Source organism: Rhinolophus ferrumequinum, chromosome 2 (genome assembly GCF_004115265.2).
Source record: "Rhinolophus ferrumequinum isolate MPI-CBG mRhiFer1 chromosome 2, mRhiFer1_v1.p, whole genome shotgun sequence".
Lineage (NCBI taxonomy): Eukaryota > Metazoa > Chordata > Mammalia > Chiroptera > Rhinolophidae > Rhinolophus > Rhinolophus ferrumequinum.
This window is the reverse complement of record NC_046285.1, coordinates 49,872,074-50,016,252: the sequence shown is the minus strand read 5'-3', so window position 1 is coordinate 50,016,252 and position 144,179 is coordinate 49,872,074. Positions and strand designations below refer to the sequence as shown.

The following is a 144,179-nucleotide window of genomic DNA, read 5'->3' as shown; positions in this document are numbered from 1 at the left end:
ACATTTTCTTTTCTTCTTGCATAAATATTTTGTTCTTTTTCCATAAATGTAATATAAAAATGACTTTGCAAATCTGGATTTCAGGAGTCATTCTTGATTCTTCTCTCCAAGGTGGTCCTTGTTTACATTTTAATAATCATCTGTCTATATTTGTTTGGTATGCTTTATTCCAAGAATGTCTATAGGAAGTCAATTTTTTTGTTTTCAACCCTAGATCTCTGTTCCCGTTCCTCTAGCCTGGTGGTCACCCTCTGGCTTCTGCTGGGCAATCTATTTCCTGTGCTGGCTGGATTTCTTCTGTGTGTATGGCACTAAGAATGGAAAAAAGAATTCTCAAGACATTCCTTTGTGTCATGTTCTTCTGAACAAAGCACAAAATCTGGGTGAGTGCCAGCCTGTGCAGATGGCAGAAGTGGCATTCCTGACTTTGGCTTTGAAGTGTTAACTACGATTCGACCTTGAAGCAGAGCTTCACAGCAGTCACTCTTAATCAGCAACCCGACAGCCTCAGAGCTTAGAGAAGGAGAAGAAAGTCCACGTCACCAACTCTCTCTGTTTTCCAGGATACATAATCTTCCTGAACTTTTCCTTTGAAGATGGGATAATTGGTGAAATTTTCAGATTACATACCTCAGCATTTTCATTCACCTAATAAAACAATGGGAAAGTTCATCAATGCTGCAATAATTTAAAGAACAGTTAATTATTGCAAGATTGTAAGTGTGGATCCCGTGCCCAGAAGTATAAACTGTCCTTCGACTTACAGAAAACAATTGTTTGAAATTTCTATATCACTATTATACATATTTTGAATTTAATGACTGTACCTGTTACACTTAAATTATTGTTCTCATTGTTCTAAAAAGTCTTTTTTTAAATTATGTTTTGCTAAATCTTATGATTTAACCATGCTTGCCTTTTTCAAAACTAGCTGTATTGTAGTTTGCTCCTGAATCATTATGTGTTGGTAGCCCTCTTCTAGCTGTTTGTTACTCATTGATCTCCAGAACTCAGTTTCCAATTGTATTCTCCATTAGTTTAATAATGACTTGAAAAACTGTGGAAGCAGAGAGAGAACAATACTCTGCCCTGTAAAAATAATTGAAGTAATGAAAGCAGAAGTAAACATAATTGTATGTTTTTCAGATAATAGTTATGACAACTGTAATCTAGCAAAAACAGAACTATTCCTCTCTGAATAGTAAAGATGAAATTCTTGTATAGACAGGTATGCAGTTATTTTCACGTAGGCTTAGAAATTGTTTCAGAAGAACTTCTATCTGAAAATTATTTTATATATAAGAAGAAAAACATAAGTCAAAACAAGGTGGTCTGAATTACTTACTAATAGCAAAGTGTAGGTTTGGTCTCGGGCCTTCCAGTGGGGTCCGCTTTGTGCACAACATGGGGCTCAGTCCACAGTAGTTGGAAGATTGCCTTTGCTTTAAAAGGAGGTGAAGTCCTCTTACCTCCTGCTTTTGACTCTTCTTGTGTTACCGCATAGATTCTGTTCCACAGAAGCAATTCTGCTCTGGTACCAGAGCTTACCAACCCCACTTTACTAATTAAATTATTTAATGATGAGTGATGCCCAGTTTTTCTCTCTAAAGCTTGTAAAGTCCTGTGGCATTATAAATACAGCCCTTGGAGAAGTGTTCATTCATTCATTCGTTGGTTGGCCCTTTAATTCCAGCAAATAGTTTTTGAGCACGCCATTTGAGGAATTGTGCTCAGTGAGCAAGCAGCATAATTACCAAGGAATAATTCCAGCTGACTGTTTAGCACTGGGGCCAGAGAGCAACCCTAAAAAAGTTTTTTTAATGCATAAATTTTAAATATGTATTTAAATATGCAGTTTTGAATTGAAGGTATTTGTCATTGTGAAAAGCTTAGGGTCTCTAGCATATCCTCCTACAGCTAAAGAGAAGATAATAGTAATACAGATATCAGGCCAGTGCTTGGTTTTCTGCCTCTTTCATGTATACTTTAAATTGTGCAAGGTCAGAGAAAAGTATAGAGTATATTTTTAAAGAAAATTATAAAAATCTAAACTTACATATCTATTGTGATTATGAATCATCCTGCAAAGATGTATAAAGAATTTCACCAAAAATACTATGGATTAATAATATATTTAAGATTTACAATGATAGGTTTGGTTATATTTTGACTGTTGTGCAGTAATGCCGTTTAGGTAGTATTGTTTCTGAGCATGGTGCTTTTTATACTTGAAATATATTTTGCTTTATTTTTTATTGATATAATTATATTTGCACTAATGACTTTCTGGAGAAAATATTATAGATGACATTTTTTCTATATATATTTATTAAGCTTGGAATCTGGTAGCCCAGTGTTTTCTCTGCACAAATATGAAACTTGATAAAATATGATGTTAAGAAATCGTGAGTTTCTGAGGGTAACTAAATGCTCTTGTGTCATCCTTCCTCTTCAACAAGTCTTGAAAGTGGTTGCTTACTTATTGATTCTGCGTAGTTTACTCAGTGAAGACGTAGAAGGCCACTGAACCTGTAAGAAATTTTAAGAAGCATGTTTTAGTCACTTAGTTTATGACAATATTATAAAAACAAGACTTTTAAAATCTTTGATTTCAATGCAGAATCAGTGGGCTAGAATTCCGCTTTGCACAGAAGAATTTGAAATGGCCTAAATGTCTGTATTTTGTGTTAGGTATCCTCCTTCATGTTAGTAAAACCAGTTCACTGAGAAAGCGATTGAGCAGACTGCTGCCGCAGTGGAAGTGAGATGGTGTAGGGAAGGAGAACAGGGGAGTAGCTTGATTTGGGGACAGTAGACAGGAGTCCCTTTCTAACTCAAAAAGGGTCAAGTGCTTATAAAAACTGACTACCTCAGTTTTCAGTTCAGACTTAGGTTCATTTTGATAGTATTAAGGTCCCAATAGTATGAAGTGAATTTGTCTCTCAGGTTTCCAAGAACAGAATTTAAAGGAAGGAAGCAAAAGCCATGTCAGAAGACTTGAGCTGACAGCTTTGAAGAAACTGGCAAGCAGTTAGGAAGTCTAAATATAGATCACTCTAATATGCTCCTGAATAACATCTTTTTCCCTTACTTATTTCTTAAGGATGCTTATTTTTGTTAAGACAAAATATACATTCTAAAAGTGTTATAAATTATGCTTAAAATTAGTTTCAGCCTATTATCTTGGCTTAGAATTTATCAATAGTTGAAGATGAAATACCAATTACTGAAGTTTAAATAGTTCTAGGAAGATACATGAATAAGTACACCAGAGTATTCTATAACATTTTATCAATATTCTCCAATATTAGAAGACTCACTGATTGATACCATCTGTAAAATGAATGGATGCTTTCTCAGACTCTTTCTAGCTCTACTACCCTGACTAATATTCACCCATATTCCGAGGTCACTGCTGGCTCTGAGTCACCTCTTCGAGTATGCCAGCTTGCACGTCCTGTTCATCAGAGTCTTGTGCTTGATGCCTTAGCACTATCCATGCTCTTGGACACTGAATGGAAAGAGAAGAACCCGTCTCTGAGGGCATCGGAGCAGTCCTGGCAGGAGGTAGACTTCAGTCACAGCTCCACAAACCTGTTTCCTAATGGGCACCAATCATCTGTGCGATGTCCTCGCAGCCCAGGAGGAGAACCATATTTTAACAAAATCTGGACTTCTCATTCTGAAGAAAGAACTTCACCTGAAGGGATGACCTTTTTCTTTTTCTTTTTTTTTTTTAATACTTTTAGTCAGGGTTGGGGAGGGAGTAGTACATTATTTTATGTTTACATTTTTAATAAATAAAATAGAAGATTTAAGAACTAATCTTTATTTATGGTATTGAACTTTATGTATAATATATATATATCCCTTAGAAAACACACAACTTGAATAAAAAATGGAGACTAATCTTTGTCTTGTCTTTGCTTAACACCATCAGTTTTTAAAAACCTGAACGAGGAACACAAACATAGCCATGCACTCAATTTGGGGAAGATGAAGTGTTTATTATGGAACATAATTCATTTTTATTTTAACTGGAGTAAAACTGTCCTCCTTAAAGACTAGGGACAGGTCTTCTGTAAAGCTACAGGGAGAAGTCCTCCTCAGATAGTTAAGCAGACGAGAGTAGACTAAAACAATTCCCGGCAGCCACCTCTGGCTGAAGATTATTCCAGTCCCTTTTGTTCTGTGTTATGGGCCAGGCGTCTCATTGCATGACCACCCTGGCGCATTCAAGTACTGCACTCAGTACAGTGGTGGCAAGTAGATTGTGGCTGTGATTGTGGAGCAGGATCCTTCCTCATAACCTGAAAGTAGTTTGAGAGCATGTTCCTGGGCCATGCCTTCACCAAGTGCACTTTGAGCCATTCCGCCCTGCGTGGAACCAAGCACTTTGGGAAATTGACTGAATACAGCCTGTGTGACCTGGTTGCTAATTTGAAATCTTTGTGGGAAATTTTAATAATGATATTTAGATTTTTTTAAGCTTTAAATATTTCATGTAAGTAGCTAAAACTATTATATACAATACATTACTTCAATTAGTTGAATAAGTCCAATATTATTTGCACAGTGTACTGAAGATAAACCTGTCTACATCTCATATGTGACCTGTTTACCTTTTGGTTTGTTCATAGAATATAGCTTACTTAATAGGCATTATTACATAAACTAGGCTCTTTTTTTGCGTTAGCATTTCTTTGTTTTTTGTTTTTTGTTTTTTTTTTTTTTTAGTTTCAGGTGTACAAAGCAATGTAATAGACATTTACACCCCTCACAAAGTGATAATCCCCCTCCCCCAATCTACTGCCCCTCTGACATCGTATATAACTCTTACAGTTCCATTAACTCTATTCCCTATGCTGTGCTCCACATCCTGTGACTATACACATACATACATATATATATATATATATATATATATATATATATATATAATTATAGTTGACATCATTATTCAGCTTCAGGCATACAGCGCAGTGGTCAGGCATCTACACAGTCCATGCAGTGGTCTCCCTAACATAAACTAGTCTGTCCACAAGCTCTCCAGTAGATTGGCTGAAAAGGAGGGGTTTATTTAAATCAGTTAGTGTTCTACTAAATGTTCATTCTTTAATGTTTAAAATAAATTGGACATATTTGGAGACAGTTGGCCATATGTGATCTGATATTCTAGTTGATGACTGATACCATTCTCATTTTATATGTATAGACATTTTTTTCTGCCTATAGACATTATATTTTAGATTCAATGTCACTTAAACACTCAATGCCACTAACAATCAATTTTTCAATTTCAACAGAAATAGTGACTCAACAACCTTCTGATATTGTCTCATTTTGAAATATTCAAATCACAGTATCTGAACACCTCCTCCCCTGCCCCGTTGGGTCTCCTAATGACATTTCAAAAGGGCTACAGGTTGGTTGGAAGAGATTTCACATGTGCTCACGCACGGGTGTCTGTCCATGAGGGTATACAGTGAAGATTTTGATGTATTTGGCTGAGGATATGAAAATGTAAGTGAGGCAGCCACAAAGAAGAGCAAATGGTGCATGCCTCAGCACAGCTTGCCAGCCCAGACCCCCGAGTCTTGAATCTTAAATGAGGTTGAATAAACAGGTTTTGCCACTGTTTTAAAGTGATTTGGCTAGTTGTGAAGTTTTATGTTTGTTGCTAAGGAAATAAAATGTGTATGTAAAATCTTCATTTCTTACAATAGGTCTGACAGAGGAGTAAAGAGGGAGCCAGTAAGTACCATAGAGGTGTTCAGTCTCTCTTAGGGATGAGTATCATCAGAATGGAGAGAAAAACGAAGAAGTGAAAGATCTGAGAAGAGTCAGTCCTTAGGCTGACTGAGGTGAGTCAGTGGCTCTGCCACCTGGGATTTTGCCCCAGATCCTCTGCACGAGCCGGATCTTCACAGATGGGGGGTTTTTCTCCATTTTTCTCTAACGTGTCCTCGGCCATCACAGCTGCCCTCCACCCCAGACTGTGGTCACTCCTCCTGCTGCCACATCATCAGTTCAAAACAGCCCATTTTTCTCAAATATGTGTGTATATATATATATATATATATGTTTTCTCAAATAAGTATATATAGGAATGATATATATCGGTATTACTGCCTAGGAGTGGTAGTGAAGGGGCTTATCCTGCCATCATTTCTCAACGATTGACTTGGAGGCAAGGAGCCAGCCACCCTCAATAATTGACTATAATAATTTGACAGAAACCAGAAACTCCTCTCCCTCTACGGTCTGCTTTTGCTGTTTTATAGTTTGCGTACCACCCTTCAGGTTCCAGGTTGGGAATGACAGAGCCTGGTGTGGCAGTCCATGCTTCATGGCCCAGGAGGCGTGGTGCTGGAAATGCAGATTGGAATTTGTTGAGCTGAGAAACCACAGTGGGTCAGCTCCAGGGTGGGCAGGCACCGGCCTGGGTGTGGCCATCAGAGGCTAAAAATAAGTCAAAAACATAGATGCAGCAACTATTACAGTCCAGAGGCAGAAACAGAGTGAAGGTGAGTCTAAGTACAGGGGAGAATGAAAGCTTAGGAATTTGATACTAAGAAATTAGTCAAAGTCTTTGAAGATGAGAGAAACAGAGCCAGAGGTACAAGAGTGTGCATGCATGACCAGACAACACACTGCAGGACGGGAGGTGATGCCTTTTGTTTCTGACTCCCAGGTTTAAGCACATGGAGGGTGCCTTCTGACCCTTAGCACAGTGGAGATACTGAATCTAGTGATTTAACACTGAAAAGTATTTGTTGGGTATTTATTTGTTGGGTATTTGCTATATTCATTGTGTATTTAACACTCTGTCAGGCGCTGTATTGGGCCATGGGAACACAAGGAACTAACAGATATGGTCCTTGTCCTGATGATTAGTCTCTGATGATGAGTGACATTGAGCATCTTCTCATATGTCTATTGCCCATCTGTATGTCTTCTTTGGGGAAGTGTGTTCAGGTCCTCTGCTCATTTTTTAATTGGATTGTTTATCTTTTTGGTGTTAAGTTGGATGAGTTCTTTATATATTTTGGATATTAACCCCTTATCAGATGTATCATTGGCTAACATATTCTCTCATTCAGTAGGTTGTCTTTTCATTTGTTGATGGTTTCCTTTGCTGTGCAAAACATTTTTAGTTTGATGTAGTCCCGTTTGTTTATTTTGTCTTTCTTTTTCCTTGCCCAAGGAGACTTATCCAGAAAAATATTACTAACAGCAATGTCAGAGAGCTTACTGCCTATGTTTTTTCCTAGCAATTTTATGGTTTTGGGTCTTACATTTAGATCTTTAAACCGTTTTGAGTTTATTCTTGTATATGATGTAAAAAGGTGGTCCAGTGGCATTTTTTTTTTGCATATACCTGTCCAGTTTTCCCAACACAATTTATTTAAGAGACCTCATTGTATATTATTTATGAGGATTTTTTATGATACTTATTTAAAACTAGTTATTTCCTCTACATCTCTTCTGGGGCTACTAAAGGGATGTAGCCCCACATATTCTTTCTACTCCATGGTCAGCAAACACTTTCCTCATTATTCCCTTCCTGAAACTACATGGAATGCACTGGAATGAGGAGAGAGAACTTATGCATTTTTTTTTCATTATAAAAGAAATTCAGTAAAGGCCATGTGGCATTCTGGATTGGATCTTGGTATGCGAAAAAGATATTAGTGTTAAAACTGGTGAAATCTGAATAAATCTGTAGGTTATTAAATTATAATTTAGTCAATTAGCCAATATTAACTTCTTATTAGGTTGGTGCAAAAATAATTGTGGTTTAAAAGGTTAAAAATAATTGCAAAAACTGCAATTACTTTTGCACCAATCTAATAGTTTTGATAAATATACTATGGTTGTGTGAGTTGTCTGAGTAAAGAGTATATACAGGAATTATCTGTACTATATTTGCAGCTCTTCTGTAAATCTGAAATTATTTTAAAATAAATAAAATAAAATCATACTTATGGAAAATGGGAGATACATAAAAGTATAAAGAAACAAAAATTAAATACATGAAAACAAGTGGAACATTTGCATTTTTGCATATCTCTTTCATGTAAAATACCCAGTCCAGCACCTGGCATTATAGTAGTATATACTTAGTAAAATCTAGCTCCTTTCCATGTACGGCCATATTCCTTGGAGAGTTGGATATGATGTGTTATTCCATGGCGTAACTAAAGATTTAGAAAGGACTTGGCAATGAATATTCTTACGGAGAATATTTTGTCTCCTACACAGCTTCACCTGGAAACAAGATCTTGGCTACTTTTCTCATTTCCCCCAGCTTTCCTTCTTTGCCCTTTCCCAACTCCCAACCTTCTTCTCAGAGGGAAGAAAAACTAGTTAATTTGGATGTTTCCCTGGAGCAGTTATTACCAGCCGTGGCCTTCATGCCTTCACTTCAGCACCTCTTTAGCGAAGTTGCCCACATCAGTGCCTTTGTTTTGATGACCAGCTTCTCATAGATCAGACTAGTCACCAGCATTTTCAAAAGTTCCCCAGTTAAAAGGGAGGCATGAGCCAGTATTAGCAGAAGGACATTGACAGTCTAAAATTAGCACAGAGGAAAGAAACGACAGAAGGAGTTAAAACCACCAACTTTTCCGAGGGCATCATCCCAGTGTTCCGCTCAGAGTGAAGGGAAGGAATGTGAGCTTCCTTTCTTCTACCCACTGTGCCCCAATAGCCTCCTCCATCCTTACTCCCTCCTCTTAGGGACTGTAGGTCTCATGGTCTCCCATTTCAGTCCATCATAGTTAGGTCTCAAAGTGTGGTGCCTGAACCAGCTGCACTCATTAGAAATGCAAATTCTCGGGCTGCACCCCAGACCTACTGAATCAAAACTTTAGGGGTGGGACCCACAATCTATGTTGTTGTAACAAGCCCTCTAAGTGATGCTATTGCAAACTCAAGTTTGCAAACCACTGCCCTAAAGTCTTGTACTTCTTATCGGCACCCGCCTGATAAAACCCCAGGTCTGGATGAACCCATTTATCTGCCTTGGCCTGGCTTGTGCCTGGACCACTGAGCCCTGCAGGAGAAAAGTACTCAGCTGAATATTAATTGGTGTCATTGTAAACCCACAGTCACCATCCTCAACTGGGTTCTACCCCGCAGTCTTATATTCCTCTAGCCACTTACTCTCCCAGTTTTAGGGATGCAAGAACTAGCAAAGACAAACCAAAAAAACAGGATGCCCAGTCAAATTTGAATTTCAGATAAACGTACACTAAAAAATGGTTTTTCTGAAACTCACATTTGACTGAGTATCCTGTATTTTTATTTGCTAAATCTGGCAATCCTAACTAGGATATATATCTTCAATGTCTTCAGTAGTAAGCAGTTGGAAAGAAGGAGAGGCTGGATGTAAACAGAACAAGCACAAGCTGGAGCCCACAGGATGAAAAGAAACCATGTCAGTCCGTGTTGCCTCGGACGTTGGCGGTACAGGTGTCCTGCAGAAGGTGGGACCGGGCATCGCGGAGCTAAACTCACACACACCTGGCCCAGAAGCCAGAGCTCCTGTAGGAGGATCTGGGGAAGATGGGGCCCTTGTAGGTCTGGCGGCTGTCTCCCACCAGCAGCATGAGCCAGGATAAATGACAGTGTGCGTGAGCCACAAAATGGCCACTGTTTCACTTCTGCCCTCAGTTGCCCACAAGAATATCTCTGGGGAGCACCTAACTGCCAACACACAGAGAAGGGAAGTTTGGGAAAAGTAGCTCAACAGCCAACCTGACCCATTCTCCACCACACCCATTCTCCATTTTTAAAAGAAGTTTGATGTGGAGTGCCAGGGACAAATGAAAACTTACACAGGAAGAAATAGCTACCCTTTGTTGAAAGCTTACTACTTAAACACTTCTCACATATAAATCCTCTTTATGTACATTGGACTGACATAGATACATGAATATGCCCATTGCAAACATGATCTCATTTAGTCCTTGTAACAATGCAACAAAATTGATATTGCTAATACTATTCTATAGATGAAGCAACTAAGGGTTAGAAAGGTGGAGAAATTTCCCCATGAACTTACAATAAGCAAGCGGCAGGGCTGTGATTTGAAGCCAGGTCTCTCTATGCTGCCCAGCCTCCCAACAAACTGAAGACTTTATTATTTCATAAGCACTTAGTCTGCACTCAAACTGCAGATCACCTGAGACACCTTCATGCACTAGGGCTCAGTGACTCATACCTGACACCAGTGGTTTGGGAACAGGTTCTTGAGGTGCTCATCACACTCCCTGAGAACTCATCTGAGTTGGAGTCCAAGCCTTTTCTCTTAGTAATTGGGTGCTGGGCAAGTTACGTAACGTTTACCACCCTCCTCGTAAGTGCAGTAATTCCTACCGCACAAAACTGTGAAGATTAGATAATATTAACACCAGGAAAACATCTGGCACAGCCTGATCCTCGTACACACTCCACAAATGGGGAGTTTTCTCCCTTCCTCCATGGATTAGCTACCACCACCTACCTCTGGGCTGAAGACCCTTTAAATTACACCGTCAGCACTAATCTCTTACTCTACCTCCAGGTATGTATTTCCTGTTTCCCACTAGAAAACAGAGCCAACCCCAAATCGTCTTACCCATTATCCCCAGGTTTTCAATACCATCAAATGCCATCTTCAGTACCATCTTTCTGATCCCAGAGCTCACTTCCTTAAAATCACTGCTATTTCCCTCTCCCTCTGCCTCGCTCAGACCTTATGTGTGCAGCATAACTACTCTTTCCTGAGAAAAAAACTTCCAACTCCTAGTGCCATATTTTAAAAAGTGTATCGACAAACAATGTTTGAAAGTTACCAAGAGAGTAGATCTTAAAAGCTATTCATTATAAGAAAAAAAATTTTTGTAACTTAGTATGGGGACCATTTTCCAATATATACAGATATTGAACCATTATGTTGTACATCTGAAACTAATATAATGTTATATGTCAATTATACCTCAAGAAAAAACATTCAGAAATATATTGACAAACTTGACAAAGAAATATATTGACAAAATCAGAACAGAATGATCAGGATGATGGAGACCTGGAAACTGGCATATTAGGATGAATTCATTCTAGGGATTTTTCTCCTTTATAACAGAAGCCTAAGGGTTGTCACTGGGAAGAGAAAGTCCTTTCTCTGTGGGCTTCAAAGTGCAGACCTCATCCATAGAAAGTGTGTTGCTGCTCAATGTAAGGAAATTTTGAGGATATGAGTGTTTGCCAACGAGCTGGGGGGTAGCCATTGAGGTTTTCTATCTCTTAACTCACTGACTTGCTCCTTCCATTCTCATTCCTGCATGAAGGAGAAGGATCTCAGCACAAAAAACATGTTTACCTTCTGATGTAAGAATCTTAAGGAAACAGCTTGCTAAGCTTCAAACAGGTGCACGCAGCCCCTCTGTTGAATGACCCTAGCTGCTGGAGTCGTAGGCTACTGTCGACCTGAAACAAATAGCCAGATGTTGCTGCAGCAAAATGAGTTTATTCAGAAGAAGGAAGAATTGCAGTTCAGGACATGGGGCCTAACAGCAAACCATATGTAAGTCCTAAGAAACAAAGGAGAAGAAACTGTTTTATAGAAAAGAGCAAGTCGTTAGAGCTATTCTAAATAGAGTTCTCCTGTTGGGCTCTGCTATTGACGTCGGGTGTGAAAGCTCCCCCTCCTGGCCTCCCAACTTCATTTTAAATGATGTTTCTATTTATTAATTTTTGCACTACCCATTTTGGATCTGTTTGAGACCTGGCTTCCCAGCACCAGTGACATGAAACGTGAAAACTGCTGATGGCGAAGAAGAGTTTATAATCTTTCTCTGAGCCAACCAGAGATCTGGCCTCATAGATTTGCCTTAAATAATGTGTACTTCTTTGGTGTAACTAGCTGGCACTTTCATTTTCAGCTCAGAGAGCCACAGTTTCACACTATTTTGGTCCTTATTTATTTTCCTTCTAGTTTAGGTAATCAGTATTAGCAAGACAGAGGTTTATCTTTCAAATGGCCCTTCTGCTCTGAAGAAGGAGTCTCATCTCCTGGTTTTTCCCCAGTTACCTCTGGAGGAGATGACAGAAGCTGGACAAGCAGAAACAAAGAAGTTGTGAACATTTTCATCCGTCCACACTAAGGTGTAAGCTCTACAGGGCAGAAATTTCTGCCTGTCTATTTCATTGATGTGTCCCAGAGCCGGGAACATTTCCTGCCAAATAGTAGGTGCTCAATAAATATTTCTTGAATGAAGAAAAATGAACAAGACACCTGTTTTGTGGAGGCAGCAAAAGTTATACTCAGAGATTGATTCTTTTTAAAATTTATTTAGCACAGGAATTTCACAAGCCAATCGCATATAGGATAATATCTCTTAAGCCAAATAAAGAAATAACATGCTCCCAAAAATGACAGATTAATCACACTATTGTTCCAGGTAAGGGAAGATGAAGGAATAAAATCCAAATTGAATAGAAGTGTACCTTTTTATACTTGAAGGCACTCTGGAGAGACGGCGACCAACCAAGAGCTGATATCCCGTTGCCCACGCAAAAGTGCAAGTCCCTTGTCACTAGGGCTCTTTGCTAAGGAAAGAAGACACCGTGTGTCGGTATTGGTGAGTTGCCTGATCTTTTTCACGGGGCTCAGCGCAGTTTCTCTTCACTGTCTGTGAGCAGTGCTTGGCCAAGGCAGGAGCTAATTCCCAAAGGCTGGAGACTTTTTAGGTTTAGGAAGAGTTGCCGCACCAAACCAAAACTCAAAAACAGTCCACACAAACTCTCAGGATTTATGGTCTAAATGTCCCCTTGCCATTGTTGCTTCTCCAAACATTCTTCTCCACAAACCTCCAGCAGGGCCCCTTAGCAGCTGGGTGCTGACTGCTTACCAAGGACAATAGATACAGAATGATGACATCCTGGTGTGACTTACTTCATTCTTCTATCAAAGCAACTTTTTTTGTCTTTGTCATAATTAAGTGGATTAAAACAATGTCACTTAGTTATAGATAAGTGGATTTGAAGTCATATTCAACACGCTTGTTTTGTGATGCCTGTTCTCAAAGGCCAGTAGCTTCTAGAATTGATCTATCCCCTTGTCCAATCTTTTATTACTTTGGGGGGGGGTGGTCCTGGATGCTAGAAAGACTCCGGGTGCACCCAGGATTCTATTTTTGACCAAGACATGCTGCGTCTGAGCATGATGCCCAAAGCCTTAGTCCTCCAGGCACTTCCTTACTCTCCTGTGGAGGGGGTCCTGAGGCCTGCAGCAGCAGCTCAGGGCTAGAGGTAGGGGCACGGCACCAGCATCCAACGTGAAGAGTTTCGCTCCAGCTGCCCAAATATGCCTCTACCTCTTATCAAAAAGAGTCTTTTGATTTCTCACTGGATATCCCCCCTCTGACCCTACTGAGAAGCTCACAAGACAGGCACTTACCCTGTACGTAGAAACTGGCTTGGGATTTACCTAACAGTCCTTGGAGAGGATCAGTGTTGACTGAGGGTTTGCAAAACAGCACTCTCCCTCGTTCCCCAAACACACCTCATCCAATAAGGTGCAGCCACAGTTATCATTGAGCTTAGCAAAGCAGGAGCCAACCTTGGCGGTACCTTGGTGGGGAAGATGCAAACCGCTCCAGGCTTCACCAGGAGCCATCAGCTTCCTGCATCTAGCCTAGGTGTAATTCAGGGGCTTGACAAACACGGGGATACCACTGTCGCTATGGCCTTGCAGGCATCTAGACCTGCTTCATAGAATCAGAAAAAGCAGCCTTTACCTGCGTTCTGCCAAATCATTCTTCTCCCCCTTCACACACACACATATAACAAAAGCTGGCTGAAATATTTCCTTGACTTGCCAGGGTCACAGGTGCACTGTGCTCAATTGACTTAGCCTCTGCCTCAGTTTCCCTATATGAGGGTTCTTAATCAGAGTCCATTCAAAGCTCATTCCATCCAGCCTCTTGCTTCCTGGCGGCTCACTGCTAAATGATCTGGGACACATGTAGACGTCTCCATTACCACAGACCACAGCGCCACTTTTATTTTATTAGAAAAGACGTCTTATATGAGTATAGCATAAAACATTATGGAATCATTTTATTTATTTATATTCTTCCCCACCCCTGCCCCCCATATAACTAAAAATTCCAGCTGGCAGTACTAAATTTTAGTATCTCCCCCAGTTCCTTAGTAAGCAGTGAGTTAGTTGTAAGTCCAGCTCATTGTTTCAGTTTTTCTTTTTTCTTTTTATTCTGCTTCTTCAACTACTTCATCTCTGAGTAAGAGTCACACATTTCTGCATCCTCCCTGTCTCACCGAGGAAGGTTCACCTTTTCCCCACATTTTCCCACATGTTCTCTGTCATGATGGCTGCTAGATGCACTCATCTCTGCATGCTTATGCCCCCCAAATCAGTGGCATCTGTCAGGAAGTCTCATGCTTCTGCGTTTTTCTTTCTTTATGCACTGTTTCCCTCAAGGCAAGCTTTCTCTCTTTTTCCTGTGAGTGTTTTGGTAAGTTGGTACATGCCACATTATACCCTCATTTCCTGCTACTGTGCTTCTGGGCATCCTGCAGTGATGGTCCTGGCAGCGGGGACTCAGGTGTGTAAGCAGGCATGGCTCCTGCCCTCACCCGGCTTATAGTCCTGCCCTGGTTTTACCGTAATTTTCTACAAAAATACAGTATACCGAAATTGTAAACATACTAAACACATTTGTCCTCACACAAGGTCAGAGAAAATATATTCACCAATCAAACAGTTTCTATTTTAAAGAGCCAGATGTTTCAGGAGGGACTGCCCCTGGTGGCTGCATGCTCTTCCATTGCCCACGGCTTGGTGGAAGGCCTTTTCACGGCAGGCAACAAACTGGAGACCACTTCACCCTTTCAAGGGGACAGCCACCTCTCAGCAGCTAGAAGGTAGACCCAGTTTTGCCAGATCTTCCAGTTTTTCAAAAGAAGCCATAAAACAGAATTTTATGTAAAATCTTTTGATTTTTCAATATTAGCTACTAATTCAAACACTGTGCAAACCAAGTAAATATATCTGCTGGCCAGATGGCTTTGAACTCTCTTTTAGGATTACATATTAAACTTTTCTTTATATAACTTGTTCTGTTGTTTGTCTTGAAGACCTTTGTTTGCAATTCTTGTCACACCCTCATCAATAGCGTCCCCTTTGCACTTTCTAATATGTTTTATCACCATAAGTGCACTCTGTTCCCACTCATCTCTCAAATTCTGGGCAGATGGAAGAATAACATCTCTCAATGCTTGTATTTCTGCTTTGTTTCATTAAACCCAAAAATCAGTATATTGTGAAACAATTTCACATGTATCAGTCCCAGGTCCTCCCTTAAGGCTGATAAGAGTTGATAAAACTAGTTTAGCTGCTCTCTATGTTACACTTCAAAGGCCTCAGAATATTTGTCTCTACCAAGCGCCTATAATTAAACATTTTGTCCTTTCTGAATCTTAGGATTCACAAGACATGTGCTTTTCACCCTGTGGCAGTGTTAATTCACTGAAAGATCTTCTTTCCCTGGCAAAATGGTTCATGGTTTATTCATTTGTTTATTGCTATTTTTTTCATTAGTTTCAGGTGTAATTTTTTTTTTTGCTCTTTAAAAAATTGTGGTAAAATATATATATAACCTCAATTTTGTCATTTTTCTATGTACAATTCAGTGGCATCAAGTATATTCACAATGTTGTGCAACTATTACCACTGTTTGTTTCCAAAATTTTTCATCACCCCAAACAGAAATTCTGCACCCATCAAGCAATAATTCCCCATTTCCCCTTTTCCACCTCTATAACCTCTAATCTACTTTCTGTCTCTGGTATGAATTTGCCTATCCTAGATATCTCATGTAAGTGAAATCATACAATATATGTCCTTTTGTATCCGGCTTATTTCACTTAGCATAATGTTTTCAAGGTTCATCCATGTTGTAGCATATGTCCGTACTTCATTCCTTTTAATGGCCAAATAATATTCAATTGTATATATATATATATCACATTTTGTTTATCCATTCATCTATTGGTGGATATTTGAGTTGTTTCCACCTTTTGGCTATTGTGAATAATACGGCTATAAACACCAGTGTATGAACAACTGTTTGAATCCCTGATTTCAGTTCTTTTGGGTATATACTTAGGAATGGAATTGCTGGATAATATGGTAATTCTATGTTTAACTTTTTGAGAAAATGCCAAACTGTTTTCCGAAGAAACCGTACCATTTTACATTCCCACCAGCAATGTATGTGAGTTCCAATTTCTCCACCACTTGTTACTTTCCTTTTTAAATAATGTTATAGCTAGTATCCTAGTATGTGTGAAGTAATATCTCAGTGTGGTTTTCATTTGTATTTCCCTGATGGCTAGTGATGTTGAGTGTCTTCATATGTTTATTGGCCATTTGTCTTTCTTCTTTGGAGAAATGTCTATTTAAGGATTTAAGTCCTTTGCCCATTTGTTAATTGGGTCATTTGTTCATGGTGTATATTTAACTTAGAGTTTTGAAGAGCTCCACCATCTCACAGGTAAAAGGTGGACCTACTACTAGAGGTCGCAGGCAATCAGTCTGTACTTTGAAAAGTTTATTTACAACCTCGAGCTCTCCATTCAACCTTAGATGACAGACTGTGGTGTCCAGGGCTATCCATTTTTACATTTGGGGCCGGGTGAAGGAACAGACTGCTCAGCCATAGAGATGGTCCATCTGGACATATCATATCTTTAGATGAACCAAAAACGAAAATGAAAAGGAGAGGATAGATTTGAAGTTAATCTAGTGTATTATTCCTCACTCATCAATTTAACAAATATTTCTTGAGCACTTTATATGCAACAAGCATTAGTCAATGAGATGGATGTGCCTCATGTGGGAGGCAGAATAATGGTCACCAAATATGTCTATGTCTTAATCCCAGAAATTTTAAATATGTTACCTTACAGGGACTTTGCAGGTGTGGTTAAGTTAAGGATCTTGAGATGGAGAGTTTACTCCGGATTGTCTGGTGTGCCCAGTGTAACTACAAGAGTCCTTAGAAGAGGGAGGCAGGACCAGAGTGCGAGAGATGTGAGAATGGAAGCAGTCAGACAGAGATTTGAGGACACTATACTGCTGCTGGCTTTGAAGATGGAGGAAGAGGTCATGAGCCAAGGAATGCATGCAGCCTTTAGGCTGGAAAAGGCAAGGACACAGATTCTCCATTAGTGCCTCTGGAAGAAACACAGTCCTGCCCACCCCTTGACTTGAGGACCTCTGACTTCCAGAACTTTAAGATAACAGATTTACGTTGTTCTAGGCACTAAGTTTGTGGTCATCTGTTCCAGCAGCAATAGGAAACTAACAGAGTTCCTTATCCCCCCCATAAAGGACACTGGCGTGGTGGGCAGTGGTCAGCAGACCTGGGTCGGACTCTGTACTCTGTGTGTCTTGGGGCAAGTTACTTGATGAGGAGACTCATTCTCCACGTCTATAAAATAGGGATGGGATATCAATGTTTGCCTCACAAAGTTGTTGTGAGAATTAGAGATAAACTAAGAATTAGAGATAAAACAGTTTAGATGTAGCAGGCTCTTAGTAAGTGAAAGCTATTATTTTTATCATCAGTATTTATTTTTAAACAATTTCCTTTAATTAGGCAAGAAGATGGGAGACCTCATAGGAAAGACCCAAAGGATGCATGCAGACGGATACATGGTGAGTGCCTGCTTTGGGCCAGGCATCAGGCTTCCAGTCATTCCTCACAGTTATCCAATGAGGCGGTGGTGCTTTTCTCATTGTACTGATAAAGAGCCGATGATAGAGGTTAAGGAACCTGTCCAGCATCTCACGGGTAAAAGTGAAACCAGAGGCCAACTGAGTTCGGGGATCGTGCTGCCTGCGCTGCTCAGCCAGTAGACCGACACAGGAATTGGGCCCTAGAATAAACGTTTATCATCAGAGCACCGATGGTCTGAGAAGGCAGTGGGTTAACACCTCCAAAAACTGCCTTAACATTCTCCAACCAGCTTAGGGTGTTTAAGGGAAAATCTGGGCCTTCCTCTAAAGGCTATGTGACAGTTCCAGGCGTCTGTGTGGAGCCTTCCCCTTGAAATCATGGCTCCCAGATGGTGTCAGCAACCCAGGAACAATGATGGGAGTAGCCTGGAAAGAATGCTAGACCGAAGAGGTTGTGATCAATAAGCATAAGGATCTTAATCATAGTTTCAGGATAATTTTCTAAAACAGGGAACTGAGTAGAACAGGGGACATTCCAAGCTCAAGCCACAGGGGGATGATCTATTGTTAAGCTATAGGTCAAGGAAAGGTGCGGCCATGGACGTTGAGAGGGGTCCCAACTGGGCCCTGTTTCAAAAGGTCGTGGCTTCCATCTCAGTCTAGAGCCTGCAATTTTTACCACAACAAACACAACCTTCAGTTGAGAGGGATCTTATTCCCAGGAAAAAATGTGTAGTTTTTCCATTAGGCCTGGAACAGAGCTCACACTCTAGCCTGTGTCAGGAAAATGACCTAAACAGTCATCCAAAGGCCTTCCTGTGGCTCTGTTACTACATGGGTCAGGGTTCTGCATGCAGAGTTGATTCATAACCGCCTTCTGAAGTAGTTAGTGAGAGCACGACGGGCAGTTAGCTGGCCAGGGCCTTGGACTGGAGGGCACCCGAATGGTGGAGACCCATTTCTGCCTCTGATTCCTGCGCCTTTGTTTTCAAGGCCATAACATGGGAGTAATAATTCCTGTCTATTCCACCTCACAAAGGGCAAAGAAGAGGTGACCCTACCCATACATGAGCCAACACACTGCAGAGCTCTCTGGTCCCCTCTCACCCTTAGCAACAGCCCTGTGATGGCAGGAAAAAGTGTGACTTATTGGAAAACTCGTGCAGATGCCGCCTCACTGGGTGTCACAGACCCTAAGAGCTGCCCTTCCCCGGGGCAGGGGAGGGAACTGGCAAGACCAGCCCAACTGCCCAAGGCTTATCTCGGTCACCTTGAAACTGAATAAGCAAGACTTAATGCAGCCCTGTTTCCCTGCACACAGAACACAAAGACAGGGATGAGATTAAGCAGCAGGACAAAATTAATCGCTCCCCCACCCTATGGCTGCCCACAGCACACAGCTAGCACAGCGCTTCTGATACTATCTTATCTTTGTTTATTTTCAGGCCGCGCTCCCCTGATAGATTGTGAGCAGCTTGTAGTCAGGGACCTTTTCTTGTTCCACATGAAAAACACAAAGAATTTTCCTTGTTAAATAAGAATAAAAACATGGCAGAAAAGGCTGAGGTCTTCTTTGACCTTTTTTTTGTTCTAGCTCCCCAAACCCAGTCCTCACCCAGGGGGCAACTTCTGTTAGCAAGATGAATGTAGGTATTTTTCCTATGTATCTCACTGAATGGATGTCATATACATAGTTAACTTACACAAATTCAATTTTAGCCAAAACAGAATAAAACAAAACTCGAAGCGAGAAATAGCAATTTAATAGTACCATTCCACACACTGAGTCGATGGCCTCAGAAGGGTAGGTTGAATGACATAATCCCTCAGTTAAAACGCGGGTCCCTCTGCTGTCCTGTGCTTCTCAGGTGACCGCTTCACCACTCTTGGGGATGATTTAAAATATTTTCAAGGGTAATTCCGACAATACTTGATTTTTGCCTAAAACATTACCCTTTTCCCCCCCCTTTTCAACTACGGTTTAATTTTCTTTGTGTGTTTGTTTTTGTTTTTTTTCTTCAATTTATTGGGGTGACAATTGTTAGTAAAATTACATAGATTTCAGGTGTACAATTCTGTATTACATTATCCATAAATCCCATTGTGTGTTCACCACCCAGAGTCAGTTCTCCTTCCATCACCATATATTTGATCCCCTTTACCCTCAACTCCCACCCCCCACCCCCCTTACCCTCTGGTAACCACTAAACTATTGTCTGTGTCTATGAGTTTTTGTTTCTCATTTGTTTTGTTTCTCTCTTGTTCTTTAAACGTTACCTTTTGAACCCAACCCCTATAAGAGTTGCACTGCATACGCCCACTCGGGATGCATGACGTACCATAATGCCCAGGATAAGACCTGAAATATAGTATAAAGTTAATTCTTATATTGGGACCCACAAAACGGAGGCCGCCCCAGTGGCCCAGCCCACAAATGTAAACCTAAGTCAGAGGACACTTAACGGAAACGCCTCACTGTGAAAGAAACCTAATACCAATCACAATCCAACTCAGCTTTAGGAGCTCACCTCACCCTAGAAAAGAGGACCAGAGGGCCTTCGAAGGAAATCCCCGACCTCCTAGCCACGCATGCCCGTTTCCAAGTTGCTGCTGCTAACGTTCTGTAAAACACTCTTGCCCACAATCCCTCGGGAAGAGTGCTCCACTGCTTATGAGGGGCTGTCCTCGTCGGTGAATAAAGGAGAACATCAAACTCATTATTAAATTGTTTTCGTTTTGTCCTTTAACAGCAGGAATGCTATGTAATGTTTCCAGACAGAGGAAAGGAGTGAAGGAAGGATCCTGGAGTGCATGTACCTTACAAAGGAAGAAAATCCTGGAAACAGATCAATCTGAGTAATGGTATTTCTGACTTTGCTGAGATGATATTCAGAGGGAACCACCACTCTGCTTATGTGTCCTGTGGGCCTTAAACAGTGGTCGTTTGGGGGCTACCCTTCAGAGTAGAAATCCTGGGCTCTCTGTTTCGAACATTGTATCATGTTTAATAAGGCCTCCATCAGCGGGAAATACCGACGGGCTGACCCCTGCCCACATAAATGCCGTGATTCCAAAATCTGACTTGAGCCAGATGTACTTTCCTTTTCACATCTGCACTTCAAAGGCAATAGGACTGGCCGTATTTTCTCTCAAGGCCAGGGGAACTTTGCGCCTGACTCTCCTCACTACATCCTTGGGCGGCTGGTCTCCTGGCAGATACTAGGGATTTGCATGGTCCTAGTTGATGATCACTATCAAATTTCTCCTACCTACCAGCTCTTCCTTAACCCAGAGTTTCACTTTACTGTCCAATCTATTGATTTTTGGACATAGTGGGCAATGGTTCTTGCAATAGTGAATCCCTTGCAAAGGAGGAGAGGAAAAGTGAACAGTTGATTCTTACAATGTTAAATGCTGTCCTGGAGTTGCATAATCAGCTCAGAATTGCCTGATAATTCCCTTTCTCATCCAGCTGGCAGAGGGAAACTGCTGCATTAAGAGAACATCAAGCTCCTGGCCAGCTGTTCCCAGGGTTGGGCGGGGCAGAGCCGAGACTGCTGCTTAAACCCCATTGTGGGAGCCTTTTAGCCCCAGAAAAAGCATCAAAGCCAGAGCTGCTCATCTCTTCCAGTGGGATGGAAAGTGGGGATTAGAAAGGCCGTTGGATATAATCTAATATAGCCATGTCATTTTAGATTTTTATTTTGAATTCCTTCCATTTACAAATGAGAAATGTGAGGCTCCGAAAGGGGAAGTATCTGGTTTAGGATCACACATTTGCATTAGTGGCAGAGGGGAAATGAGAACTCGGATCTCCTGACTTCTAATTTCAGTGTTCGTTCCTTGACACTGTACTTTGGAAACGCTGGGTGAAACAAAATTAAACCATGGTCTTTCTCACCAGACTTCTGAGCCTTTAATACACTAACCTGCACTGTGAAATTTCTAAGAGGGGAATATAATTTTCAGACTTGCCCAAACTTTTTGGACCAGACTGCTTTTTAATACAGAGTCTATATATTTCTCCTGAGGAGGATTAGAGGATTTCTCGTAACAGGGTAGGAAACACTGCCCTACACCATGCCCCTATTGTGAAGTGCTCCACAGAATAATGTGCTAACATAATCCCTACAGTCTACTTACGCAACCCTGATGCTGAGACACAGGATACTCAGCCAGGGGCAAACATCATTAGTCAGTCTAAAGATCAGCAATAAACTCTGCGTCTCAAAATGCAGAGATAGGTGTGCTGGGGGTGGGGGACGTGGGTAGGACAGGGGTTCATAGTCAGCTCTTGTCTGACTCTCAGAGCCATCTCAGCACGTCTGGGACGTAGGCTGGTCAGTCTTGATAGATCCTTACCCTCAAGGAGATCTCCGTCTACAAGGAGAACCTGTACGTAAAGGAATGAGAACTGTCATAGACCCGATGACAGACGTCGGTAATACAAGGCAAAATTAAAGGTACTGGGGAGAGAGAGCGTGAAAAGAGCCCTGGAGCAGGAGAGCGGACGCAGTGGCTAGCACAACTTCCTAGAAGGGCCCCTTTGATTGGGTGTAAAGGCCTGTTAGGAATTAACTAGCTGTCTGAATGGGGTGAGGAAGAGAGAATGTACAAAGACAGAGAGGGCAAGAAACAACCCGGGGTTTGGGGCAGCATAGGCGATTGAGTATTGTTACAGGGAAGGGGGCGAGTTGCAGGGTTACCTGACAGGGATTTGAACGTGAAGCGCCTTCAGCCTCAGGCTGAGGTATGTGGATTTCACCTGTAGGAGCAAACAAACTAAAGGAGTTAGCCCATAAATGCCTACCGTTCTTTCTGTGACTATGTGGAGAGTCAGCGACCTCCTCAGGTCAGACCAAGACTCCAACTTGCCATGTCAACAGATAGCATTTTGAGCGTGTAAGGGACCTAGTTTCCTAACAGCCTCCTCTACCACATGCAAATTAAAGACGGAACCTGAATGTCTACCTGCAGCCTAGAGAAGCTATGCTTTTTTGAGATGGAAGAATTTTGACAAATCCATCCTCATAACTCATTTTGTAGTTAAGATAACAGCCTCTGAGAAGTGAGGTGATATGTATGGCCAAAGCTACTGGCAGCAGAACTAGGCTATAACCCCATGTCTCCTACGCCCAGACCAGGGCTTTTTCTTTAGCCTTCCTTCCCTCCCTCCCTCCCTCCCTCCCTCCCTCCCTCTTTCCCTCCTTCCTTCCTTCCTTCCTAATTGGGGAATATTGGGGAACAGTGTGTTCCTCCAGGGCCCATCAGCTCCAAGTTGTTGTCCTTCAATCTAGTTGTGGAGGGCGCAGCTCAGCTCCAAGTCCAGTTGCTGTTTTCAGTCTTTAGTTGCTGGGGCAGCAGCCCACCGTCCCATGTGGGAATTGAACCGGCAACCCTGTTGTTGAGAGCTCGCGCTCTAACCACCTGAGCCATCCAGCCGCCCCTCTGAAAGCTCAGCAGCAGCTCATTGTCTTTGGAGGGCACAGCTCACTGGCCCATGTGGGAATCGAACAGGCAACCCTGTTGTTCGGAGCTTGTGCTCTAACCAACTGAGCCATCCGGTCGCCCCTTTCTTTAGCTTTCCCTTAAGTTATACAAGCCAGGAGATTACTATCAGGCTCCTGTGTCCATTCATTCATTCACCACAAATTTATTCACACTCTTTCATCAACTTGGTTTTAAGGAGTGAGGATTCACAAATGACAAAAACCAGGTATCTGTTCTGGAAAAGCCCAAGTAAACGGATGGGGCTATTAGACCAAGGGGGGCTCTGGTGGCTCCGGGGTCTAGAGAACATGCTGCGGTGATCATCGTATAGCTTCAGATGATTGTTCAGATGATTCAGCTGGTATCTGAATACCAGCTCTAAGAATTTTTCCAAGAGAGGCTGGAAATCTAGATATTTGAGTGAAATGTTCTGATTTTTAAAATAAGGGCCACACAAAATACACCTGCAAGTCAATTTTATCTACTGTTGCCATTTGGTGTCCTGTTCTGGGTCATCGTTCTTACTTATTGCTTAAGGATCTCCCAGGGGACTTGCTGAAAATACAGAATTCTTGGCTACATCCCAAGGTATGTGGAATCGGTCGGCCTGGGTTGGGACCCTTTAATTTCCACTTATCACAAACATCTCCAGTACAGGTACACACTTTGAGAAACCACAGAACACACACTTTGAGAAACCCTCATCCAGCTGATACCGCCTCCCTAAGGCTGTTATGAGAACTAAATGAGATAATGTACGCAAACGCATTTAGCCTAGTACCTGGCTAGTAAGAGATGACCAACAATTTTTTTTAAGATCTAAGATAGGATTCAAGAAGTTATGGGTTCCAGCCTCCTGCTTTCATCATCAGCAAAAAGCATTGAGCCATTCTCCTCGTTTGGCAGGATCAAAATACCTATTTGGATTAGAGGAAGAAGATGGTCATCCCATGCATGTTTCTGGGAATGTACACTCGACTGGGTTTCAGTCCAAAGAATGACCCTCTCAAGGGCAAGGTCTCCAGAGTGCACTCCGCCTGGGCCACACCTAAGCAGGTGAGCAGAGATTGCATATGAAACCAATGAAAAAATGCTCCTTTTACCCAGACTCTCATGAAACAATAAACACTCCAGACTTCCACTGCTCTCTAAATCCAGAAGGACAAACAGAATCAATGGTCCCACACTGATTATGTTCCAAAGATAGGATGTTTTATTCTAAACTTTCAGCCATCAATCCTTTTCCCTTTCCACCCTTAAGATAACACTTAAGATCCACTTGCCTTTGTGATTGAGAGTGGAGGAAGAGTGACTAGGCACAGCGGAGAGAAAGAGGGTAGGCTGGATAAACTGGCTGTTGTTTCATTGTAATGACTCAAGTAAAATGAAATCAACATATTCTATTAGTATCTTTTTTACCTTAAATTTGCCCTTGAAATAAGGATGGAAGCTATAGTTGGCGTTAACATCTTGCATCTGAGCCTCCCCAAGTCTCATTTAAGATTGGAAGTTTGCCTTTTTAAAGCAACCCACGGGAAGCTGCCCAAACCGAGACCATAGAGGACCCATCCTCGGGGGCAAATCTCTGAACCACTCAGTTCAGTCTAGTTCAACACATGTTGGCTGCCTACTTTGGCCAAGCACTGTGCTAAGAGCCAGGGAGACAGATATCAGGAAGACATGGCGCCTGCCGAATGGAGCTCCCAGGCGAGGGCCCCCTCCTAATGATGTCCAGGTCTGTGGGTGGATGTGCGAAGTGTGGATGACACATATGCCATCTCCCCTCCTGTGTCCACAGGAGATGCTGCTAGGTGACCATACTCACTGCAGCCTGATGCAGTCTCAGAATTGTTCTCAACGTAGCACATCTGATCGACCACCTGGCCAAGCGTGGACTCTCTCCCTGCATTTGGCAGAATATGGGCTTTGGAAATAGGAGACTCTAAATTCGAATGCCAGCTCCAGCCCATACTAATTGTGTAGTTTTGGGAGAATCTCTCACCACTTCTTGAGCTTCAGTTTCCTCACCTGTAAAACAGGACAATTCTGACAACAACGCTACAAGGTTGGTACTATTACTGTCCCCATTTTATAGATGGGAAAACGGAGGCGCCGATAGGGTAAGTAATATGTCCAAGATCACAAAATATAGAGGGGGAACCAAAATGCAAAGCCAGGAGGTTTACTGTCAGAGCACATCCTGGTGACTGCTAGGCTCCTCTGCCTCTTAGGCTGGTCAAATGCTCTCGGGCAGCTAACGGGCACAAGGTGCCAGTCTCAGTGGGGCTATTGCACAGAGGGCTCATGATGACACATATTCTATTGGCTAAGACTTTAGCTCTGGCTAGAGACAGTTTATTTTGTCTCAAAGCAAGAAAGGCTGTAGTGGAAAGACCTGCTGGGATTTGGGAACATAAAGGTTTATGTCATATTTAAACTATTTGACAAAGAATCTGACTCTTTTTTTATTATTAGTTTCAAGTATACAAAACAACATAGTGATTAGACATTTACACCCCTCACAAAGTGATAAATAACCCAACAAGTCTCCTACCCCTCTGACACCGTACACAGCTATTACAGTACTATTGGCTATATTCCCGCTGCAGTACTTTATATCCCGTGACTGTATATTTTTTAAAATTATAGTTGACATTCAATATCATTTTGTATTAGTTTCAGGTGTACAGCTTAGTGGTTAGACATGTATATAATGTACAAAGTGATTCCCCCCCAATATGTACATTACCTATCTGATACTATACATAGTTTTTACAATATTATTGACTATATTCCCTATACTGTATTTCACATCCCCATGACTATTTTGTAACTACCAGTTTGTACTTCCTAATTCCTTCACCTTTCTTACCCAGTCCAAAAGTCTGACTCTTGAAAGCAACTCATCTAAGAACAGAAATATGAGAGTCAGAGGTCACTTGACTCTGATTTTAAAAAAGTCCGTCTGATTAAAGAGGAAAAATGTACCATCATTATCCTTTTCCAAGATGATTTTTCAGTGATGGAAGCACAGGTTTAAAACATAAAGGAAAAGAAGGCGACCCTTAATTTAGGACTGAACCATAATAAGTGGGCTAATATTTATAGAACTCTTAGAACAGAGCCTGGCACTTAGTAAGCACTAGTTTCGTAAGTGTTTCATCAATAAATAAAATATTGACATATGGGTGTGGGAGGAGACCTAGTTAGAAGCACCCACACTTGGGTAGCAATTGAGCTTTTTATACCCTTATGTCCCACTGGCCTTAGAAATCCTAACTTTTTCATTTCTGAACCTCAGTTTTCGTTTCTGCCTGTGAAACGAAAATCATAATAACTTGAGACGGTTATTGTAAGTACCAGATGAGACCAGTGTGGTATTAAGGATGAAAATGCATCATTTGTAAACTATAAAGCACTATACAAATGTCATCACTATTATTCCTTAGAATTCCTACGAGGGAAAGCATTAGAAAGAAGCCCTGAGGCAGAGAATCAAATTTCTGGTGCTGGTGGGATTATCTGCCAGGATTATGTGCCCTTCTCTCCAGCCCCCTCCCTGGCACAGCCCTACCCCTAGCTGCTGGCCCAGCCAAGTAGGGAGTAGGGGAGAGCTGTGTCCCTGGCACCCGGAGTTGGAACATAGAGTGCCCTCTCTCCCTCTCTTACAAAACCAAGGCTGTACAGAGTTGTTGGGAGTAAATGAACAGTGCATCTAGTGTGGCAAGTTGGCAACATTCAGGGTTAGATAGAATTTTGTGGACTGCCCTGAGAACCTGATGACCCAAGGTAACCTCGTTTCTGTGGGCCTGGCACTGGGAGTTTTAAATGACTGGCTTTGTAAAACACTTCGGAATCCACAGTCTGTGCCAGAAGTGGGACTGCTTTTATGGAACCAAATTGAACTGCGTGAAATATGGTGGGTACTTCAGAAAAGTATACAAAGCCATGGCGTTACTATAAACTGTGAGATATTACCCCAGGGGGAGCTCCCTTTTTCATTTTCTTTTATTGTTTTGGAGAGAGCCATAGTTACCTATTGTTTGTCTCTAGGATTAAATCAAGGGGGAAAACCCAAGTGACTCAACAAGAATATGTGAAAGACAAGAAAGACTCCAGGAATTAGCTGCCACAGAGTGTAAAAAGCAATATAAAGCCCCCACGGAAAGATAAGAAAGAGGAAGTTGTTATATGGCACAGGGATTCAAGAGCAAAGCAGAAATTGCAAGCTGGTGAAAACCCTTTGTAAATATAACTTTTAATCAACTTTCCGTATGCCATCAATTGCAGAGATCGGATGAATTCTGTCTAGAAATATTTAGATCAGATTTCTTTACCTGACATAATGTGAGAAGGTAACTAACACCAGATGTTATTTCATTTTTATTCCCTATAACTCCAGCAGGTAAGTATTAATAACCCACCTTTAATAGATTAAAGAACTGATTCTTGTGGATGATTTGTAGTTTGCCCAAGGTCACTCAGTTATAAAATGGTGGCGCCAGGATTGTCTGACTTTCGTCCATAGTCATGTCATCTCCACTATGTAGCTCTATGAAATAGCCACACTGCTGAACTTCCAAAGGCACATAGGAAGAGAATCAGTCTGGAAAGAAGAATAAAATTTGGTTCTCATACTTTTGGTAGGGGAGTTCAGTTCACCTTAGGATGATACCCTTAGCTGTCTGACAACTGATGGATATTTTATATGGGAGATGCTTGTCTTTCTGGTTCACTTATGTTTGATATATATATACATTTTTATGTATTATTATAGAAAAAAGAAACCTCCCTGCCCTGTGGGGCTGTAGGGGACCAATTGTGAGTGCACTATAGATGCTGTACTAGAAGTATTGGGGGAGCATTGAGGGGGTCCGTGCTTTGGTCAGCATCAGCAATTGTTCCTAAGACAAATTCACATCCATATGCAGATAAGGCATCCTAGGGGAATTCATTTTTACCATGTTTGGAAATTTTCCTATTTCAAAATTGTTTTGGCAACAGGTTTATACAGTAGAGACTGCCATCCCTGTGCCAGGCCTGGGGCAAAACCACACGATATGAGTGAGGATTGAGTTTGGGCTCAAACCATGAGGTGATTCTGAGTCCAAAAGACATAGAACATCCCAGGTGAAGTCCCAAGAGTGTTCCAAGGGTCCGAGTGTAATAAGGACCGCAGACAGGCCTTATTACTGTGAGCAGGGCCGTCCTCAGGAGGATTTGAGCCTGAGTCTGGACATTTTTCCTGGGACCTCTCTTCCCCCAGCCCAACAGTTTTCCATATGTGAAAATGGTTTAAATGATGAAGTACAGCCTACCTGAACACCAGGAACTAGATGTAAGAGTGAGAATTGTACACTTGTTCATTTATTAATTTATTCATTCTTTCAATGTCTAGCATCAAATATGGTCTGTGCTTCAGTGAGGAATATGAGATGAACACACCTCTCAGCTCCCAAGAACACACTTTCTGGTGGGAAAGACAAGGCACAAACACACACAGCTTCAGCAGAGTGTGCTAAGAGCCCACAGGGCCTGTTCAAACAGGTGCGCTTAGCTTGTCTGAGGGTAGAAGGGACAGTGATGATCAAATTTGATTTTGGAGGAGGGGGAAGGTACTGAAAGCAGAGAACAGATGAAGTGCAAAATCATGTAGCTGTGAGAGAAACTGACAGTTTCAGAGGATGGAGACAGCCCTGTGTGGTTGGAAAGCAGAGTACAGGCTTGGGAGCTGAGGCTGCAGAGGAGAGCAGATGGTGAGGGCTGTTACACAGTTCAAAGAGCTCGGACCATGAGGCACAGACAAAGAGGAAAAAAAACACAAGAAAGCTTTAATCCCAGAAGCGCCATAATCATGTTTGCATTTTAGTAGACTACTGAGAAAGCTGTGAGAAGGAGGGTAAAGGGCAAGAACACAGGTGGGGGACTATTTAGAAGGCAATAGCAGTGACTTGACACAGGTAATATGAAAGCATTTTCATTAGCAACAATTTAAACCGTACAGAAGCTATTCTAGGAATAACACGTTATCCTACTAACGGATATTTAGGTTGTTTCTAATTTTCTTATTATAAACTATGAACATGCTTGTACAAGTGTTCAATATATTGCTTATGAAAAAGGTTGCTTCATAAAATGGTCTTTAAAAAACTAGATGACCATCTTGGCATGGCTAAATAGATTTTTCTGGGAGTTAAAGGATATATAAGACAGTAAGGTGACTCCTTAAGATTACTTCAGACTTAGTATATCAGTCAAAACGTGACGAGGCCAGGACTGACACCAGAACTAATATACTCAGAATCCAGTCTGAGCGCGGGAAGGGCTCTCACAGCTTTTATTCTGGATCGAATGTTTGTTTCTCAACAAAATTCATATGTTGCAATCCTAACCCTCAGTGTGACGGTATTGGAAGGTGGGGACTTTGGAGGTGCTTGGGACATGAGGATGGAGCCCTCATGAATGGGATTAGTGCCCTTATAAAAGGGACCCCAGAGAGCTTCCTCGAGCCTTCCACCATGTGAGGACACAATGACAAGAAGGCCAGGACGTGGGCACTCACCAGGCACTGACTCTGCTAGTGCCTTGATCTAGGACTTCCAGCCTCCAGAACTATGAGAAATACATGTTCGTTGCTTAAGCCACCAGTCTGTGGTATTTTTGTGATGGCAGCTCAAAAGGACTAAGACAGCTTTCATGGACGTGCTTGGGAAAGGAAGGTGAACATGACAGAAATGTGATATAGTTTTCCTATGAAAGCCTGGATCTTAAGAGGAAACTGGTGACAAAGGGGAGAAATCGTGCTGAGTGGAAGAGGCTTTCAGAGCCATGCAGCACGTGAAGCTAATGGTCAGGCAGCATCCAGGAGGGGCTGTCCCATCGGATGACCACCATTGCTGTCAGCATTGGTCCCTGGAGGTCATTTGGATATGTGAGGCTAAAAACACATGACTTCCGGGCCAGCCCGGTGGCTTAGGTGTTTAGAGCTCCATGCTCCTGACTCCGAAGGCTGCCGGGTTCGATTCCCACATGGGCCAGTGGGCTCTCAACCACAAGGCTACCGGTTCAACTCCTCAAGTCCCACAAGGGATGGTGGGCAGCGCCCCCTGCAACTAGCAACGGCAACTGGACCTGGAGCTGAGCTGCGCCCTCCACAACTAAGACTGAAAGGACGACAACTTGACTTGGAAAAAAGTTCTGGAAGTACACACTGTTCCCCAATAAAGTCCTGTTCCCCTTCCCCCCCAAAAAAAACCCAATATTAAAAACAAAACCAAACAAACAAACAAAAACCCCACATGACTTCCACTTCCCCTCTCTGTGGCAATTCTCTTACAAATGGCCTGTTAATCCTCGAAACAACTGATACCCTTCCAAGGTCTTGGGTCAGATGTGTTTGGGGTCACACCTTCCTTATGTTCTGTACCAACCCCATCTCTGACAGACTGGTGTTAATCCTATGCCCAAAGCCCCCCAGGGATCAAGAATTCCCAGTATCTCCCTTGTAGATTCGTCTCAGGATCTCCCATACTTTCATAGTCGGGAGACACATCTGTCTCCCACCTAACGCTGAGCTTGGATTTCTTTGTTCAGATTTTAGGGACAAGGATGAGGACAGGACTTCAGTTGTGGTGTCAGAGTTACCGTATCACAGGAGAATGGAACTCGAGACAAGCATAGAAACTTTTGAGCCCTGGACTAGACCAGAGCTGTCTGCAGAGCTTCATATCTAGCAGGTTAGTATGTGTAGATTTAGGAATGGCTAGTTTCTTTAACTAGTCACATAGTATAATAAAAACATTCTCTTACTTGAGAGAACAGAAGATCTCTAAGAAGTGTCTTAAAACCATGTGGTGGGTCCATTTTTTACTTCTCTTGCCATTTCTTTTTAGGCTACACAAGTGATATGAAAACATGGCACAGGCACAGTGGAGGAGATATGGCTAGAACCTTTTTGATCTGCAACCAAGCAGAACTTAGGTATGACATCTCTTCCTCATCATGGATGCTTGAAACAAATGCCTTTCTTCTAGGCCCTCATTGTGAAGGGATGGTTGTGGGGTGTATAATAGCCATCGGGCCCAGATCTCCCGCCAGACTTGCCTTAAAGACAACCTGTGCCAGCTCTAACAGCATTTCTGGGAAGCAGATTCCACAGGGGCTGAGGAAATGGTTTCAAATGACTAAGAGCCCATACTTAAAGAAAAAGATCCTTTTTTCCAACTTGCAGGAGAGAAAAATGGATAAGGACATGGTATGCTCAAAGCAGATTCAGCCAAGGAGATTTTAATCCACTGAAGCTTTGTTCTTCAGTTTGGATCTGAACAGGTTATGCTCATGCCCTCCCGTCTTGTATCCCTTTTTTCTCTCTACTTGATGGAGAAGAGTGCAGTCCTCTTGACCATGCGTTTCATTTGTATGTTTCTTAGGTCTCCAAACAGATTAGGAGAGTTAGGACAACAGAGATCACACTATTTCAGTTCAGCCACTAACTTGTTGGGTGAGTCTTTAAAATTAAGGCTGTGAGACCATTGGGTAGGGAAATGCTGTAGCCACAGGATTTCAGCCAAGTCTCTTAGAACATCTTTTTGAATTAGGTGGAGAAATACAAGCTGGATGAGAATGGAGACAATGCATCACACCAAAGAGTTCTGATTGATTGGATCCCCGTGAATCCAGAGGCGGACTCTCCTCAGGCTCTGTCCTGGTCAGAATTTTACCCATGACCGGGATGAATACAGGTGACAACCTGATGAACCTGTAGCCAACATGAAGCCAGAGGAGACAGTGAATGGAGAGGAGGTCAGAATCAGAATCCAAAGAGAGCTCATCAGACTGCAGGAATGGGGAGAATCTGGCAAGATGTAAGTTAATAGGAAAAAGTACATCTGTACTAGGTGGGGAGATGGGCTTTACATAGCACACCTGTAAAGGACTTAAGACGAGGTTAATATACATGAACAGAGAGTTGTGCTAAGATGACCAAAGGCTGTATGTATAGAAGCATAATGTCAAGAGTAAGGGAGGAGATTGACCTGATCTATTTTATAGGAGTCTGTCCTCCTCTATGCGTTTGCTGCTTCTTATTCTAGGCATACCCTGTAAGATAACAAATATAAGGGTGTGTACGGGATAGTAAAGACACTTGAAATCATGTCTTAAAAGGACTTGAAGATTTTTATCTAAAAGAAAAACATTTGTGGTGACATGATGTCTCTGGAAGTAGCTGGAGCTCTGACTTGCAGATGTGGAATGAAGTTGGGCCATTGGGCCGGAACATTTCACAGGGAAGACATCCCGCAGAGAATGACAGAATGGATGACACCCAAGGCCCCTTGCAGTTCAGAGAGGTTGTGATCTTGTCCCTTTGGCATGTCACGGGACCCCTCTGTGTCTTATTTCCTCATCTACAAAATGATCTCTAAGCAGAACTCAATTCTTCAAGCTCTTTTTCTGCTGTCAGTCTGTGTTTCTGGATCTCCTTTTCTTTGAATTTTTCCACAAGGTTAAGTACAGATGGGCATGAATATGTACTTGCTTCCTGGGCTGCTTAGTTCCCTTAAATAAGAGGGATGGAAAAAGTGGGTGCTGCTCTCGTAGAGGCTATATGAGAACCTGCTGTTTAGGGTTGAATTTGGTCCCTCCAAAATTCAAATGCTGAAGTCCTAACCCCCCAGGACCTCAGAATGTAACTGTATTTGGATATGGGGTCTTTAAAGGAGTAATTAAGTTAAAATAGGTCATATGGGTGGGCCTAATCCAAATATGAATGGTGTCCTTATAAGAGGAGGATAGTAGGACATGTGCAGGTCCATGAAGAAACAGGGAGCAGTCAGCCACCTGCAAGCCAAAGAGAGAGGCCTCAGAAGAAACCCACCCTGTCAACATTTGGATCTCAAACTTCTAGGCTCTGGAATTGTGAGAAAATACATTTCTGTTGTTTAAGCCTGCGGTAGTTTGCTATGGCAGCCCTAGCAAACTCATACACCTGCTATTTTCACCTCTCCTTTGCTCCCATATATGGCTGGGAGAAGAAGAATGAGAAGGTTTTGTTTACGAAAAACTCTTACCAAAAGTGTCAAACTACAAGGACACTGCTGATATGTACCCTTAGATTTCACCAGTCCTGCTCAGAAATGTGAGGCTTTTTCTGTGGTTGCAGATTCTTACAATAGAACAGACTACAGACCAGAGATCCCAAACTGGTGACCTATGGGTTGAATGTGGTTATTTACATGTTTTGTTTGGGTTCCTACATGTTAAAAATTTTTTTGAAATAGTGGTGAACATTTAAAACTTGAGGGGCTATTACATTAAAGCTCATATTTCTGGCTTCTCTTAGCAAATCAGATTTGGCTTCACTGGGCTTTCCTGGCAACAGTCTGTCGGAGTGAAATAGTGGTCCTCTCTTTAGATGGGGCATACACTATCCACTTCCTGTACTCCCCACCTGCATTTGTTTACCTGACCCTGTTCAACATTGGCGTCTATGACTCTTGTCAACTAAAAATCTATTACTCTTCACTCTGCGAGGATCATCATAGAGTTTCTCCTCAATGACACGATATATGCAATAGAAGTGTGATATTTTCTTTGCAAAGTCTATACCACATTTGGCTCTTTGGAGCTTGATTAAATGCTGAACATGAAACTGGGAACATATTGCCATGAGAAGGGATCACAGAAGCATGGAAAGCTTAGGCTTAGGGAAGGCTAAAGGCAGGAGATCGGAGGACTAGTTGACCTTGACCTCTGGCAGCTGACCAGACGCTCCAAATAATTAGCAGCTTGGTCTCCCAACAGTACTGCATTTGCAGGGTAACTTGAATGAACAGTTATGCCTCTGTTATACTTCAAGATGAACTGATACTGTTGGGCTGTGGTCTGCATGAAATGCCTTTATCTGTTCTCTTCCTAAAACATGTGAGAAATTGTTTTAAGAGCTGATCAGTTAAATTCCAAAACATCTGGAATGGTTCAGAAGACCTAAAAGAGGTTTCGTTGTAGGTGAAAGAACTATAAACTATAATCGCCATAGAAAGAACAGCTTATGACAAACCCAAAATTGCCTCAAAAGATGGAAGAAAGGACCAGAGTGTCCCTTTACGTCATGTCCGTTGGATTGAGCAACTTTTCCCAAGGGTGTGTGGTTGCCCAATACCACTTTAAAAACCGTAGAAATGGTAGGAGGAAAAGAAAAGAACAACTAGGACAATGCATATGTCTGTCTATGGTCACACGAGTCAGGACATTGAGAAATGCAAACAGGTAGGATAAAAATCCATCATTTAACTATCTTACAGTCATCAAGGGTAGGAGACTTCCTTGCTAGAAGTTTCTGTGCCTGTCTTACGGCTTGTAAGACCTGGCAGTGGAGGTCTTTCTACTTGAAATCCAGTAACGTGAGTGGGAAAATAAGTCTTCAGATCCAGGTAGAAGTTAAGTCTCGAAATAATGTCATTCCAGATTATGCAACCTAAATCTCATCATGCAATTAATTCCTTTGCTTAGAATCATTTAATGGCATCCCTTGTACTTAAAAAAAAGTCCGAATTTCTTGGCCTGGCATCTGATCCCCGGCTAGATCCCTAGACTCATCTTCTGTGATAGTCCTTTTGAGCGCTGGCCACCCAGCCTCCTCTGAGTTCCTCTCGTCTGTGGCTACGTTCTTCCCTCTTCCCAGATCACTGCCTCACTCTGCCTGCAACTCATCTTTTCAGTTGTCAGCTTAACTATCACTTTTCTCAAGAAGGCCTCTGATTGCTGCATTAGGTAAACAGCCGCCCACTCACCCACCCACCCATTTCTCCTCAGGCACCATACTGCATGTATCTTGATACTTCTCACATTTATTTTAAATTTCTTGTTTCATATCTGGCTTCCTAGCTGTATGCGTAGGCTTTGAGGGCAGAGACTGTGTCTTGTTTATGGTTCTATCCTTTGCAACTAGCAGAGTGCCTGGCATGTAATCTATGTACGGTAAGTATCTGTTCAGTTAATGACTACAGTAAAGGTTTTCAGAGAAGAAATAAGAAATAACATCTATGGGCTTTGAAAATCGGTGACCATTTATCTCCTTTCCTTTAGGCAGATCTCATTTCAGTTCAGGAAGATGGGGATCTTTCATCTTAAACTCCCCTAGAAAAGAAGAAACCATAATACTCTTGATAGTTCATCCTTAGGCTCCATATAGGCAACCTTTGGATAAATCTGACTTAAGTCCATGCTACTGCATGAGCTTACCTTTCTTACTGATGATGCATGTTACCAAACCTCTAGTTCTTTGCCAATAAACTTATTACAGAAATTTACTTCCCACATTATTAATCACTTGACCTTGACTCTTTGTTCCTTGCCCTCACAGACTCAGCCATTTTCCAGCTTCCGCCTGGACAAAAATGGCTTGTTTTCACTTAGACATTCTACTCTTTATGTTTAGTATTTAGAGTAATAAAGGTAATTACCCCTGTGGAGAGGTGATGTATGAAAAAATGAGAGGCTGATGTATGAAAAAATGGGAGGATCTGATCCTCTGGCTAGTGTTAGCGACATCACAAATGCCATCATCACAATTGGTGCTGAGGTTGCTGGCACTGAGGACAAAAGGATGGCAAGAGCAACCTCCTGTCAGAGCCAGCCCAGAACAAAACATCTCACTGGGGGCCCACTGAATGCAGAGACCTGGCCTGAATGTTGTAGGGAGATGCCGGTCCAAGAAGGGAAAGGGCGTTTGCCTTCTACAAGGTCCCCAGCTTTCCTTCATTCCACAAGTCTGTACAGAGGCCTGCTCAGCACCTGGCTGTGTCAGGTGCTCAGGATCTAGTCATCCTCCTTCAGGGCGCTCACAGCCTGGGGTGTGGGTGAGGAGGGAAGGGTTCCCTACAGAAAAGTGATAATTTCTGTTCTTGTGTCATCAAGGATTGACGTTAAAGACTTCATGTAAAAGCAAATATAGCCCCACAGAGAGCTTAAGCATAGAACACATAGCAGTTATCCAGCATCCCAGGGGAAAAGACTGAAAAGAGGGCCCAAGGCAAAACCATCAAATAGGCAATCCACCTTCCATGTAGCCAACCCACTCCCAAGTCCCTATTGCCGTGAGCCTGTCCTTGATGGCTGGTACTCCTGGATCCTTTCCTATTGGGTGTTTTCTACTACTACACCATCCCAAGTTTCTTCTCACAGATGGAAAAGAGATTGAACTAAATCCATTTACACTGGGATAGAGCAGCAAGGGGATGGTTAGGAGGACACCACCACCATCACCATCACCACCACCACCACCACCAGGCAGGAAGGCATTTCTCCAGGAGCCAGTGCTGGGTTACCCAATAAGCGCACGAGTAAAGCACCGCCTCTCCAAATATTTCAAGTTTGATATATGACATTTCAAACCAGTTTTTCATGGAGGAAAACCAAACTTTGTTGGGCATCTTTCTGTTTGTTTCACAGCTTGGTATTATGTTGATTTTTTGGAGTTGTGTATGAGAAACACCATCTTTCAATGCTTAGGGCCCCAAAGGTGTAACTCCTTCCCTGCCAGGGGCTTTATGAGCACATCCGAGGCCTCTGTCCTAAATTACCTCCCAGAGGAGGTGTTCTCACGAGAGGAATTCCAAGCCATGCAGAAGCAGAGGGAGGTTAGGGAGTGAAATAATGCTAACACTTGCAAAATGAGGTAAATTTAATCTGGGTGGGTTTCCTCATAAGAGTCTACTTGCTTTCTAATGGTATGCTAATCTGTAAAGTTTGTGGACACTATTCCTAGGAGATATTCTATGTAAAAAGAACATCTTTAAAAATGTAAAAAGAACTATGTAAAAAGAACTATATAAAAAAGTTCTGTGGTCAAATAATTTGGGGAAATAATGTAACTTCTATCTCCCTTATGAAGATTTATGATACATGTTAGCATATTAAATCCTCCAAGAAGTTCTGCAATAAAGGAACCAGTGTAATTTTAAAAAATCAGTGTTTTACAAAATGGATCTAATCACAGCCGAAAAAATTTAAATCAAGTGTCACCTGTTAACATTATGCAATATTGTGTGGAGCACATATTGAAAAATGCTAACCTAGTGTTTGCTTTTTATTTATTTACTTAGTTATTTAGGTGATGGGATGTAGGTTTTTCAAAAGAGATAATGGCACATGGTCTGTTAAGTAAATCAGTGTTCTCCTGTCAACTGACTTATTTGATGGGAACAATAAATTTGCACGCTGACCCCCAGAATTCATACCCATGTGATTTCACAATAAAGTGTTAATAATTGGCTTTCTTTCTCTCTTTTCCCATAGTATTCTCCCCTTGATGATGGAAAGATCATGTGACTCCAGTTGACTGTGCATTTTTATGGGCTTCTGTCAGTAAAACCCTACCTGCACTAGCCAAGTGAGTCAAAAAATGGACAAGATGAACACACCACATTGAAGGGACTTGTGTTCTCATTTTATAATAGAGCTTTTTTTTTTTCCCAAGTCAAGTTGTTGTCCTTTCAATCTTAGTTGTGGAGGGTGCCATTCAGCTTCAAGTTATTGTCCTTTCAGTCTCAGTTGTGGAGGGCGCAGCTCAGCTCCAGGTCCAGTTGCCGTTGCTAGTTGCAGGGGGCGCTGCCCACCATCCCTTGCGGGACTCGAGGAATTGAACCAGCAACCTTGTGGTTGAGAGCCCACTGGCCCATGTGGGAATCGAACCAGCAGCCTTCAGATTTAGGAGCATAGAGCTCTAACCGCCTGAGCCACCGGGCTGGCCCAATAATACAGTTTTAAGAGCTAATTTTACTGTCTATTGAGTATTTAAGCAAAATACTTTTAGGTTCAATTGAAAGAAGCAAAGAATGGGAGAAAAAAATGATTTTATCTAAATCTGAGCACAGCAGCTATTCCATTCTCTCTTTCCCAACCTTCCATCCTTCCTCTCAAACAAAATCTCTGAGTGTGTCTATTTCTTTTACTCCCACAACAAGCTTTGAGTTTAGCAGGGGAATGTTTCCATGAAAAGCTTGCTCCCTTGGAGCCCTTTAGCTGAATCACGCCCCTGGAGTGGGAAATTGCTAAAGGATTTCTGCCTAAACTGGAGGCGAGGAGGGGAGGGCTCCTGGTTAATTGAAACTCTGTTTCACCGCAGTAGTAGTAACGTCTATTGTGAATAGGAACATTTCAGAATTTTTCTTCCTTTTTCCTTCCTTCTTTCCATTTTTTTTTTAAATAAAAATTATGGGTCCACAGCCTTATTCTCACTGTGGCTCTCATGGGATCAGTACTGCTCCCCACTCCCCTGTCCCCCTCTACCTTGCCCCCCGTTTCTGTGTGGCCTGTCTTCCTCTTCATTCCAGATGCCTTAGCTACAGGCTCATAGAGAAAGTGGGTCACTTGTGCTTCAGAGAAATAAATCACCCTTCCCTCCCCTGTACATCAGACTTAGAAAGAGAAAATGAAAACAGCCAGCATTTGTTTCATGCTAACTAGATGCTAGGTACTGTGCTAAACACTTTCTATATATTTCCTTATTCCATTCCATTTACAGATGAGAACCCTGAGTCTCACCAAGGTAAGTGGTGAGACCCTGGTGAGAGACCATGGTGAGACCACTTGCCCAGGACCGTGGACACTAAGTGGCAGAGATTACAGCTGATGACAAAGTTCATGTTCTTAACCACTGTAGTAAATTCATTCAACAAATGTGTCAGGCAATGTTCAAGTACTGGGGACACAGGAATGGGAAAAAAAAAGAATTGACTCTTTCCTCATGCAGCTCTAGTGAGGAGACATTCTAGTGAGGAGACAGAAAATGCACAACAAAGCATACAGTGTCAGGTGCTATGAAGCAAATAAAAGCAGGGTAAAGAGATCAAATAAGGGGGAGGGGCTGCTACTCTGTACAAAGTGAGTGGTGGTGGGGGGCCTCTGTGAGGGGATGACACTGAAGCAGAGATCACCCTATGCACCTGCAATTTCATCCTGACACCCACAAGCTGGTGATCCCAGGTAATGTTCCTAGGACACTACATGCTTTACATGTATCATTTTATTTAATGCTGAAAACCCATCAGAGAGGGAGACTGCCTTGGTCAGCTCCCGCTGCCATAACAATACCATAGACTGGGTGGCTTAAATAACAAACTTATTTTCTCACAGTTCTGGAGGCTGGAAGTCCAAGATCAAGGTGCCAGCATGGTTGTTTTCTGGGGCGAACTCTCTTCCTGGCTTGTGGATGGCCTCCCTGTGTTGGGGAGGGGAGAATCTTTATCTCTGGCATCTCTTCTTATAAGGGCACTAATCCCATCACGGGGGACCTAGTCTCATGATCCCATGTAAACCTAATTATCTCCCAAAGGCCCCATCTCCAAATACCATCACATGGGGGATTAGGGCCTCAACACAGAAATTTTAGGGGGACACAATTCAATCCATATCAGAGATGTTATTATTTACTCCCATTTTACAGGTGAGGAAACAGTATAAAGAGTTTAAGTAACCTGCTCAAGGTCACATTCAGTGGATTCAGGATCCAAACATTGTCAGGCTGACACCAGAATGCATGGTTTTGACCACTATGCTATGCAGCTTCTCTCCATGTGGAAGGGTGCTCTAATCCGTCGTCCCGCTGGACTGCTGGGAGTGCACCTTAAACTCTTCAGAAGCAAACGTATTCTTCTTTGAAGGCTTTCCAAAAAGTGCATTTCTTTATCTTACTGGTTCAAATCATACACTCTCCTTTCTCCTTAGATAGGTACTAAACAGTTAGACTCAGACACTACTGTACAAAACTTTTTGCTTTAAAAAAACAAAATAAAACATGTATCAAACCAACGCCCCTGGCTTTGATTCTGGAGCATCGCATAACCTTCTGGAAATAATTCAGCTTATCCTGTGGAGTATCTTGCACAGAATGTGCTGACAGTCAAACTTGAGTACGCTGGACTGCATTTTTCATTATTAATTAACACCAGTCTTTCGGTTATTGCATAAATCTGTTGTGTGGTGAGTATGAGCCAGTCCCCAAGTCTTATCACCACTGGGAGCAATGACAAAATAGTTTCTGGATCTCTAAAATGAAGGCTTTTCCAGACTCCATGTTGTCCCTCGTCCTTGGGTTGGCATGTTTGTTCTTTACACCTGCATTGCTCCAATGAAGGCATCCACTAACAAGGCTTCTTTTCCTTGATTGAAGTTTGAAGGATCATGAATTAGGGTGGCTTACTTCCACAGCTGGCTAAACTCATTGATTACATCCAGATCCCCATGTCACCCAATACCAGACTATAAAAGGATAACTCTGAATCCTGTCACCTCTACATTTCACAGGAGGCTATTACAACAACTGCCATACAGGTACTATTTTTTCTTGGACAGAGTTTGGAATTTATTCCATAAATAATGAAAGGTCTTTGGAGGTTTCTGAGTTTCAAAGGGAACATGATCAGAGTCTGTATTGGATCTGTATTTCCTTGATGACACATGTAGAACAGCCCAGAAGTGGAAGGCCCGTAAAAACATTAGAGCACTATTGCAAATCCAATCTATTAGCAGAACTGTAGCTGTCCCCACCCCACCACCCCCATATACTGGGTTGCCAAAAAAATGTATACACATGACTTGTATTTATCTTTTGCTATCGGTATATATTGAGTATTACAATTTTAATACAGTTTTTTCCTTTCTTAAAATGTGTATACAATTTTTTGGCACCCTCTGTAGTTTGGATCCGTTTACTTCTCTCTATCCCCACTGCCAATAACCTAGCCTAAGGCATTATTGCTTCTCACCTCATTTCCTGTAATAGCCTCCTAACTGGTCTCCCTGCTTCCTCTTTTTTCTCCCACTAAAATCAATTCTCTATGTGGCAACTAGATAATTTATTTTTTAAGAACTAGCTTTCTTTTAATATAATTCACCTACCATACATTCACCCATTTAAAGTGTACAATTAAGTGGGTTTTAGTATAGTCACAAGATTATGCAACCATCATCACTATCTAAATTTTTTTTTAAATAAATTTTATTGGGGAATATTGTGGAACGGTGTGTTTCTCCAGGGCCCATCAGCTCCAAGTCGTTGTCCTTCAATCTGGTTGTGGAGGGCACAGCTCAGCTCCACGTCCAGTGGAACCGACAACCTTGTTGTTGAGAGCTTGCACTCTAACCAACTGAGCTATCTAACCCCAACACTATCTACTTTTGAAACATTTTCATTACCCCTGAAAAATTCCATACCCATTTAGCAGTCATTCCCCAACCCTCCTAACCCCTGACAACCATGAATCTACTTTCTGTCTCTATAGGTTTGCCTACTTTGGACATTTCATATGAGTGGAATCACACAATATGTGGCTTTTTGTGTTTTGCTTCTTTCACATTCCTTTTTATGGCCAAATAATATTCCACTGTACAGATATACCACATTTTACATTTACACCAGCAGTGTATGAGGGTTCCAATTTCTCCACATCTCTCATCAACATTGATTATTGTCTATCTTTTTGATTACACTCATCCTAGTGGGTGTAAAGTGCTACCTCATTGTAGTTTTGATCTGTATTTCCTTGATGACTAATGATGTTGAGAATCTCTTAAAAGTATTTATTGACCTTTTGTATATCTTCTTTGGAGAAATGTCTATGTAGCTCCTTTGCTCAGTTTTACATTGGCTTATTTATCTTTTTATTAATGAGTTGTCAGAACTCTTTACATATTCTGGATATAAATCCTTTATCAGATATATAGTTTGCAAATACTTTTCTCCCATTCTATGGGTTGTCTTTTCACTTTCTTAATGGTATTGTTTGGAATGAAAAGGTTTTAATTTTCATGAAGCCCAATGTATTTTTTTCTTTTGTCACTTATATTTTGATGTTGTATCTAAGAAGGCTTTGCCTAACCCCAGGTCATGGAGATTTACTCCTATGTTTTTCTTTTAAGAATTTAATAGTTTTGGCTCTTACATTTATGTCTTTGATCCATTTTGAGTTAATTTTTGTGTATGTGTGAAGTAGGGGTCCAATTGCATGCTTTTATATGTAGATATTCAGTTGTGTTAGCACCATTTGTTGAAAAAACTAGAGAGATGTTTTAAAAACAAAGATTGGATCACAACTCTCCTGATTAAAACTTTCAGTGATTTTCTATTGCACTTACAATAAAATACAAATTTCTCTGCCTATTGCTTCACTCTCATTTCCCACCATTCTCTCCATTGCTTATCATGCTCCAGGCTCCCAAGTCTCTCATTTCCTGAACAAGCAAAGCTTGCTTTTTATCTTAGCTTCCTCATCTTCCTGAATCTCTCACTTTTAAATGTCGTCTCCTTATAGAGGACTTTCTGTGACTGTTCTTCTAAAGTACATTCTCCATCCCATCCCTTTTATTTTTTATATAATCCCCTTTTATTTTCTTCGTAAACTTAATTATCTGTATGTCTGCATTAAATTTGCTACTTTACTTTTTTACTTTGAGTAATACTTCTTTGCATCTACTATACTGTCTTGCATATGGTATAAGTTCAATTCACAAGTCATGTTGTTAAAAACAAGAATTTAAAATTAGAAGGGACTTTAGAAATCACCTAGTCAACCACTCTTCCTTTAGAAATGCAGAAACAGATCTAAAGAGGGTGAAAGATTTGTCTGATGTCAGAAAGAGTACCTAGTTTTCACTCCGACAGCTCTAAGTTCCACAACAGTTTCATTTTCATTTATAACACTTATTTGCCTTATTTCAGTATCATGCTTTTTCTTTTTTTGCAAAATTACTAAAATGAGGCGGTATATTTTTGTAATTTCTTATAGAAATGGCATTATTTTTGTAAGCTTTCTCCCTAAAACCCCTGGAATTGGCCCTCAAATGGAAGGACAGTACCTGGCTAGGAAGGCCGGAAGTCACACTCCACAAGGGCACTATCTCCAATCGCTCCTTTGTTTCTCCCTGGCTGTCCCACCTTCTCTTTCCTCCCCGGCCGCACCCTCACTCTCCCTTTCTAGCCTGTCAGCCATCCCGGCACTGCTGCCCCCGGAGGCTCCGCCCCTTTAGGGCCGCGTGCCCTGCTCCAAGATGGCGTCAGGCGCTTCTGCTCCAGGGGAAGTGAGCTCACGCTACTCCGGAAGGGAAGGCGGGAACGAGCAGGCGCGTGGGTGACCTACCGTGGTGCTGTGGGTGGGGCGGCGGCCGTGGCTGTGCTGTTCACGTTGGGGGCTGGAGAGAAGGCGAGGGACTCGCCCACCCTTGGGAACCCAGGGGAGGGCCCAGGGCCGGGGACGTTGGGGAAAGTTGGTCTGAGAGGCTCGCCTCAGGCTGGAGGAAAGGCAGCCCTGGGAACCGGCGCCCCGCCCCCGGCGGCCTCCTTCCCCGACCCTCGGCTCGGGCTGTGCGAGGGCGGCTCCAGCTCTGTCTCCGGGGCTGCGGCGGGAACTGGCAGCGGGCTGCACCGGACCCTCCCGCTGAGGAGCCGCTGGAGAAGAGGGAGCGCGGCGGGTCAGTCCGTCAGCCCAGAGGTCAGGCCGCTGCCCCGTCTGTGGTCCGACGTCCTTCGCCTGGCGCGCTAGGCTGGGCTGGAGTCCGCGACCTCCCGCGCGGCTGCTGCTGCTCCTTTGAGGATGCCACCACATCTGGCAAGGTGACTTTCCTCCTTGCTTTTGCCGGGACGGAGATACATGTTCAAAGGATCTCCGTCCTCATCGCTACCCCGACCCTCTTAAAAGTTTTCCTTCAGTGGGAATGCTTGTCTTCTTACCCTGGACCGTTTGATGGTTCCCACTCCGGCTGCCGTCAGATTTAGCGAGTGGGATCACCTTTAGATCCAATCTTAAAAATTATCACCCACAAAGCTACCGAGTTGTTCTCTCCTCCCAAGAAGGACAAATGGACTTTGGAGTTAAGATGCAGGGGGGTGAACCAGGATCAACCGTGAAAGTCTCGGAGAGCGAAGGAAAGCTGGAGGGCCTGGCCCCAGCGGTGACCCCGAACAAGAACAGCAACAGCAGCTGCGGGGGTGGAATTAGCAGCAGTAGCAGCAGCAGCAGCAGCAGCAGCCGCGGAGGCAGTGCAAAAGGCTGGCAGTACAGGTGAGATTCTTATTCCAAGGTGGTTTCCTCAGGTGGAGGTGGGGGTGAGGCATGCTGGGTCTGCATTCCTGCAACTGACTTCCAGAAGCAACTAGTAATAGTATCACTTGGACCTCGATCACAGCTTTCATTCGCAAGATTGCATTCATTCATTCGTTTGCTCAACAGGTATTTATTGAGGCCTATTGGAGAATCCTTAAGTGTATCATGGAACTTCCTCTGCAGCCCTCGAGTTACTCCCTCCTCTGATTTAATTCTGTACTCACTTCTGTTTTTGCCTGTGTTGTCATTTATTTGCAAGCCTGCCGCCTCTGCTTGACTGGGAGGGCAGGGACTGTTTAACTCCGCTCTCTCCAGAGGCAAGCAAATACTAGGTGTTCAGAACGTATTTGTCCAGTGATTGAATGAAATAATTGAATCAGAAGAGGTTCTTGCCCTCATGGTGTTTGTGACTTACAAGGGGAGATGTGCATAAGTAATTTGAATACAAAGGCAGACGTTCAGATGCTAGTGCCCCTTATGCTCCTAAACCAGTGTGCCTGGAGAGTTTTCGTTTATCAGGAGCTGTCTTGAGAAATTCTACATTTCTTAATTTTCATTAATACAAATGAAAAACTTAAGGAACAGGAAGGGTCCTGGAGAAGCAATGGTAGTTTTGTTTTGTTTTTTGATATGTAAAGTACACAGGGATATACCCTTCCAGAATCTTAAGAATGAATGAAATTAGGGTATCTTATGGTAATGGAACTAAAAGGAGGAATTTTTAAATTTTGGCTGTCTGTATGCCTAACTCTAGTCCTTTTTAGCCCTTGTGCTGCCTGTAATTGTGAAATTTGTGTGAAACTTGAGAGGGATTAAAGCCAAGATTTTGTGAAGGATGTACTTTTATCATGGATAATATCCATATATGTAAAATATGCATGACTATATTAAACATACAGAAACAAAGTGTAAGTTATAACTTTTTTTTAATTTATTGGGATGACAATTGGTTATAACTTTTTATTGGTAAATGATTGTAGCACAGGAAAGTATATTTAGTTACTGCGAGATGTCAGGCCCACTTTTGGAATCAGCATGATGCTTTTTTTGTGTGGTTTAAGATTAACCATATAAAATTATTAGTTACTTGGCAGGGATATTTTGATATGACTTAAGGAAGCAAGATAAAGTAATATTCCATGTTGTCAGAGCTCAATTTTATGCCATCCTCAACTCTTTCTGAAATCCAGTCTCAATTGAATTGAAAAGTGAAACAAGTTTCTTAGAAGCATTAGGGAGAGTTGTCATAAAGCGATGCGTATTACTTCTGTACATTCATTCAGAACCCTATTAGCCCTTATTTAGGGTATTATTTAATGGTGATATAATTTTCAAACAAGAATCTATTGGAAGCACAAATGACAAAGGTTGTCAGGGGAAATGTAATAGAGGAAATGGCAACTGACAATGTCGGACAGCCAAAGAAGATTTGAGAAATTGACTTGCAGGCTCAGCAGTATTACTTCCTAGTACAGTAATCATGGTTACAATGACCTTAAGTCATTCAGGAAAGCACACTGTTTAAGAAGGCAGAGAATTGTATGATACAGTGGTGAATAATTTTAAAGGAAATGGCTAGAAAGATGCTTAAATGTGTGGAAAATTTAATTATGTGGAACTCTTCTCCAAGGATGCAGATGAATAAGGCATGGCTACATTTACACACTAACATAAATTTTTATTTTCTTGAAGCTTGTCTAAGGCTATCCTTCAACCTAGCCCTCCATCTAATTTGTCCCTTTGTCTTGTAGGACACAGATCAGGCAGTTTCCTCTATTGTCCTCTGTTGCCCCCTCTACCCTGGCTTCTTCCCTGAGGCTCAAAGTCTCTAGATTTTTAAAAAACAGCAATAATAAAAATCAACCTAATCCTTTCCTCTTAAAAGCAGTTTATACTCACTGCTTTCATTTTCTTAACCCTCATTTATTACTCTGTCCTCACCAAAGATATGAGCGGAAAAACAGTGTGTTTTTAGATTCTTATTCCAATTGATTTCTTTATAAGTATATCTGTTACAATTCTTTTCTTGACTTTTTGATATTGCTTTTTTTTGGTTCTTCCTTTATTCCTCTGACTGTTCCTTTTTCAGTTTCTTTGGTTGGCTCTTTTTTTTCCTTTAAAGATTGATATGATACGTATTTTATCATCTTCCCCTAAACTACATGCTTTTGGTTTATCTCATTTTCTTCTGTGGTCTCAGCTCTTTTGGGAACCTTTTTGCTGCCTGCCTGTAATTTGCTGCTATCCCATTTTTAAAATGGAGATTTGTTGTAGAGTTATCTTATGGAGTGGTTGAAATTTAGTAAAGATTCCGTGGTTTGACTTTGCAGATTTAGACTCTGGGCTTTGCCTTTGCAGACTTAGAAATTTAATTAGCATAATGTGTTCAAAGTTCATAAGTGTTATATCATGTATCATTATTTTATTCCTTTTTATGGCTGAGTAATATTCCGTTATATGAATATACCACATTTTGCGTATCCATTCATCAATTGATGGACATTTGGGGTGTTTCCGTTTTGTGGCTATTACGAATAATGCTATGACCATTTGTGTTCAAGTTTTGTGTGGACATATGTTTTCATTTCTCTTGTATATAGCAGGTCCTTGAATAATGTCATTTTGTTATAATGTTGATGAGATGCCATACTCTTCTTTATATCAGTTAGCCTATGGTAAAATTGGTTTTATCATACTTGGTTTTGCTTAAATTCGCAGAATCTATGGATGATATTAAGGGAGGACTTACTACATACCTAGGAGTAGAATTGCTGGGTCATGTAACTCTGTTTTAACTTTCACAAGGCTTCTTGAGGCTCAGCTGGGAAGGATCCACTTCCAGGCTCACTCATGTGGCTCTTGCCAATTCAGTGTTTTTTGCCTTTTGGACAAAGACCTCAGTTCCTCATGAACTGACTGCTGGCAGTCTCTTTTGGTTCCTGGCCACATGGGCCACTCCACAGAGCATCTTACTACTTGGCAGCTTGATTCATCAGAGCAGGGAAGTGAGAAGGCAAGAGAGTGGCAGCAAGGCGGAAGTCAGTCTTTTGTAACCTAAGCAAGGAAGTGAAGTCCCATCACTTTTCACTGTTCATTAGATGCAGCCCACACAAGGGCGTGAATACCAGCAGGTGGAGATCACTGGGAACCATGCAAGAAGGTGCCTATTACAGATGTTAATATAAATGTATTCTAGATTGTCATCTACTACTGAGATAGATTTGACAGGTAGGCAGTTGGAAATTTGTTTCTATAGCTGAGAGTTTGGGACTAAATTTGATTGTTGGGGAATAAAAGGAGCTACTAGGAGATTACTAGTTGCAATGACCTAGACGTGTTAGTAGGCTGGACAAGAAGGAAACCATCACAAGGAAAAGTGATGGGGTGGAGGGAGGTAGTGAGGGAAGGAGGTAAAATTGACCTCAGTCATACAGATTTGAAACTTGGGAAAGTCTGCAGAAGAAACAGATTTTGAGAATCAAAGGATGCATTTGGTTTTAGGTATCTTGAGCTTAAGTTGCCAGAATGGTTAAGAGGCATATCCAGTCATACCTTAGAGACATGGGGGATTAGAAATGTAGATAATTGCCTTTACAGTTTTCACTTCTATTTTCATATTTAAACCTCCTAACAGTTCTTTAGGGCGTTGTTATCCCCATTTTACAATTGAAGAAAAGGGAAGTCAAAATGTGTTGGCCAAAGTTACATAGCCAGTAAGTGGAAGAACTTTTATTTCTAGGTAGTTGTATGCATAGAGGTATTAAAAGTAGATAAGCTCCCTAAAGTAGTGAATAATTATTGATAAATAATTAGTTTAGGACATGGTGGTTTTATTATTTACTAGTGTTCTGACTCATGCAGCAAATGTTTTTGAGCTTATACCATGTGTGAAGCCCTCTGTTAGTGAATTCCAAATCAATGTGTACGCTCAGAATAATGGAAGTAGAGACCTCAAGGCTTATTTTGGGAGGATCATGAAAAAGAATCACAAGGGAAGAACCTTAGCTGCATTTGCAAAATATATCATGTCCTTTTTAAAAATCAAAGTTGAGAAGTGAATATATTAGATTAGCCTTAAGTTTTCTTCTTTCTAGAATAATTGACACTTATATAGTCTTTGCTAACCGTTTAAGAAGAAAATAAATTTCGTAATTCTGGATCCTTCCTTTTTCATAGTTAATGTGCAAAGTTTATAAAATGTGCGTGTTTCCATTATTTTTATATTCTGCGTGTCTGCTTTCAGAAGACTTTACAAATCTGCACATCTGCCACTTGTTTATTAAAGTGGACAGAAGAGAACTGCCCAGAGGAGGAACTGAAAAGCAAATTGGGATATGTGATGGACCTGCTTTTTCTTATTTTGGGCTCTATGCTGGCTAACCACCATTAACAAACAGGCAGATCTCCTTTCCTCATTAGCAAATAGTTATTGTTTCAGTAAACGGGTAGAAGTCTACAAATGTACAGTATAGAAATAATTTTTGTGGTCAGACGTTGTGTCTTCCACTCTAAATACTCTGTTACAAGGAAAAGTACCTATTTACAAGTAGGGAAAGGAAAGCTGCGTAAATACAACCTAACGTTTACTGTATTCTAGTTTTTATCACTTCTTTTGAGGTTGATTTGAAGAAAAAGTCATAAATGTTTGCCTTTTTTTCTGTAGGGGATAAAGGAAGTTGAATGCATTTTTCTGTACCCTAGTTTTTGTTATCCTTGTCTGGAATCTGCTATAGATGCTGTTAAAAACCCGGGGAAGACAACTTGTAGGCGTGTAACTTAAAACTATAAAATATTGTTCCTAAAATCTAGTGAGATTTATATTAAGCCTTGAGGAACAAGATTTGGTGTATTACGGTATACTCTGATTTCTTAATTTCCTTATATTTTTTTGCTTAACAGATCTAAATATAGTCCATTTGAGTTCATATTTTCCATAGAAGTTAAAATATATCGAAACTGTACAAACAGGTTAATGTTAGAATATGCAAATTAGTCTTTTTAGTCCTTTTCAGATAACTCACATAATTTAGGTCCCAGGGGAAATTGTCCATCAAATAGACCTGTGGGAAATTATGTGTTTTTAAATTCTTGTTTTTGCTTTTGAGAATATTCTTGATGTAAATCATACTACCTTGAAGAGAGGGACCATCTTTGTTCTCTTTGTTTAAGGGAACATCTTCCCTAGGTAAGAATCATCCCCTGTATTGATTTTGCTTAATATCATAAAATCATTTGTGTTCAGACTTATTCAGGTTTAACTTACAACTAAATCGTCTGATTAACTAGTCACATTATTGTTTTGGCATATTACCATCTGGGTTTTAGGACAATTTCTAGAGCAATTTAGTTTGCTGATGAAAAAATGGATTTTTATTAGGTGTTGTAACAAAGCATGATTTCCCACTTGATGTCTCCCTGTACTTGAGTTTGATTAGGCTGCCTTTGCAGTTTATTTCCATTGGTATTCTTAAGGTTGGCTGGATGGTTTCTCGGGGGATAAACTAAAGTCTGTGGTTGCTACTGGCTGCAGCTGGAAACCCTAATCAGAAGGATAAAAGGGAAAGAAAAAGAGAAGGAACAAGATGGAAAATGGAAAGAAAAAGGACATAGCAAAGAGAGTCAGAGAGGGAGGGAGGGAATGAGGGATTCTGCAAATCCTGGAAATACAGATTTGTATAGAAACCCAACTGTGTTCTGAGGGGGAAAAAAACGAGTTTGTGAAGACAGAAAAGACAGAAAAAGCGGGGCTTCCAAAGGGATTACATAAATTGCTTTGAAAGAGCTGTGATTGGTGCTGGCAAACAGACGTACTCTATGCTAGACATGATTAATTGCTTATGTCTATTTCTAGGTGAAAAAAAAATTGTTTTAATAGAGAGTTCAGTGATGCAGAGCCAGTCCCAGGAACTGTATCAGTATGTAGCCGTTTGGTTTAGCCCAGATTCAGTTCATTCTCATATGGAAGAAGGGTGAGGTAGCTCAGCTTCCCAGAAGCCTCCCAGCTCTATTTCAGATTGTTCTCTTAACAATATCAACACCATTTTGTGGTTTTTCTTTCACATTTCTCCATTCTGATCAAGATCTTTCCGTGGAAAGTATCAATGACCAACCATTAGGAAATATCATTGGTCTGTCTTTGAAAAAGCAATGCTTCCAATTAAAAAATGGGCAGAGGACTTGAAGAGACATTTTTCTGAAAAGGACATACAGATGGCAAACAGACATATGAAGAAATGCTCAACCTCATTAACCATCAGAGAAATGCAAATAAAAACCACAATGAGATACCACCTCACCCCAGTCAGAATGGCTATCATCAATAAATCAACAAACAACAAGTGCTGGCGCGGATGTGGAGAAAAGGGAACGCTTGTGCACTGTTGGTGGGATTGCAGACTGGTGCAGCCGCTATGGAAAACAGTATGGAGGTATCTCAAAATTCTGAAAATGGAACTACCTTATGATCCAGTAATTCCACTCCTAGGTATCTATCCGGAGAAATCCAGAACTTCAATTCAAAAATCTCTATGCACTCCTATGTTTATTGCAGCACTATACACAATAGCTAAGACATGGAAACAACCAAAATGCCCATCGGTAGATGACTGGATTAAGAAACTGTGGTACATTTATACAATGGAGTATTATGCAGCCATAAGGAAGAAAGAAATCTTACCATTTGCAACAACATGGATGGATCTAGAGAACATTATGTTAAGTGAAATAAGTCAGACAGAGAAAGATAAGTTCCATATGATCTCACTTATTTGCGGATTCTAAAGAAAAGAATAAGTGAATGAACTAATCAGAAACTGTTTGGGAGACAATGAGGAAAAACTGAGGGTTGCTAGATGGGCGGGAGGGGTGGGGGGGTGGGGGGGAGGGTTAGGGGATTGGAGGGCAGTCGGTGACCACAGGATGGCCACGGGGTTTGAAAATTAATCTGGGGAACGTAATTTGGTGGTTACCAGAGCGTAAGGGGGTTGGGGGGTGGGGGATGAGGGTGAGGGGGATCAAATGTACGGTGATGGAAGGGGAGCTGACTCTGGGTGGTGAACACACAGTGTGATTTATGGATGATGTGATTCAGAATTGCATAACTGAAATCTATGTAATTCTACTAACAATTGTCACCCCAATAAATTAAAAAAAAAAAAAAAAAAAAAAAAAAAAAGAAAAAGCAATGCTGATCCCTCGTTGCCAGGACGGCTCGTTCCCAGCATGTCATGTCGCAGGTAGGAGGGAAAGTAGTCTCCTGAGTGTACAATAGTAAGAGAACTTTTGGCCACATTTGAGCAACAAGGAGGCTTGTTGGAAGCAGAGCTAAGTCATATATTCCGCAGATCAAAAGTTCTTCTGTAGAGGTGGTCTCAGTCGGGTTTATTCTTTGTAATTTGTTAGAGTAAATCAGGTCTCCTGTCAGCAGGGCAGGTTCACACATTCTTTGATCTAATCTCATGAGTCTGCTGATAATAATTTCTAAAGACAGGCTGTGTTTGCCAAAGAGAGTAGAGTTTAGATTGGGCAATACCAAGGGAAGAGCCTTAGGTGAAAGCAGAATAAAACACTCGACAAGTTTTCCCATTTGAGTTCTGATGACCCAGTTGGACTGTTCTACAGGACTGGAGGCCTGGGGCTGATAAACACAGTGGAAATGTTTTCAAGTCAGCCAGGTCTTACAGATTGTATAATTTGTCCAGTGAAATGCGTTTCCCTGTTGCTGTGGAGCTCTGTGGGGATTCCTCAAGTCAGGATGCTCTTCTCTCGGAGTGTTTAACTTACTGCGGAGGCTGTGGCCACGGCCTGGGAATGCTTCCACCCAGTAAGGAAACGTACACATCATTACTGGCACATATTTGTGTCCTGGAGACGGGGACAGCTGAAGAAAGTCCATCTGCTAGGCCTCAAGGAGTCCTAAAGGCAAGGGAAAAGGTCCCTAGAGGTCTGAATGGGCTCTCCAGAGGAGTGCTTTGGGCAGATTTGTCATGCGTGGTATACCGGGAAGCTGTCTTTGGAGGTGGCTTCCAATAGCATTGTTTTCCCCATAAAACCACTTTGTCGGTGTTGGGAGTTAAGTCATGTACGTATTGTAATATGTGGTGTTATATGCAGTCAGGGAGAAGTGGTCGGTCATTTTTTGACCTACGCGTAAGGTTTTTTTAGGGTCAAATTTACAGCCTTGTTCTAAGCATTTCTTTCTATTTTGTGGAACAGCTAAATGCTGCTTCCATTACTGTTATCTTTTAAATCTCCAGTTACTCAGCCAGGAGCATAGATGCTTCAGTTACATTGTTTTAATGCTGCTAACTTAGCAACAGCATCAGCCAAATGATTATCTCTGCTTTCCTCCGTGTTGGTCGTTGAATGTCCAGGGATATTTTATGATTGCCGAATTTTAGGGAATGGGATAGCCTCCAAGAGTTCTAAAACATAAGAACTTTTTAATCTTTTGTCCGGAAGCAGTCAAGAATCCTGTGTGTTTCCAGAGCATACCGAAGTCATGGCAACACCACAGGCGTACCTGCTGTCAGTATAAATGTTAGCTGTTGTATCTTTAGCTGAATTGCAAGCTCACATTAATGCGTAGAGCTTTGCTTGTTGAGCAGAGGTTGCCTGAGGCATTGGACTGGCTTCGTTGTTTTTATTTAGACAGACAGTTGGATAGCCTGCTTGACAGCGGCCTATTTCATCCTTTAGGTAAGAACCATCAGTCAACCAAACTGATTCAGCGTTTTCAAGAGGTGTTTCCTATAAATCAATTCAAGGAGTTAGTTGGACTGTTAATGTCAGGCAGTCATGAGGGGTTTTATCAGAGGGCAGAGGGAGGAGAGTAGCAGGGTTCAGAATATTACAGAGAGCAATAGTCACATTAGATTAAGACAATAAAAGAATTTCATTGGAGGTTAGTCTGCTAGTGAGGGCTGCTGAGTATGATGAAAATAAGGCTTCCACTGAAGGAGGCACATAAATAATAGTGGAGAGCCCATTATTTTCTACATGTTGAAGTAAATTGACGGTGACCACAATAGCTCTCATGTAGGATAGGAGACCTTTGGCCACCAGATCTAATGTTGGCTGTAGTATCCAATGAGCCTATTTGGTTTCCATGTCATTGGTCAAGATACCTAAGGGCTTTTCGATGTTGTAGTTGCTTTTGGCAGAGATGTCATAGTACTGAAGATTTCCCTCTCGTGGATGAAAAGGAAAAAGAGCAATTGAATAAATGAGGATGGCCTTCTGTTAGATGCATATGGGTCAGCTAATAGTGGTCAGAGAACCCTGACTCATGTTTGGAGAGCAAGCAGAAATTCTCCAGGAAATTTCCCATCGGGGTCCTCTTTGGGTTTAGGGAAATCTTTGGGAATGGCATGGAGCTCAGTTTTAGTTCATAGGGTATAAGAAATAAGGGGTTGATGATTGAACAGGCACCTTGAGCTGAGCTGCCGCTGAGCTCCTGGATGGCTCAGTTGGTTGGAGTGCATCCTCTCAACCACAAGGTTGCCGGTTCGACTCCCGCAAGGGATGGTGGCCTGCGCCCCCTGCAACTAGCAACGGCAACTGAACCTGGATCTGAGCTGCGCCCTCCACAACTAAGACTAAAAGGACAACAACTTGAAGCTGAACGGCACCCTCCACAACTAAGACTGAAGGGACAACTTGACTTGGAAAGAAGTCCTGGAAGTACATACTGTTCCCCAATAAAGTCCTGTTCCCCCTCCCCAATAAAAAATCTTTAAAAAAAGAAAGAAAGAAAGAAGGGGTTGTCATCCTGGGTCAGGCCCATCCAATGGAACATTTTTTTTTTTGATAATTGAAGTACAACTTTATTCTGATTTTAAATGAAAAGGAATGGGAATGACAGTAAGAAACAAGATTTAACAACTGAGTATTGTAATGTGACTAACAGTCTTATATTTGAAACTCAATAAGTAAACAGCTGCATTCCAAAACAGCTCAAGATGCAGGTCCAAAAAAATGAAGGTTTGTTTTTTTTAACTGCCGCATTCATTCTGAAGCCCATTCATCTCCCTCAGCATCTCCCACAGTAAGCATGTTCTGCGTAGCTATATAATAAAGTGCAAACACGTTGCGTCACTGACATCACAGGGCAGTTGTCTATAAAACCACACTTCTGACGCTGGGCTCCAGCTTCTCTCTCTCACAGGTCGTCAGCCGCGTCTGGGAGAGCAGTTGTCCCTGCAACCTCTAGGTCATGCTAGTGCTGTGCTGCCAGAGCGGGGTCCCTGATAACCGACGGGGAAGGGCAGGCATGGCAGCGGCTCCAAGTTAGGGTCTTCGATGAGTTTTCCAGCCATCCAGAGACATTGAACATGGTCCTCTGTTGGTATGTAACACAAGGAAATGGACCTCAACACCCAAGGCAGCTACATACTTCTCAAATTGACCAGTCAGATGACGTTTCACCAATGTAGTTTTTCCAGTCCCACCATCACCAGCCAATATTAGTTTGAACTGAACTTGGGATTCTCCTTGGGAAGCCGTTGTGATGCTACTTCCAGAAGCTACTTCCAGAAGCAGGTGACGGAGAGCTGGAAAGATGGCAGAAGCACAATTCAAATGCCCTGAGATGCAGCCACCCGTGCGCCAAGGGAGGGTAGGGCAACGGCGCCCCCTGTGGTTTGACTTTGGGTTTGACTTTAAAGTAAGAGCAGAGATCTCATAGAGCCTCAGGTTCATTGTTTAAGGAAATCCAGCGAGCGAAGGGTACAGAGAGGGGGGACAGGCAAGAGCCAAGGAGCAGAAGGTGCAGATGGTAATGGGACGTCAGAAGAGCATTTAGAAGTTAACTCAAATTTAGTAAGCCTCTGTTTAGTAAGCCTCTGAGAGGACTCAATTTGGTTAATTTAGAATTTGTGTGTTGGAGGGAAGCAATTTTTTTTTAAAGATTTTATTGGGGAAGGAGAACAGGACTTTATTGGGGAACAGTGTGTACTTCCAGGACTTTTTCCAAGTCAAGTTGTCCTTTCAGTCTTAGTTGTGGAGGGCGCAGCTCAGCTCCAGGTCCAGTTGCCGTTGTTAGTTGCAGGGGGCGGAGCCCACTGGCCCATGTGGGAATCGAACTGGCAGCCTTCAGCATTAGGAGCACGGAGCTCCAACCGCCTGAGCCACTGGGCCGGCCCCAGGGAGAAGCAATTTTTGATTCACTTATGTTTGGAGGCCTCAAAATGCCAATTAAAATAGGCATTCCATTCAGGTTGCTTAATTTTATAGTCTTTTTCAAATTGACTACGCAGGTATACCAGCTTGGGGATTTTAAAAAAGCCCCAGGTCGGCCAGTTTAATTGTAAATCACCCTGGGTAAGTATGATCCAGTGAGGCACAAAGTTGCAGGTCTAGGGCCAATAATTTTTGTACACAAATCCAGCAGGAGTTGTGAAGGTGGTAGGTCAACTGTTCCATTAGAAAGTGAACTTTCTGTTTTCAAGAGTAATCGCTCACTGGATGGGCATTTTAAGTTCCGTAGACAAAATGCTGGCACAGAGGATACCCAAGTCGAGCCTGAACCTTAACCAAGGAAGGACGTTCTGGTCCAGGAAGAGTTAGACCACAACATCCGGGGCCAACCGTGAGAAGATAGCGTGCAGTGGACTCTCGTAGGTACTTGACTTGAATCCACGGAGGTGCTAGAGGAGGAGGCAAGTTAACTCTGGATCCCACTTCTCTAACACCATGTGATGGTGTCAGTCACTTTTGGCCAAGAGCTGCAAGTCAAACAAAAGCTTTATTTGGGGGTCTGTTTTAGGAACTGCAGTGTTGGGGACACAGATTTGCATAGAAACCCCAAATATGTTCTGAGGGGGACAGAAAGGGACAGAGTTTATAAAGACCACAAAAGGGGGTCTGCTAAGGGGCTTATACAAGTTGCTTGGAAGGAGTTGTGATTCGTGCTGGCAAGACGACTTAACGCGATGCTAGACTAGACGTGATTAATTGCTTATGTCTCCTGCTTGGTGAAACTTATTTTTAATAGAGATTTCAGTGCTAGAAAGTCAGTTCTAGGAACTATATCAATATATAGCCATTTGGTATTGCCCAGTTCAAAAGGCCCGTTTCAGCTGCCCTCCCCAGAGGCCTCCATTGCTCTCTTGACAATATCAACTCTATTTTGCTGTTTTTCTTTCACAGCTCATACAGAGAAAAATTGAATGTTACTCTGAGTGTATTATGGAACTAAGTGTGGCTTGAAGCCAGAGAGAGGTACCTACAAAAATACAATGAGAATAGACACACTGACAGAGAAGGTGGCAGTGGGAGTGTTAGTACCCTGCTGTTCTTAGTCTGTGGTGTCTTGGGCTTATCGAAGTGGCTACTGCAAAGACCTTCTGAAGTACATGGGGGAACAAATAAATACTACTATGGGAACAAGATGTTGTACGAGAAAACATTTTCTACTTTTCGCTAAAAAATTTTAATGTGTAATATAATGTTGCCCTCATTTGCAAACTTTGTTTTTTGAAATAACATTTTTTTATTGAGAAAAACCTTTGAATTTTGAGCGACGAGTCATCTATACACATTCTAGGTTGAAAGAGTCATCTGCATATGAGTAAACTGAGGCCCACAGAGATTGATTTGGCCAAGGTTACTCATGGCGTTAGTCAGTGGAAAAGTCCGAGCTAGAGCCACTGTCCCCTTTGGGCGCTCATCCCACAGTCTAACACTATCTCACACTTAACTCTAGAAACTTAATTTTGAACAATAAGAGTATTGAAAATAAGAGTATTAAGAGTATTAAGTATTAATAAGTATTAATAAGAGTATTAAGTATTTGAACAATAAGAGTATTAAGTAGTATTGAAAAGCCTACTTAATAATGCCTGAAAATATTGGCTATAGGTAAAAGCTACGCCCTATTTTTGTTGGCAAACAGCACTGCCATAGGCCGGTGTGAGGAAACAGGCCCTTTTTCACTTTGGAGGAGAGGAGTTAAATGGGTGTGGCGTCTTCGGAGAGCAGGTTGGCAGTATCTGTGAAAACTGAAAAATGCACATGCCTTTTTACCAGCAATTTTAGAAATGTACACAAGGAGGAGTACTGTTCAGTTTGTTGCAGCAGCATTGTTTTTAATAATAAAAGCCTGGAAACATGATCATTGGTAGGGGGACTAGTTAAATATATAACGATACTGCCATACGAGGGATTCCTATGCAGATGTTAAGCATGAGTTAGATCCCTATGTGTCAAAGTGAAACCATCCCTAAGAAAACTGCAGAAAGCAAGGTACAGAACAGTATGTAATTACAACCAATAGTTTAAAATAGAAAGGCGTGTGTACGCTCGTAGGTACATAGAACAGCTCTGAAGAGATACACAAGAAGTTGAGGGAATTCCTTGTCTCAACTTGTCTCACCAGGAGGGAAGTGGTGGCTGGAAGACAGAGTTAGATAAGGTATTTTTCACTGTAATATGCATGTAATACTTGTTGGGAGACACTTCTTCATGGGCCTCTCATGTTTGTGCATGTCTTGTGAGCAGAGGTACCAACCGCCCTTTGTTCCGTATTGTTTTTCAAAAATGTTTGTATAGCAAACAGTCTTAGAAGATAGGTAGTTATCTCCCTCCTGAGCAAGAAGCAGGTTTATTTACTGTCCAGTTTAACAATGTCTCCTTGACTCAGCGGTCAGGCTGATTTACTGCCATTAAAAGACTTGGGTCCCTCCTCGAGGTTCCTCATCACCTCCACAACCTGCTGTACATGCAGGCGTTTTCTGCTCTCTTTGCAGTGCCCAGTGTGGTTGGGGCGAACCATCTGGCTCCTGCTATCGCTGCGACTGCTGAAGTCTTTAGTCTCTGACTCAGGAGTCTCGTGTCTTCTGGCAGCGTCTATGAAACTATGCAGGCTACCATGTTAGCTTACCAGTGGGGTAACATCTGAAGATCCACGATGTAACAAAGGAGCCACTGCTCTTCTGAGGGATGCCATCTCAGTGTGACACTGGAAAGTCCAGATTGCCTGCCTTACTAGTACCCAGTTTTGGGGGGTAAGGTACCAATAGGTCTCTGAACTTAAGGAAGTCAAGGCTATGCTGAAAGCAGAGAGAGGAAAACAGGACATAAAAATGAATTTTAGTTTTGCCACAATGTAAGGTATTTGTGCCAAGGTGGCTATTGTTTGTCAAGAAGAAGTCTCTGAAAACTAGAAGAGAAACGGTTTTTTCCCCCCACGTCAGTCCATCTTTGGAGACGTTGTATTAGTGACATACTCGTATGCCCTTCCCCAAAAAACAACAACGAAGTGTTCTGTGGGCTAACACCATAGTTTAAAAAAAGAAAAAAAGTAAAACTATTCTGCATTTTTATGAAACTTGATAAAAAATAGTATTTCAAACTGTACAGTCACCAGAAGTACACAGTTATCAAAAATGCACACACTTCACTTGGCATCTCCAGCATCTGCAGCTTTCTGGGCCTGGTCTGTTTTCGCATCTGTTTTCTGCAGTTATTCCCAGCCTTGCCAGTGTCAACTGTCCTCTTTTTCCTTGTGCGTACTTTCTCTCCCTTCTTTGAAGGGCCTTTTTAGGCTTGGGCTCTGGCTTTGGAGGAGCAGGATTAGCAGATAACCTTGCATGACCTTCCCTGTGGTTCGTCCTTCCTCTTGGCTTTATCTCCTTTTGCCTTCATCTTGGGCATGTTGGTGAGGGTGGTGGGGAGTAGGCGCTGGATGCGGGGAGGCAGCTGCATGTGCGTGGGCTTTGGTTGGTCCAGGGGTCGTTCTTTCCTCTTCTGCACACTGCTCCTGATATAGCTTTCTGGGAGTTCTCAGTATTATCTTAAAAATTCATGAGGATTTTGTATTCTACCCTGTAATATATTTGTTATTGGGTTTTCCAGAGTTCAATAAATAATGTCCTGAGTTCAGGACCAGTTGAGAATAGGACATAGGGATCAGACAGGATGCTTATCAAATTGTCAGGTTTTTTATTGTGGTAAAATATACATACAAAATTTACCATTTTTAAGTGTACAGTTCAGTGGCATTTATGTTGTTAGGCAACCATCACCACCACTATTCATCTCCAGTATTTTTTCATCATCCCAAACTAAAACTCTGTACCTATTAAATAATAACTCCCCATTTACCCCCATCCCCCCCCAGCCCCTGGCAACCACTCATTCTACCTGTCTCTGATTTTGACACCTGTAAGCCCCTCATGTACGTGGAATCATACAATATTTGTTGTTTTACGTCTGGCTTATTTTACTTAGCATAGTGTCCTCAAGGTTTGTCCATGTTGTAGCATGTGTCAGAATTTCCTTCCTTTTTAAGGCTGAATAATATTCCATTGTGTGTGTATACCACATTTTATTTACCCATTCATCTGTTGATGGATATTTGAGTTGTTTCCGTCTTTTAGCTCTCGTGAATCATGCTGCTATGAGCATTGGTGTACAAATAATCTGTTCGAGTCCCTGCTTTCATCCTTTTGTGTATTACCCAGAAGTGGAATTGCTCGATTATATAATAATTCTCCGGTTGAGGAACCACCATACTGTTGTCCACAGTGGCTGTACCATTTTACATTCCCACCAGCGATACACATGGGGTGCCAGTTTCTCCATATCCTTGCCAACACGTCTTATTTTTTTGTTTTGTTTTGGCTTTGGTTTGATGATATCCATCCTAGTGGGTGTGAAGAAATAGTTTTATTACTGGAAAAGCTCACTGAGAAAGTGGCTTTAACGTGACTAGAGTAGGTTTGCGAATATTTCACCCTGGAATTAGGCTCACTTATTCACCTAGTCATGGGCAGCTTGGAACACGCAGGTCTCATTGTTGTCAGAGTAGACACGAATATCTTCTCTGTGTGAGAGGCAGATACAAGGACGAGCGCCCAGACTGGGTTGAGCCCAGCTGTAGAAGCGTTGAGGGGAAGGAGGGGGAGGGGCGGACGGGAGCTCTTTGGAGTTCTCCACGTGGAAAAGTGTGAGGAGGGAGCCAGTTTCTTTCTCAACACTTATGTGAGTTTTGGTGCAACTTCTTACAGTCAAGTAAATTTGCTCTAGAAAGATAGTCTAATTTTACCCTGTTCTCCTAGCCACCCAGCCCAGTTTTGGGTATGTGTAACGTAATTTGGGAAATAAGGGCTTTTGGAAACACAGTTGTACATCCCAGAAGAGCAATGCTCATGCAGTCACATTGGAAAGTTTTTTAAAAATATAATCCATACCTATTAATAGACACACTGATAGGTATAAATAGATCTGTGCCTGGACTCTCACACCTATTCAAGGTAATGGAACATTTAAAAAATGTTTTATTTGATTATAAAGCTAATATATTATAATTGGAAAATGTGAAACAGTGAAGGGAGCAAAGTAAAACTATCTATGGTTCTTCCATCCAGTGATAATCACAGTTAAACTATTTTATATGCTTTTCTGTGTGTATATTTTGTACTATATAAAATTTGGTAACCTGCAATTTTAATGATTTTAAACACTTTCCCAGGTTAGGAATTCATAAACATTTTTAATTGGTGAATACTATTCTATCATATTTCTTAATTATTCTCCCACTGTTATTTATTTGGCTTGGTTTTTTTCCCTTTCCTCTCCATTTCCGTTTTTCTCCATTTTTTATTTTTAGTTTTTACTATTATAAATAGTGCTCCAGTGGACACAGCTGCCTATTATTCTGGTCTACATTTCCAATCATTTCTCTTAGCCTGGATACCTAGAAGTAAAATTCTTGGGTCAAAGAGTGTTACCATTTTTAAGGCTCTTAGCAGGAGGGAAGATCTCTCTCTCTCCACTTTATACTTTTTGGTATAGATTAACACACAGTTAGAATTATAATTTGTTTTATTTGAGATTTATTTAGTATATGGGCTGTGAATTGAATGGGGTTTTTTGCAGGCTACTCAGCATTGTCTTGTGGTTTTGTAGAAAAATTCTGCTTCTATCTTCCCATTGCTTAATTCATTCACCTGTTATATGCCAGGCCATACACTAAGTAAGTACTAGGATGAACAAGAAGCAATCACGGGCCAGCCCAGTGGCTCAGGCGGTTAGAGCTCCATGCTCCTAACTCCCAAGGCTGCTGGTTCGATTCCCACATGGGCCCGTGGGCTCTCAACCACAAGGTTGCCCGTTCAATTCCTCAAGTCCTGCAAGGGATGGTGGGCTCCGCCCCCTGCAACTAGCAAAGGCAACTGGACCTAGAGCTGAGCTGCGCCCTCCACAACTGAGACTGAAAGGATAAGAACTTGACTTGGAAAGAAGTCCTGGAAGTACGCACTGTTCCCCAATAAAGTCCTGTTCCCCTTCCCCAATAAAAAAAAAATCTTTAAAAGAAGCAGTCACTGCTCTGTGGAATACCTTTTTGCAGGATGAGGTACAAGTGTTGCAGCCACTGCCATCTGTCATTAGTTGCTTTTTCTTCATCTAAGGAGGCTGCTCCCTCCTGTCCTCATGCTATTTATGTTAACAAGGGAAACAAACCGAAACTAAGCCTTTTTGGAGGACAGTTTATGCCTAGTAGAAAGTACGAATTTTGATGTGGCTTGATTGACACTTCCTTTATACTGACTACAGCTTGCATAAATTCCTGCCTGCAGTTAAATTAAGGTGTCCAAAACTGTTTCCTCTACCTGCGCTGTGGACCCCACCTCTCCCCCATTTTCCGTTTTCTCCTGAGTCTTAGTCTTTTTCTTTATTATCTCCTTTCTATTAGGCACTTAGAGCTACCCTGCTTTAAGCCCATACTCTCTTTTCCCCCCCTTTTTCCGCCTCTCCCCCACATCCCCCTACCGTTGTTTCTCAGACTAGTTGTGTAGGACACAGCTCCCTGGGCCATGCTGGTATTATGAGCCTTGCGCTCCCCCGGCTGAGGCAGTTGGTCACTGGTCGTCGGTTGGCTGCTCACGGCAGCCCTCGCTGGCTGCTGGCCGCACACGATGGCTGCCGGCCACTCATGCTGGCAACTGGCCACTCAGGGCAGCACATGGTAGCTCATGGCAGCACACAGCAGCCCACGCTGACCTCCGGCAGCCCAGCTCCAGAGAGAGCCATTGTTCACAGTCTTAGCTGTAGATGGTGCAGCTCACTGCCCCATGTGGGAATCGAACCAGCGACCTCGGCATTAGGAGCACAGCGTTCCAACCACCTGAGCCACCGGGCTGGCCCAAGCCCGTATTCTCTTAACCACTCCTGTTTCTCCCAGTCTCTCTTCAGTTACTGCTAGCTGGCTCTGCCTTTATCATTCCATCATTGCACATCTTGGTTGTTAAATCTAATAGAAACGTTTCAGTCTTTATCTTATTTCACCCCTCCGTTAGCAGTGAACATTGTTGACCACAAACTTGAAATATTTCCTGTTTTCTTCCTACTACTCAGCTACTTCTTATCTTCTCTTTACATTGGTCATGCCTTTAAAACTTCTCCTTAGGGTTCACTCTTAGACTCTGTCCCATCTTTTGTCATTTTATAATACTGTCTTTCCCTGAAAATAAGACCTAGCCAGATAATCAGCTCTAATGTGTCTTTTGGAGCAAATTAATATAAGACCCAGTCTTATTTTACTATAATGTAAGACCGGGTCTTTAATATAATATAATATAATAAATATAAGACCGGCTCTTATATTAATTTTTCTCCAAAAGGCACATTAGAGCTGATTGTCCAGCTAGGTCTTTATTTTTGGGGAAACAGGGTACTACTTCCTGGGTGATTTTATTTACTCTCATGGCTTCAGGTTCCACTTACATGCCTATATACTGATTCCGACCAAATCTGTGTGTCCAACCCAAACCATGCTACCTTTCTGAGTATCTATCTCCCTGTGTATATCCCACAAGTAAGTCCCCTAAATTCAAAATGTTAAATTGGAACAAATCCAAAACTTCCTCTATGATCCCAATTTCACCGAGGCATTTGTATCTATATATTTGCTCCAGCTGGAAATCTGGGTGTTGCCTTTGTTCCTTTTCTCTCACCTTTACCCTCGCTTTCATTCTCTTTCTCACTTCATATCTAATTAGTGAAATCCAATCATTTCAACCTCAGTCACTATTGAATCCTGTGTCTTGAACAAAATTCCTTTTTCATTTGTATGACAGTTAAAAACACAGTCCCAATGTGCCCTTTCTCCAGTGGCAGCCCTTCTCATTGTCTTTTTCTTTAAGGAAATATATTTCTCTTAGATTAGATTATAGATTGGGGATGGAAAGGAGTTAACTTTTTTTAATTTTCTCATCTTTTTAAGTGGATTTTCAGAGTGCTTTGCTTTTAGAAGGTACTGAGTAATTGTGTTGAACTGAAATGAAAGGATTTGAAACTGTTAAAAATAGGGTAAAGTGTGTGTGTGTGTGTGTGTGTGTGTGTGGTGGAATACTACACAGCCATAATACTACACAAAAGAATGAAATCTTGCCATTTGTGACAACATGGATGGACCCTGAAGGTCTAATGCTGAGTGAAATAAGTGAGAAGGAGAAAGACAAATACCAGATGATTTCACTCATGTGTGGAACCTGAAAAACAAAGTAAAACAAAAACAAACTCATAGACACAGAGGACAGATTGGTAGTTACCAGAGGGGAGGGGGTTAAGGGTGGATGAAAGGGGGCCAATTGTATGGTGACGAATGGGAACTAGCCTTGGAGGTGATCACTTTGTAGTGTATACAGACTCAAATTATAATGTGGGGTACCTGAGACTTATTTTAAAAAGTAGCTTAATTTTAAAAGCTTCTACATATCTTCATTAAGTCTGATAAAGAAGGGCTAATTAAGAAATAAGTGTGTTATAATAATGGAGATTTAAGAATTGAAGCAATCATTATTAAGATATATAGGAGGAGATGAGTCTCAAACTAAATATATTAATGCCACATGGCATAGTTCTGTTAATCAACTATTTTTATAGACTATCAGCTTCTAGAGCTAATCCCAATTAATTGTTAACAAATTTAAAAGGTCACAATATACCCAGTTTTTTGAGTGGTGGAGTTGCTGAAGGGCTGAAGAAGAAATTAACTTTTTCATAGCTTATTTTTCAGTGTATTAGTCTCTTGGACCATCATCACTACTTCATAGAACACAAAATAGTATGATATAATCAGATACGGCGTGTGTTTCCACTTTTTAACAACTAGATTTTATTCATATTAACAGGTATATTAAAAATCTTCTATAAAAATTCACACATTTTAAATGGGAGCAAAGTATGAAAGTTAAAGGTGTTACATGATAACTCAATTATGAAGTAGAGAGAAGAAAGAGTGAACCAGATATTCACCCTCAAAGCTCTTTATTCTTGGCCACCAGATGGCACAGTCGTTCCACATCAGCTGGTTGCTCTGAATACAGTAGAGGGGAAGGATGAGAGCAACAGTGCAACCAGCTGTCCCAAAGAATAGGATGTTCTTAAGTTGGTTCTTTGTAACCTTTGATTATTTTTTTAAATAAATTTTATTGGGGAATATTGGGGAACAGTGTGTTTCTCCAGGGCCCATCAGCTCCAAGTCGTTGTCCTTCAGTCTAGTTGTGGAGAGCACAGCTCAGTTCCAAGTCCAGTTGCTGTTTTCAGTCTTTAGTTGCAGGGGGAGCAGCCCACAATCCCATGTGGGAATTGAACCGGCAACCTTGTTGCTGAGAGCTCCTGCTCTAACCAAGTGAGCCATCCTGCCACCCCAGATATCTGTTTTATGTAGTAAAAGCAGGCCAGCAGTTTATACTTGCTTGTTCGAATTTCTAGTTCTTTTGAGGCTGGTTTTATGCTACTGTCAAATAAACCATGTAAATCTCTTGTAATTTTTGTGAGAAAGTTAACTTTTTAGATATAAGGATCAATAAAACATTAGTAACATTAAAAAATCAAACATAAAACATTACTGTGAAATATGAAGGTATCCTTTGTTTCTACTTACTAAATGATGCTACTGAAATTGTACTCTTAAAAATTCATTGATAGCTATTAAATAACGGATATAAATAACTTAGATATGACCAAAATGAAGGAATATCTATAGTAATATGAGAAACTGAACAAAGGTAGAGGAGCTGATGCGTTATCTTTGGTTGCTTTGAAATGAAAATTTGTTTTCAGTTGTAGATAGTGTACTTTGAGAATTTAAGAAACATTTCTCCCCACAGTTCACATATGCATTTGAAGAACATATGTGTAATCCTAGAACTAGAGGAATTGAACTGTAATTGAGTTGTAATGTTTATATTACATGCTAATAGCTATGTAATGATGCTTGGTGTAGAGATTAAGGGAAAAACTAAAAATGGTAAATTATGGAATATCTTGGCACTTTGAGGAAATACATAATTTAGGTTATGTGTCACCTTAGGTCCTTTGTGGACTGATACACAGAGTGTAAATAAATAAATAAATAAATGTTCAGGTTATGGAGCTACAGGACAGAATGGACAAATAGTACATTTTTTATTGAGATGTAATTGACATATAAAGTTATATTAGTTTCAGGTGTACAATATAGTGATTTGATATCTGTACTAATATATATTGCAAAATGATCACCACACAGTAACATTAGTAACACCACTACTAATGTTTTTTTTCTTGTGATGAGAACTTTTAAGACCTACTCTCAACAACTTTCACATGTGTAATACAATATTATTAACTATGGTCACCATGCTGTACATTACATCCCCAGGACTTACTTATTTTATAACCGGAAGTTTATATCCTTTGAGCACTTTCACCCGTTTTGCCCACCTCCCATACCGCTACCTCTGGCAACCACCAATCTGCTCTGTATCTATGAGTTGGTGTTTTCTTCTTGTTTTGTGTGTGGTTTTATTTTAAGATTCCACATATAAGTGAAGGAGTAAGTTTTGAGGACCAGAACAGTTCAGAGAATTTGGGCTTTGTGTTAAATATCTAAATCAGAGAAATCACTCTTTGGTAAATTATTTTTGCTCAGAGTCCAGGGGCACTGGGGTTCCTGTGGCCCCAAAGAACTGTTAGCCTAAAGCCTGCAGAAGACGTGAGAGGCAAACAACTTACACATTTTACAACTGAAGAAAGTTTGAGGCATTTGTAGAACATATATCTGTCTACAGCCATTTTTAAAACTATACAGTTAACTTCCTGATATTTCTTGGAATTTTCACTGACTTGGGCGTTTTCTGATCTTTTTGAAACAGTGACCACATGGAAAACGTATGCGGCTACTTAATGAAGTACACCAACCTTGTCACTGGGTGGCAGTATAGGTAAGTGTGATTATTCTATGTCTTAGCACTCTCCTAAGAGGCAGAGGTGGGTGATAATTGTGTATTCTGATATTACTTCAGCATAAACATGGCCAGGAAACCTTTTAGGGAAGGATTTACCATGTTTTCTAAAGTCTGATGACTTTCTTCTCTTTTTGAGAGGATGGGAGGAGTTGACATCTGTCCAAATGCAGCCTCCAAATGCCTCAGAATTTATTGCTGTTTTAGGATTAGAATCACTTGTTTAGCTGCTTTGGGCTTATTAAATATTTGCAGTGGTTAGGGTGGTTTGGAAGCAGCAAGCAGATTTGTGTTAGGTGCCTGTTTTGTACAGTAGTCTCAAAACTTCTCTGGGTTTGAATAACCAGCCCAAGGTCACTGGTCATTCAGTAAGTAGCAAAGCTAGCTGTCTTAAATACTTTGTAGAATTGGCAGTTGTGGAGCAGAGGGATTACACTTTTATTAGGATAAAATATACATAGCATATAATTTATTATTAGTGTACAGTTCAGTGACATTAAATGCATTCACATTGTTGTGCAACTAGCACCACTATCCATCTCCAGAACATTTTATATCTTCTCAGACTGAAGCCTCTGTATCCATCAGAGAACAGCTCTCCATCTCACCCTCCCCCGGTCCTTGCCAACCACTATTCTGCTTTCTGTACCTATGAATTTGACTATTCTAAACCTTATATAAGTGGAATCATACAATATTTGTTCTTTTGTGACTGGCTTATTTCACTTAGTATAATATATTAAGGTTCATCCATATTGCAGCATGTGTCAGATTTTCCTTCCTTTTTAAGTCTGAATAATATTCCATTGTATGTACATACCACATTTTATTTACCATTTATTTGGACATTTGGGTTGCTTTTACCTTTTGGCTATTGTGAATAATGCTGCTGTGAATATTGCTGTGCAAATATTTGTTGGAGTCTCGGCTTTCACTTCTTTGTGGATATACCCAGAAGTGGAATTGCTGGATCATATGCTAATTCTGTATTTAACTTTTGGTATCTCCATGCCATTTTCCATAGCAGCTGCACCATTTTACATTACCACCAACAGTGCACAAGAGTTCCAATTTCTCCATATCCTTACCAACACTTGTTATTTTTTATTTTGGCCTTTTTTTTTTTTTTTTTATGATAGTCATCCTAATGGGTGAGAAGTGGTCTCATTGTGGGTTTTACACTCTTTAAAAATGATAATACTAGAATTTGAACCCAAACAGTTCTGACTCCAAAGTCTGTGGTTTTACATTATATCATACTGCTTCTAATTCATTTGTCATTTGGAGACTTCTGCTTTTGGCCAGTAGAATAACAAGCTGAATTTGCCTTCTTACCTTAAACAACTAGAAAAAGGGATATAATACGTAAAAGAATGATTTCAGACATTTTAAGAATTGTGGAAGCGCTGAAAAATGTGATTGTTTAAAAGAGAAGGCAGTTTGGGCCATGTTTATTTAGCTGGAAGTCACATGAGGGAATCTAAATAGGAATAACATGCAGGAAACTAGAGGATATGAAAGCTCAAAGCTGGATGTGAAGAATTAGAAGGGAAGAGTTCCTGTTGAAGTGAAAAGGGCAGTTCTCCAGATTCCCATCTTACATTTTTTAAAAAAGCAGAGTCAAGGGAGGCTTTTTATTTTGTATTTTTCCACCTCCGTTTTTTGGTGATTTTTTGAAGGCTTACACATTCAAATGACATATAGAATATTAATTTTAAAAACTTTTATGTCACTTTGCTCTTAGCACTATTTTTCATTCCCTTTCTTAAAGGAGAATAAGTTAACTTTCTCTCCCAACATTCAACAACTTTCGTTCATATAATTTTATTGAATATTATTGAGAAAGTCTCAGAAGTGGAACAAAGTAACAAAGCTCCAAAACATACCGAAGCATATACAGTTTAGTAGTATATGTTCAAGATGGCATTTCATGTCAATGACAGCTTGAGAACATGAGGAGAATGGGCAGGTGTTTGTATTACTGTATGAGGGAGCCTGTCAAGAAGATTTATTGGCCACTGGTTGCCTGGGGAGTTAGCTAGCAGGTCCAAGTGAACATTATAGAATAGAGAGGGGCATTGCCTCTGCCAGTGTAGTCCCTCCAGTGTAAGAGGCCAGTTGTAGCAGTGCCAGAGAGCGTGGGTATGATGACAACTCATCCTTGTTTGCTACTGAGAACACAGAACCCATTACCAACTTGCCCCATCAGAGAGAGGTCTCAGCTTAACAACTAGACTGTTGTAGGGTCCACTTTAGAAAAAAACTTCCATCTTCCCTTTTCTGTCAACCTGGCTGGAGGTCTAGTGGTACAGCAGAAATACAGCTGGGTCCTCAGCATGGAATATGTAGATTGAATGATTCAAAGGGAACAGAAAGGTTAAGACCGTGTTAAAGGACCCTAGGCTTAGTGGCTCAGTTTCTTTGGCGTGCCTAACCACTTTTGTCCATGTGCTACTGGTAGAGCTTAACTAACAAAAGCTCTGCACCTATGCCAGATATTCAAGACAGTTTCCTTGCAATCCGTTTCTATTTTGACTAAGGGCAACTTAGAGCAGTTTAGAAGTTGACTTACAGCAGCTTGGAGAAATCCAGCCTGGGCGTACTCTGTAACTAACTACTTGCTCTGGAATGTAGTGCCCTAGGAAAGTACACGCAGCAAGATCCTCTCCTGAACCCACCTCCTTCTACTTTCAATTCTAATTCCTGGAGGTGAGATCACTTCCCATTTGGCTTAGAAGTGTGTATACCCTGAACATTAAAGCCTTAGGATGGTCGGAACAAAGCACATGGTTACCTTTTCCTTCCGAAATCTTCACTGACATTTATTTTTGTCCTAAGATATACTTCCGAGTCAGAATATTTTTTGGGTTAAAGTTGCATTTGATGATACTTCACTTTAAATTGTGGGCTATTTGAAAGATCAGTCATTTCCCCAAACTGACAATCTTTGTTATTTTGAAATTGCAAAAAGTGAACAATTATTTAATTGCCAATCTTAACAGCATTTTCTTTTAACAACTTTGGTGAACTTTCTGCAGGTGAAGATTTGTAAAAAGCTAAATCTTAAGTTTCCCTGTCACGCTTAACCTTTCTATATTTCCTTAGCTTATTGGTTAGGTCAATTTGCTAAAATTGCTTCAATCAAGAGTCTAGTATTCTTCTGGGCAAAATAGCTTTGTTAAATTTCCTCACTATGTGGGTTGTCTTTTTATCCCCAATCTACATATCTTGTAAAATATCTCTCCATAGAAGAGATGAAGGAAGAGCATTTGGGTTAATTCATGTGTAATGAAAGATAACCCAAAGTGCTCCATTATTACCAGTAGGTCCATAGCATCTTTTTCGTGTTACAAAGATAATCTGCTTTTCTGCAGTGGGTTTGCCGCCAGAACACAGGTGTCATGAAAACCACCGCTAAATCTAAGCCAAAATGGGAAGGGAAAAGACTCATATCAATATCATTGTCATCGGACATGTAGCTTCTGGAAAGTCTACCCCTGCTGGTCGTCTGATCTACAAATATGGTGGGATTGACAAAAGAACCATTGAGACGTTTGAGAAGGAGGCTGCTGAGATGGGAAAGGGCTCCTTCAAGTCTGCCTGGGTTTCGGACAAACTGAAATCTGAACGTGAGCGGGGAATCACTACTGGTATCTCGCTGTGGAAATTCTAGACCAGCAAGTATTATGTGACCATCACTGATGCCGCAGGACACAGAGACTTTATCAAAAACACGATTACAGGCACCTCAGGCCGACTGTGCTGTCCTGATTGTTGCTGCTGGTGCTGGTGAACGTGAAGCAGGTCTCTCCCGGAACAGGCAGACCCGTGAGCACGCCCTTCTGGCTTACACACTGGGCGTGAAACAACTAATTGTTGGTGTTAACAAAATGGATTCCACTGAGTTGCCTGACAGCCAGAAGAGATACGAGGAAATCGTTCAGGAAGTCAGCACCTACATTAAGAAAACTGGCTACAACCCTGACACGGTAACATTTGTGCCAATTTCTGGTTGGAATGGTGACAACATGCTGGAGCCGAGTGCTAACATGCCTTAGTTCAAGGGACAGAAAGTCACCGTAAAGATGGCAGTGCCAGTGGAACCACGCTGTTTGAAGCTCTGGATTGCATCCTGCCACCAACTTGTCCAACGGACAAGCCTTTGGGTCTGCCCCTCCAGGATGTCTACAGAATTGGTGGTATCGGTGGTCCCTGCGGGCTGAGTGGAGACTCGTGTTCTCAAACCCGGCACGGGGGTCACCTTGGCTCGTCAACAACTGAAGTAAAGTCTGTTAACAACTGAAGTAAAGTCTGTTGAAATGCACCATGAAGCTTTGAGTGACACTCTTCCTGGGGACAATGTGGGCTTCATTGTCAGGATTGTGTCTGTCAAAGATGTTCGTTGTGGCAATGTGGCTGGTGACAGCAAAGACGACCCACCAATAGAAGCAGCTCGCTTCACAGCTCAGGTGCTTCTCCTGAACCATCTAGGCCACATCAGTGCCGGAAACGCACCTGTGCTGGATGGTCACACAGCTCACATGATTGCAGATTTGCCGAGCTGAAGGAGAAGATTGATCGTTGTTTTGGGAAAAAGCTGGAAGATGGACCGAAGTTTTTGAAATCTGGTGATGCTGCCATGTTGACACTGTTCCTGGCAAGCCCATGTGTGTTGAGAACTTCTCTGACTATCCTCCTCTGGGCTGTTCGTGACATGAGACAGACAGTTGCTGTGGGTGTCATCACAGCAGTGGATAAGAAGGCAGCTGGAGCTGGCAAGGCCACCAAGTGTGCCCAGAAAGCTCAGAAGGCTAAGTGAATGTTACCCCCGATACCTGCCACCCCAGTCTTAATCAGTGGTGGAAGAACGGTCTCAGAACTGTGTGTCTCGTTTAACTGTTTGGCCACTTAAGGTTAATAGTAAAAGACTGGTTAATAATTACATTGGCCACTTAAGGTTAATAGTAAAAGACTGGTTAATAATTACAATGCATCGTAAAACCTTCAGAAGGAAAGGAGAATGTTTTGGGGACCATTTGTTTTTTTGTGTGGCAGTTTGTAAGTTACTAGTTTGTAAAATCAGTGTTTTTTAAAGGAAGCAACTTGACCAAAAAAATCTGTCACAGAATTTTGAGACTCATTTAAACAAAGTTTAGTGAAGAAAAAAAAGGATTATTAGTTAATGGTTTATTTTTTTATTGAGGTATAATTGATATATAACATATTAGTTTCAGGTATGTAACCTAATGATTCTGTATTTGTATATGCAGGAATACCTCATTTTATTGCTCTTTGATTTATTGCACTTCACAAATACTGTGTTTTTTTACAAATTGAAGATGTGTGGCAACTGTGCAGAGCAAGTATGTCAGTGCCATTTTTCCAGTAGCATTTCTCACTTTGTGTCTCTGTGTCACATTTTGGTAATTTTTGCAGTATTTCACACTTTTTTGTTATATTTGTTATGGTAATTGATGATCAGTAATCTTTGATGATTTGACTTTTGCAGTTTGGCAGGAGGTCGTGCCACGAACCACACCTATATAAGACGGCAAAATTAATCCATAAATGTTGTATGTGTGCTGACTGCTCCACCAACTGGACATTCCCCTGTCTCTGTCTGTCTCTCCCTCCTCCTCCGGCCTCCCTATTCCCTGCGACACAACAATATTGAAATCAGGCCAGTTAATAATCCTACAGTGGCCTCTAAGTGTTCAAGTGAAATGAAGAGTTACACATCTCTCACTTAAATCAAAAGCTGGAATTGATAAAGCTTGGTGAGGAATGCATGTCAAAAGCCAAGATGGACCAAAAGCCAAGATGGACCAAGGCTTTTTGCGCCAAATAGCTACCAAGTTATAAATGTAAAGGAAAAGTTCTTGAAGGAAATTATAGGTGCTACTCTGAACACACGAATGATGAGAAAGCGAAACAGCCTCATTGCTGACATGGAGAAAGTTTTATTGGCCTGGATAGAAGATCAAACTAATCACAGCATTCCCTTAAACCAAAGCCTAATCCAGAGCAAGGCCCTTACTCTCTTCAATCCTGTGAAAGCTGAGAGAGGTGAGGAAGCTACAGAAGAAAAGTCTGAAGCCAGCAGAGGTTGGTTCGTGAGGTTTAAGGAAGGAATCCATCTCCATAACAAAAAAGTACAAGATGAAGCAGCAAGTGCTGATGGAGAAGCTGCAGCATGTTCTCCAGAGGATCTGGAAAGATAAATAAAGAAGGGGGCTTGTAATGATGAGCAGGGAAAAGAAGGGGGAGAGGGGAATACACAGTAGAATGGGGCTAATTAATTAATTTGTTTAATATCTAATCAGTTTATTTAGCAATATGTAATAGCAAAAGACAAAGGCAATTAATAGAATATGCTAATGTCAGAAAGTAAAGGTGGTTAAGACTAAACTATATACATTGATAACAATGTCACGTCAAAGGCGTACACATACATATAAGTTTAAGAGATCCCAACATATGTTTAATATTGATCAAAAATCACTGGGCTAAATACACAAATAACATCAGTAAGGAGTATCCAAAAGCAGGAATAAGCTTTATAGGATAGTAACTATTACAGTAGATGCCAAAAGGTCATCAAATTGGGGGAGAACAGTACTGGAAAAGTCATAAATCAAAACTTTGTCAGGTCTGTAGCTGAGAGAAACTCAGGCGTCTCCCACCCCGCTGCTTGCTAGTTCCTAAGAATGCTGCTGCTGTTGGCGTTGTTGTTGTTGCTAGAAGTCAAGATGTCTTCTGACGCTGTAAACTGCAAGCTGCATACAAGTTTTCTAGATGCTAACCAGTTCTCAAGAAGGCTAACCATGGGGAACAACACTGGAGAGGCCGGGAACCAGCCAGGACTCACCAGGTTCGCTGCTGGAAGTCAGGACATCCCCTGGTGTTGTAAGCTGCATGTTGCTGGAAGTCTTCAAAATGTTAGCATGATGAAAAATCACCAATGACAAATGACCAAATTACGAAATAATAATAATTATTACACTGCCAGCTGAGGTCTGTCTTATGTATTTTCTCAGATGTACCTTAGAGCCAAGTTTCTTGTTCCTGCCTACCCTTCTGGAAATGGCCAGTTCTGGGAGGGTCCAGCAGTCAGTGATAAAAAAAGAAAATATATTACTTATCTGGCTGAAGGGCTAATTATCCGGACAAGCAATATCTACTGTTCTTGCTTGGGACCATCAGCCCAAGGTCTTCCAAAGCCTGGCCACGTGCCTGTCACGTCGTCCTGATGTAACTTAGCTACTTCTTCACTTCATCTGCTGATGTGAGCAAAACAGACAGAACAAAGAGGGAATTCTCTCAACCCCTGATCAAGAATTTCTTTAACCCTAAGCTAACTATCACTTCACAGCGCACACAGAACAGCAAACATCATCTCATATCTCCCCTACTCGAGCGAATGAGACCAAACAGAAAAACAACCTCATCTCATGCCTCCCTGCTCGGGAGAACGAGACCCAGAAAGCAACATCTCATATCTCCTCTGCTCGGTAGAATGAGACCAAAGGGGGAGTTTACCCAACCCTTGATCACAGCACAGAAATCACCTCGCATGCAGAAACAGATAAAAGCCAATAGACAAAAGCTCACATCAATCAATGAAGGCAATTTTTCTCAAACATCTACCCTACAGGGCTACACTAAACAACAGATGTTCAATGTAGACACAACAGCCTTATATTGGAAGAAGGTGCCATCAAGGACTTTCCAGCGAGAGAGAAGTCAATGCCTGGCTTCAAAGCTTCCAAGGACAGGCTGATTCTCTTATTAGGGGCTAATGCAGCTGGTGACTTTAAGTGGAAGCCAGTGCCTCATTTATCATTCCACAAATCCTAGGGCCCTTAAGAATTTTGCTAAATCCACTCTGCTTATGCTCTGTAACTGGAACAACAAAGCCTGGATGACAGCACATCTGTTGACAACATGATTTACTGAATACTTTAAGCCCACTGTTGAGACTTACTTCTAAGAAAAAAAGATGCCTTTCAGAATATTACTGCTCATTGACAAAGTACCCGGTCACTCAAGAATTTTGATGGGGATATACAGTAAAATTAATGTTGTTGGGGCTGGCCCGGTGGCTCAGGAGGTTGGAGCTCCATGCTCCTAAATCTGAAGGCTGCTGGTTCGATTCCCACATGGGCCAGTGGGCTTTCACAGGGTTGTCAGTTCAACTTCTCTAGTCCCGCAAGGGATGGTGGGCAGCTCCCCCTGCAACTAAAAGATTGAACATGGCACCTTGAGCTGAGCTGCCACTGAGCTCCCAAATGGCTCAGTTGGTTGGAGTGCGTCCTCTCAACCACAAGGTTGCTGGTTCGACTCCCGCAAGGGATGGTGGGCTGCGCCCCCTGCAACTAGTAATGGCAACTGGACCTGGAGCTGAGCTGTACCCTCCACAACTAAGACTGAAAGGACAACTTGAAGTTGAACAGCACCCTCCACATGTAAGATTGAAAGGACAACAACTTGACTTGGAAAAAAGTCCTGGAAGTACACACTGTTCCCCAATAAAGTCCTGTTCCCCTTCCCCAATAAAATCTTTAAAAAAAAAATTAATGTTGCTTTCATGCCTACTAATACAACATCCATTCTGCAGCCCGTGGGTCAAGGAGTGATTTCAACTTTTAAGTCTTACCATGTTTCCCCAAAAATAAGACCTAGCCAGATAGTCAGCTCTACTGCGTCTTTTGGAGCAAAAATTAATAAAAATTAACATAAGATCCGGTCTTATTTTACTATAAGACCAGGTATAATGTAATGTAATATAATGTTAATATACAATACAATATAATACCGGGTCTTATGAGATACTATATTAATTTTTGCTCCAAAAGATGCATTAGAGCTGATTGTCTGGGTAGGTCTTATTTTTGGGGAAACAGTATTATTTCAGAAATACATTTTGTAAGGTAATAGCTGCCATGGATAGTGATCCCTTTGATAGATCTGGGCAGAGTCAGTTTCTGGAAAGGATTCATCGTTCTAGATGCCATTTAGAATATTCGTGATTTGTGGAAAGAGGTAAAAATATCAACATTAACTAGGAATTTGAAAAGTTGATTCCAATCCTCATGCATGACTGAGCGGTTCAAGACTTCAGTGGAGGAGATAACTGCAGATGTGATGGGAACAGCAAGAGAACTAGACCTAGAAATGGAACCTGAAGATGTGACTGAATTGCTGCAATCTCATGATAAAACTTCAGCAGATGAGGAATTGCTTCTTATGGATGAGCAATGAAAGCGATTTCTTGATTTGGAATATACATACCCCTGGTGAAGATGCTATGAGCATTGTTGAAATGACAACAGAGGATTTAGAATATTACATAAACTTACTTGATAAAGCAGCGGCAAGTTTTGAGAGGACTGACTCCAATTTTGAAAGAAGTTCTACTGTGGGCAAAATGCTATCAAATAGCATTGCATCCTACAGAGAAATTGTTCACAAAAGGAAGAGTCAGTCCATGCGGCGGACTTCATTGTCTTATTTTAAGGAATTGCCAGAGCCAGCTGGAGTGGAATTGCCACTCCAGCAACCACCATCCTGATCACCCAAGCAGCCATCAGCATTGAGCCAAGACCCTCCACCAGCAAAAGGAGTATGACTCCCTGAAGGCTCAGATGGTGATTAGCATTTTTTAGCAATAAAATATGTTTTCAAAAATTAAAGTTTATTAGAGTGACCATATTGGTTAGTAAAGTTACATAGGTTTCAGGTGTACAAGTCTGTAATACATCATCTATATATCACATTGTGTGTTCACCGTCCAGAGTCAGTTCTCCTCCCATCACAACATTTTTGAAGGTTTTTTAACTCGAGGGTATGTGCATTGCTTTTTTAGACATGATGCTATTGCACACTTAATAGACTACAGTATAGAGTAAACATAGCTTATATGCACTGGGAAACGGAAACTATTCACGTGACTCGCTTTATTGCACTGTTTGCTGTATTGTGGTCGTCTGGAACCAAACCTGCGGTATCTCGGAGATATTCTTGTATTGGGATTTGATCACCACAATAAGTCTAGTTAACATCTGTCACCATGCATAGTTACAAATTTTTTTTTTCTTGTGATGAGAACTTCTAAGATCTACTGTCTTAGCAACTTTCAAATACGCAGTTCAGTATTAACTGTAGTCACCATGCTCTACGGTTATTGGCTCATTTCTATCATTTTACCAGTCCCTCCTCAGCAGTACTTTTTGCATATCTAGGTGAGTGCCTCCCATGTTGTAAATCTGTGTTAATCCTTTTGGGATAAGAAATATGTGTTCACAGCAAACTTGAGATTTCCAAACATATTCTATTCTAAATTTTCTTTGAATTGACTACTTTTAAGAAAAGAGACTAGTCATTTTCCTTTGTCTGTTTGAAATAAATTGTACTTACTGCTTAGAACAGGGGGAAGAGACTACTTTCCTTTTCTCATTTCATGTTTCTTTTTGTTAACGGCTTTGTTAAGAAAGAATGCACACCCCCTAGGATTCAGTTTGCCCACTTTAAGTGTACAACTCAATGGTTTTTAGTATGCTGAAGAGATTGCTTTCTTGTCTTTGTCCATTTGGGCTGCTATAACAAAATACAAATTGGGTGGCTTATAAAGAACAAATGTATTTCTCACAGTTCTGGAGGTTGGAAGTCCAAGATCAGGGTGCCAGCATGGTGAAGTGAGGGCCCTCTTCCTATGGCAGACTTCTCGTATTCTCACGTGGCAGTACAGGGGCAAGCGAGCGCTCTTGAGTCTCTTAGATAAACGCTGATCTCATTCAGGAGGGTTCCACCCTCATGACCTAATCACTCCCAAGAGGACTCATCTCTTAATACCATTACCTTAGGGATTAGGATTTCATCATACGAATTTGAGAGGGACACACTCAGACCATAGCAGATTCATATGTGTATTTCATATGTTTTAGAAATTTAAGATGTTGTCAGTGACCATCTTGTGTTCAAGTAATCCCTTCAAATCTTTGGGAAAATAAAGATAACCCTATTAAAACTGGGCAAAACTTGATGGACTTCCAAACTCCAAGAACTACAGATGGTCACTAAAACACATGAAAAAGTGTTTAACTCCTGTAGTAATTAATGATGTGGAAGTTTTAAAACTCTCAAAAATGTTAAAATTAGTTTACATTTTTATCAAAATATGGGAACATAATTTTAAAAATCACAAGCATGCTAAAAGATGACAAGAAAAACAATAGTCCTTTGCTTTTTTCTTTTCCATCTCCCTTCTTAGGCAACCACTTTCAACACCTTTTGCTTGCTTCTCATTGGTTGTTGTTTTATTTTTCCTTTCCCTAAATAAAAGACTGATTCCATTCACTCCCAGTTTGATATGGTTGCCATATTGCTTAAGATAATATCTAATAGAACCTTAAACTGGAGCAAATTGTCTGATGTTACAGAACACACTAATATGTCGTATGCTAAACTGTTCCAAACCCAAATATAAATTTTTGAAATTGAATCTTTCTATTTTTTAAAGAGAAGATGGATAACACTACTTAAATTGGAATTTGAATTAATATATTTCCTAAAGTAGTTCATCTAGAACCAAATCAGAACATCAAATTCTTTTCCAAAGTGTATCAGTATTTCATCATTTAGTTTCAAGTTTCTTATGTTTCTGCATCTCCAATTCCAGCTTTTTCATTTTTAAACAGGATAACTAATCTTTAGATGTGACCTACTTAATGACACGTTCACAAAATCTTTCTACCCTGACATTTTCATGGTATATTTCACTGATTAATCTTATATTAGATTCATTTCTTACCTGGCATTTAGTTAACCTCAGAGCTGATGTTTTGATTTGTTTATAGTGAATTTTAAACAAAAATTCTCACTATCAGTTTTCCTTGGGCAGTTTACCTTCCCTGTTAATGAATTCTGGAGAGAAGTCTTCCTGTGAAAGGACACTAATTTTTGTTTTCTTTCGTGTTATGTGGTGTGCATCTTCCCTCTTAAATGCCGTTTCTTCAGCTGGACATTTATTAAACTCATTCAATTTTTCAATAATCTTTACTGCTAGGAAATTCAACCTAGTGCTTCCAAGTACTTCTTAAAATTCTTTTACATTTTATTTTTTTAATGGCAAAAACTCCAGAGTGTATAAGTGATTGAAATTTGGTTTGCTTTAGTTTGACTAGGGGAAATGTTTTAAAAATAATGACTTTTTTTTTTTTTATCATTACAGGTTTTTTGTTTTAAACAATGAAGCTGGTTTATTGGAATACTTTGTGAATGAACAATCTAGAAATCAAAAACCCAGAGGGACTTTGCAGCTTGCAGGAGCTGTAATATCACCCAGTGACGAGGATTCGCACACCTTCACTGTAAATGCTGCCAGTGGGGAACAGTATAAACTCAGAGGTATGACTGAGATATGAGAACTAGCATGTGATTTTCTTTTTCCCTTGAGAAGTTGGTTTACTTCCCTGCTTTCATTTGGGTTTTGGAAATGGAAACTATTGTCATTGATGATGTAAATACAATATTCTAAACCTTGCAATTGCTTTAAGAATTTATGAAATGTTTTTTGTTTGTTTCAGGTGTACAAAGCAATGTAATAGACATTTACACCCTCAAATTGAAACCGCCTCTCCCACCCACCCCCGCCATCTATTACTTCTCTGACATTGTATATAGCTATTACAATACCATTGACTATATTCCCTATGTTGTACTTTACATCGCCTGACTATATATATGAGGGGTGCCAAAAAAATGTATACAAGTGGACACTTTGGTCAACGTTGCTCAGTAGCTCGCTGTAATTAGAAATGTCTGGACGCCGATGGTAACCACTTTGAGCACCTCTTGTAATTGCAGAAGTCGAACGTGACTTGTATTCATCTTTTGTTACCGGTATATATTGACTATTAACAATTTCGATTGTTTTTTCCTTTCTTAAATGTGTATACTTTTTTTGGCCCCCTCTGTATGTATGAATCTATGAAATCTGTTTTAATAAATAACTTTTTTTGAGTGAGACAATGAACAAGTCTTTAAGCTTGACCCCTCTAAAAATTCGTAGAGGTAAAACCCTGATTACTGAGAACTCTGAAAACACAGGCTTCTTTGAATGATATTTTTTATGTCTGCCGTGGATTTGTAGTTTATTGCTTTTCTTGATTTGGTTTGTATTCCCTCTTTGTGGTTTTTAGGAACTAATGTAGATAGTTGGGATTAATTAAAATATTCATATTCATTAAAATAAAATATAACTTTGTTTAGATAAATTTAATTTGTGTAGAAGTTTTTGTTTTTCATCTGATTAATACACATAAAGTATAAGAGTAATCCTACTCTTATGCTACTTGAGATCTGAAAGTATTGAGTACACGTTAAATGCTTAATAAAGGTTATTTCTTTAAATAAGAGCATATTTTTGTGAGAAATTTAAGACATGTCAAGTCTCATAGCCCCATCTAACTGCATGTAATTTATTCTCCTGAGGAAATATCCACATCCAGGTACTCTGTTATTTAACAGGGCTGATGCTTGGGCCTCTTTCCTGCCTCCCTACAGTCAGGACATTTGCTCCAGGGAGAGTAGGACCAACTACTGGTTTTCAATGATCTATTTTCATGCTGTAGACAGTTGTATTCCAGAAATCAATATAAAAGGAAATAACTTTTAGGTTCTTTTTATCAGCCACTGATGCTAAAGAGCGACAGCATTGGGTTAGCCGACTTCAGATATGTACACAGCATCACACTGAAGCTATTGGAAAGGTATGTGGATTCATGTGTTATATTAATGCACACAAATGGGAAAGAATTAATATTTCTCTTACATTTTTAAATTGAGATACTATTCACATACCATAAAATTTACCCTTTTGAGTGTATCATTCCGTGTTTTTTTAGCATAAGTACAGGATTGTGCAACCATTACAACTATCTAATTCCAGAACAAAACACCCATAATCACTAGCAGTCACTCCATTTTCTCCCCTTTCCAAGCCCCTGTCAAACACTTAAGTTATTTTCTATTTCTATGGATTTGTCTATTCGTGGCATTTCACTTAGCATAATGTTTTTAACGACATGTGATACATGTTGTTGTATGTATCACATTGTATTCCTTTTTATGGGTGAACAATATTCCATTGTATGGGTGTACCACATTTTGTTTATCCATTCATCAGTTGATGGACATTTGGGCTTCCATTTTGTGGCTATTAGGAATAATACTACAGTGAACATTTGTGTTTAAGTTTCTATGTGAATACATGATTTCAGTTCTCTTGGTTATATATTTAGGAGTGGAATTTAGAAGTGAGTCATATGGTAGTTCTCTGTTGAATTTTTTGAGGACTTGCCAAACTATTTTCTAAAATGGCCAAACCATTTCACATTCCCACCAGCAATGTATGAGGGTTTCAGTTTTTCCACATCCTCACCAATGCTTGTTATTAACCTTTTTTCCCCCTTAACTTGTTATAGCCATCCTAGTGGGTGTGAAATGGGCTGTCATTGTACTTTTGATTTTATTTCCCTAATGACTAATAATGTTGGGCGTCTTTTCATATGCTTATTGATTATTTGTATATCTTCTTTGGAGTTTGATTTTTTGTGAAAAGGAGGGTCTCAGTACTTGAAATATGAGATTAGAGATATCTAAAAACTATTATCTGGGCAGCATAGTTAAAGGATTCCATATCTACCGTGGGTGATAGCTGGACTTTTAAAAACATTTTTATTCCTAGTGGTTTTTTTCCCATAAATGTTTTAAAAAGTTGATTGTGATTTAGGCCTACTGCACAGTCTTCAGGAAATGCTACACAAAAGCTTTACTCATCCTGCAAGATTATAATAATTGGAAATGATCAGAAAGCACTCATTTGTTCCAAAGATACTTGCATGTCACATTTAGAAAATTTATCATAATTGAATATTGCTGAGTATATTTTTTGCTTCAATCATGGTGTTTAAAAATCTGAAATTAGAAATTTCTTATCGTTCTAATATTTATAAAAAGTGAAAAAATATTTGTGACAACACACCTGGAATTAAGTTTCTAAATATTACCAGTTTACTGTGGGATGTTTGAAATGCTTAAACTTTGTGTGTCTTAAAATTTTATCATTTTCAGAAACATTCTTGTAGTCAATTCTGAGGTTAATTGAATTTTTAAGACTATCCATGGGTAAGCCTCGAATGTATGATAGGTTGAGGGTTAGAGAGCCTGAATTTTTTTGAAAAGGAATGATTTTCTTTGTCTAACAGAATAATCCTCCTCTGAAATCACGGAGCTTCTCACTTGCATCTAGTGGTAATTCTCCTATATCCCAGAGGAGACCAAGTCAAAATGCCATTTCTTTTTTTAATGTTGGACATTCCAAACTACAATCAGTGAGCAAAAGAGCTCATTTACCTCCAGATCATCTTGTGGAAGTCAGAGAAGTAAGTATGAATTGAAGTCAAGTTAAAATGCACAAAATAATCTTACCTGCTTGATTTTGCCACAAACAAATTTTTTTTAATTCTTTTTATGTCTTCTGGGGCCCTCAATGTTTCCCATCTAGTATGCTGAGATAATTTTTTGGTCATAAAAATTCCCTGATTTTATATGGTGTCCTAAGTTTCCTTAAGTCTGTCAACTATGTACTGGGTACATTCTCATTTTTCAAAAGTCTGTATCTTATTTCTCAAGTAAAAATACAGACTTTTTGATAAAATTTATGATCAAAAGGGTTATTAAGCCTAGTGGGAAGACCTTATGGCCAAACAAGTGACTCTTCTTTAAAAAAAAGAACTTATATACAGATAGAGATAGACATAAATAGAAAATTTCAAATATACACAAAAATAGAATAGTTAAATCCTTCATGTTGCCTTTTCTCACCATTTCCCTCGTTCCCTTTCAAATTGAGTACCAAATAATTCTAGTTAACAAAAAATGCAGTTGTTAGGTTCTGAATATTCCTGGTATTGTTTGCTGAGTTAAATGTGATAGAGCTTGTAGATATTTATTCGTGGCCTAACACAGATGTGATTGGAAATTAGAGAAATATTTTAAGAGCCTTTTAAGAATTGTGGCTATTCTTCTTTGGTACTGCATGAAAACTTGACAGTGCTAGTTTCTTAAATGTTACATGCAGCGTGGAATCTAATACATATCAGTAAACTTCTCATATTCTGTTACATGACAACTCATTGGTCTGTCTTGCACTTTGACTAGATCCTAACCAATGCATGATTTTGTAACACCATGCATTAGTCATTTGGAAAATATTAGTTTATAGAGTTATGCAGTTCTTGCAAATGTTGATCTATTTTAGGATTATACAACATCAAATATTCACATTTATCAACATCCCTCTCAATCTCATTAGAAAAGGCTTTCAGTATTGGGAAGCCGTTAAACTTATGGCGACAGATATAGGTTTTACAAAATTCTAATTTTCATTTTAAAGCTCAGAGTTTATAATTGGCAACAAATATACTGTCAGTTTTTCTTGAAGTGACAGGCTCATTTTGTTTAATTTTGAGAAAATGTCTACCACAAACCCCTAAGCCTGAATATCTTGTATCTCCTCTACTACAACATTCTACACTCTTGTACTCTGGTCACCAAACGTGTGGAGGTTCCCTCCCCCACACCATGCAATTCTCTTTCTCTGTGGACACCAGCTGGTTGTTCTACAATTTAATTCAGTTCTAACACTGTCTACCTGAGGTAGTGTACCCACTTCAGACACCTGTCACAGCCCAGGTTGTCACCTGTGCCTCTGACCTACTGGCTATAAATCTGAGATTTCTATTACTCTTTCCTCAGGCACAATCATTTGCTAGAGCAGCTCACAGAACTCAGGAAAACAGTTTACTTACTGTATTACCAGTGTGTTATAAAAAAATACAATTCAGGAACAGCCAGATGGAAGAGATGTGTAGAGCAAGATATGGGTTAGGGGCACAGAGCTTCCGTGCCTTCTGTGGTCCTACCGCCCTCCTGCGACCTCCATGTGTTCATCAATAAGAAGCTCTCCAAACCTCTTCCTTTTGGGTTTTTATGGAGGCTTCATTATGTAGCCACGACCGATTAAATCAGTGGCGATCATCGGTGATTAATTCAACCTCTACCACCTCTCCTCTCCTTAGAAGTTGGAGATGGGGAGCTGAAAGTTCTCACCCTCTAATCACGAGGTTGGTTCCTTTTTGGGGACTCACCAAAAAATCACCTCACTACCATAAACTCTAGTGTGGCTAAAGCGTTTGTAATGAATAACAGAAAACACCATTTCACCTTTATGTTCTGAATATATTTCAGGAACAAATCCAAATATAACAAAAGATGCCCCTGTGCTCTAATCACTGAGGAAATCACAAAGGTTTAGGAGCGGTGTTCGAGGAAGGGATGGGTGGCAGAGACCAAATATATATTACTTATTACGTCACGCATCCTTTCATGTCAAAATAATGATTTGTGAAAAAAACAGCTAGTTCAGTTTGCAACTCAGTTGCACAGTGCTTTTTTCCTTTAGGTAAGTACTGCATTTTGCTGTGCAACAGAAGGGTTTTTTTTGTTGTTTTTGGTCTGCGACAGAATTGTACTTCCCATTTCTCATATAGACTTAAAAATATGTACTCAAGTGTCAAGATATGGTAAAACTAATAATTTGTACTGCTTTTCCAAGGCATTCCTAAGTAAACCTGGCCTGTTTCCCCCTGTAAATGTGTGGCCGGAAAGAATCCAGTGACTGCTAGTACAGTCGGTGCCACTGCCTTGGTGCTCACTCAGATGCCAACGGTTTTACCCAGCACTGCTTTTGCACCATTGGAGCAAACGTCATCACAATTAAAAAGGCAAATAATTTGCTAGAATTATTGTGAAAATAGTTTTGACTTCACAGACCTGAAAAGAGTCTCTCAAAGGTCTACAGAGCACACTTTGAGAATTGCTGTTCTAGAGTGATCCAGCTCTAGGAAGTTGTAAGGCAAAGATATCATTCAGAGTGAATTTGAAAGGAACATTTTAATCAGTTCATGGGTAAGTCCAGCACTAGGTTAAGTAACAGTTGGCAAAAGCAACTATTGAGAATAGTCATATTGTGCTTGAACATGAATTGATTACTAAAGCTTTACCTAATTAAAATGACGTACTTGAGAATTTACTGTTTATTATTAGTACTATATATCAAATCACTCCATTATTCAATGTATGCTTCATCTGGAGCTGTTCTAGGCCCTAGGAGTAGCTGAAACGGCCAGTCTTATAAGGGAGACAGACAAGTAAAATACAAGTGATAACATCATGATTCTAATCTGGTTTTCAGACAAACTAGATGCCACCTAAGTGCTATACTACAATCACCATATTTGCCGTAACTAGCTGCAAAACACAGAATAAGCAAGCTCTCAGCTTTCTTGAAGCGTTCTCTTTCTTGAGGAATAGGGTTTATAGTGTCAGGAACAGTTACTGAAATAGCTTCATGAATCATAATCCGTTTTCTTTTTCTTTGTAAATATGATCAGCTCATTTGTTTGCTTTGGAAAGAACGATTATCAAATTTTAACATTTGTGGTATAATTATATTTGAAAGTTAATTTTGTCTAGCCAAGAATATCTCTCTTTCTTAGGCCTCTTCACTTCTGGCATTTGCACCACCAGGTGGCTTTTTGGGGCCGTTTGCACAAAGAAACACATTTTTTTCCTTAAGTGTTATATTGTGATAGCTCATTATTTATGTAGTGACTATCCTACTTGTGATTTTTTTTTCCTTTATAAACTTTTATTGGCTTATAATATAGAAAAGTATACAGATTATAAGTGTACATTTTGATGTAATTTCCTCCATGTGATCAAATCCTGGATATTAAATATTACTGGCACTTTAAAAGACTAATGCCTCTCTATCATCATGCCCTTCCTCGATATCATGACTTCTAACACCGTAGATTTATTTGGACTATTTTTGAAATTTCTAAAACTGGAATCAGATAGTATGTACTCCTTTGAGTATGGCTTCTTTTCAGTCAACATTATATGTTTGAGATTTACTTATGATGTTGAGTGTAGCACTTTATTTTCATTGTTATACAGTATTTATCATATTAATATACCTTAATTTTATTTATTCATTCTAATGTTGATAGGCATTTGAATTGATGAACGTGTATACACATATGTGTTGGTTACATATCTAAGAGTGTAATTGCTCAATCATGGATTATATTTATTTAGTTCTGTAAACTTAACTTCATTAGATATTGACAAACTCTTTTCCAAAGTGGTTGTACTTATTCATAAGGTTGGATTATTGGAAATTAGTCCCAGAATTTAGATACAAAAGCATTTGTACACACACAGAGCACGCGTATCTATGCATGTATAAATGTGTGTATATAGATACTTTCATACTCACACTTTTCATTTAAAAACTTTTTTTTCTGGTAAGGGTGAATGTTTGATCCAATAATACAACATGTTTTCAAGAACTAGTTCATGTATGACACACTTGATTTGCTTGGTAGGATCAGTTTGCATTTCTTTCACTAGACCTCTAATGAACTGTATTACAAATTATCTGGAACAAAGCTCTGAAAGCTAAAAGAATCTTTCCACTATATAGAGTTTCTGTGTGAATTAAAACAGTGCCTAAAGGATGGGCAATCTGAGAACCTTCTGCTCACAACTAAAAGTAATTAAGCATAGTAAATTCAGTTTTCATTTTAAAAAATTAAATTTCTCATCAATCATTGTTATTCCATTAGCTCTGTTAGGAAAAGTGTACAGGGCTCTGTCAATGACAAGAACCTGAATCTCTGGAAATATTAGAAATAATTTTATTTGGGCCTATCTGAGGATTGTATCCCAAGAGACCTTCAAGAAACCTTGGAACAGGGCTCTAACTGGAAAAGTTGGGTGGGGGGAGTTGCTTATATAGGCAGAGGAGTAAGTGAAAAGTACATCTGGTACGTTAGAAGTTTCAATTAGGGCACGTTCGGTTCAATGATTAACAGTTTTACATCAAATGGAAGGAATGTATAAGGTTGGATCATCATGCTCCCTAGTATCAGGGAGTCTGGGGACAGGGTCTGGAAATAATTAAACTGCTTTGAAACTCCTTGAGGTGAATTTTTATCAGAATGTAGAAGGAACAGTCAGGCACTGTTTTCTATAGTCATTGATTTTTAGTGTTAAAGCTATGTAGGTCAAATACATTAAATGTATACACATTTTAAGAAAGGAAAAAAACTGTATTAAAATTGTAATACTCAACATATACCAACAACAAAAGATGACTGCAAGTCACTTTTGACTTCTACACTTATAAGAGGTGCTCAAAGTGGTTACCATCAGCATAACTTTAATACAGTTTTTTCCCTTCTTAAATGTGTATACATTTTTTTGGCACTCTCTGTATATATATGTGACTATCCCCCATGGTTTGCCTTAGGAGGAATTTGGATAGGCTCAGTATTCTTCCCTGGGCACTGATTTACTCAGAGGAGCTTACTCACCCTACCTTTCCTCAGCTTCTAATCAAAGCAGAGTGTATTTAACTCTTTTAACCTGAAAAGCTTATATCTAATACATACTTGCTTCAAAATCAGGCTAATGGGAGCAGGAAGTTAGATTATGAAAGAGGAAGCAGGTAAAGCATCATGTTTTTAATGTAGGTTCAGATTGAGCCTGACCAGAAATGCTGAGAAGAAGGTGGTTGAGAGCCTAGACGGGGATTAATTTTACTTTAGAATGAAATGTTTACTGCAGCTATTAAAGATGATGTGGAATGTTCTTTTCGATGATGTATAAATTTATACTGTTTATAAAAAGGTTTGTCAGGGCTCTTGAGCTTTGTGGCTTCCCCAAAAAAGTGTAGCTGCCAAAGATCACCATCCTTTGCTCAGTTGATAATCACTATTAAATCGTCATTAATCGAGGCTAGCCAAACAAACTTAAATAGATATCTAAGCCTAATATATCCTAAAAGTGGTCAAAGCTAAATATGGTAATTAAAATGGCAATTATATATACGAGTGTATATATATATATATATATACATATATACTTATATATATACACGTATATATGTATATATACGTATGTGTATATATATGTATATTTATACGTATGTACGTGTGTATATATATATATATGTTATGAGTGGGGACATACAGAACTGTTGTTTTCCTTAGATGCTGTCTCATGCTGAAGGACAACAAGAGACTTAATTAGACGAATTGAATGCCTTCCTGCTTCTGGCCATCTTTAGTTCCTTGGACCAGGATCTCTTAATGCTCAAAGCTACTTCCATGGCAACTATGAACTGCTTAAATGACTGCTTTCATATCCTACAATTGCAGCATGCATCACATCAGAAGGGCTCGTTGCCTTCAGGTAAGTTATAAATTAAAGGTAGGACTTGGCGGCGGCCGAATGGCTCAGTTGGTTAGAGCAGGAGCGCTTAACAACAAGGTTGCCGGTTCGATTCCCACATGGGCCAGTGAGCTGCGCCCTTCACAACTAGATTGGGGGAAAGAAAAGTTATAGATTAAAGGTAGGACTTAACATTAAGGGCCAAAATGTAGAAAGGACTACATTCATTGTAATTCTAACAGCAGAAAATCTTAAATAAAAAGCAAACAAATAGAAAACCAGCGAGCCTCTTTTAATGATCCACTAATGTTATAAAAAGTCTTTTTATTGTGCCCTTTTTTGAATCTAAAATTATTTGGGTCTAATGTCTAATATCATTGAATATCTCTTTAGAGACCTCAAACTTATCATGTCAAAAACTGAACTCAAAACCCACATCTCCCGTATTTCTGTTAAAATTGGTGATACCACTATTCATGCAGTTGACCAAAGTAGAAATATTGGGATCATTTCTTGAGTTTTGGTTTAGTTCACTATTCATTATTTCCACATTTGAGATACTGAGATATATATTAAAGTCTATCCATCAACTTTCAGTTGAAAAATAAGGTATACATCATACATCAAGTATTTGAGAGCATCTGCTTACTGAAATAATTTACTGGGAAAGAATGTTTATTGCATGGAGAACAAAAACAAGTTTTTCTATTAAATGAGATGAATAAACTCATCACATTTTTTTTATTGAGATATAATTGACCTATAACATCGTGTAAGTTTAAGGTATACAACAGTGTTGATTTGATGCATATGTATTGCAGCATGATACATATCTATATGATTACTACCGAAGCATTAGCTAACACCTCAATCATGCCGCATAATTATCATTTCTTTCGGTGGTGAGAACATTTAGGATCTGGTACCTTAATGTTTCCCTGAAATAAGACCTAGCCGGACAATCAGCTCAGTGTGTCTTTTAGAGCAACAATCAATATAAGACCGGGTATAATATAATATAATGCCGGGTCTTATATTAATTTTTGCTCCAAAAGACGCATTAGAACTGATTGTCCATCTAGATCTTATTTTCGGGAAAACAGGGTAGCAGCTTTTAAGTATAGTTGACCATAGTCACTATGCTGTGCATTAAATCTCTGGAACTTTTTCATCTTCTGGTTGCAAGTTTGTACCCTTTAATATCTCCTCCAATTCCCTACCCCGATCACTTGTGTTAATAGTAGTAACTTAGTATTTCACAACAACTCATTGTTCTCTTATTCAATTTACTCCCCTTACTGTGAAAGATAGATACTTTAGAAAGATATTGAGTCTCTGCTCAGGAAAAATTTATCATAATCAGATCCTGATATGGGTATAGTATGGATCCCATCCTCACATGTGCTAAATATCAATATTTCAAGCTAACAGTTTTTTAATGTCAATTGTAGGTATAGGTCAGGCCAATAAATTACGTGTGTTCCCCTTCAGGACTAATAGTCCACTTGGGCACACATGTAAATAATATGTAAAGTGCCACTTCAATGCGAGCAAAGTATTGTGGATTAATAAGAATGGATTCATACTTCCTGATACTAAAAGGTCTAGGGAAAGGCACAGAAAAGCAACCAAAACCAATTAGCTTAGGGGAGGGGAGAGGGCATGCCAAAGAGAGAAGATCCTAAATTGTGAGCTGTGCACGTGGACTGCTGCCTTGGGGGAATTCTAAAAAGTCCGATATAAATTTTCTCCTGTTACAGAGCAACACACACTTATAAAAAACTGAGAAACTACCATACAATTTGAAGAAGAAACACGAATCATGTGTTATCCTATCAACCAGAAACTTCCATTGTTAATATATAGTACACTACGCACCAGTTTTTCTATTTTTCTTCTTAGTTTTTGTTTCTTTTACCCCATTGTTATTAGAAAAATAAATGTTTGTATCTTACAATTTTTTACTTAATATCAAGATATTTTCCAATGTGTGATATGCTTTCAGTAAACATAATTTTTATTGACTGCATTATGTTACTTTGAGGGGATAGATGAACTTTGGTTTACTTAATATTCTCCTATTTGAACATTGGATAAGTTACCCTGAAGCTAAGAAATTTCTCATTTGGTAATAATAATTTTGTCTGTAAAATAAAACATTTGTTTCCAGTTTATGCTCTTAATTTTTAAAAATTACTTCATGTTGCACAATGCTAGTACTAACTAGATCCTCAACAAATACTTGATTAATTAAATACTATAGAATTTAAAGATTCTTTGAAATTTCACTTGTGTGAATTAACACACAGCCTTGTTTTGAAATGATTGCTTCATGATTAATGAAGCATGCACAAATTTACTTTTTTAATTTAAAAGGTGAAACATATTATAAACTTTTGAGAAATGTTTGAAGTAAAAGTTTTTCTCCTACATCAATTTTTGTTTTGTTAGCACAGATTTGTGGTTGTTTGGCGGAATTAATTAACTAGTATTGGTATTTCTCATTGTAAATTTCCATGTTTCCCAAATTAGGTCTATAGAAATTTATCCTCAAGTCACGTGAGAATGAAAATATAACTGGCAAGAAAAATTGAATTACCTTCCAACTCAAATTTTGAGATGACACAAGAAATAAAATCTGAATTCATGTTAGTGTTTAGTCCCATAAGGTCTCTTAATATGTGTTATCCAAAGACTCATTGATTTAGAGGAGTCCTGAGACCAAATGATTGGCTTGATAAAGAGTTTTATTATAGTTTACAACCAGTTGAGTGATCTCTTAAAACAAATGTCTTAAATTTAGTGTTTGTGCACATTCTGTTTTGAGAAGTAAAGAAATCTAAATAGTGATATTAAAAATAAACATTTTTAATGTGGGAGCAAAGTGTTTCCATTGCTTTTTTTTTTTTTAACACTATCTTGACTTTTTTGTTTTTTGGGGGGAATATCGGGGGACAGTGTGTTTCTCCAGGGAGTTGTTTCTTCAATATAGTTGTGGGAGGGCACAGTTCAGCTCCAAGTCCATCACCATTTCAATCTTTAGTTGCAGGGGGCGCAGCCCACCATCCCATGCAGGAATTGAACCGGCAACCTTTTTGAGAGCTCGCGCTATAACCAACTGAGCCATCGGGCTGCCCCTTCATTTCTTTGGAATTTCGAAACAGCCCCATGAACTTATTTATCTAGGGTATATCCCCAGTCAAGAATTTCCCAATGCCAAGTGAAACTGAACTATAAGGCAGAGTGCTCTGGTAGCCTCATAACTTTGTAATTTATTTCTCTAAGGAAGCCTGGGGTTTCTTATAGACTGAGTAAATTCCATACTTTTTAAAAATTTCTGCTTAGTAGACTGAACATCCCTTAGTGTAGTACGCTATCAACAACATTCTGTGAAACCTAGATCAGCCTCTGAAATCAAATGGAACATTTTCCATTATTGATTAGGCATAGAATCCACTTTGTTAAACTACTTGAGGGTAATAAGAGACATTTGAGTCATTAATTGAGAAGATGACAGGTCTGTAAATGTGACTACTGTCTTTCACTGGGTCAGCTATTATTTATTCAGCAGTAGAACCTTTCAGTTTAAAAGTATATGGAGCTTTTTTTATATGATTGAAAAAAAGAAGAATGGACATATATTTTCAATTCTTAAATTAGATCATGGAGGTTATATTGCTTGGTTAGAAAACTGCTACTGAGAATAAGGTTTAACCCAAATTGAAGCAAATTTTACTATTTTATAGTCCAAGGTTCCTCCTGTAATTGTGACTCCTTAAAGCCCAATTTCATGCTTTTTGATTTCCAGAGGGACAGGGTTCATACAGAAAGGACAGCAAATCAACGGTTAGGAAGGGAATATACTTAATGATTCAGCTTTGCCCGAGAAGTGACTTCAGTGCTATTCAAAGTTGATTCTTTTAAATGGTGGTATCTGATTTCAAGTTGCAAGGTGCTCTTTTGTAAAGCACCCAATCGTGCTGCTCATGCTAATGAGGTACACATGGCTGTCTTGCAGAGTCTCTTAACAGGCTGAATTGCTTTTAGACTTGTAGGCTCAAAACAGTATTGTTTAATAAAATCCACATCTGCTGAACTTTCCAGATTATGAGCAAGTTTCAGCGAAAGTTTTCTCTTACTTCATCAGGAACGACAATCGAATGGTTAGAACCAAAGATACCTTTATCAAACCACTATAAAAATGGAGCTGACCCGCCTTTTGCAACTGAGCAGAGTAAGCCAGTGGCAGTCCCAGAAGACCAGAGTGTTGCAGAATCTGGACTATTAACAAGGGTAAGGTAATGTGAAAATATGGCTTTGGTGTGAAAATCAGGAATCACTGAAAAGGGTCAGTTCCCTTTTCATTGTCAGGGCGTGCAAGTCAGCCTAACACAACAGCAACGTTCTTGTAGACTAACTACATTGACTGTGGAAGAGGTCTGTTGTGTAAAATTTGTACGTATTGTATTTTCCAGGTTAAATTATGTGCCCTTTTCAGTTTGGGTTTAATATTGCATGATAAAAAATGTGTTTAAAATTTTAAATTTGCATGTTTTTCTAGAAAATAGCTTATCTAATACAAGATTATTTGCATATTTATCTCTTACATTTCTTAATTTAACATCATTTACTAGATGTTTAGTAGTATAATTACATGTTTAAAAGTTTACTATTAAGTCTTTTTGATAACCACTTTACCAAACCAAATTTTAAAAGTGTTATTCTACTTGAAATAGCACGTGGTCTTAGGGTTTAATATTTTCCTAAAGCATTATTCATTCCACATTTCTTAGAAGCTAGAGAGTGTTTTATTCTATTCATAGTTCCACCACTGTAGCATATCATTCTGGTTCAATGAGTTAGTAAATATTTGTTAAGCTATTTAGGATGTGACAAGTCCAATGTTAAAAATTAGAGGAGACACAAAAATAGAAGACAGTTCTTTCACTGAAGAGACTTAGAATCACAGCACATATATGGGCATTTAAAGAAAGAGAGATGTACTGAGTGGAGTGGATAAGGAATGCTTTGGAGAGAAAGTGGACTTGGAATTGGGCTTTGAAAGGAGATAAGATTTGAAGAGAGGAGTAGTGAGGAATCTCAAGATGGGGGAGTACTGCAAGCAGGGATACTGAGGCATATATACTTATTGTGAGGAATACTTGCTTGATGGTTTTGAATCCAGATCTGGTCATCTACTAACGTGGACCAATCAGTTAACCACTCTTAGCTTCAATTTCCTCATCTGTAAAGCAGGAATAATAATACCTTATAAGATTGTTATGAATTGCTAAATGAATTTAGCAGAGCACCTGGTTTATGGAAAACGATCACAGGGTTGTTGGATTTTACAAATCCAGATGACCATTCATGTTGCATTCTATGTGGAATGATAATCTCTGGAGCATTGCTCCATTGCATATATTGTAAACTGTGCCCTCGAGGAACGTAGAAAAGCATGCAGAAGAATTTAATCTTAATGTGATAGATAATAAGGTCATGAGCACAGGGAGGGATGGGGTATGTTTAGGAAGATTGGTATATGATATGACTTGAAATTAAAGTTTGGGTAGAAAGCTATAGAAGTAGAAGTGAAGACATGAATTGATAATGTGCATTTCAAATGAAAAATCAGTTGGACTTGTGGTTGACTGGTTATAGGGTTGGATCACAGCAAATGTTTGAGCCTAAATGACTAGATAAAATCGTGGTGCTATACACAAAACTAGGAAAATTAGGAAGAAAGAGCTTTGTGAGGGAAAAGGTTTAGTATGGTTTATGAACATGTTGAGGAAGAGGATATGTGATTGTAAATGTATATAAAAAGCAATTGGAAATAATGAAACTAAAGCTTTGCAAAGAGATCAGGACTAGAGATATAATTTGCAAGTGAAAAATTATAAACTATAGGTCATATACTCCATCTTCATTCTTCTAAATGAGAATACAAAGTATGCTGGAGGTCAGGATAGAGGTGTTTGAGGAGGGGCACGGATGTGGGGAGGAGATAATTGCTATCTCTATTTGCAAATCTTCTGAAGTGCTGAGTAGACCAAGTATATCACGTAGTGTAAGTAGAAAAAAATAAGCACACATTTTTTTTAAGTTACAAGACATTAACCTCCATTCAGGCATACCAGAACAGACCTGAATTTTCCAAAAAAAAAATTCACACGTGCCTTTTTTGAAATATGAGTGTTACTGCAAGCAGGAGACATATGTTACAGTGGTGGAGATTTTGCTGTCAGGTGATAGAAGAAATAAACCCCAGTGAGGCTAGAACAAAGCCCATGGGACCATTGTGCCCAAGTTAGAAATCAGGACAAAAAAGGGCGTTAGTATGAGTTGTGGAATATTGGGGTTTCCCTTTGCCATACAATCTCCAAGTAATATGAATTCCTAGAAACTCAACAGCTCTTGCCACTGCATTTGCTAACCATTCTGGGTTTGTAGGGATTTTGTACATTTGTGCATGTTTATTCGAATTTTGGTAATGCCCCCCCATTTTTTTTTTTTTTACCTTAAGCTTTTCTTTAAGAAAGGCATGATGACCTCTAAGAAGAAGCATTTTAAAAAGAAAGGAGAGCTTCCAAATTTTTCCATTCACACCAGGCTTTAGAATCAGTATTTGTTAATAGAACTACTTTTTTTTTCTATTCTAATAAGTAATTTGACTATTTTTAGAAAAACAAAGACTGTTCTTTTAAATAGTTTTTCTGCCAGATTGTTTTTTTTACCTTTAATATTATTTTCATGGGGAAACTGCAAAGTAAAGTAAACTTTATATTGTCTAATAATGTAAGGCTATATTTGCATTATTAATGTGTCTGACCTCAATGTAATGGTACCTATTCAGAGGATTGGAGACCATTATTTAATCAAGACCTATTAGGTTTTTTTTTCAACATTTCTCAAATGAATATTATATTTGGTATCCAGATGTAGAGAGGGGCGTGATCAACTTCTTCCCGTTTTATGATGAGTAAACATTGACAAGTAAACTGTGTTGTGCAACTGATTTAGGGTAGATAACAGGAAATACTTCCTGACAGACTCACTAGCCATTGAAAGGGGAAATTGAGAAAGCCTTTGGGAATTTCTCAAGGTTATAAAAACAGAAGTAATTCTGATTTATACAAACAATAATTGTTTATGTAATCTTAACATGCAGAAGTGAACTAGACTTTTAAATAATTTATCAGAATTTGAACTGCTATAGATTTCCTTGGTAAAAGGAACAGGAAAAAGGAGAAAAAGGCAAAAAAATGATCAGAAACCCATTATCCTTTAACTCTGTTTTATATTTTGTTGAGAATATGCTAAGAACATTAAGTTCTTGATTTTAGGCCTGATTAGGACTGGTTTTCTTTGCCTAGCTTCATAGAACAGGTTATGGGAAGATAAATTCAAAGGCAGAGACAGCTCTAAAAAGGAAAATCATTTCCTTTTTAAAATCCTCATGACTTTAAAATCTAATATAATACCAAAGACAATATATTCATATGAAGCTCTCTTGCACAAAGGTAATAAAAAGAAGTATCATTGACAGAGATGGAACACTGCCCGCACGTAAGCATGGAAAGTGACATCTGATAAGGTTCTGTAGAATCTTGGGATTTGAAACTGTTATTTGTTACTTAAATAGAAATAAATAAGAAGTTTTTCATAACCAGTCATTTGGAGCAAGATGCTGTTGAGATGAATATAAACATTTTCAGTTTTCCAAGGGGTTGTTTTATTGATTGGTTGATTGGTTAAAGAGCTGTGCAGAAAACTTTTTGTGGCATTAAGATGGCATGAGAATCTACAGGATTTTCATATCTGCATCTAGTATTCTCTTCAACCACAAGTTTTCCTCCTGATGATTCCAGGAATAAATGAGCAAATATAGATTACAATTTGACATGTAAAGTCACTTTAAAATTTTACTTTTATTTACAGTTTTAGTTTAAAAATAGGGCAAATATTTAAGTCTCAAAACATACTGAACTTAAATTATAGTTGTGGTGGTGTTTTCCACTCTTTTTGAAAAAATCATATTTTTACAAAATACATGTATTTTATATGTGACATATATGGCAAAACACAATATTCAATGTCAGTGATAATGGTTCACTAAAGGAAATTGTTCCATGGCCAAGCGATGGAAGTTATATTTTCAGAAAGATTTTTGCCTGTCCTCAGATTCATTTAGGCCCAATATAAATGCCTTCAAGTCTGATGTTGTTCTTTTTATTCTTAATGGAGATTAATAAGCATTTGTAAGAGCAGACTTTTGTTTTGCATCAAGGAACCTGAAGAAGTCAATGCAGATGATGAGGTGGAGGACACGTGTGACAATAAGGAGGACGACCTGGGAGCTGTGGAGGAGCAGCGCAGTGTTATCCTCCATCTCCTGTCACAGCTCAAACTGGGCATGGATTTAACACGAGTAAGTAACGGGAGGAACTGTCCACGGAGATGGACCTATAGTTGTTAATGTTGTCAGGCTTTTTATTCTTTATGAGTTGGTTTCTTAGTCTCTAGATCAGCATTTCATAAAAAATGTAATTTTCAAAAAACTGCCAGCAGGAAGTTGCATAGCGAATAAAGACCTACAGTCTTCTTTTTCTGAGGGAAATTAAAGGGGTCCCTTGGTAGACAGAATTGGAAAATTTAAAGAAAAGGATGTAATCCCACAAAACCATGAAAGGCATTGATACTTCTACTGTACTCTTCTCATGTTGACGAGTACGTTTTGAGTGTTACAATAACAGGTCAGCGGACATTTTCTGTAAAGGGACAGAAAGTAAATATTTTTGGCATTGTGGGTATACTCTCTGTTGGAACTACTCAACTCTGCCTTATAGTATGAAAGTAGCTATGGATAATATGTTTCAGCGAAACTATATTTACAAAAACAGGAGGCCAGATTTGGCCCAAGGGCCATAGTTTACAGACTGTCTGAATTAACTAGATGATGGGAATCCTTTCACAATGTATGTGTATATCAAATCACCACAATGTATACTTTAAATATCTTATAATTTTGTCAATTATATCTCAAAACTGGGGGAGGGGAAGTGTGGTCTGAAAACCAATAACATCACCAGCACCTGAGAACTTTGTAGAAATGCAGAATCTCAGCCCCCAGTCCCAGACTTAGGGAACCAGACTCTGCATTTTAATAAGATCTTCTTGTGGCTCAGGTATACATCAAAGTTTGATTAGCACTGATCTGCAGTTTTTAATTTTAGGCCAGTCTTCTCTTAATTTGTTTTTTAACAATCACTCTGACATTAATTTAAAAAGCCAATCAAATTCAAAACCTATATACGTATGTCAATATTTACTACTGTGGAATTATGTACTTTGAATTACTACTGACATTGCTTTGCATTAGTATGGAATTTCAAAATTGACTTTAGGAAGTGTGTTTCAAGTTGAGGTTTTTTATGCCAGCGAAAGTAGTGAAGGTGTAGATTAAAAGGTTATTAGAAGGGCGGCCAGATGGCTCAGTTGGTTAGAGCGGGAGCTTTCAACAACAAGGTTACCAGTTCAATTTCCGTATGCAATTGTGGGCTGCACCTCCTGCAACTAAGATTGAAAACAGCGACTGGACTTGGAGTTTAGCTGTGCCCTCCACAACTAGATTGAAGGACAACGACTTGGAGCTGATGGGCCCTGGAGAAACATGCTGTCTCCCAATATTCCCCAATTAAAAAAAAAAATCAGGATAGTGTTTAAAAAAAAAAAAGGTTGTTTGATTCCAATGAATTATTCACCTGAAAATATAATTTAAATAGAAAGCATATTGCCTTTTGCATTCTCGTGGAAGCATTTCAAAATCAATAACTTACTTTTTTCTTTACTTAGACTTACCAGTGATTCTGGGAGGATTTAAAAGTTGGTTGGTTGGTGGGGTGGGGTTTCCTTCTAGTTGCTAGATGGGATGCTGCCCGATTCATGAATTGTTTACTAAAGCCAATAGATCTTTTTAAAATATCTACATCCTACATACATACATACATTCATACATACTGGTTTGAATTAATCGCCTAATAAGCCAGACTTTAGAAATTCATAAGACACCCTTAAACCTTTCATCTAACCTTCTATTTCGCTAGACTATTTCCATTTCCAGAAATATCTTCCTATTAGTGGTTCAGACTATTAGTTATAAAGTTGTTTAAATGAATCGTCATTTGAGGGATTTGTTTGGTTATTATGATATTTGCTGTCCTTTAGTAGATTTAGGTTTATAAAGCATAATAAGTACAGTGTTGGGATTTATGAGGCATAAGAACATTTGAAAATAATGTGCTGTGATAGTAATCCAGATGGTAAAGCTCTCTCGGCATGAATAACTATGTATAATATAGCTTCCCCATATTTGTACGTTGTTAATTAAAAAGATACATACTTTTTTTACATTATATATAAAATTGTTAATGTTAACCAATCATGAGGTATTAATACTCGCATAACATTTAAAAGAATGTTACTTTTCAAGCAGCATTAAAGTACCTGGTGACTAAACTGTTGTCACAGCCACCTCCCATCTACAATAACACTAATACAACAAATATTTATTGAGCCCGTCTTCTGTTCCAGACACTGCTAGGTACTAGAAGTACAGCGGCAAAGAAGGTACTCGTGTTCCCAGCCTGCATGTTGCCAATAAGTAACATACATTCTCCTCACTGTTCGTTTTGTTAATTTTTAAATAATATTTTGAATTTAGTATAATTAAACACTTCACAGAAGGTTAGGAAAATGAAAGGGAAAAATCTATAATTCTACGACCCTAACAACACAGCCCTCACTTTCTGAGATTCCCTTCCAATCTTTTCTCATATAATTATAGTTCATATCTAATTTTGTTACGTTCCTTTTTCCAGTTAATATCTTTTCTTTGTGAAATGTATTATAGACACAGGAGAATGCATATAAACATTTCAAACAATGATAAAACGAACACCCCGTGTACCCACAACTCAGATTAAATTATAGGACATACGTCGGCAGACTTGTTAGCTCTCTGAGTGCCTATCCCGGTTGGAGTCCCCTACTTTTTTCCTAGATGCAACCAGTTACTTGACTTTACCAAAGGTTTTACCACCTATATATGTACACTATAACAACGTTTGCTTAGTTTAGGAAAAAGTGAATAACCAGCACAGCCTTAGCGGTATAAGGAAGGGCTGTATTGCCATTCATAGAAGAAGGCTCCCAGACGAAGATAAACTAAGTAGTCTCTGGCTTCAGCTTTTTATAAGTTCTTGAAAAATGTTTTAGATGAGTCCTTTCTGAAGAAACAGAAAGCATAGTTGTAAATGAGTCCTGTGAAATACTCAGCTCACAGCGTGAGAGCATTTGGTGTGAGCCAGATAACTGGGCATCCAGCAGGTATGTAGGCAGAGGGAGTGAGTGTGCTGCTCAGTATTTTCTGCTTCTAAGCCAAGCACTGACCTCAGCAGTAGACGGAAGCCACAGCTCGTCGGTGGGTGAAATGAGTGTCTTCTGCCAATCCAGACGGCTGTGCCATGTCTTGGTATAGGATTCTTTATATCCATTGTCCCTGGGTATTTGGTAGGCCTTTCAGTATGACAACTCATATTCTTCAGTTCTCTGAAACCTTGAATTATTCCATGGATGATTTCTGTCTTCCAGTTTTTTCCTATTCTCTCTGAAACTTTTATTTTATGGCTCTTGGACTTCCTGGTTTTGCTCTATGTTTCTCTTCTTTTCTCTCCATTTGGGAAGACTTTCATTTCCTTTTAAGCATGCATTTTAAAAATTATTTTTTAAAAAATTTACATATAAATTTTATTTGATAAAAGCATGTTTATTTTTTAATGAGACTTTGTGACTTTGCTTTTAATACTCATCTAGAATTAAATGTTTTCAGAGACATAAGAATAATGTCTACAGATAAACACATTGGATTAAAATTGACCTCTTTGGTTGATTTCGTTGTTATTGTTTTAGGTGGTGCTTCCTACATTTATCCTAGAGAAGCGTTCCTTGCTGGAAATGTATGCAGATTTTATGTCTCATCCAGACCTGTTTATAGCCATCACTAATGGAGCCACAGCTGAAGACAGAATGATTCGTTTTGTTGAGTACTACCTTACCTCATTTCATGAAGGCCGTAAGGGAGCCATTGCTAAGAAACCGTACAATCCTATCATTGGAGAAATATTTCACTGTTCCTGGAGGGTGCCAAAAAGTGATGTAGCATCCAGTGTTACTAGCAACTCTTCCACCCAGGCAGTCACAAATCATACTCCTCTATCAGAGGAGGCTTTGAGCCAGGTGGGACCAGACTGTCACACAGTCAGATTTGTTGCTGAGCAGGTTTCCCATCATCCTCCAGTCTCAGGATTTTATGCAGAATGTGCAGAAAGGAAGATGTGTGTAAATGCGCATGTCTGGACTAAGAGCAAATTCTTAGGCATGTCGATAGGCGTGACAATGGTTGGAGAAGGTAAGTAGAAAAATTATTTTCCAATTTTTAATATCAAACTGTAATCTCAAATTTTGAGAAGCTAGATAAATATACTTATAAATTTGAAATGTTGAATGTACTACTTTTTTCCCCTAATTCCTAGTATGTTCCAGAATGCTGGTGGGGGGAAAGGGTGTAGTTATGGAAAAACATAAATTCTCTTTAACATGATTTTTTTATGATTTTAAATGTAAAATATTTTTTTAGCAGAAAATTTGGAAAACTTAGAAAAATGTTAAGGAGAAAATAAAAGCATCTCTAATTCCTCCATCCAGAGATGGATAAATTTAGTTAGTATTTTGTATTTTTACTCTGTGTGTATGTTCGTACTTTTATAAAAGTTTTATAAAATTAGGAGTAATTCTCTCTATATAGTTTTGTTTTTTTGCACTAAATATTCATTTTCCCATGCCACTGATAATACTTTAAAACATATGTCTTTGCCGTTATAAGAAGCTCTTAAGAAATATCTTCTTCTTAATCATATATATGGTGATGGAAGGAGAACTGACTCTGGGTGGTGAACACACAATGTGATATATAGATGATGTATTACAGAATTGTACACCTGAAACCTACGTAACTTTACTAACAATTGTCACCCCAATAAACTTTAATTAAAAAAAAGAAAGAAAAAAAGAAGTATCTTCTAGGTAAATCTACATCGTTTATATTTCTCACAAATATATTCATATTTATAAGGAGATATTTATAGAATGTTTTAAAATACATTGCCAAACTTTAATTCTACTTCAGAAAAAGATTATGAAAATAATCTTTTATTTTGGCCAGTGTTTTTTGGCCAAGAATACAAAGAAAGAAAAAAATCAATAATCGATAAACCTCCACTGAAATCATTGCAGAGTTAATGCAAATATAATGCAGGAAATAAACTACCATTTTAATATTAAAGGGAACACTCTTGTGCATAGAATACTTTGTTCTGAATGTAAACTTAACAGTGTAAGTATGGCATCATTAAGCCTAAGACTAACGTTTTAGATTGTGTTATTGTAGCTTTGAAAAAAATAGTTTATCCCCCTTTTCAGTTTTCCCTATTTTTAATAACTGTTGTGATGAGTCTTACCAACTTTTTATAACATTGGAAAAGATTTTTGTTTAAGAAAGTTTGCCACCTTCAGCTATAAACTTTTAACATTAGCCCTAAGCTCTTCATAAATCTATTTATTTTATAGATGAAAAAACTGAAGTCTAGAAGTGATGGGACGTGTCCAGGGTCATAAAGGTTAAGGCATAGCCAGAATGAGGCATAGAACCTCATTCTTTGACACACTTTCCCTGAGGACACTCTTATCAGCTCATATAACAGAAGGAATCTGATAATGGTAGTCTCTCCTACTTCAAGAAAGAAAATACCTCAAGAAATGAGGAAAAGTATTAATATCTTAACCATGCATTAATCATGAAGGAGGTACATGTTAATTTTTTAGTAAGTCCTAATTATATATTCATGGATTGCCTTTTAGAAATTAAATTACTATTGGTACTCTCAACAGAAAGTAAATTAAATCAGGAATGGAACTTAGAACATTCATTTTGCTCCTATTAGCAGCCATGTTTTTTATTTAATAGTACGGGAAAAGTTTGTTTAATTATTAAATGAGATTTTAGAATTCTTTGAACCTCAGTTTTAACTAGTCTTTTATCACAAATATTTGAAACTAATTGTATATTTCTTCAGATCTTATGTGTATGCTACACAGTGTATGCTACTTAGTTAAATATATTCTTAGAAATCAAAGATCATAATCCCAGTTATAAGGTCATGTAGTTTTAGCAAAGTAATAGAAATACGATATCTTTTCCAATTTAGAATTAATCACCAGTTATTAAACACTTGAAGTATACCCCAGTTTGTTATCTGTATGTCTTCTGACATCACTCATTATATTAATATATAAATATAGCCAGAACCATGTCGCCTGTGAAATGGCTCAATAATTCTTGATTTATTGTTGCCCTTTGTGAAGACTGCTAAGGGCAATACAAAAAAATAGTTCAGGGATGGCCGGTTAGCTCAGATGTTTAGAGCGTGGCGCTAATAACACCAAGGTTGTCGGTTTGATCCCTGCATGGGCCATTGTGAACTGCGCCCTCCTTAAAAAAAAAAAAAATAGTTCATGTTGCTTTACATAAAGTAGACTACTTTAGAATCTCAGTTTGTGTATTTGCTGATCCTAAAAATTAACTACATTAAAATATTTATCACAACTCTTGCCCTTATTTGTGAGTATTAAGAAGAGTGCCTAATGAACGTTTATTAAGAGAGAGATACCGTAACAGTTCAGAGCAGTAGCACATATCCAGGTCAGTATTTATTTGGTTGGTGAACTAGGTAATAAGCTTAGGTTAGTAGTGTAGCCAGCTCAAGTCTCCTTAGTGTCTCTTAATTATTTAGTTAGATCGATTATTCATTAATGTAATTCCTTTTTTATGCTTTTTAAAACCGTTCTTAATATAGCATCACTTAATATGTAACAAGCCCCAGTAGAATAATATTTGTTTGGAAACTACCACCTTTATGTCTTGTAGCCTTAATTGTAAATATTTCAGGATTTGGCAAAGAAAATTATGACCATATTTTTCATCATAAAATTACTTTTTTTCTTTGTGTATACATGTATATATATAAAATTAAGAACACTTTTTCATCATGGTCTGAGATTAAGGTCTAAGACTCTATAACATTAGATATTTAGTTATCCCCAAACTGCTGGAAAAGCTATTAATACTGATGATCAGATCTTAACATGATGCATTATATTATGGCCTTAAACTCTGACTTAAGGTTTTATTTTCTTTTTAGGAGCTTTAGAGGGAAGTCTTAAACGGTTTCCACTGTAACATTTTTGGTTCCATGAAACCAAAGAAATAGTAAGGCCATAGTAAAAGTAACCTTGATTCACTATTACCAGGAATTGTTGTCAAATACAATTGTATATGAAGCCAATTTCATCCAAAGCTAAATGAAAATTAAGCAAAATTATGATGTTTATTTACTAGACAGGAGAAAACATATATGATTTTTCATAGCTATCTTTTTAAGATGTTAACAGCCTTCATATTTTCACATTTAGGGATCCTCAGTCTATTGGAACATGGAGAAGAGTATACATTTTCTCTACCTTGTGCATATGCCCGGTCAATTTTAACAGTTCCTTGGGTGGAACTGGGTGGCAAAGTCAGTGTCAACTGTGCAAAAACTGGGTATTCGGCCAGCATCACTTTTCATACTAAGCCATTTTATGGTGGCAAACTGCACCGGTAAGAACATTTTAAATGATACCTGACTCTTACTCTATCAGTTTGATCTTTTATTGCAGCTCCTTATTCTTTTTCTACTTTGTTTTATGTGAAATGGGGTTGGATTTTTATTTTTGTTTACCTTTTGTTGAATATATTTCATCTTTCAAGGCATTCTGGAAATCATGACCTGCTTTTAAAAACAGTGACAGATCTATTTACTCATAAAACTTTCCTCATTAAATATCTAATGAGATGTAGAGTAGAATTCATAACAAATGAATATGTAGTATCTGGCCCAATTTCTGCCTTTAAAGGGATTCAGACTTGGATCCAGACCTCAATGGAGGCAGATATTGTTACAAGTTAGGGTGAAAATACATCTAGTGCTAAGAAATAGTTCAAGAAGTACAATGATGAAAGCCAGTGTCTTTAGATACCAAGATTGAATGGTGGCTTTGTTCTAATTCCATCCAGGAATAGCCAGTTATTACACTTCTTTTGTGGCTTATTGGTCTCTTCAGCACTTGTGCAGATAGCCCAAACTACTTGAAGACAGGTTTTCTAATAGGATCCTTAATAGGATGCTGACTCTTTCTTTAAACTTGTGATGTCTGTTCTGACTGCCCCTAAAGTAGGGATAGTTTTCTTTTTCTACAAAATTTTTATTGAAGAATAACACACACACAAAAGTATACAAGTTGATTTGACTTTGTGAAAATTTGAGCACTTTGATTTAGTCATGGAACATTACTGGCATCCCAGGCCTTCCTCATGCCTTGTTTGTTTGTTTGCTTTTTGAATAAACTTATATAAAATGTTACTACTGAGATGAAACATAGAGAGCATCGAGTCAAACCTCTTCATTTTATACTTTGGGAAACTGAGGCCTGCAGAAGGAAAGTGTCCTTTCCAAGTCACATAGCAACTCAATGTCTGGCTTTCATAACTCTGCTCAAGGCTGAATTGAGAACGTGGGATGGTCTTAAAAAAACTTTTTTTAAATCACAGACTGGATGCATGACCTTGGGCAGACTATTTGCATTCAAGTTTTATAAACATGAGTAATAGTTAACTATTCCATTGAGCTGGGCTGCTTATTCATTGAGGTTACAATTAGTAAGAGTCACATGGCTCTTTTAGAGTCTGGCTTGGATTACACTAGCCTCTGTGGGATGTTTATGCTATTTCTTTTTTTGTTTGTTTGTTTCAGGTGTACAAAATAATGTAATAGTTAGACATTTCACCCTTCACAAAGTGCCTCATGCCTTGCTACAGTCTCTCTCTCTCTCTCTCTCTCTCTCTCTCTCTCTCTCTCTCTCTCTCAGGTTAACCACTTACATCCTTCCCAACTTAAGGTAGCCACTATCCTGATTGCTAACACCATAGAAACTATATAAATGAAATCATACACTATGTGCTCTTTCACACCTGACTGACTTTGTTCAACATTATGTTTTCGAGATTCATCCATCTAAACTTGTAGTTTATTCTCCTTACTGACTGTTTTCCATTGTACAACTATGCCCCAATTCATTCATTCATTCTAATGTTGACGAGCATCTTGACAGTTTCCAGTTTGGGACTATTATAAGTAGTGTTGCTAGATCATTGGTGAATGTATGTATGAATTTCCTGTGTAGATGCCCAGGAGCTGGGTTGTAGGGTATGAAGTTGAATTTTATTAGATACTACCAAACAGTTTCCTTAAGTGGTTATACCAAAATACACTCCCTCCGGTCATGTATGAGACTTTCAGTTACATACTGTGTTCCCCTGAAAATAAGACCTAGCCGGACAATCAGCTCTAATGCGTCTTTTGGAGCAAACATTAATATAAGACCCGGTCTTATATTTTCAGGGAAACATGGTAATAGCTATTTGACTTCTTCACTGGAGGACTAGTACTCAACAATTTTAGTAGAAAGTAGAAAGAAGTAGAAAGAAAGATTTATTGGCTCCCAGACATTGAATGGGCCTTTAAAAATATGGATTTCCAAACACTGAAGCAGAGAATTAAAAATATGTAAAGATCACCCAAGCAGAACCACTAGACTTTGTCAGAATAGTAGCTTTTATCCTTAGAGAAGGTATTAATATGGTTCACACTCTGTTATATGTGCTTCTACTTACTCTCATCACAGTCATCACACGATTCAAACCTCAAAATAAAAGGGACTTGAGAAATCACTAGACCAACATTTACTAGACGCATAAATCCTTTTGCAACATGCCTAATAACTGATTGTTCAATGTGTATTGGAACATTATTAAAATAGCAGAGAATTCACAGTGGGTGAGGCAGCCCATAACATTTTCAGATTCCCTTTATACAGAGGGTGCCAAAAACATGTATACACATTTTAAGAAAGGAAAAAAACTATTAATATTGTAATACTCAATATATACCGATAACAAAAGATGAATACAAGTCGTTTGTATACCTTTTATTGGCACCCCCAGTATAAATGGAGTTAGAGCTGAAATCTGCATACCTGTAATATTTTTGTATTGGTGAAACCATTTCTCAAAGTATATAATTGAGTAAAATGCTTAGAGGAAAACAACTATAGTGATATATTTTCCAAATCCAGCACTTTTTATTGTCAGTGATATTGATGTCCTTCTCAGTGGCATGGGTGGTGGTGGTTGTTTTTTTTTCTCTTAAGTATTATTTTCTGGATAAGGAAACATGGAACAATTTTAGTTTTCTTTTTTTGCAAAGTATTTCTGGTCCCTGAAACTTCATTCTGAGAGAGAGAGAGAAAAGAGAGAGAATCCTACAGGACTTTTTATCTATAAAAACTTTTTTTTAAAAAAACGTTATTTTCTTGATTGTTTTGTCTTATTTCACCCAATATGGTTGTGAACTTTTTGACAGACTGGTACTGTTCTGGGCCTTCCATTGCTATACACAGCTATACAGTGCTATACAGTGCTATACATTGCTGTGTATACACAGCTATACAGTGCTATACAGCTATACAGTGCTGTGTATGTATTATGTAATTGCATATTCTTCTTGGGGAATGCAGTTAAGTGTGAGTTTTCTTCTTGAAAATATAGTCTAGTCCACTCTATCAAATTGTAGCTGTTCCCAATGACCTACTAGTTGACTTCTTAGATATGAACCCTTGGATTTGATGTTTCTGGAGCTTCATACAACTGATACCCTTTTCTCCTAGCATAACTCTTTAGAGGTTTCAAAATAGCTGTTAATAGCCTTCTTTATGTTTAATAAACTGAGAGTTCCACATACAGGCTTTGCTACATTGATTCTATGAATAGAAATCTCTCCAGGAAGAGATCCTTAATGTTATATGGTCTTGTAATGAATAGTTACTGAAGACTTTCCTTCTTTATATTCAACTGTGTTGTCTTCCAGTGTGAATTCTCCTGTTTTGCAAATGTGGCTCAATGAGTAAAGGGTTTTCTATACTCATTTCATTTAACTGTGTGTGCTGTATGAATTCTCTGGTACTCATCAAGAGACTTTCTCCTGTTAAAGACTTCTCTACATTCATCATGTTTAATAGGATTTCTCTCTTACATGAATTGTCTTGTGTACACTAAGGCCAGAGCTCCAGCTGTAAGCTCTTCTAGTGGATTACAGAAATAGTATTTAATTCAAGTAGCACTCTGGCTGAAGCTTTGACCAAACTGTTCATTACAGTTTTATGGTTTCCCTGCTATGTAAATTTTCCTGTTCCAGCCTCAAAGCTAAAACTTTGGTTGAATACTCTCCCACATTGATTAAACATACGAGTATGTTGAACCAATATGAATTCTCTGGTGTTGTAAAAGGAAGAGCTCTGGCTGCAATCTTGTCCAAAGTTAGAGGGTTTTTAGAGGATTTTTCTCCAGGAATTCTCTTGTGTTGCCTGAGTTGAGTGTTGACTAAAGGTTTTCCCACACAGATCACATTCACATGGGTTTTTTTTGGTGTGGATTCTTTCAGGAATGAATGATTATGGGGAGTTGCCTCACAATGCTAGCCTTCATATGATTTCTCTGCAGTATGTTTTCTCTTGTTCATTTACGGTATGAATGATTAATCATGTTTTTCTCCAGTGTGAGTTCTCCCATGTCTATCAGTCAATAATGACTATAGGATTTTTCGAAATCATTATTATTTAGTATAAGGTTTCTCTCTGTGAACTTTTCTTGTGTTGGTTAAGAGATAAAATTCTCTTTAATTAAGGATATCCCATATTCCATCTATATGGGTTATCACATGTTGAGCTAATGTTGAACCATGAGTGGAAATTTTTCCATATTCATTACAATTCAAAGTGTTCATTTCCCATATTAAATCTCTGCTACTGAGGGAAATAAGAGGCTTGTATTTGTACATATGAATTATCTGATACTCTTCTTCAGTGAAAACCTTAGTCCATATTTAGTACACATATTGTTACTTCTCTTGCATGTTCAGCATTTTCTTCTTTTGTAACAGCTCAACTATATAGCTATTCAGATTAAATTTTAAGTCTTAACTTTGTTTCAAACACTTGATATGAGTTACATTTATACAAATGTCTCTTTATAGAAACTCAGATTATAGTTTTTGAGCTCAGGTTAATGTTTTCCCCAAGTACAAACTACCCAAACCTTTTTCCTAAACCAATGCCTTTTCTGGTCTTAAATTATAATAATAAATACAAATTATAATAATTTACCATATTGCAAAGACTACCTGAACGTGGAGATCAGAATTCATCTCCCAAATCTCATCATTGCTATGACATTTAGCTAGTTCCTGGCTGCAAATAACCTGCATAGAAATTTTCTCCTGGTTTTTAAGTTCCTCTTCAGTACTTAGACTTGTGCCTTGCTGATATCCTCTTTCTTCCCTTCAGAGCTCTTCTTGCTCCAACAGGGAAACCATGTGTCTTTCAGAGCTGATGTCTTACAGAGACTAGAGTCCTGTCATTCTGCAGTGTCGTCTTCCTGTTTAAGTTTCTGTAATGCTCAGCAATCCTGTCTTCCTGTTGAAGTCCATAAGCACATTCTTGGGCTTCCTGTGACTGCGCTGTTAAGAACTCAGCTGTCCTCTGTCTCACTCTGTAGTCGCTGCTGGGGCAGGCAGAGCAGTGATCAAGCACAATGGAGACGTTCTGCAGAGCCTGAGGCCCATTTATGGCTGGATCTCCAAGGGCATCTTTGGCGAGTGGATCTGAGGCTGAGGGATTGGGATGCAGGACCCCAGTGGGAGAGAGGGTGGCCGATTCGGTAGTGCTTTTTTCTCCCTACATAGTCTTTCTATTCGAAAATTGTTCCATTTAACTACTTTATAGCCACAGTTTTCTTGAGACAGAATCTATTTTAAGACTTTTAGGGACTTTAAAAGGATAGGGCAGGTTCAGGCTTCATTTCATAACAGACTTATCATTCTCATCATATTATCTTTAGTGACTTTTTTGTTGACAAATTTGATCTGTATTCTGAAGGCAGTGGGGAGCCAATTAAAATTGCTTTTGAGCATGGAAGTGATATATTTAATTTATTTTGCTTATTTTTATCTTTTCTTTTACAATAATTTTAAACCCACTGAAGAGTTGTAAAATCTCGTATGTACCCTCTGCCTAAATTTACCAATTGTTTATATTTTGCTACATTAGATTTATCAAAATCTCTTTCTCTATATACATAAAGATTTTATTGTTGTTCTTATTTTTATTATTATTATTCCTGAAGCGTTTGAGATTTAATTTATCATGGCACTTTACCCAAAAATATTTTAGCTTGAATTTCCAAAGAACAAGAAAATTCTCATATAATCACAGAACAGTTGTCAAATTCAGGAAACTGAACATTGAGATAACATTATTATCTAATGTACAACCCATATTAAATTTTTGTCAGTTGTTCCAACAATTGGCAGTGTTTTTTCTCCTGACCCAGGGTCATACATTACATTTTATTGTTATATCCCTTTAGTCTCCTTTAAGCTGCAATATTCCTTCAGCCTTTGTCACTTATGACATTGACATTTTTTAAAAATGCAGGCCAATTTTATAGAATGCTCCTCAGTTTAGTTTTATCCGATTTTCTTTGAATTAGGTTCAGATTATATATATATGACAGGAATACAATTTAAGCAACGTTGTATCTGGAAGTGGCATGTTTTAAATCTGTATTTTAAAAAAAGATCAGTCTGGTAGCAGGCGAAGATTGGATTGGGGGAGCGGCGACGTGGTGAGGGAAGATTAGAAGTTGGGAGACCAGTTAGGGATTCAGAAATGACAGACCTTCAAGAAATAATCGACTGGATATGGAGGAAATATAAGATAACTTTGGATCATGTCCTTATTATCTACTGCTGGTAATAAACCTCTCTAAAGTTTAGTGCTTAAAACAGCAATTTATTATCATAATTCTGTGGATTGATTCAGTTCAGCCAAGTGATTCTCACATGGCATCTTTCACATGTTTGTAGTTGGGTTTTGACTGGGGCTTCAGTCATCTAAAGGCATGACCCAGCTGAATATCCAAGGTAGCCACTCACCTGAGGCAGCAGATCTGGTTGTTGACCAGGAGCTCAGCAGGGTCTGTCAGCAGAGGGCCTACACGTAGCTTTCCCACGTGGCAGAGAGTCTCCCATCTTGGCAGCTGGGATCTCAAGAGAGAGCACCCAAAAGCAAACATTCTAAAAGGCTTACTGGCTTTTGATACATGGTTTTAATATTTTGACTTTTTTAAAGGTTCCTAGAAATTTCAGATAGACATCCTCATTTTTGTTAGGGATCAGTCATTATTTTTTACCGTATTACTTCTTTGCATTTCTTACTTAAATAAGCTTCATTTCTCCCTTCATACTCTTTACCTATCTACAGGCCATAGTCATTGGATCTTCTTCTTACTTGGAAGTATGACACTTTTCCTTAACATGGCCTCTCTCTCGCTCTCTCTCTCGCTCTCTCTCGCTCTGCCCTTTGCATTCACATACACACTCTTTTCATAACTCATGAGGGATACTTTTGGCTGACTCCAGAGCTTCCTCATTTTCTTCCATTCTCATCTCCCTTAAGACCAGTGGTTTCACCTAATTTTTCATTTAAAAGATTCATATTAGAAACAGACTTCCCTATTTTGACATCTTTTCTTCTTTGATTTTATAGAATACTATAATTAAGCCTTCTTTCATGCCTTTATTAATGGCCATGCCTCACGCCTCAGACATAGCCTGGTTTTTTGCTGCTATCTGCAATCAGAACAGACACATTATCTGCCATCTGCATTTGTTATAAATATATTCTACTGGTCTTCCCTTACTCCCTCATTTTCCACAACTGTCTCTGATGCAGCCAAGCAGCCTACTTAACTATTCCTGATGCCCTTGTCCATCCTCCTGATGCCATTTTCCACACTCTCTTTAGGATGATGATTTTATATATACGTATATATGTATATGTTCAATGTCATTAAGATTATGTTAACTATCTGCTAGGTGACATACTTTTCTGCATACTGGAGATACAGAGAAGGAAAAAGCCTATCTCTGCCTTCAAGAAGCTTTTAGTCTAGTATTAGACTCCAGGACCCTATCTTTGAAAAGCATATGTAAGGCTTTTAGGAAAAACTCATATATAATAGACAGTTAAAGTCTGTTATTATAATAACCATAATTATGGAAAAGGACAATAATACTGCAAAGCTGGGATTAGAAAATTGCTGTACCTGAAAATAAAATTTAATTCTGACTCTTCTGTTAAAGTAAAAAAAGAAACATGATGCTCAACATACTTCTCATTATAAAGGAAGCCTATCATTTTTTAAAGAGAGATGAACTATTTCCCTGGTATTAAATTCTAAAGGGATTTGTTGCAAGTATCCTTATATAGTGGCATCGAGTAACAGAATAGCGTCTTTAGTAGTTCTGCATAAAATATAATTATCCTTCATGTGTGTATTTCATATGTATACATCAGTAAAATCCAAAATTAAAGTCTTAACTTTCAGTCAATAAAAGCTTTCTATATGAAGCCAAGTTAATATAGCCAATGATTCTGGTATTCCAAATAGCAGTAGAGACAGCGTCTAGACAATCTAAAAAGCCAACTTGATGGTCAAGTTTTTAGAAAGTGAGAGAGCACGTGCCTTATCAGTTATCCTCACATTAAAGATGCGTAGGATGACAACTTAAGATCTCGCTCTTTGGCAGGTGTCTGAAGGTCAACATATTCTGTCATTGATGGACACCAGATCTAGATGTACATGCTTTAGATACTTAGGTATTCATTTACTTATTATCTACTGTACTACCACTTTTCTGCTACAGTAACAGAGCTAAGTAGTTATGACAGAGACAGCCTGGTCCACGAATACTAAGATACTTACAAGGTCAGACAATTAAGATCGCAAACTCATCCTAAAAAAAAGTGCTACATACCTCATTGCTGAATATCACTGCGGTCACCTTCGAAGTACTCCCTTTGGGAAGCTATGCACCAATGCCAGTGCCTAGTCCACCCTTCAAAGCAATTTTGGGACTCTTTTTCTGGAGTGATCATCAGAGCTGTGGTCGTATTACCCTTGATGTCCTGAATGTCATCAAAATGTCTTCCTTTCAATATTTCCTTTATCTTTGGGTAAAGAAAGAAGTCATTGGGAGCCAGATCAGGTGAGTAGGGAGGGTGTTCCAATACAGTTATTTGTTTACTGGCTAAAAACTCTCTCACAGACAGTGCCATGTGAGCTGGTGCATTGTCGTGATGCAAGGGCCATGAATTGTTGGCAGAAAGTTCACGTGGTCTAACTTTTTCATGCAGCTTTTTCAGCACTTCCAAATAATAAACTTGGTTAATTGTCCAGTTGGTACAAATTCATAATGAATAATCCCTCTGATATCAAAAAAGGTTAGCAACATTGTTGCAACAAGTCCCGAATTGTTATAAGCAAGTGAGGTGAGGCCGTTCCTCCTGGTGTTCTTTTTGCAAGAACACTCATGGCCTACCTCTAGCATGTGTGGTTCTTGTTCCCTGTGCCTGTTCTCTTCATGTGGCTCTTGCACTACGTGTAGATGCGCTAAGCGGCGAGGCCCTATGTAACCCAGCTGAAAGGCTTGTGAAGGAGATAAATGATAACTTGAGAGATTGTGCTGTGGCAATAAAAGGGAGATCAAGTGAGGCATGAATTATTGTTCCTCAGTTCTTAGAATATAATTCCGGGTATGTGGATGGAAAAGGGGATTGAGAAGTGTTCAGTGTCATCTCTTCATATCCTGTTTGGTTAGAGATAAATTTTCAAGGACAGGAACAATGTTATCAAGTGGAATCAGAGAGGAAAACTGGATATCACAAACATTCAGTCAGGCAGAAACCCTTAGCAGTGCGATTCATTAAGATTTCAGATGCTTTGAAGTATAACCCAGAGTTCCCACTCCAGCTCTAATCAGTGCGACTTGTAGTCACGATGTTCTTTGTGTCCACTGAGCTACAATTATGCCTAACTTTTGATTTTTGATGAATGTTTGATTTGCTCTTGGATTCCAAATCCTTACACACCTTGATACTTAAGATCTGGTTCGTAGATCATTTGCTTATTGGCTCCTATGCCTCTGCCTTGAACTCGGAGTTTGTAAACCGTTGACTTCTGATTAAAAACTATGGACTCCCTAAATTTAACTATGTCCTTCTGATACCCAGACCCTTGACTTATACCTGAAAAATGCTACTTAGGATTCATGAGCTGTTGCTTCTGGGCTTTGGTCCTTTGGATTCCCTTGTGAATCCAGATAAACCATAATCTCGGACACACTAATTAGACCCTAACCTTTACCCACTATTCTCTGAGTTCTGAGCATCTGTCTAATCTGACCCTGCTATGTCCTTCAGTGAACATAAAATACCTCATTAAAAATAATTAGACCTGTTCCTTTTCCAGCCTTCATTTGAGCTGCATCCTATCTGTTGATAAACCAGCCAGATAAGTCTTCATTAAACTTTCAACAACAGTAGTGTTTGAGTTCTCTCTGAATTCTGTGCTGGTAATGATTTTTATATACCAGTGCTCTTTTAATTTTTCTATTTTGTCAAGAGTTTTTAAATTTTTAATGTATCTTTTCTATTTACCTCTTACTGGTTTGTCTGATTTTTATATTTAATTTACAGTTAGGCTTATGTGATTTTATACAGAATTGATATACCCAGAACTTCAAATATAAGGACTCTGAACTTTTAAATAAATAGAACTAGTTTTTTAAAATGTTAAATAGATTGTAATATTATAACGTTTTTCAACTGTGATAGAAATGTTAATATTTTTCATGTTCCTATTTAATTTTAATATTATAATAGCTTTGTAGCAAGCATTTTAAAGATCACACTGTGTGATTATTTGTGTTAACTAAGTCTCTACTTTGATTCCCAGTGTCCTCTTTAAAGATTAAACTTGATGTTATTTGCAAAAATTATCTAGGAAGCTAACGTAGATTTAGTCTGACTTTGGCACTGACAACTGTATAACTAATTTAAGCCATTCACAAAGTATGTTCTTGGATTTCAGAATCTTAAGAAACAAACCCAATATCACTTATTAGAACGTATCTTTTTTTTCCTGCCTGCTTCTAGGGTTACAGGAGAAGTAAAGCACAACCTTACGAACACTGTGGTCTGCAGGGTGCAGGGGGAATGGAATAGTGTTCTTGAGTTCACTTACAGCAATGGAGAGACAAAGAATGTGGACTTGACTAAATTGTCAGTGACAAAGAAAAGAGTAAGACCTCTGGAGAAGCAGGACCCATTCGAATCCAGGTATGTCATCGTCGTGCATCCATCCAACAAAGAGTCAGAAGCTCTGGATCTTAACCTAAGCCTTTTCACTAACTTGCAATCTTGGGCAAGTCACTTCACCAATTTATATCAGCTTCCTCATCTGTAAATTAAAAGTATCTGGTCTTATCTGATGCTCTCAAACTCTCTTACCAGTTACAACATCATATGACACACAGTCATATTTTAGTAAAAACCAAACATTTATAAACTGGGCAAAAATATTAACATTTAATAAAGGATTACTATCCTTATCATAGAAACTCTTAACATTATTAACATTTTTATTTGCCCAATAGAAAAGTGGGCAAAGGACATAACGAGGTAGTGCACAAAAATAGGAAGAAAAGAATACCCATTAAGAAAATGAAAAAAATGTTCAGTGTAATTAGTATTCAAAGAAATATAAATTAATAAGACAAACAGTTTTAAAAATAATACCTCTTCTGGGAAACAGTATGAACAAATAGGTATTTTCATACGTCTGGTTAGAAGGTAAATTAGGCCTTTGAAAGTAAGTGCAGTGGATGTGTATGTGTTAATAAGTCAAGTACAGTGGTTATCTGGAGGAAAAGCACTAGTGCAGTTGTTTGAGTTACAAGCAAATTACTCTAGTGTTTCATGAAACACCATTTTTATTAATAGTATGGTTGGCAAACCAGCCATTCTAATTTCGATATTAGATTTTTCTTTTTTTTTTTTTAAGATTTTATTGGGGAAGGGGAATAGGACTTTATTGGGGAACAGTGTGTATTTCCAGGACTTTTTTCCAAGTCAAGTGGTTGTCCTTTCAATCTTAGTTGTGGAGGGTGCCGTTCAGCTTCAAGTTGTTGTCCTTTCAGTCTTAGTTGTGGAGGGCGCAGCTCAGCTCCAGGTCCAGTTGCCGTTGCTAGTTGCAGGGGGCGCAGCCCACCATCCCTTGGAACCGGCAACCTTGTGGTTGAGAGGATGAGGTCCAACAAACTGAGCCATCTGGGAGCTCAGCGGCAGCTCAGCTCAAGGTGCTGTGTTCAATCTTAGTTGCAGGGGGCGCTGCCCACCATCCCTTGCGGGACTTGAGGAGTTGAACTGGCAACCTTGTGGTTGAGAGCCCACTGGCCCATTGAGAGCTCACTGGCCCATGTGGGAATCGAACCGGCAGCCTTTGGAGTTAGGAGCATGGAGCTCCAACCGCCTGAGCCACCGGGCCGGCCCCTAGATTTTTCTTGTAAATGAATGACATGAACATGGCACTTTAAGGAAAACAATTGACAGTAATTTCTGCTAATAGTAAAATTTAAATGGAAACAACCTAAGTATCCGTTGACAGACAAATAGATAAGGAAGTTGTGGTATATCTGTATGTACACACACAATGGAATATTATTCAGCCATAAAAAAGAATGAAATCTTGCTATTTGCAGCAACAGGGATGGCCTCGATGGCATTATGCTAAGTGAACTAAGTCAGACAGAGAAAGACAAATACTGGATGATCTCACTTATATGTGGAAATCTTAAACCCAAGCCGATAGATACAGAAAACAAGTTGGTGGTGCCAGAGGTGGGCATGGGGGGGGGGAAATGGGTGCAGTGGGCCAAAAGATAGGAACTTGCACTTATAAAATAAATGTGTCATTGGGATGTAATAATGTCTGTTAGGAAGAGATCTTAAAAGTCCTCATCACCAGAAAATAAAATTTTTACCCATGCATATCAATTCTGCAATATCATTGATCAATTGAAACATGATCTTCCAGATGTTGACATATTTTATTATAAAATATTTTAAAAGCACATTCATTAGTAACACCACCAATTTCATCAGAAAATTCTTTGCTTGGAAAGCTCATTATGACAGATACAATTTTGTATCTATGTGTGGTGATGGATGTTAACTAGACTTACTGTGATCATTTGGCAATATACATATACAAATATTGAAACATTATGTTGTGCACCTAAAACTAATATAGTGTTATATGTCAGTTTACTTCAATTTCAAAAAAATTCATCCAGAAAAAGATCAGATTTGTGGTTACCAGTGGCAGGGGTACGGAGTGAAGGAATTGGATGAAGTTGGACAAAAGGTACAAACTTTCAATTATAAGATAAGTACTGGGATGTAATGTACTACATAATGACTGTAGCTAACCCTGCTGTATGGTGTATTTTGAAAGTTGTTAAGAGAGTATATCCTAAAAGTTCTCATCACAAGGAAAAAACATTTTTTTAATTTAGTTTTTTGTATCTATATGAGATATTGGAGGTTAATTAAACTTAATGATAATTATTTCACAGCGTAAGTCAAGTCTTTATGCTGCACACTTGAAACATACACAGTGCTATATATGTCAGTGAAACTGGAAAAAAATTTAAGCTTCAAGGCTTCAAGTTATAGTGTTTTTCTCAGTAACAGATATTAATTTTGATGAGATGAGATTATCAATGTATTCTTTTATGGATTATGATTTTGGTGTTGCATCTAAGAAAATCTTTGCCTAATGCAAAGTCTCAAAGATTTTCTCCTGTATCTTCTAAAATTTTTATTGTGAGGTGAAGGTCTAAGGTCATCTTTTTGCATATGGATATCCAGTTGTCTCAGTACCATTTGTTGAACAGACTACATCCTACTTTCCCCAAAGAATTGTTCTGGCAGTTTTTTGCTTCGAGTTTGTTGAGCTTCCCCCTCCCTATAGAGTTGTTTCCCTACTCTAGGGGATTGCTGTCCTGTTCTACCTTTTGCTCGGTATCTGAAAATCATTGTTTCATTATATTTTGTCTGGCTTCGTAGTTGATTAAAGGCAAGAGGGTAAATCTGGTACTCTTATTTCATCATGTCCAAAAGCAGAAGTGGTCTCTTTTGTATTTTAGCTTTTAAAAAAAATTTTTTAGTATCTTTTAAAATCTTTTTGCTTAGTATTTCCTAAGTCTCTTAAAAATAAAAATCTTGGTTTTATAACTTGAAAATATAAATTATTTTTAATTGAAAAAGCAGAAGCAGTAGCATGTTGGACATTGACATCAGTAACATAGTATCTGTTCTTGTAACTCATAGGCATGAAACTATAGATCTGATTTAGGAAGTGTAATTTTTTTAAAATTACTGTTAATTTTGAGGGTATGAGTTCTATTTAATTATCTTTTTTGAAGAATGTTTGTAAAATGTATGGTTTTCTGATTTCAGGCGATTGTGGAAAGATGTGACAGACTCTCTGAGGGAATCGGAAATTGATCAGGCCACAGAGCATAAAAGGACACTGGAAGAACGCCAGAGGACCGAAGAAAGGCATCGTATTGAAGCAGGCACACCCTGGAAAACCAAATATTTTATAAAAGAGGTATGTCCTACCTGTCTTCAGACCAAAACGCATTATCTACTTAGAACGTTAGCTTACCAGGCTTTCTTGAATTGTTATCACTTATACATTTCCATTTCTAAAAATACTCTAGCTTAACCTTGAGCTTTTTTGTGAGCTTTTCACAATTTGTCAAAGTAAAATTGCTAACCATTAGTTCAAATGAAATAGATTTGGGGATTTAATTGGCCACAAATGAAAATGCCAACAAAATCTTCTATCATAACAATAGAATATGCAGTTTATAATTTTACTGCCTTTTGTACCACACTGAAATTCTGTGTTTGCTTCCAGAGACCACAGTTTAAGAGAGACATAAGAAATGTAATTGGCTACACAAAGGACAGTCGACTAGAATCTTTGTAACAGTTAAGGAAAAAAGAATGAAGTGGGTGAAGAGGGTGGTTAGCCAGAAGAACAGAAAACAGGAGACATTTATTGTGAAGAGGGTGTTTAGCCGGAAGACAGAAAACAGGAGCCATTTATTGTATCTTTCTTCAAATATATATAGGCCGATCACACAGAACTTTATTTATTTTTATAAATTTTATTGGGGAATATTTTTGGGGGGCGGTGTGTTTCTCCAGGGCCCATCAGCTCCAAGTTGTAGTCCTTCAGTCTAGTTATGGAGGGTTGCACCTCTGCTCCAAGTCTAGTCGCTGTTTTCAATCTTTAGTTGCAGGGGGCGCAGCCCACCATCCCATGCGGGAATTGAACTGGCAACTTTGTTGAGAGCTCACGCTCTAACCAACTGAGCCATCCGGCTGCAACCACACAGAACTTTTTTATCAGTTCTAATAGTGGACTGAGCTAAGCCAAAACTACCAGGAAGCACATTTTGAGTTTAATATAAGAAAGCATTGTATGACAATAAAAAATATCCAGTAATAACAGCACATTTTATAGTAATGTGTTCCCCGTTGCTATCTAAGAGACTATGGCTTATGTAGAAGAGTTTAATGCACTGGTTTTGCAGTTGGGCTAAATTATTTCTGAAGTCTTCTAAATGTAAAGATTTCGTTTTGTTTCATTTTGTTTATTATTTTCTGGTAGAACTCAGAAAGGTGAATAATGAACCAGATCTGATACCAAGAAAAGTTTTCTTGTCTATAGCCAAGTCTAAGGAAACCCATTGAATTTTAATATTGGTCCATCAGGATGGAATTTGGTAAAAGCAATTTGAATGGGATTTTTACATAATTATTGCTCTTAAAATCCCATAGTTATAGTAGTTTCATTACTTTTTTTTTAATCCTTAGTTATCTAATATAAATTACCAACTGTTTTCATCGATAAAATAAGGGAAAGTACTTCATATCTCTGCATTCTTATATGAAGAATGTAAATTTTTAAATTACTATTCAAAATTATAGTCTGGTAACCTTGGATTTTTTTTCATTTCAAGCTCATTGAGAAAGCAAACGTACCAGAAGTAGATTCTCAAGAGGAAAGTTTCTAAGGGAGGGCTTCTGTGAAAATGAACTCTGAGGGCTGAAAAAAGTGAGCTATAATGGGTAAAAGATGCAACCAAAGGGATTTTAACTGATAGGCACCCTGATTCTTGCTGCTAACATGACATATAAACTTGCTACTTCTCATTTATTCCTTATTTGATAGATATTATTAAAAGCCACTTAATTTTTTTTATCACACTTTGTGATGTTGGATAGACAAATGCAGAACATGATGGCAAGGTATGGTGATTATCCAATAAAATAGTGAATTTCTTTTGACCCAGATGGTCTTAAGTAACCACCTGATAGAACAGTAGATTGGAGATGCTGACTCAGATTCGGGCCCCTTTGGGTGGTAAGATGAAGCAGGGCTCCCCACATGGTATGCCATGGCAGTGGTACAGCACATGGGTTAGATTGTGTCATATAGTAATTCCCCAAGCCCATGGGACAACCAGGTGACATCCTGTATGCCACTGGACCACGACATGTGCCATCACATCTGAGAAGCACTGGGGAGTACCAGTGATGGCAACTAGCCCAAGCTGGTTGGTGCCATAAGGTTCCTAACAAATTTGGAGCTGTTCCCATTGTGTATGGCTCTTTGCTAAGAAGTCATATGTTACTGAAAAGTCCATTTTTGTCTCCCTTGTGTAGTCCTAAGCAGAGTGCTAGGTACTTAGTAGATGTTTTTTAAATATTGTTATGAGTAACAAGGGCTTTTGCACTTTTATTATTGCTCTCAGACCGATTACAGACCAGTTAGGAGTTGACCTTAGTTAGATGGAAGAATAAAGAATAGAGTCATTTGGATAGAGTAACCAGAGAAAGCACAGATGAACTTAAACTGTTTCTAGTACCATTTAATTATACCCATCTTCTTTTTCTGACTATTTCTCACTGACATTTAATGTGTTAGGTCTTCCATTTCTTCCCTTTTGTTATTATACATGTCCACCAGGATCTATTGGTTATATACTCTTAAATGAGTGTTTAAAATTTCTTAAGTTGTATATAAATGCAAGCAGGAAAGCCTTTATAATATAGCAGACCGTATTGGAGTCAGATGTGCTAAGTTTGAGGGCCAGCTCTTACCTTAGATAGTTTATTTACCACTTCTAGCCTCAGTTTCCTCATCTGTAAAATGTGGGTAAATATATGGAAGGTGCACTGAGAAGAACTCTCCTCTTTCCTTGGTGAAGTTGGGCAATTCATTTCACTTCTCAGATCTTAGTTTCTTCATCTGTAAAATGAGATGGATGGTCAGATGGCATGTCTTAACTTCTAAACCTAGCATTCTATAATCTGGTTAGGTAACATCTTTTTCAAAGAACAGTATAGGTGTTGAAAATTATCAACCAGGTGATTTAATATAATAAACAATGTGATGGCTGCTGTTGTTAAAGAAAAATTATTCTGACACGTACTAAAAACGGCAAGGAAGACTTTATTGAAGACTATTGCAATAGAGGAGAGAGATTGAACTCAACTCTGAATATGGGGACAAATGGGACTTTATAGCCAATGGGCAGGGTGAGGGAGTAGATGGAAAATTACTAAAAGGGAACTTGGTTAGGTATAAGGATGGCGGGAGGTGGGAGAAGCACTTGGTTAGATACGAAGGGTGGGAGAAGAGGAGTTTAATTGGATATTAAGAATGAGGGGATTCTTGATAAACTGGTTTGTCAGGATTTTTGCTAAAACTGGGCTCACAGGCTAAAAGGAGGCTTAGTCAAGAAGAGAGACTCAAAGGAGTCTGAGTAAAGTTTGGTCAAGGAGAGAGTCCTTGTTACTATGAGCCAAGTAATTGCTGGCCTTAAATCATTTTTGGAACAAGGTAGGATAAATATATTAAAATATTTTTTAAAAATAGAAATAAATTGAAGGAGCTGTACGGGTTGAGGACAGAGGCTCAGATCTACCTGACTTTGCCTGTCCCACTGACACTGAACTCCCAGTTTTAGCTACCGTGACCTCAACTCTGCCAAGCTCCCACCCCAGTATGCTGCTTGATGCAGTTGCTGCAGCTCTTTTCCTCACTTGGTCTCCTGCGGTCTTTAGTTCATTCTCTGACTCTAACTTCATCTCCTTGTGGTAACCTTCTATTCATAGGAACCAGGGGAAGCCAATGGGGTAGAGTCAGGAAAGAACTAGAAAACGACACTGAGATACTGGAGGTGCCACTTGAGATGGAAAGAACAGGTAGTCCCTTCCTGACCATTTCCTTTGCTGCTTCTGCTGTGTGTCAATCTGTGGGTGAGGCTCAATCTGCAGCATTTTAGCAAAACTGGCAGAATTGCTACAAGTGAATTCTGCAAAATCATAGGTTCATGGGGGCACAAACTCGGTCCTCCCACACCAGAACTTCTCACCTAATGCCAGCTAAACCACAGGCGTTGTTTGATGTCTTAATTAAGCACAGAGATTTTTTTTCTTTACAAAAACTCTTGTCTTTCAATGTGAGAATAGAATTCCTTTTCAATGAAGGCATTGCTTCTAGTTTTGGTTACTGACTCTGAAAATACTACAAGAATGGTTACTTAATTTCTTCTACTTGTTTTCAGGGAGATGGCTGGGTTTATCACAAACCCCTTTGGAAAATAATTCCAACAACACAACCAGCAGAGTGATACACACTATCTAAGACTGGACCAAATGAAATTCTTCTCTGTTTACCCTGAACCCTCCCAGAACGGAGTTATTGCACTGAGTGACCTGCTTCCTGATTGCAGACTGAAACTAGCTAAACACGAATGTACCTATTAGGGCACCACAGGACTGCAGCGAGACCAAAGTGTTGAAGAAGCACTATGGACCTCTCACCAACCTATTCATGTGATGTGAGCAATATCATCTGAAAACCTTTCACCTGACTTGTTAGATGATTAATCTTTTATCCAGTTCCTGCTCCTAACGCTAAATTTGAATCCCTTATTTTTTCATCGGGGCAGCAGATACACACAACAGTGAGAACTCAAATGATTTTGATTTCTTTATAGTGAAAAGTGAAGTCTGTTTCAGAGTCTGTGCTTTGCTTTCTGTCAGTAACTGAAGTATTCACTGCTCTTACAAACAAACCAACAGGAGGAGGAACACAGCCCAGAAGTGGACTCAGCCATTGTGCCTGAAATCAGTGATTAAAAAAAAAAAAAAAAATCAACCGGTTGTAGTAACAAGGCATTCTGTTCCTTCCAAGAAACTGTGTGCCTGTGTCTGAGGACCTTATCCATTATCCACCTCTGTTGGAACTCTCTTTTAAAAAGTATATTTATAAATTGATTCGAATTATAACCATGGAGAATTTTTTCTTCTGAGCATTTTAATATACTTGAAAACAAGATTGACTTGAAAAATTTCAGAACATTTTTCAGTACCTAGTTTTATTAAATACTACAGTTGAGAGACAATTTTTTAAAATGTGTTCATGTCAATATGATGAGATTTTGGCCTTTCTCAAGAACTGAGGCATTAAAGAACATAGCAAATATTAAAGAATAAAAACTGTTAGTTTTTTCCTTACCTTTTTTTCACTTGTAGGGTAATATCCAGTATTATGTGTTATCCCTCTGGATAAGTATGCTTATCTTACCTCTGTTCACTCAAAATTTAAAACAACTTCATCTTTCTCAGTAATTCAGAAGTTATATACATGACTGAGAGTGTGTACAGTATGGTTTTTTCTTTTCAAGGAAACTCAAATGCTGAAGAAAGAGTATGAGATAAAAAGATACCAGGAAGTTGTATTCAGGTACAAATCTTTTTTAAATAAGTATTTTATTGATGTTGAAGAAGTTCTGGCAACTAAAAGAATAGTGCTAATTATGGCTTTCATTATTCATTCAAGTATTTATTGAGCACCTACTTCCGGTGCTCAACACTTGTTACTACAAGCTACCTTAATTTTCCAAGAGTGGTGCCTTATTCTGTTTCTTCTGATGTTGTCTTCCAATCAGTGTGTATAACATACCTGTTATTCATCAGCCATTGCAGGTGGCTATATCGGTTACGTCATCATAAGAAATTTAAACTTTGTGCTCTGATAAAATGTGTTTTATTAAAGGGGTTAATAGGACGAAAACAGCAAAACAATTTCTTCAACAAATTGTAAATTATAAAAACATAATTGGTTTATGTACAACTATTTTAATGATTCTCTTGTTCATTTTTGCTGTGAAATGCACTGAAAAATATCTCAAAGTGAGTAATAGTTCATGTGTTGGGAAGATTGAAAAATAATAAAACTAGAGGACAATGATGCCTTTGTCTTTTTTATGAATGGAGAAAAATAGAAAGTTTCTATTTTAGTGGAGTTCTTGTCCTGTTCATTTGAGAGAGGCATTTGTTTTCTCTTTAAACACTTATCTTTAGGAATCTCTTAAAGAGAGTAATGAATAAATTTAATAAGTTTAAAAATTCTTATGAAAAATAATACATTTATGAGTAATTGAAATCTCCTTCATGATTGGATTGAAGTCTTTGACAGGAGTGAAATGCTGCTACTTTAGGGTAATTGTTTTACCTTGTCCCTCTCTTCTTGACCTCCCACTTCTCTCCTAGAAACAGGACCCAGAGAGTGAGGAAGGAGAATATGTACTTCCAGAAGCTGCAGTTTATCCACTTGACAAGAGCTAGAGGCCTTTTCTGTTTTGTTTTTTTATCTACACCTTGTTAATATTTGGCCTAGAAATGAGTCTTTGTAGCAATTACAACATATTTCTGTCTCTTTCTTTTGGGACAAAGTTTTAAAAGTACACTTTCCATCTGGTAACTAGGAATTGTGTATTAAGAAGTTCAAGACTAGAAGTGACAAAAGGAGAATGTTCTGGCCACCTATTTGGGCTTTTATTTGTTCACCATGTTGATACTACCCTATACCTTCTGTCAGATGTGTGGTTAGGCTCCATAGTCATGTTCCAAATAGTTGCATTTTGAATCGTTTTATAAGCCCCAAAAGGTAATTTTAGATTGCGTATTGGGTGAGATATGGCATCTACGTATTCGTTCACTGAACTCTGTAAGCTGTGACCAACATCACCTCTAATGCCTACTTTTCACCAAAAATGATAACAAGAAGAAAAACAATGAAAGTATTGACTCTCTCATTCCATAATTCTAGTACTTATACGTTATTCTCATTATAAATATCTGGTTCTTGATGAAACAGCCTCTACAGATGAATTTTTTTTTCTTTTTTTTTTCTTTTTATTGGGGAAGGGGAACAGGACTTTATTGGGGAACAGTGTGTACTTCCAGGCCTTTTTTCCAAGTCAAGTTGTTGTCCTTTCAATCTTAGTTGTGGAGGGCGCAGCTCAGCTCCAGGTCCAGTTGCCGTTCCTAGTTGCAGGGGGCACAGCCCACCATCCCTTGCAGGATTTGAACCGGCAACCTCGTGGTTGAGAGGATGCGCTCCAACCAACTGAGCCATCCAGGAGCTCAGCGGCAGCTCAGCTCAACGTGCCGTGTTCAATTTTTAGTTGCAGGGGGTGCTGCCCACCATCCCTTGCGGGAGACGAGGAATTGAACTGGCAACCTTGTGGTTGAGAGCCCGCACTCTAACCAACTGAGCCATTCAGGAGGCAGCTCAGTTCAAGGTGCTGTGTTCAATCTTAGTTGCAGGGGGCGAAGCCCACCACCCCTTGTGGGAGTCGAGGAATCGAACTGGCAACCTTGTGGTTGAGAGCCCACTGGCCCACGTGGGAATTGAACCGGCAGCCTTCGGAGTTAGGAGCATGGAGCTCTAACCACCTGAGCCACCGGGCCGGCCCCAGATGAATTCTTAAAGGTTGTATTAATTAGGTAAGCCTGAAATTTTGTTAAAAATATTACCTTGAGATGAAGGCTAACTTCTATTGTTTGTTCCCTCAGAGAAAGGCAAATTGGGGTGATTACTCCAGAATCTACACTTTGGAGGGATTCTTTATAGCTACTCCCGTTACTAGAAGCTGAGTGGTGATTCACTAGAGATAGTAGGAAAGGGAAGAGAAGATAATCCTACCAGATGGGAATAAAAATAAAACAAAGCTCATAGACCTGAAAATGAGTTCTAATAAAACGTCTAATGAGTTTTCTAATAAAGCATAAAATCCTTATTTGGTGCAAAACCCAAGCTGCACAAGAAATTCTTACATATTACAAAATGTTTTCACTTGATTCTCATGACAACCCTGTGAGATTGGAAAGTCAGGGATGGGCTATTCAGACTTTAGAGGCAAAGAAATTATTGCTTAGAAAGTGTAGTGCTCACTTCAAGGCACTTAGTTACACCTTCATTCATTCAGCAAACATCTGTTAAGTATTCTCTGGAGCTGGCTGGTGCATTGGACTCTGATGTGGCAAATATTCTCCCTATCCTTACAGACTTGGACGAGGGAAGAAACTAAAAGCTAAATTCCTGAGAATGGGATGTTAACCAGGGCCAAGCTACTGGTCTCTCCAAACCCCAGAAAGGATCATGGTACCTAGATACTATGGAAGGCGCAGTTGAGCAATGAGTGGCAAACAAGAGGATTGGTTCAAAGTTTGCATAAGAAGCCCTGAACAACGCAACCAACTGAGAACCCTTGTGCTACTGTGCAAAGGACTCTGGAGAGATTGAACCAGAGAGGTTCCCAATTTAGGAACACACATAAATTGAGAAACTGAAAATGGGGGCAAGTCTTCATACTTAAAGCTAAGACGTTCTAGCCCCTTCCCCTATCCCATTCCTAAAGTGTTGGTGGTCAGGCTTATACCCTCAGGAAGGAGATTAAAAGATCCTTTTTGGGAGAACAATCTCCAGAAAACAGTCCTACAAATACATGTGGAGGGTCCAGCAGCAACCACAACAAATCTCAGCTGACAACCCTGTTAATTAGACTAAAGCCAAAGCAGCAACTCCCACCAAGTGTATATATAGATAATGCATTACATCTCATTTTAATAGCTAAGGATCAGCAGCCACTTGAGGAAAGTTTACAATATGAACAAAAAGATTAAAACAGTTTTGTAAGTTTTGACATGTCTATACCGATGAAACATCACCACAATCATGATAATGAAAATATTTATCATTCTCAAGAGTTTACTCTTGCCTCTGTAATCTCCCCTTCCAACATTTCCCCTCTCTCCACTCCTGTCCCATTTCCAGGGAACCTCTTGTAATGGTGTCCTGAGGCTGCTGTAACAATTACCACAAACTGAGTGCATTAAAACAACAGAAATGTATTCTCTCACAGGTCTATAGGCCCAAAGTCTGAAATCAAGATGCCAGCAGGTCCACACTCTATAGAAGCTCGAGGTGAGAATCCATGCTTTCCTTTTGCCAGCTTCTGGTATCTTCTTGGCATTTTTTGACTTGTGGCCAGTTACTCCAATCACTGCCTCTGTGGTTCTAGTGCCTCCTCTTCTCTGGGCCTTCTCTTTTTTAAATCTTCCTCTGCCTTTCTCTCATAAGAACACTTGACATTAGATTGTAAGGTCCACCTAGATAATCCAGGATGATTTCATTTCAAGATCTTTATCAAAAAATTGAAGAAGTAATACTTCCTAACTCATTTTATGAGGCCAACATTACCCTGTTAACAAAACCTGGTAAAGATAACACACACAAAAGAAAGTTACAGACCAATATCTCTGATGAATGCAGATGCAAAAATCCTAAACAAAATTCAAGCAAATCAAATACAGTAATACATTAAAAAGATTACCCATCACGACCAAGTGGGGTTCATCCCAGGGGCACAAGGATGGTTCAACATACACAAATCCATCAATGTGGTACATCACATAAAAGATAAAAATCGTATGATTATATCAATAGATGCAGAAAAAGCATTTGACAAGATACACATCCATTTATGATTAAAACAATAAAATGGATATAGAAGGAAAATAACATAATAAAGGTCATATATGACAAACCCTCCGCTAAAATAATTAATGGTAAAAACTGAAGACTTCTGCACTATGTTCAGGAACAAGACAGGGCTGTCGCCTATCACCACTTGTTATTCAACATAGTACTGGAAGTCTTCGCCAGAGCAATCAGGCAAGAGAAAGAAATAATATCCAAATTGGGAATGAAGAAGTTAAATTGTCACTTTTTACAGATGACATGAGTTTTTATATACAAAACCCTAAAGACTCCACCAAAAAGCTATTAGAAACAATAAATGAATACAGTAAAGTTGCTAGCTACAAAAATCAATGTACAAAAATCCATTGCATTCCTACCATGTTTCCCCAAAAATAAGACCCAGCCGGACAATCAGCTCTAATACGTCTTTTGGAACAAAAATTAATGTAAGACCCGGTCTTACTTTACTATAAGACCCGGTCTTATATAATTGTAATATAATATAATACCAGGTCTTATATTAACTTTTACTCCAAAAGACACATTAGAGCTGATTGTCCGGCTAGGTCTTATTTTCAGGGAAACACAGTATATACTAACAATTTCAGAAAAAGAAATTAAAAAAACAATTCCTTTTGCAATTGCAGCAAAAAGAATAAAATACCTTGGAATAAACTTAAGAATGGATGCAAAGGACCTATACACTGGAAACTAGAAGACATTTAAAAAAAAAAATTGAAGACGCAAAGAAATGAAAAGACATTACATGTTCATGGATTGGAAGAATCAACATAGTTACAATGGCCATATTACCTAAAGCAATTACAAATTTAATGCAATTCCTGTCAAAATCCCAATGGCATTTTGTTAAAGAAATAGAGCAAAAATCAGATTTTTATGGAATCACAAAAGACCCCACATAGCCAAAGCAATCCTCAGAAAAGAGAACAATGCTGGAGGTATCACACTCCCTGAGTTTAGCTTGTAGTATAGGGCAATAATAATCCAAACAGGATGGGATTGGCAGAAAAAACAGACACAGAGACCAATGGAACAATTGAAAACCCAAAAATAAACCCACGTGTATATGGGCAAATAAGTTTTGACAAAGGAGCCAAAAACATACAATGGAGAAAAGAAACCTGTTCAATAAATGGTGCTGGGAAAAATTGGAAAGCCACGTGTAAAAGAATGAAACTAGACTGCTATCTGTCACCATGTACCAAAATTAACTCAAAATCGATCAAAGACCTAAACATAAGACATGAAACAACTGCATAGAAGAAAACATAGGTACTAAGCTTATGGACTTTGGGTTCAAAGAGGATCTTACGAATTTGACTCCAAAGTCAAGCGAAGTATAAGCTACAATAAATGAATGGGACTATATCTAAAAAGCTCCTGCACAGCAAAAGAAACCATCAACAAAACAAAGAGGAACCAACCGAATGGGAGAAGATACTTGTAAACAACGTCAATGATAAGGGGCTAATATCCAAAATATATACGTAACTCATACAACTCAACAGCAACAACAACAACAACAATAAATCCAATTCAAAAATGGGCAGAGGATGTGAACAGACACTTCTCCCAAGAAGACATACAAATGGCCAACAGATATATGAAAAGATGCTCACTTTCGCTAGCTATGGGGAAATGCAAAACAAAACTTGTTTTGTTTATGATAGCCATTCTAACCTCACACCTGTTAGAATGGCTATCATAAACAAAACAAGTAACAAAAAGTGTTGGATGGATTGTGGAGAAAAAGAAACTCATATACTGCTGGTGGGACTGTAAATTGGTACAGCTGCTATGGAAAACAGTATGGCGGTTCCTCAAAAAATTAAGAATAGAATTACCATATGACCCAGCAATCCCTCTCCTGGGTATCTACCCCAAAAATCTGAAAACATCTGTAAAGATATATGTGCTCCAATGTGCATTGCAGCATTATTTACAGTGACCAAGACAAGTAAACAACCAAAGTGTCCTTCGATAGATGATTGGATAAAGAATGGAATAATACTCTGCCATAAGATGAAATTCTGCCATTTGCGACAACATGAATGGATCTTGATATTATTATGCTAAGCAAAATAAGTCAGAAAAAGTCAAGAACCATATGGTTTCACTCATATGTGGGATATAAAACTAAAAGCAACAAAGGAACAAGACAAACAAAAACTCATAGACACAGACAATAGTTTAGTGGTTACCAGAGGAAAAGGGCGGAGAGGGGGTGGTAGAAGAGGATAAAGGGGGGTCAATTATATGGTGATCGAAGAACTGACTGGATGGTGAACACACAATGTGATATATGGATGATGTATTATAGAAATGTACATTTGAAACCTATATAATTTACTAACCATTGTCACTCAAATAAATTTTTAAAAAAAGATCTTACATGTAAATAGACCAAAAAAAAAAAAAAAGATCATTAATTATATCTGCAAAGACACTTTTTCCAAGTAATGTAACATTCACAGGGTCTAGGAATTGGGATATGGACATAACCTTTTTTGGAGGCCACCATTCAATGCACCATACCACCAATCTCTTTATGTCATAGATTAATTTTACATTTTCTAGAATTTTATATGAATGGAATCAAATAGTATGATCTATTTTGGGAGGGGAATCTGGCTTATTTCACTCAGCATAATTATTTTGCTACTTACCCATATTTTTTTGTGTATAAGTAGTTCATTCCTTTTTATTGCTGAGTAGTAATCCATTGTTTGGGTTATATCACAATTTCTTTATCCATTCTTTGGTTAATAGATATTTAGGTTGTTTCCAGTTTGGGGCTATGACAAGTAAAGCTGATATGAACATTATTTTATTTTACAAGTCTTTGTATGGACATATGCTTTCATTTATCTTGGGTAAATACCTAGGAGTGGAATGGTAGGTGTATATTTTTAACTTTTAAGAAACTGCAAGTGTGTTTCCCAAAATGGTTGTGCCGTTGTACATTCCCACCAGCAGTGCAAGAGAGTTCCAGGGGCTGCATCTCATTGGCAATACTTGGTATGGACAGTCTTCTTAATTTTTGCTATTCTAATGGGTGTGTTATGGTAGCATGTTATGATGTTAATTTATACAAACCTAACGATTAGTGATGTAGAACATCTGTCTTTTCATGTGCTTACATGTGATCTGTTTATCTTTGGTAAAATGTCTGTTCACATCTTTTGCCCATATTATAACTTGGTTGTTTTTTTATTGGTTGTCTTCATATATTCTGTATACAAGTCTTTTCCATTTGGTTTGTAAATAATTTCTCCGGTCTGTGGCTTCTCTTTTCATTCTTCTAAACAGTGTTTTTAGGATAGCAGATATTCTTAATTTTGATGAAGCCCAATTTATCAAATTTTTCTTTTATGGATCATGCTTTTGGTGTCATATCTAAGATCTTTCCTGACCCAAGATCACAAATATTTTCTCCTATATTTTATCTCAGAAGTTTTATAGTTTTAGCTCCTACATTTAGGTGTATAATCCATTTTGAGTTACTTTTTTATTGAATATGGTGCAAAGTATTTATCAAAGTTTTTTGCATTATTTTTGTTTGGGGCTTTTTTTTGCATATGGATACCCACTTCTTCCAGCACAATTTGTTTAGAAAAACAATACTTTGTCCATGGAATTGCCTTTATGCCTTTGTCTAAAACTAAGTGATCCTAAGTGTATGGGTCTAGTATGGAGTCAATTTTTAAGGTGATATATTTGTCTATCTTTATGCCAACACTACACTGTCTTGATTACTATAGCTTCATGATGAATCTTAAAGTCAGATAGTGTAAGTCTTCCAACTTTGTTCTTTTTCAAGGTTGTTTTAGCCATTTTAGGTCCTTTGCATTTCCACATAAATTTTAGAACAAGTTTGTTAATTTCAACAAAAAGCCTGCTAGGACTTAATTGTGATTTCATTGAAGCCATAGGTCATTTTGGGGAGAATGACATCTTACCAATATTGAGTCTTCTCAGCATGAATACTGTGTAGCTCTCCATTTATTTCAGTCCAGTCTTGTTTAGTTTCTCTCAGCAATATTTTGTATTTTGTAGTATACAGGTTTATAGATGGTATCTTTTTTTAAATTTTATTGGGGAATATTGGAGAACAGTGTGTTTCTCCAGGGCCCATCAGCTCCAAGTTGTTGTCCTTCAATCTAGTTGTGGAGGGCGCAGCTCAGCTCCAAGTCCAGTCACCGTTTTCAGTCTTTAGTTGCAGGGGGTGCAGCCCACCATCCCATGCGGGAATTGAACCAGCAACCTTGTGAAGGGCTCATGCTCTAACCAACTGAACCATCTGGCCACCCAGGTTTACATATCTTATATCAGATTTATGTCTAAGTGTTTCATATTTTTGATGTTCTAAATGACATTCTTAAACATTTTCAGTTTCCAATTATTTATTGCTAATATATACAACAAGTACAATATAGTTTTGTGTATTGATCTTGTATCCTTTGTATTCTGCAGCCTTCCTCAACTCAGTTATTACCTCAGGAAGCTCTTCTGTAAATTCCTTATAATTTTCCACATAGACCTTCTTGACATCTGTGAATAAATAGTGTTATTCTTCCTTTCCAATCTGAATACTTTCTTTTTATTGCTTTATTGTGCTGCTTAGAAACTTAAATACAAAATGAAATTTTGTATTTAACATCCTTGCCTTGTTCCTGATCTTAGGTCAAAACAATCTTTCATCACTAAGTATAATGTTAGCTGTAGATGTTTCATAGCTTTTTATCCGTTTGAGGAAGTTCTCTTCAATTCCTACTTTGCTGAGAGTTTTTTAGTCAGGAATTGTTGGATGGTTATTGTTGCCTAAGTCTGCACTTGAATTTGGAAGCCATTTGGTCAATTGTTTATTTAGTATACAATCAATTAAAAACCTGATGGTCTTAAAACTCTTATGGCTAAATCACAAAACACTATTGAAGAGTAGGGTTAGCAGAATTTGTACCTGAAGGCCCCTTCTTAATTACTGGTTTCACTATTTACTTACTATCTGTAAAACTTAAGTCATCTAACCTAGCTCTGAGTCTCAATTTCCTTATATTTAAATTGGTAATAACAAGGTCGTGTTAATACCCACGACTGACACTTGTCTGAACCTGAGGGAGGACCTTCTTCACTGTACGCTAAGTGCCTTGCTTGCCTAACCCTGCACCGATACTCAATTCCACAGTGTTCCTGGAATTGTTACAGTGTTATCCAGCATCCTCATTCTTTGAACATAGCTCTAAGTCTGAAAGAGCTGGATTTTTCTGAAATATGACATGTGAAAAAAATTCTAGATGTATAATTTCAGATTTCTTGAACCTGAACTGAGATTTCAGCTCTGTCTTTAATAGCTAAAAGGAGCCAATTATTGGGCAAATTATTGAACTTTTCTGAACCTTACTTTCCCAAACTGTAATAGGAATAATAATACTTGTCTTACCTGCCTTATAAGGTGTTTTAAGGCTCAACAAAGTGATGAATGGAAAAACTGCAAATCATCACTCAAATGTATGTGATTAGCACAGCCAGTTGTGAGGGCAGATTGCTGCCGAAAAGCTTGCTAAATTCCTACAGACCCCAGACGCTACAGAAATGACACAAAAATGTTCCAGGTCTACAAAGTTTTTGATCCTTTTACTTCCCTTGGTGTATTATTGGTGAATCACTCAGTCAAGCACAAACATATTGAAAGGACTTAATTAGGCGATTAGATGGCTCTTTGCAAGGACAAAGAAAGACTGCAACTCAAGAGTGAGCAACTTTCACTTGATTTTGAAAAGAATTTCATTTCATTCAAATTCCCGTTAATTGAGGTATAATTTATCGGCGATAAAATATACATATCTTAAGTGTACAATTCAGTGAGTTTTGACAACTGTATATACCCATGTAACACCTGTATCAATCAAATCAAGATATAAAAACCTTTCCCTTAACCCAGAAAGTTCCCAGGCTCCTTTGTGGTCGAATCTCCCGCTCTCCCAGAGGCATCCATTCTTGTTTCTATCGTAGAATGCTAGTTTGCTTGTTTTGTAGTTCATACAATGGAATAATACAGAATGTACTCTTTGAAAAACTACTTTCGTATTTTTGTTAAGATCTCAGTGAAGTAGAGCTCAGAGCAAGGGTCTCCATGTTCCCTTGGCTATTTAAAAGCAGAGGCCACTTAGGATTTCTATTTGCACTAATAATAGTCATAACAGTTAATTTCCAATTGTCCTGCTGGTTTTTAGAACCACGCTGAAGTGCAATACAAGAGAGAGCACCTCAGTAGGAAGTCAGAAATCTTAGGTTTCCGTCTTTACTCCGTATGACCTTGGGCAAGCTTTGGCTAGAAGTTCTGACCAATAAGGACTATTTGGCATTTTATAATTTTAATCAAATTCACTAAAAATAGATATAGTTCTTATAAACACTTGAAACTTTAAATTTTCTGCTTAGGTGAGCTTTGGGGGAAGCTATGTTTATTCCCTTTAGACCTGTTCTGCTGAGCTCAAGATATTAGTCTGAATTGTGTGTAGCTTCTTTCAAATTGAGATGACACTGTGCAGCCCAGATACGAGGCTGAAACATTTTTCAAAACAAGTGATGTCATTTCTGGAAAAATTCTATGTTGGTTGATTCTATGTTGGTAGGAAAGCAAAGGACTCAAGATTAGAAGTTGAAGGCCAACTTACTTGTTGCTGTATACCTGTTTGTACCTCTTAATTTCTGTGCCAAGTACATGTATTAATTTTTCAGAAATTTCAAAAAAATTAGAAGTGGAGGTGAATTGAAATTGTGCAGCTGAATATGAGTTTTGAGGCCCAAACAGGGGACTCGTCCTGTGTAACTTGGTTAACTTATTTGCTAAACTTTTGATAATGGGGAGGCTAGACCGTGCCTGATGGCAGAGCTTAAATGGATCATTTCCTGCCACCCGTCTCCTCCCCCACCCGCCTCTTCATCATTTCCCAGCATTCCTCACCCTTGCACTCCAGGACATCATAATGTCATGTTTTCCCAAAATATACTTGTTTCATTCCTTAATGCTTCTCCTTATGCTGCTTCCATGGCCTTAAGCCTCCCTGTCCCCAGCCCACGCCACCTCTTGACCTGAGTAATTCTCCCCTCTTCTTTCTCTCACTACCATTCCAGGTTGGTATGAAGGCTCCTCCTCCCTATTTCTGTGCTTATCATACAACATTGAAATTGCTTTTTTCTTTTAAAGATGTGTGTATAGTAAAAAGAACTTTCCTCCTCCCTCCAACTTTCATTCCCACTTTGAAGGATACCGGTGGGTGAATTTTCATACTTAACGAAATAGTTTGTCAAGCACTATTTGAATTCATTTCTTCTTGTAAAAGATTCAAATCACAGAAGTTTATAAATTAACAAGTGAAAGGTCTCCTTTGATTTCACCCTCAATTTCGCTTCCAACGCCAGTAGCACTGTGACGGTACCTCCACCCTCTTTTTCTGTTTATTTCATATATATGCACATGCATATGTGTGGCAGATACCGAAAAAAACAAAGCAAAAATAAAAGTCCTGTCATTATCAGATCTTTCCTTTTCCCCTGTCCCCTGCTTTACAGGGTGTTCTTTGATTTTCTCTGCATAAGAAAGATCTTGGAGTGATCTCGAGAAGGAAAGAAAAACTCTGGAGGTGATAAGAAAAAGAAGAGAGCCCGAGTGAGCAGGAAACTTTGAGGTAAGGGGACAAAGGGGGGAAATGGAAGCAGTTGCTTGGATGAGTAAGAATTTGGGGGAGATGTAGATATGAAAAGAGAAGTTTTAGCAAGTTTTATGGTATTTAATTCCTTACTTATTATCTCAAGAGACATTCAGTAAGGACCATCATTAGTTTTTAAGGCTTTGGGGAGGCACATTTGTGCTCATGGGAATGTCTGTAGGTCCCCACTGGAGCTGGGGGTGGAGTGAGTGTCCCCTGAAGCACATGGGCTGCGTGGAAGAAGTTTAGGGAATAACATGAACAAAACCATGATTCTGTAAGGAGAGGAAGGGGAAAGTGGGAATGGAAGCTGGGAATCCCAACAATTGTTGGCTAGGTTGGTCTTAGGGTCCCCTCCAGCCTGATACCTGATCGCCATTAGCTCACCCTAAGCAAATTAGTTAATAGTTGCCAGTTTACAGGACCTGCCCACATATACAGAGTTTTTTAAAAATTCTAAATTTAAAATTTTGAAATCTCAACAAGCAACCAAGGATCATCAGACATCTTCAGAAAACCACAAAATGAAAGTAAGAAACTGATGACGCAATGACCCAGGAGGAAACAGAAGCAACAAGCAAGAGGAGAAAGCAGAGATAAAACAAAACGAAAAGAATTCTGGCTAGTAATCTCAGAGATTCAAAAAGATATTGCATACCTAAAACTAGAACAGATGCTATGGAAAAGAAACCATCAGAGAATAGGAAAGAACTTTTGCACAAGCCAGAGGCCTGGGAATTTCCTAGGCGACTTCTTTCTTACCTCTTACATCTAATCGGACAAATCCTACCAATTCTGCCTCAGGAATGTCCCTCCTCAGCTCTGGTCCAACCAACTATTCCATCCTCCATAGTACACTCCTAGTGGTCTTTCAAAATCTCTTCCCTGCCTAAAAACCTCTGTGTTCCTAGTTTCCCACGGGATGAAATCCAAACTCCATAATCAGGTTTACAAACTCATTACATCCAGCTCCAGTCTCCCCGTGGCAGACTCATGGCTCCTCTCCCTCCTCCCAGGAAGCCGAGGTGTCTCCATGCTAAACTCCTCCTCACTATTCTCTGAACAAGTCAGGCCCCTTGCAGCCTCGGCAGCTCTGAGTAGAGAGCCCTTCACCTGCTTGCCTGGCAGGCAAGCACCTACTCACCAATGCTGTATTTCCCAGTACTGTAAACCCAAGCAGAATTCTGTCACCCTCCCCCCTCAGCCCCAGCCCTCATTCACACTCTCCTGGTGCCTCTTCGAACAGGAACACATCACATTGCACTTGTTTGGATCCCCCACCACCTGGGAACTCCTGCAGCACAGGCTCTTTGCTCCATGGTCACTCGGCAGGCTGCTGTGGCCTGTTTGCCTGCCACCTCCTCTCTCTTCATGTGGAAGTAGAAGGGGGAGGGACGATGATGGCAACTACACCTCCTCCTTCTCTACCCCTCCAGGCAAGGCAATTAATTCCTGCCCCAGCAGCTTGCCTGGCCTTCAGAGAAAGCTGAGTCAGGTACTCTCTGCCCCTCCAGCAGGGTTTGGGGCCAGAGCTCTGTTCTGACCACCCCTGCTCCTAACTGGTTATTAGCAGTGACTGGGCACGTTTCACTGCCTCTGCGCTTCTCTGTCCTCATCAGAAAAATGAGGGAGGTAGATGAGGATCTTTGAGATAATACCTTACCTGTAAGCTCCAGTTTGGGTTATTTATAAAGGAAAACAAAACTCAGGAGGAAAAATGAATTGTCCTCTACTCCTATTCCCCTCAAGGGCTGAAGTTGGTTTCTGGAATTAATCAGCTGACTCAGACGTTGGCAGGTTCAGCACTTTTTCTACCTAACTAAGCGGAGAGTGTGGAGGGCAGAGCGGCTCAGAGCGATCCCTGGTAGAGGCCCGCTCTGGGGACATGGTGACTGCTGTTTGCCTCTCTGAAGGGCTGGCTGCCTCCTTTGTCTCCAGGAATTGATTTCCACATAGGGACTAAGATAGGGTCTAAGATAGGAACAAGCCTACCGGGAAATGGCTAGGGGAGGACGGCTGCTCCTGGGATTGCGGAAGGGATGCAGAGGAGACTGCACTGGCCATCCTGCCCAGTTAACCATTCAGCTCTACCCACTTCCTTGCAGTTTGGGGGAGAATTCATGTATGAGGAGATGCCTGCAGAGGCTGGAGGGGAGAAGGCTTTCATGTGGCCTGGTTAAAACAGTAAGAGCTACAGTGGGCAGGAGGCCAGGAGCTTATCACTCTCTCACCAGACTGCCTTTAATAAGTAAAAATGCAGTTTATTTGTTTGCTTATTTGTTTTCTATCCCCTGCCCGTCGCCCTACTCATCCATTAATTCAGCAGACCTGTGCTGCACACCTACTACAAGCTGAGAACTGGGGACCAAAGAGGACTAAGGCAGCGACCCTGCTTTTACTGAGTTCTCTGGCCTAGAAGAGGTGACAGACACTAGAGTTACTAGACACTAGTAACAAAGATGAGGGTGCCAGAACAGAGAAACGTCAACCTTCAATGAAGGAGGCTAATGAGTGTGTGGGAAGGAGGTCCTGGAAAACCCCGAGTCAGAGTAAAACAGAACCAGTCTAAACACAGTGCAAACAAGATTCAGTATAAATTTCTTTACTTAAAATTACTTCTAGTATTTAGAAAACCCTTTATTGTTCTATACATGTCAATGAAACGGTAAAATAGAATAGAAAAGTCATCATCAGACCAATTTAAAAGATTTCCAAAGGTTTTTCAGTCACTACAGCCCACGTCTCTTACCTGTTTCTTGCTCACTTTTCTGCATATGTATGAGACAGACTGCTTGTTGGGCAGAAGTAAGATCCCAGATACTGTGCCATCTCTCCTGCCCCTGTCCTCACTTAATTGCTGCATCCCCAGCCATGCCCCAACCTTTGCCTTACTGCCCTGGGAACTACTGCTTTCTGAGGGCCCGTCGGCTGATGTAGGATCCCCTTAGGCGGACCATGCCTCTGCTAAGTGACACAGCACAGTGTTGCCCTATCGTAGTCAGCGTAGCGTGGAACGAATGGTAGCAGAAGTTCCAAGTAGAAGATTCCATCAAAGACATAAATGATTAAAACTGATTCATGGTAATTTAACTTTTCTCACAAATGCATCCTCCACCTTAATACCCGCCACCCCCACAGACACACACTAAAGTTATTCTGAAAAATGATCAATGCAGCCTCAGATAGTCAGTAGTTTACAAAATGCACTAAGTGTTGTGAGGCACTAATACAGGAGGTGGGGCTGGGATCTTCTCAGGGGATGTGATTGGGGGGCTAGCTAGGAATGGGAAGCAGATGGGACCTTATCAAGCACTACCACACATTGGAGGCCCTCTGCCTTTATGCCCAATCCTCCTTAAGGAAAATGTTTCTGCTCTTTAAGGTGCTCATAATTTTAATTCCCAAAGGCAAAGGCATATAATTCACCATGTAAGAAGGAATAAAAAAGCAAGACCCAACTATGCTTTCAAGCATACATACTTGAATAGGTTAAAGATAACTAAATGGAAAAAAAATCTACCATGCAAACAATAAGCATTATACACCTAGTGTGGCCATATTAATATCAGGTAAAATAGACTTGAAGACAAAGAGTATTGGCAGACATAACGAGACACTTTATAATGATAAAAATGTCCATTCCATTAGAAAGACATAACAATCATAAATGAATATGTACCTAATATACAGCTTCAAAATACATGAAGCAAAAATTGACATAACTAAAAAAAGAAATAGACAACTCCACAATATAGTTGGAAACTTAACATCCCCTCATAGTAACTGGACAACTAGACAAAAAAAGTCAGCAAAGCCACAATAATCACCTCAACCTGATTATTATTTATAGAAGACTGCATCCTATAACTGCAGAATACAGTCTTTTCAGGTATGCATGGTATATTTACCAACTTAGACACTTGCTGGGCCATAAAACAAGTCTCAATAAATTTAAAAGGATTGAAATCCTACAGATTGAGTTATCTTACCAAAACATAATTAAATTAGAAATCAATAATAATAACATATCTGGGAAAACTCCAAATATTTGGAAATTAAACAACACATCTTTAAATAATCTATGGCTAAAGAAAGAAATCAAAAGAGAAATTAGAAAATATCTCTAAATGATAATTGAAAACATCAAAATTTATAGATACAGGTAAAGCAGTTCTTAGAGGGAAATTTATACCTTTAAATGATTATGTTAAAAAACAAGGAAGGTTTAACATCAACAATCTAAGGTTCCACCTCAAGAAACTAAAGAAAGACGTAAACCCAAGATAAGCAGAAAACAGAAAATAATAGAAAGCAGAAATTAATAGGGACATAAGTTACAGAACACAAATATCAGAAACAAAAGAGAGTTATGACTACAGATCCTACAGACATTAAAAGGACAATAAGAGACTATAATGAATAACTTATGCCAACAAATTTGACAATTTAGATGAAATAGACAAACTTCTTGAAAAACAGAACTTTACCCAAACTGATACAAAATGAAACAGAAAACCTGAACAGCCTTATATCTATTTTAATTATCAAAACTTTCTCCACAAAGAAAGTTCCAGGCCCAGATTGTTTCAGTGATATTCCTAGCAGAAATTTGAGAAAGAAGTAACGCTAATCTTACACAAAGTTTCTTGGAGAATAGTGAAGAAGGTAACACTTCTGAACTCATTTTTTAGGCCAGTATTATCTGAATATCAAGACCTGGGAAAGACATTCCAGAAAAAGACAATTATAGACCAATATCCCTTATGAATACAGATACAGAATACTTACATGGTTCGATCTATCAAAAGATGGGCCAAAAGTAGTTGAAGTTTTTCTGGAGAGTTAGTCAGTTCAATATATGGAAGAAGCCAAAACTAGGCAAAGAAGAAACGGTTGTCTCAGAAGTTGATAAGGTGAAGATATAAAAACAAATTGAGATTAAAACACCAATGAGATTATCTTTTTTCCATCTCCCCAACTGGTAGAGATTTATAAAACCACAACTGATGTTGTGCATTCTCAAAGAATATTGGTGGGAATGTAATCCAGCACAACTTTTGGAGGATAGTTTGGCAATACCTATTAAAAGTGGGGATTCTGCTCATGTACCTCCCCTCCCGTTCTTAGATCCAGCTTCTTATAATAGGAGAAGGGCAAGTACAAGTAAGCAAAGATATTCATAGTATAGTGTTGGGTGTAAAAGAGCAGGTTTCATACAAAACATTTTATAAAACATCCTATTTTTTTTAACATCCTATTTTTATGAATTATATTTATGTATGTCCACTGGGGGTGAAAGACTGTTCAAAATTATAGTGATTGTTTCTGAATCTTGGTTATGATTTTTCTTTTTTTCTTTTTGCTTGTTGGTATTTCCTGAGTTTTAAAAATGATAATATGCTTGGTTTCTGTAGAAAAAAAAAAATTTGAAGGTCAAAAGACAGTGTGATTCTTATCCATGGTATTGTCATTTCTATGTCTGCAGGTTTTACCATACCTGATGAAAACAAATCCCGAGTAGCCTTAAAACGTGAATATATGTGATATACCTAGATCCTCTTCTACTAATTTCATTCAGCATAAATAGACATAGTTGGATGAGATTTTGTTCTGGCAGCAACACCATAACCTATAGCCTGGTTTCCCCAAATTGGGATCTATTTTATTTTTCTCAGAGCAGAGTCTCTACATATTTATTTGGGGTGGGGGGGACGAGAGGGATGGTATGACCTCTATATGTGAACTCCTCAAAAAAATCTTCCAAAACACCCAAATGGATTTAATACAATTTTGGAGAAGAAATTAAAACAAAACAAAACAGAAAAACAAAACAACCCCCAATCACCCTACCCCTGTTTCCCATCAGAATTATGTAATAAATCCTTATCAACTTTTAGGCAGCCCTAGTTTTCAAACAAAGATCAGGTGATCTGACTGCTTATGAATACCAAAGAAAACTCTCCATTTCTAGAGAGTAAATTGCCAGCCGCTTCTGAGGTTGTAAATTACCCTTACAGGTAAGCAGTTTCTCATATGTGCAATATTAGTGAGAGGTGCCACACACTCACTTGTCCCCAAATCCCCTGGCCAATGATCTGCCCTAGTGCTCCCTCCGAGCCCATCTGTTTTGAGCTTCCTAGTTGTGCAAACAGGTCTTCAGGAGACCTCTATCAAAACATATTTAAGTCATCTGGGAGGGAGGAAAGATTTATATCCTGTGGTGGCGTTTACGATTTTTAGCTGCTGAAGATTCCAGTTGCTGGTTTGCTGAAGATTTCAGTAAGATTTAGGGGGAGTTTCTTAAGCTGTAGGGGGTTTAGGGTGTGGTTCTGCTGATCCAGGGTGTTCCAGTCTTCTCCAGGACATACAGCCATGAATCAGTTTGGATAACCACCTTGGAAGACAACTGCCTGGGACAGGGCAGATACTTAATAAATATTTGTTGCATGTTTAGTTGAATAGATAAGAGCTTTAGTTACAGCTCTGTGCTGCATAGAACAGAACCAGCTCTAGTCATACGAAGCCAATGGAGAAAATCCTGGAAGGATATCAGGAGCTCATGGAATTAAGGCTGGTGATCCAGGCGTAGAAAGTCACAGAATCAAGGTAGCTCTGGAGACTTGGCACAGAACCCACAGGAAATTCACGGCTTGGGAACAATCTGGTCTTAGCACCACCACTGGCCCGGTGATGGCTCCAATCTCCAGCATTCCCTCTGACCAAAGATTCAAAGTCCTGGGAGTGTCCCACTCTGAGTGGCTGAGTTGCAATAATTTGCCCAGAGGCAGTAAAAGAAGGATCTGAATTCTTCGGATGTAATGGGAGGCTGCAACAGAAGGCACATATGAAGACTTGCTCTTTAATCAAATCCTCACACAAAGGGGAATTTGCCCAAAAGGACGGTGGTGGTACTAACGGAAGGAGGCAAATCAGATATTGTGCTGTGAACACGGACAGATGTCATCCATGCTGACACTAAGATTGGGTGGAGTTGGGGCTGGTTGCTGGTCAAGATTGAAGGAGAAGGGGGTAGTTTCAGAGGAAGCAGAAGAGCGTGCTCTTCACAGACCCTGAGTAGCTGGCCAGACAGAAGGGGGAGAATCCCGGAGCGGGGAGAACAGAGCCAGAATGATGGGGAGCAAAGAATAGGTGTTTCATGGTGTGCCTAGGCTCACAAAGGAGCTCAATTAATATTTGTTAAATTGATGACAAAATGGAAATCTAAATCATGCTATTCAGATATGAGACTGAAGTTCCTCTGGGGGGATGAGGTGCAGTGTGTCCCCACAGAGGGTGACTCATTGTAGAGCCAGCCTGGCTAGTCACCCCTGCTCCTCTGACTTTTCCCATTCACTCCAGGGCAGTGACCTTAAGCCCTTTCCCAGTGAGAGTCTGGGGGGTGGGTATCCTTATCCTGTCTGAGTCAGGAGAATGGGAAGCGCTTGTATCCAAAAATCTCCATGGACCTAACCTTGGGCTTTCTCAAACGTTAGCCAGACTGGAGTGACCCTCCTTCCTATTCAAATGTGCTTCTCTCTTTGGGTTTTCAGATGAGAAATCAACCCTCGATTTCCGCCAGTTATTTGCCTCCTTTTCCAGAAGAATCTCACTTTTTCCTCTCCCCCCTGCATAGCAGCATTGTCCAGGAGGTTGGATTCTGGCTGTGCTATAAATCTGGGTTTGAATCTCAAGTCTTCTTATTTGTTGGCTATGTGACCTTGTCAAATATTACGTGAACCTGCTTCTTCCTCTGTAAAATGGGAAAAATAATGCCAGTCTTGCAGAGGCATTCCATGAAAATGTACATAAAGGGCCAAACACATACAAAACTACAGGGCAGGGAGTCCAAAAGCTGGACCCATCAAAAAGTTCAAGATACCACCTCTTCTCCCACCCCAGGTTTTTTTACATAAATACTAGTTATTATCTCTTTATCAAAAAGAATTTTTAACTTGTTAGGCATCCCCAAGGGTAAGACATATTATCTAGTGGAGACAAATATTAATTTTTGAGAATTATATTATTTTGCAATAGACATCATGTAATATCAGAGTTTGCATGAAATTTTCCTTAAAATCTTCCGATTCTTATTAATCTAAGGAAATAACTGGTTAGGTACACAGAGATGTAGAAGGATGATCACTGCAGTATTATTTATGAACGTAAAGCTTAGAATTAAGTTATAACTATAGAGGATTATAAGATTAAACAAAGCAGAGCAAGTTTTTACAGTAGAGTTCTATGTAGCCTTCAAGAAGATTTTGTAGACATATATTGAATCTCATAGAAAGGTGCTCTTGTTGTATTAACTGAATAAATTATAAAATAGCATTATGTGATTCCATTTTTATTATATATGATAGTGAAATTATATATTATATATCATATTATATATGATAGTGAAAGGGATATATGTTTAATGTTAACAGTGCTTATCTCGATTTGGGAGCATGGATAGCTTTTTACGCATAACTATTTCTAATTTCCCCACAATAAACACATATTATATGTATATAAAATAGGAGAAAATGATCATGTTTCTTAAAAAAACATAGGGGGGCGGCCGGTTAGCTCAGTTGGTCAGAGCGCAGTGCTCTTAACAATAAGGTTGGTGGTTTGATCGCCACATGGGCCACTCACTGTGAGCCGAACCCTCCACAACTAGATTGAAACAACTACTTGACTTGGAGCTGAGGAGTCCTGGAAAAACACACTTGAAATAAAAAAAGAAAAGTTAAAAAAAAAAAAAAGAAAACATAAGGACAAAATGATGTCCAGCTGAAACACTTAAAATGGCAATCAAAGGCAGTTGATTTTTTAAATTTGTTTTCACAATAAAAGGGTGTAAATGAAGGGGAAACAGTGTCCTTAGGGTTTTAGTTTTTTTTTTTTCAATGTTAATTTTTCAGTATTATTTTTATTTTGTGTATTTCTGCTTGCCTCCCCTTACTTCTTTTTATTTTTTATTTTTTAAATTTATTGGGGTGACAATTGTTAGTAAAATTACATAGATTTCAGTTGTGCAATTCTGTATCACATCATCTATAAATTACATTGTGTGTTCACCACCCAGAGTCAGTTCTCCTTCCATCACCATATATTTGATCCCCCTTACCCTCATCTCCCACCCCCCAACGCCCTTACCCTCTGGTAACCACTAAATTACGTTCCCCAGATTAATTTTCAAACCCCGTGGCCATCCTGTGGTCACCGACTGCCCTCCAATCCCCTCACCCTCCCCCCCACCCCCCCCCACCCATCTAGCAACCCTCAGTTTTTCCTCTTTGTCTCCAAAACTGTTTCTGATTAGTTCATTCACTTATTCTTTTCTTTAGATTCCGCATATAAGTGAAATCA

General features: G+C 39.1%; 2 protein-coding genes, 1 long non-coding RNA gene and 1 pseudogene across 3 annotated transcripts in view; 2 read left to right on the top strand and 2 right to left on the bottom strand.

The window, feature by feature from the left end:
* LMLN (leishmanolysin like peptidase) overlaps positions 1-3,898 on the top strand; it is a 68,180-nt gene extending 64,282 nt beyond the window's left edge. The window contains exon 17 of the mRNA XM_033135163.1: positions 215-3,898. Within this exon, the coding sequence (XP_032991054.1) occupies positions 215-315 (101 nt within the window). The 3' untranslated portion in view covers positions 316-3,898. The remainder of the gene's footprint in view (positions 1-214) is intronic.
* Positions 3,899-24,806: 20,908 nt separating this feature from the next.
* On the bottom strand, positions 24,807-28,716 carry LOC117038222 (uncharacterized). The gene is made up of 3 exons (XR_004425647.1): positions 28,561-28,716; positions 27,667-27,848; positions 24,807-25,270 (listed from the first exon to the last, which is right to left on the bottom strand). It is a non-coding gene; the product is annotated as an uncharacterized LOC117038222 (long non-coding RNA).
* Positions 28,717-44,065: 15,349 nt separating this feature from the next.
* On the top strand, positions 44,066-123,507 carry OSBPL11 (oxysterol binding protein like 11). The gene is given in 15 exon segments (XM_033135598.1): positions 44,066-44,301; positions 66,486-66,554; positions 78,805-78,980; positions 80,265-80,344; positions 81,842-82,018; positions 87,758-87,779; positions 87,782-87,825; positions 87,827-87,959; positions 92,086-92,231; positions 96,229-96,369; positions 99,909-100,407; positions 103,527-103,713; positions 114,264-114,446; positions 117,630-117,783; positions 121,820-123,507. Coding segments are annotated over 15 exon segments (2,280 nt in total). The 5' UTR covers positions 44,066-44,098; the 3' UTR covers positions 121,886-123,507.
* LOC117038692 (non-histone chromosomal protein HMG-17-like) lies at positions 58,674-58,995 on the bottom strand (annotated as a pseudogene).
* Positions 123,508-144,179: the final 20,672 nt, after the last annotated feature.